Raw genomic sequence first — 144179 nt, 5'->3', positions numbered from 1 at the left:
TTATATACACAGCAAAAGATGAAGGCACAAGTAGTATATTTATATAATTTTGTTGTTCACTTAATTCTTGGTTTTCACCCTACAGCGAAAGATAGATTTTAGTTAGCCATAAAAAGATTAATTGATTCTATTCTCTTATCTATTAACCATTACCACAGTATTAGTAAGTTAGTTTAATAATCTCAGAATCATAAAGCTTTTGCAGAACCATAAAGCTTTTGCAGTGAATAGGACAAGATTCTTTGTCTATAATCGAACATACCAACTTTAAACTGACAGACAATAATACTACCCAACGTAATACTTATATCAGCATGCTGTTTAGTTGTCTTCAAATTTCTTTTAATTATTCTCACTTCAAGATATTTACATATATACATTTACACACTAAAATACTGAGAAAATTCCTTTAAAGTTATACTCTCTAAACACATAATAAAAAATAAATACCACTTCTTATAGACTATTATCCAATGAATGTATATTATAGTCATACAAATATAGTCTATATGTTTTTCTCCAACATTTTTAGACAAGGAGCGTTAAAGGAGCAAAAAAAATGGAAGAAAAAGAAAATATTTAATGAAATTTTATTATGAACATGTCCATTAAAGTTTATTACATGACAAAGAGGTGTTGGTCTATTAAAATTGTTCATTTTACCAAAAACAAAAATATACAAAATAAAATATAAACAAAACAGAAATAAACATACATAGATATTTACAAAAAAGGACTGTTATGAAAATCTGAATATGTACATATACACATTCATATAAGTACCTGTAGTTCGGAGTGGCTTACACAAACTAGGGACGTTAATTTAGAATATGTTGGATATAATACTACTTATAACTTGACTTTAACAAAGTGTCTGAATTATAAACAAATATATTAATATGTGTTTGACAGAGAAAAATCCCACTTACATTTAAAAGTAAGGGGTTAAAATGATAACATTTATTTATCCAATAACATTTTAAGTCTTTATTTTAAGGCATTAGAGGCAAGTACTTAAAAATAGGGAGTTGGATAAGTACTTACTACGATCGCCTGCAAATATGATTTTTTAGATTATATGTCCACTCCAAAACAATATATCAAGGCTGAGAAGTATGTACTTATTTGTAAGTTATTACAAAACTCATTATACGTAATGCAAACGGTATGTAGTAGTCATTGAAATGTTGAATAAATACAAAACATGTTTTTGCTGATATACTATAGACAACTTTTATGTATGTATTTGTTTTGGACTACTTGTAAAACTTGTAAAACTACTGGTGTAGTAAAGCAAATGTATACATAAGTGAATAACCATGTATATTAGGGTGTCCAGTAAAACACCTTGCAAACCAATGAACAATAAAACGAAAAACAAAAATATTATTGTGAAAAACGTCCCAGTCTCTAACCCCTAACAGCGATTAAAAATATTGATCTAAGCACATTTAATTTCAAAAATATTTTTTGCGGAAAAAATAATTTTAAGTTTTTCTTGGAATATATTTGTCCGAAAAACGACACGTAGTGCATTATAGAAGGCATATCGTTAACCAAAATATAAAAAGTCTAATTTAATCTTGGGACATTGTACGATTTTGATGACAACAAATTACTCAATGCATGATCCACGTCTACTAAAAATATTGAACAAAATAAACTTCTCTATACAAACGGCACAGCCCTTATTTAAATACGTATACATATGAATGTATTTATATTTGTTTGAATGTATGTATGTACATATATTTAAGTTCATTCAAGTATGCACAATTTTATTATTGTTAAGCATTTGTGGTTAACCAAATTTAACAAAACGAACCCAAAAAAAAGATGAGCTGTGTTTCTACATACTACTAACTTACTAACAATAAACTAACAAGTTTAAATAAATTTAACCATAAACGAATATTATCTCTATACATATTGTGGACGTATTTATGTACATACATATATTTGTTGGTTTGCCTATTTAAATTCATCAAATTTCAATGCAAAATTTATAATTATTTAATTGTTGGAGTATATTTCTATGACATTAATCAATCAACTCCTTAGATATTTTAGGCAATAGTAATTGGAAAAATTATATTAAACTGACACAAAATTGATAACAATTATTTCATATATATGTGAATGAAGTTGATTTAATTAGAAATTTTGCAAGAAAGTTGTTATAAATTAACCAAAAACATTATAAGAAGAAGTAACACTAATCAAGCCATCAACTTCAGAAGTTTAATGTAAATCTCAATCATAGAAAATGAAGTACTATGGTTCTTTTTTAACCCTCCATCAATAAAGCCGGGGGTGAGGCAAGGTACAGACTGTCGAGAGTTTTAACGTGAGCACCTGCCGTGTCGGCCTTATCTCACGGTGGTCTTTTCCATCCACAGGGTAGACTTGAGAACGGTCTACTATCGCCCCTTTGTCTTCAATGAAGACTCAGGTGGCAATTTTTGCACATTGGCTATGACCGGTACCATGCGCAAGTACTTTGCTGGAGTACTCGAGCTATCTAATCTCTTGCCAAAGTAGTCACGTTGTAAGACAACCACACTACTATGGCTCTGTTAATTCGGCAACAGCACCTAGAGACGTAACCGGTGGACCGAAGCACAATCCATCAATAAGCCGTAGACATCGTTCTTACTCACAGTGACACGCTGTGGTAAGTCTGATATGAACAGAGTATACTCTGAACACATCTGGACAAGGAAAGAAAATTAGTTGGTATCACTCGTATATGATACCTTTCATCCATCATCATTCAACCCAGCACACATCTCATTCATTCGACACATTCATAGAGAAAAACATACGACACACTCATTTAGGTATACGGGTATTATATTATCTGTATTATATACAATTGACACCAACCCATTTCCAACGCTTAGTCCCACAGTCACTCCTCTGTGGGGTATCTGTTGATTTTCGGCAACAGCACCGAACTTATCCCGAAATATTGACTATTATCATGCATCAGTCTTTCAATCGCCACTTATACTCTTCAGGCGAATTTGGGTTCAACCAACAGCCACTACGTGGATCCCGAAGGAACCTCAACCAACTGAACAGCCAGGACATAGTCCTGCGGGCAACTGGCCAAACGTAGTACCAGATTATGCGGTGCTCTGGTCTGACCTCTGGCAATCTATGCAAGGACTAAGCCAAACAGTAGACTGTAATCAATTTTTCAATCCCGGTCAGATTGGAGGTATTGGCCACCTCTTTATACCCCGGGCTTGCAATAACACCAAGGCGGAGGTCTCGCCAAGGTAACATGCCCCCGGGGGGTGAGGCAAGGTACAAATCAACTTAAATGCATTATTATGAAAACTAAATTACATTTTTTTCATATACAGGGGTAGGTATGATATAGTCGGCCAAGCCCGCTATACTTTCTTACTTGTTTTTCGTATGTATTTACAAAAATTTGTATGAAAATATTTTCAACACAAGGTAAAGTGTTTTACAAAATAAGGGGTTAGCCTTTGTTGTCTTATGGAGAAAAATCCCTAACATGTATTCCAACTTCTGTTGTCAACAAAAATAACTTTGGTGGCATTGATTATAATTGATTTACCACATACCAGATAAGCGATAATTCGGTCCAGTCCTGTTTTGATTAAATTTTATAAAATTTGTGTTTATGATAACTTATAACAAAATTTCTCATTTAAATTATATATATTATTAATTTTTTCTTATTAAATTTTCATTTAAAGTTTTAAATATAACACTGCATATTCATTAACACTTTAATAAGGATTCATATTATTTCAAATATTATTAGATTTTAGTTGCTGCTTTTAATAAAAATATTACTACATATTTAATTGATAACTTAATTTTGAACATATCGCTTAACATATTCAAAGTATAAAAACCAATTTACATACTTCACCTTCTTATGCTTGTATTCCACTTACTTGTATAATATTTGTATTATTATTTAAAAGGCAACTAGAAGCACATACACACACACACCATTATTAAACATCAATTAAAACTTACAACCTTAAAAAGCACTTAGGATCCTTAGAAAATTGAGATGCAAAAAAAAAAGATGAAAAAAAAAGAAAACGAGAAACTTGAATAAGAAGTCAAGTGCCAATAAACAAAACTTGGTAATTAACACGGACTAAATCAAAAGGGCACATGCGTTTACCACATACAAACTTGGCAAACAAAACAACACACATACTTACGTGTGTGTGTATCTGCATATAAGCCATGAAGATGCATAAGTATGTAAGTGGATAAAACCAAAAACTTGTTAGAAAATTGATAACAAAAAAAGAGAATATAAAAATGAATAAAGAAGAGAAGAAAGCAAAAAAAAAAAATAATTTCATATTGAACACTTAATGGTTAAAGATACTCAATAAAGATTTAAATATAGATAAATACATACACATGAACATGAGCAGTAATTGTTTGCATCAACATTTTAAAGATACTGCAACTTGTAGACAAACATTGGCATATGTTGATTTTATATTGCAGATACTGATGTGTATGTGTTATGCATGCACTTTAGGACACATACTAGTTTTATATAGGTATGTGTGTATATAGTACGAGTAAGTATTTTTGTTCCTTTTCTTCAAAAGGGTATTAAATATTTTACTATTATTTTTTTATAAAACAACAAAACAACTGGGTGGTATTTTTGTGGTTTGGTAAGTATTTTTAAAAGTTTATGTTTTATAGAAAGAAAAAAACTATTTACTATTTAGTTTTTCTCTCTTTTTATTACAAAACACTTAAATAACTATTGTAACTACACATCCCACTGTAAAACAATCTACCCCTGCCAACCTTTATGTGAGACACTTGAAATGCTGTCAAATGTTTTTGTTTTTTTTTTTTTGAAACTTAAAAAAGTGGTAAAAATGCTAAGTGTAAGATTTTAAACATTTCAACAGTAAAACATGGTAGAAAATATAAAGCTTTTTTAAGTATATTTATAATTTGTTTGTAGATATGCATATATATGATCAGGTGGTATGTGTCTTTACAGCTGAGAACTGTGCATGAAAATGATTTCCAAGGAAAGCAACTTAAAAAAAGTAGGACAGAAAAAGGTGATATTCTATACTACAACCTAAGTTATATTAAGGGTTAAATAAAAAGTTAAAAATAATCGTTTATGGTTTTACTTTTGCTAATAAATAAACCCCTGTATACATAAGCGTTATAATTGTGTTTCTCATATCTACTGCTGCTTAAAAAAGTAACAATTTTTAAAGCATTTCTAATAAAAATATTTAAGTGTTGGATCTCACAGATATTTAGCACCTTCACATTTTCTTACATACTAACGGATGTATATAAGGGTGTCCACCACTTTTTTGTGGAAAAAAATACTTTTCAAACGATGCACACTTATGTTGTAAATAAGATTAACATAAAGAAGTAGGAATGTGTAGTCGGGCATAATTCACATATATTTTAAAAATTTGTTGACAAACAAATATATTTTCTAATTTCCTCTTGTTGATGTAAACTTCAAGTATTTTTTTTAATTCCGATAATTAATTCCGATAATAACGGAAATTGGCTTTAATATCTAGACTTTTATAAAACCAAGTTTGAAGAACATTTAATATATTTATGAACACAAAAGTCATATTCGAGGAGTACAGTTGTATTGGTGCTATACGAAAAAATTAACCGAAAAGAACAGCAAGTGTCTTATGTCCTGCGCACATGGTTTTCATGAACATAAGACAAATGGACGGACATAGCTATCTAGACTTAGAAAGTAATTCTGAACCGATTGGTATATTGGGTATAAGACCAATATTTAACCCTTTGACGACCATAGGCAAATATACTTGCCATAAAATTGTTAGTATATACATATGTATATAAATCGGTTTAAGTTACAATTAGGTAAAAATCTGTCAACCGATCTTAACAACTTTATTTGCGAAACGATACATAAGACTTAGAAGTTACCTAGGAGAAGAATTTCTTTATCCTAGCTATTATGAGGCCATAGATATCGACAATCAAACAAAAAATTAAATTGACTAATCCAAAAAGGTTTGGTCGTCAAAGGGTTAAGGGTATTATAAACATTAGCACAAACGCATAACACCCTTCCCACTATAGTAGTGTAAGGTATAAAAACATTTTTTTTTTGGAAAAAGGCCTCAGTTTTCTATCAGTGATTGAAGATATCCGTTATCAATAGCTTACAACATTTGTTAAAATTTAGACAACGAGTATGTTCTTTGACAAAAAATGTTATTGCAAAATTATAAACACTTTGGTGTCAATTTGTTACCAGACGTGTGTATTTCATTTTCTCTCTGTGTACTCATACGAACAAATTTCCTATTTTGCCTACTCGCAAGTTCTACATAGTTATATTGCTCCAAATATAATCCATTTCATATAAATTGTTTGAACAGCAAATTATTTTAAATGCTAAAGCGCTATCAGCTAGAACGTTACTGCAATTCTTGATATAGCTTTTAAATGGAATACAATAAATGTAGAATAAGTTTTTTATTTAAAATTAGTTTTGCGTCCAAAAGTGTTTGAACATTAAATGACTTCTAGTAAAATGCGCTTAAATAAAAAAATTTTTTAAAATAAATAAATAAAAAACAGCTACTTTGGCCGTAATTAGGCAGAACTGCTGTTTTAAAATTTTCTTTGATAGTAAAAAATTAAATTTAATTAAATCAATTTTGAAATTTCATACATTTTTAAACGTTCAATTTACACACTAAGAATATTTTGTTTTATACTTATATATTTTTACAAAATTCTCATATCAATTTTAAATTAGCAACATAATTGTGTAACTCTTTTTTGTCATTCGCTCAACTTTAGAAACCACCCACGTTTGTATCATTTGAAGTATTTCTGGAAGCATTCAGTTTCACTTAACCACTTCAAAAACTGTTATTGTTTTCATCAGTAGTAGTAGTAACATGACAAAGATGCAGCACACCCATTAACTCATACTCATTTACAAGGATAACCCAGTTAACAAAAAATATTAAAGTTTGGAAAAATTTTATTAGAAATTATTTACTTTATTGAAAATATCAAGGATTAAGGTTCGATTGTTATAAGTTTCAGTTTGATCGATGCAGTAAAAGATCAGATTTTTTATAAAGAGTTTTTTTTAGTGCAGTTAGAAATTTGTGTTTTCTAAAATATTAATTGATTAAAATCAAATAATTATCTGTGATGTTACAAATATTCAAATGCATGTGTTTGAGTGAGTATGTGGTTAGCATTGTTTGTTTGTTGAGTTGAGTATACGTTTTTGGGGTTTTTACTGTTTTTTGTAAGTTTTTATTGGAAAACAAGTGTTACATGGCAACCAGTTTCAGCATATCAAAATTTTCAACGAAATGTACTTTGTGGGTCTTGTGATTCTCATATGAGAGTGTATGTGGCCTCTACATGTAGAAGTACATTAGACGGATGTCGAAAAAATTAACATGTTTTATCTTTGTATAGCGAAAGTTTTCATTTGTAAAATTGTATTTAAAAGTTAAACCTTGATTCTTTTAGAAATGACAAAAATAAGGATAATTCTATAGAAGGGAACATCCTAGCCTTGATAGGATAGAATATGTACGTTTCGTCACCACTTAATTTTTAAGCAGTCTAATAAAAGTGTATGAATATTTGTTTAAAAACAGTTTGACACATGAACTGTTGCCATATCAAAGTAAGTGAATAAATATGTATGTATGTATGACTGATGAAATAAACAGAGCAAATGCATGTGTAACAGCATACATACGAATCCTTGACAAACTGTATCTAGCAATGAAATGATAGCCAGTGAGTGTGGTAAGTGTTGTTCTGCAAGTGGATGCTTTTATCGCTTTTGGTAAATTAAACCTGTAATATGCAACAACCAATATACAAAAACAAAACAAAAAACTTTACTTTTTCTTGTTAATGTTGTTGAATACTTTTTATATTATTTTGAAAGTTTTAAATTAACTTTAAATGTTGTATGTAGTAGTGGATGCGGAAGTAGTGATGTTCCTTTGTTTGGCAACAAAAATTAAAATAAACATAAAAGTAAAAAAATAAAATTCCTTTCTCTGTTTGCCAATTCATAAATTTTACTTTAATTATGCTTCTTAAATTACAGCTTTTTAAATGTTATTTCTTTTTTGTGGTTGTTTAAAATTATTTTTTGTTTTGTTATTTTATCGAAAATTGTGAATTCAATTATTTTCTTCAAAAATGATTTTCTCTGGTTAACGTTCTTCATAAGGAATAGTGAGGTATAAAACTGGAAAAAATGTTGCAGTAGTAAAATAAAGTTTTGATTAAGTATTGTTTTATAATTCCTTTCCTTACCATTTTTGCACTCTACTGTATCCAATCATCTTATACAATACACATACATCAGGAAAAATCATCCTTTGTTTGTGGTTTATTTTAGAAAATAAACCCTCAACAAATTCTCAGAATAGAAAAAAACAAAAGAATTAAATTTGTTAATGTGTAATTTCACGCTTAAATTAACATTTAATATCTTGCAATGTAAGATGGAATCATCAAAATACGCACAAAGCACCAACAGCAACAATATAATTTTATATTTAAACTCTACATCACTACAAATGGGATAGCAGTAATAAGTTTGTTGTGATGTTTGTAATCATACACCCAACAGTCGACTTAAACGATGTTAATGCCTTAAAGATATTTAATAGACCCTTCTCGAAAATTTCGTAAAATTTTATAAATCTTTTAGAAAAGACAAATTTGTTATAAATAAATAAAACCTGATAAAAATTTACTTGTAAATGGGAATTCCTATCGATAAAGGATACATTATTGTCACCAATTACTGACTATAGTTCCTTAATATTTTTGTTGTTAATATTGCTGTTTATGGTCTTGTCTACTGTTTTCATTGTAATAGTAGCAACAGGAATTTCAACAATATTTATTTTTGGTTTATTTTTTTCTCATTCAAGCTTTTCATTTTTGTACAGAGAAAGTTTATGTTTTGAAAGGATATCAATGTAATATCCTTACGAACATGTTATCCTTATCACAGTTTGAGTAAAATCATAAAACAAAAGTTTATAACTTTTGACAAGATGTTTTATTTATTTATTTTTTGTTTTATTATTTGGGGTTTTCTGGACTCTTTAAACATTCACAGGCAAAAGTTAACTTATCAAACCACATAATAACTAACTGCCTTTTGTAATCTCTATTCATACATCACAAATCACCATAGAATGTGGTTGTTGATCTGAGACTTCTGAGTTGTACAATGTTGTAGATTTTTGTTGTGACAAGAGATTTTTAGAAGTTAAACATTTTTGCGAATTTTAAAGACTGGTGAATATCGAAAAATTATTTTAGAAAGTTATACGTTTGATCTTGTAAAAAAATATTTTTTATGAAAAGAAAAAACATTCCAGCAAAACCTTCTAATGAAAAGTAAAACTTATTCAGTGGCATTTAAACTCATTATTTGAAAAGGGCAATAACATTACAGGCAAATACTTATCACACTCGCTTACAAATAAGTACTTAAACAATTCATTATTAATATGGGCAGAAAACAAAAATACCGAAACACAATACGAAACTCGTTTTCGGGTTTGTTCATTCTTTCCCTTGCAATTACTTCAATATATTACGTATATATTACATACCCCGACAAAAAGTTGAAACCCTGAGATCAAGTAAAACGGTTCTAAAGTATTGAAAAGCGCTGATGTAAGATATCTTCTTTTTTCTTCGAGATATCTTTTTGATATAATAATAGTTTCTATGCTTTGTAAATACTGTTTATAAGGAACAAATATATAGAATCCTTACTTACCTAACTAGACTCAAAATAACTTTCTAATTTAAACATATCTCGAAAAAAGGAAGTCTTAAAAAAGTTGAAAATTTCCTTCAAACTTCGGAACGATATTTTAAATCTCAGATGTGATGGAGTCATGCTTCGATCAGGAGTTATATTAACAAAATAGGGTAAATTTCTTGTGAATAGGTCTTATAACATATTAAGCAAAAATAAAAACTACAAATATCAGAAAAAATACATATATCCAATTCACAATCGGTGTTATATGGTTGTATCACAGTATGTCGTAAGTTTTTTACTATTGATTTGTTTTTATTTCAAGAAGTTTTATTTGGAAATTTTTTATGACTTACAAACACTACAACGATACGACATCGATTGTGAATTGAACAATAGCATCACCCTTATTAAAGCGATGGAAAATAAAAAAGTTCATATATTTTCAAAAACTACTTTATAATTCTATTTATTTACCAAATATTATTTCTACCCAGCACTGGCTTCCCTAACATAAGGTATACAATGCTTGACTTTTCAACTATCAAAAGTGGTGATTTAATAATGTCTTGCCAACACCCCTTCCAGCTCTTACGAATATTCTTCTTCTCTGAACATTATTTGAGTAAAGAGCTTTTAACATTTTATTGCAATAGACCATCTAACAAAATACGTTAAAAGTTATTAAAGTTGAGTTTCATTTCGTTTGTTTTTTAATACGCTTGACTTGATACGAATACCGGAAATTGTTGTCAAGATAATTACTGTTATTTGTTTTTTCAGTTATATTTACTTGTTATACGAATAACTTTACAAGTAGAAACCTTCTGGAGAAAATAACTACAAGTACAATAAAAAAACAAAGAAATCTATAACTTAAATTATGTATATGTATGTATTTCATAACAGAGTTTTCTCAAACTGATTAAGCATCTCGAAGGAAACTCATCATATAAAATTTGAAAATATTTAACTTTTTGTTAGGTTTTAAGTAAGGAACACTGTGAGAAATCAAATAAAAAATTATATAAAAATGCCTAATTGACATTTTAAAGCTTTTGTAGAAACATTAAATTATTATAATTCTTAATAATTTAAAATACCTAAGATCATATAAATATAAATATATTCTTACAATTGAATCAATTATTATATAGACGACATTCATGAAAAATTCTTTAATTTTCAAAATAATTTCTTTTTTTTTATCTCACTAAGGGCCTGTTCCTCTAAAGGCAAACGAACAAGTATTTTCTAGCTTTATATTGAAAACAACAAATAAATTCGAAAAATTGTTATTGTTTTCAATATAAATTGAGAAAGAAATGTTTGTTCGCATTTAGAGGAACAGGCAGTAAATGTTGCCTAAAGTCATAAGTTTTGTATGAATTAATTTTGTTTACTCTATACAGTTTTCTATATACTTAAGAGCATTTGAATTTATTAGTTTGACTATAATGTTGTTTTACTCCTCCTTTTTCAATTTCGGTAACAATTCATATAGGAATTTTCATGTTCAATTTTAATAAATCTTCTAAATTTTGAGTTTTTTGTTCAATCGTTTAGTTTCAAGTTGGTTTTATTTTGCTTCAATATATTTAAGAGATGATTGCACAGTTTTAAGTACGAGAAAGGAGTGAACGAACATTTGAAGGATGTAGAATCAAAGATAGCAATCTTCACTTTTCTAGTCTGAAATTACTTATAATTATATCTAACTACACTATAGTGGGAAGGGTATAACACTTGTGTAGTGATGTTTGTAATGCACAAAGACATTGGTTCTACGCCCTCCTTAAAATATACCAGTCGGCTTGGAATAATATTTTAGTTTATTAAGCCATGTTTTCTGTCCGTCCGTCAGTCTGCCTTGTAATTAAAGTAAATATTGCAATTTTAAACTTAACACAGTACTATTCAGGAGGCCAGGAGGTAATCTTCAAAATATATAGAACAAGTATGAATGTATAGTCGGGCGTAGCCGACTATATAATACCCTACACCTGTCAGTATGTATGTTAAAAATGGGGATTATTTAAAAAAATAAAGCATTTGGTTTGTTTTTTTTTAACTTTATTTCGGAGTATTTTTACTTTTATTTTGGCAAAAAAAGATTTTTTTACAAGAGGGTTCAAAGGGGAGTAGGGCAAAATATGGCCCTATTCTTAAAAATGTTGGTAGGGGGAGTTAAGTATTCTTCAATAATATTTATGTAGAATTTAAAAGTGTTAATAGTGTTTGTAAGTGAATTTTGTTCTTTAAGTCATTTTCTGAAGGGGAGTTTGTATGGGGGATAGGATCAAATGAAGCCCGATCATTACAAAAATCGGTAGTGTCATTTAAAGTTCTATAAAACTAAGTTTTGTCGACTTTTGTTAACATAATAGGTCATTTAAATTAATTATAAGCCAAAAGGCCCTATTTGGGGGGTACGGTTGTATGGGGGCTAGTCGAAATAATGGATCGATTTTAACCATTTCCCTGGGCCAAAATAAGCGTGTGTGCCAAATTTCATCTGATTATCTTCAAAATTGCGGCCTGTACCTTGCGCACAAGGTTTACATTGACAGCCAGCCAGCCGGCCAGACGGACGGACATAGCTTAATCGACTCAGAAAATGATTCTAAGCCGATTGGTATACTTTAAGGTGGGTATTAGACGAATATTTTTCTAAGTTACAAACATCAGCACAAAACCCCCACTAAAGTGGTGTAGGGTATAAAAAGTGGAGATTGCTGCCTTTGTTTCTACACATTTCAATTGTTATACACATTATTAAGTGTATATTGTCTGTAAGTAATTTCAAAGACCTGAAGCATTTTTGATATGATTTTTAAGATCATATTACAGTTGTTTAGCAAAGCATAAAATTACGTATGTAGTTAGTACTAAGTTATAGAAACAAATATGGGTGTGTGATAACATTTATACAATATTTGAATATGTATTTTTAAGGATTTTTTTTCAATCATGAAAAATTTTATGGACTGCATGGCTTAACGCAATTATTGACGGGATAAGAGGTTATGTATGGAAAACATGGCTTCAGATACAGAAAATACGAGTAGACCTAAGGATCTATATACACATCTGCTCGAAATAATAGATACACCTAACTGGAAACCATTTAAATGACGGTAACATTTAAAATTTCCACTCAAGCGTTATGAATACATCATATTGTTAAAAGTTCTATCTGGCAATGTTTTTTAAGCCAAAAATCTGCCAACTTTTTGTTTTCATGTTGATTTAAAAAACGAAGTTATTTGAATTACAAAAAATTGTTTGCTCATAAAAATAGATACACATCAGTAATTTGAAATTTTGTTTATAATAAATGTTATTTTTGTGCAATTTTTTGTTTCTTTTTACGTGAAACGGTAAGTATAATTTAAATATTAGCAACAATTTTATAAAAAATAGGACTTTTTTGGACGAAAATGGGACGAAATCATCATTGTACCGAAGATGAGAAAAAAATTGTTCAAACAATGAGAAATAAAGGAAAATCATTGCGAGAAATAGCAAAGAGCGTAGGAAGATCATTACATTTTGTCCAAAATGTTTTATCAAAAAAACAAAAAAGGGAAACTCGCGGTAGACCAAAGAAAACAAGTCCAGAAACAGATAGGCGGCTCGTCCTAATGGTTAAAAAAGACCCTTTCATATCATCGAAAGCTATTTCTGCGGAGCTATCTAATGAAATCAGTCCACAAACAGTTCGTCGTCGTCTTTTACAAGCTAAATTGCCGGAAGAATTGCCAGAAAAGTGCCACTAATGCGCCAAAAAAATATCAAGACGAGATTAGAATTTGCTAAAGAGCACGTACAATGGTCAGGGTGTGAAGGCGAAAAAAAGTGGAGAAATATTTTATGGAGCGACGAAACAAAAATAAATTTGTTTGGAAACGACTGCCAAAGAAATGTACGCCGTCCAAAAGGAAAAGAATTCCACGTTAAATTTACAAAAAAGACGGTAAAACATGGCGGAGGAAACATAATGGTTTGGGGTTGCTTTTCATCGAACGGTGTTCGTCCGATATTCCGAATAGAAGATACAATGAACGCAAATGGGTATAGAGACATATTGGAAAACGTAATGCTTCCATATGCATCGGAAAATATGCCATTAATATGGACATTCCAGCAAGACAATGACCCGAAACATAGTTCAAGATTGGTTAAAAACTGGTTCCTGGAGAATAACGTGCGTGTATTAAGCTGGCCCAGCCAATCCCCTGATTTGAACCCAATTGAAAATTTGTGGAGTGAATTAAAGATAAGGCTTTCGAAGGAAGTTTTCAAAAGTAAAGATGATTTGTGGGAGAAAACGCAAAAAATATGGTACGAGATTCCATTGGAGAAGTGTCAGAAGTTGATATCCAGTATGCCCAGAAGAGTGGAGAAAGTTTTACAAAATAAAGGTGGATACACTGGATACTAGCTTTACTTTAATAATTAAATATTGTTTTTAAGAAAAAATTTATTAGCTTTTGTTTAATAAGAATTTTTAAAAATGTATCTATTATAATGAGCACCAAATTTTTCGAAATTTAATTTAGTTTATAATATTTATTATTAATATTGAAATATTTTGTGTTTGTTTTTTACTTTTCTTTCAACTTTGAATAAAATCGCATGAATTTTTTTGATTTTACAATATACTGTTATTTTTCTACGATTTAAAAAAATATAGTTAGGTGTATCTATTATTTTGAGCAGATGTGTAGATTTGGAAGGGAAATCTGTGGTAGTAATCGATCCATTCCGTCATCTATAGACCGCCAAGTGAAAATATGTACCAACTTCTTTGTCAACAAATTATCAATTTCGAAACTCACCAAGATTCTGCAATGTTAATTTGTAACTCAACATAATACAGTCATCATAAATAGTTAATTCCCTACAAGTATTAACAAGTAGTTAGTTAGTTTGAAAGGAGGATGTATACACATCAAATCTGAAGAAATACACCTAGGCCTCTATCGGGCCTGTTGTACGCTCCTTAACCAGTGCCACTGGTGGGAATCGAACCCACCACCTCCGGTCTACCAGACTAGAACACTAACCACTAACCTACCGGAGGCCACTATTAACAAGTAAATAACCAAAAATATAGGAATAATAAACAAGGTACCAAAAAAGAGGTGACCTTAGTGAATGTCGAAATTGGAGGGGTATTACATTCATAAAAGGATAATAGATTATCCTTTCCTAGTTACACATGCGTGGTCCACTGTCATGGTATTCGATTCTACCTATCAAAGAAGCCATTTGGCAATAGCTGCAGTACAAAGCTATTCCACGTAATTGTATTATCCTAATCCGTGCTTTATATTGGGATATTTGTGGTGCAACATGATTTCAATCTAGGAAGACCCCTAAGAGTTAACTCTGGTTTGCGACAAGTGTATGCGAACAAGCAATGGAATACTATTTTTAAAATATGGCTTTTGAATAATACAAGCAAAAAATTTATTTGTCTTCTATCTACTTTATAGAAATTTGTATGTATATAAAATATATTTTAAAATATTTAAATCTCTTTACAACTATGTAAGTTTGTAGTAATGATTTATTTCTCATGGATTTATATTCAAGTTAATTACTAGCTAACAAAGAAATTTTCATAAATTCACTTACTTATCTGATTTTAGTTGAAAGGTTAAAGTTCATGCCATTACAGCTGTATAATAGTGTTTGATTTATAGAAATTACAAATGTAATCAAATGTATATATAAAGGTTTTAAACATATGCAAATATACTTATGTATATGTAAGTATACAAATAATACAAATAAATATTTAAGTACATACTAAATTACACTTACACAGGTTACATTATGACACCTGTAATAGAATTAACACAAAATTATATGAATAAAATGAAAAGATATTTTAATAGTAACATCTTAAAGTACGAATGTTTATTTCTGCAGTAAATAATAATTTTTTAATATAATCACTAAATTTCACTAATTGTACAAAAATGAGTTTAATTAAAATACAAGACAAGAAAGAAAAGGAGTTAGTTGTGTTTATTAAAAATTATAATTAAAATAAAATAAGTTTTATAGTGCAATGCTAACACATTTATACACATACACTCAAAGTTACAAAACAAGGACTTTTGGCATTTGTAAAGCACAAGCATTGCATACTGCAATCATTTCCTTATCCTGCATGTATATATGTAGAAGTATAAAATCTTGATAACGCAAGAACAATAATAAAAACCCCCAAAAATGGAAAAAGTAAAACAAAAACTTTAGTAATTAGCCACATTTTAACTGATTTTACAGCAATGTAAATGTGAAATTACAAAATAAAAGAAGAAAAAGTTCCCCCCAGAAAGTAAGACAAATAAGCGACTATAGTAGTAAACTCAACACGAGAAACCGTTTAAAGCTAAATGAATACAAAAGGTTGCCAAAAAAGAAAAACTTACAGCAGTTTTAGAGGGAAAAGGCAACCAGAAACAAAACAAAAAACTCTCAATTAAACACGCCTGCAACATAAGCTGTCAGTGGAAGAATGTACCACTAATAGTAAAAAAAAACAACAAAGCTAAAACAGGTGGCAAGGTTATAAAATATCTGTATATTTCTTTGGCAATAAAATAAAAGAACTATTTAGTGCCGAAAAAAAAATACTCACACAGAAAAATGACAACGAGCGGATAACTAATAAAATAACAAATGTAATCAACAACGGAAACGGAAGTGGAGACATACAACAAGCGGACACTATAACATTACATACGGAAGACACCAATACTACCAGCCATGTTTGTTTTTCAGTTAAGTCAATTTAGCATGGGACAGTGAGAGAGAGCATAAGGTAAAGCAACCAGGAAGCATTTAGCGCAATGCAGTCTTTGTTGTATTTGTTGTTTCTAGCAAAAATTTCAAATTGAAAATAAACAAAAAAGAAAATTGTTTGTTCTTGTAGGTAGATGAAAATATAACAAAATTAAATTAATTACAATCATTATCGTTTCGTTTTCGCATGCACCTGTCTTTTTTAACGTCCGATAATGTTGGATATTCCTAAACGTGCCTGTCTTGACTGTTTATTATTAAGTTAAGTTAAGAAGAAGGCTAACTGTAAATATACGTTTAAATAGTAATGTAAAAAAATATAAACTTAAGTTACAATGTGTTGGAAGGTCTCTAAGTCTGGCAAAATATTAAAAGAACGAATAAATAACTTAAACAAAGGATCAGCTTTAATCTAATCTTCTTTTAATATATCCTATAGTTGACGAGATACTGAATTATTTAAGAAAAGTATAAATTTATTGCAGCACCCATTACTGAAACTATTTTTTAGTTTTTTTTTTTCAATTAGAAAGTTAAGTTTTCTTAACGTATCTGAGAAAGAAAATAACTGCTTAAACAACAAATTAATATAGTTTCTTGTCAATTACACTTCATTACACATTTTCCGTTTTTTTTTTTAATTTAATTTTTAGTTTTTGCTTTTACTAACATAGATATCAAGTTCCTTGCATTCTGTTTGTATTCGAGCTGTCTGTTCATAAATTAAAGTTATTTGTTAAGTGCCAAGGAGTTTGTAAAAAATTTCATAAAAATAGTATTTTATTAAACAATTACTATATACATGTATGTATGTATGTATGTATGTATGTATGTATGTATGTATGTATGTATGTATGTATGTATGTATGTATGTATGTATGTATGTATGTATGTATAGTGCATATGTCTGTTAAATGTCTCAGCCAAGGTTTTCATTTGTTTTTTGCTTCATTCTTACTGTGATAATAATAAAAAAAGTTTGCAATTTGTTTGTTGGTTTTTAATGTTTTTTTTTCAGCATAATTGCAAGCAACATCTGTTAAATCTCTGATTATAAAACGCAGTCATAGAAATACAAGCATACAAAAGGATATCAACATCACTAACTCTATTAACGGCTTAGAGTTTTTAGAGAATTTAAACATCATAAAAAACCGTCCAAACCGTCTCTTTTATATGCATAATTTTTTTATATTGTATATTTATAATATTTTTTTCTTTCTTGACTGAATTATAAAGTTTATTGTTTTTCATATATACTTTCTCCCCCTTATTTCTGTTGATTAATCTAAAACTAATTAAATTTACACCAAAGGTATTATTCTGAAAGAAGAAAAAAGTTTTTTTTATTTTTATAGAATTTTCATAATGCATTAAAATTAGACTTTAGACTACAACAAAAAAATGCATAAATAATTAAAGAATTCACACAGGACTTTTACCTAAAAGAAAAGTAAGAAAAATACATTTTGCAAGTGACAGTTGGATGGAAAAAAACATGCATAAATATTCTATACCCTACAGCAATTTTAAAATTATTTGAAATAGAATGAGTTGCGAAATTAAAATTTTAAATTTCTCACTTTAATGGCAAAATTAAATTTGCATTTTAATTTTCTAATTATATTGAATTTATTATGCATAATATGATTAAATTGATCACATTAGTATTTACTGCAATAAGTAGCTAATTTATTATTCGTTCATTCATTAAATATTGGCTTAAATAGTTGGGGTAAATAAACACTTAAAGTGTAAATGAAAACAAATGAAAACATGGAAGAATATATGTATAGTTGGGCCTGGCCGATCATATGGCCAGAATAATTGTGCCGATTTTGGATTGTGCCCCATTGGTTGCCTAAGGCCAAGAGAAATAATTAACCGATTTTTACCATTTTCAGTAGACAGAAAAGAAACATTTGTGTAAACTATCATGAAACTAACTAACTAACTAACCCCCTTATTCATAAACAGAATTTTATTTTATGAAAGGTTTATAAAACAAAATTTCCGTACGAAATTTAATTTATAAATCGTTTATAAAATACAAATTTGTTTATAAATATGGGGGTAACTAACTAATTAACTAACTAAACCCATAAGTATAACAACATTCGGTAAATAGAACAATCCACAATACGAAGAGTTCTATCCAGTAAAATAATGTTTCTTTCTGAAATTCCAATCAGATATGTGTTTTAGTTTCATAGTATTCGTGTTCGACATTTAAATAACTAATATTTTGACATTGGACATTTTGTATCCTAATTTTAAATAAAACCAGGGTTCGTACTAGGGTTCTATAGTTGAAACGAAAAGTCAACTATTTGCATTTTATGAAAAGTCGATTTTTTCGACTTTTTCCATTTAATTCAAAGTCGACTTTTAGACTTTTCGACTATAAAATCAAAAAGTCGGCTATAAATAGCCGACTTTTTGATTTTTTCGACTTTTTCCGATTATTCTATTTCTTCGACTATTTTCGGAATTTTTTCGACTATTTTTTGACTTTTTTCGAATTTTTCTGACTATTTTAGAGTTTTTGACTTTTTTTCCACGTTTTTAAAATGTTCGACTAGTTTTTACTTGTTTCTACAATTTTCGAGTTTTCGACTTTTTCCGACTTTTTACGACTTTTCGACTTTTTACGACTTATCGACCTTTTTGACTTTTTTCGACTTTTATTAACAAAGTCGACTTTTCGACTTTGTTAATAAAACTCGACTATCGACTTTTTATAACAAGATAGTCGCTTCGACTTTTCGACTTTTTTCGACAAAAAGTCGATTGTTCGATTATTTGAAAGTCGATTTATAGAACCCTAGTTCGTACTATTAGATAGTCATAGAGACACAAATTTTCCGCCTCCACCGATCAAGAACTACAGATGCATGTTTTATTTAAATCGATTTTTTCAGTTGGGTAACACGACCATTGCCCATTTGAATCCATAATATATTCTGAGACCATGTGGTAACGATTGATTCTTCAAAAAATGTAAGAGTTCAAAGCAGTGTGCTAGGAGATATACTTTACTAAAAAAATAGGGCTTGTTAGGAAATGCATCACTGGAACTGACTATTAGTCAATGAAGCCGATATAGACAAACTATTTTCATTAAAAAAAGTGTAAATGAAAATAAATAACAATAAATAAACTAAATTTTTTTGGATTTTTTCCTCTTTCAGCTGAATATAGCACTCTTATCTGTTTAACGCTATATTTATTTATAAAATTTTTTATTTAAAAAGGTTTGTAAAAATGTACATTAAAAATTTAGTTTATAATCTTTTTATTTAATAAATGTTTATGAATAAGGCCTTGAGAATATTTTACAATTGACGCTTCTGGAAGTTACAAAAATCAATAGAAATGCATTATAATACCAAGCACCCTGCAGCGATATACTAGAATATAATCATCAAAGCTGATTGTAATATACATATATTTTTTTTTATATTTGCAATCAAATTTAGCCTGTTGTTAATTATTTTTTTCTCAAAAACAAAAACAATTTAATAACTTTTAACCAAAAAAAAAAAAAAAACAGCAATGTAAATATTTTACATATAAGTAAATAATAGTAAATTACTTAAAATAAATTTTATACAAAGCCACTATAAAAACATAATTTTAAATGTTTTATTTTGTGTTTTTTTTTTTATTTCAGTTCTTTTTTTCAAAATGGTAAAGTGATGAAATGTTATATTATCACAGCGGTTATATTATCAACATAATAATTGCACTTTAAACTATTCGCAAAAATATTTATGTAATATTATGTTGTATTGTTAATATTTATTTGCGGTTCAATAAATTGTGGATGCAGGAATGTGTAGTTGCAATATTTTTCAAATCCATAATAATAATAGTTGTTTTTAAGTAAATGAATGCCTATGAATTCTATTTTATTTATTATATTCTATATTTTTTTATATATTTATTTGAAATCATTTGATTGTGTTGCGCCTTTGTTGCATGTCAACACAAAATAATAATAATGACAACACAATTGTTGAAATGCCAGCAAAGGATGAAAAAAACTGGAAACAAAATTATTGAAATTATGGCGTTTTTAGCCAATTTTTTTATATGCATTTTATTATAGAATTCTATTGTTTGGTTGGAAAATTATTTTCAACATATAAATATTTATGTATGAATGTATATATTTTTTAGTTCATATAAATTTTCAATATATTCAATATTAACAATGATTAAGATTAGTTTTTGTGCTGCAGTTATTACACATCGAATTATGGTTAGATAAACTATAAAGCATTTATTGCATTATGAGAAAAATATTAAATACAATTATGCTTTTAAATCTTGTCTAAAATTTGCGGTTATCTTAGTTATATTTTAATTGCATCATATTTGAACTAATATCGTTAGGAACTTCATTATAAACAATTGCATTTTTTCCAAATTAATATAGAAAAATATATATAATTTTTAAGACCATCAATTTTATGCCAAAATAACACTTGATTGTTATTTTCAAGATAAAACATTGTCACGTAAAATTCCTACTTCAAAAATTCACTGTAACATTAGTATTCCCATATGAATGTAGACCAATTTATAGAAATATTCGTAAACAGCAAAAGGACCATAAAAACATATTCATAGCTTAAATTTCTATTTGAAAATAGACCTATTGTTGCCAAAAGAAAATCGATTTTATTTATGTTTAGATGATGTTTCAGCTGTTATGCATTTTAAACTAGACAATATCATCATTCCGAAAGCGCCATCAAATCGTGATTTTATCTAATGTTTGATTTTTTTATATAAAAGAAAATTTCGCTACTTTTCAACCCCTTTTCTGATGTAATAACACATTTTTATGAATTTCTTTACACATGTGTATGTTTTAATAATGTTGAACGCAATTTTGTTTACATTTTTAACAACATAATTCAGTTTTATTATAGATAATAACACGTCCTGGCTAAAAATTCACGATAAGATGTTAATTTTCTTTTAATGTGTTCTATTTATTTAAATAGGAAAATAAAAACGTTTGAATTTTAACATACTCATAACATACTCATGTTAAAATTAATCCTTATGGAAATGTCAAAAAATTGAAATTAAATCGAAATTTAAAAATGCTTGAAGTTGGAGTGCAAAAAGGAAACAAGTTTTGTTTTCAAAGCACTCAGTATGGATAGCAGTAGCTGTGGTGATAATTACAATTGTTTAGATAATGAAGACAAGTCACAAATAAAACTGTTGTTATTAAAAATCAAAGCATATTTTGGGGCGGAAAAATAAAAACTGTATAAATATAAATAGCGGCTAAAGAAGCAAACTTCCCCGCTATAGTGGGGAGGTTACTATGCGTTTAAGCTGATGTTTGTAACACACAAAAATATTGATCATACACTCGCCTTAGAGTATATCAGTCGGCTCAGTATCACTTTCTGAATCGTTTTAGCTTTGTCCGTCCGTCTGTGTGTTCGCGAATACTTTATATAAACACTAGAGATCGCAATTATCATGATATTTGAAGTATACCAATCGGCTCAGAATCACTTTCTCATTCGATTTAGCAGTATCCGTCGGTCTGTTTATCCATGTAAACCTGGTGTGTACGCTACAGTTCACAATTAGCAAGATAATTTTATTCCTTCAAAAGAAGGAATAAGCTTATTGAAGATGGTTAAAATCGGTCCAATATTTCGCCTAGCACCCATGCGACCCTATTCCCCAACTATAAAATATTCTAGTATCTCTATAAAAATCGTCAAAACTTATTTCGATTTATGTAAGTCTAACCAATACTGCCATTTTACGTAATGATCGTGATTCACTTGTATATAGCTCTAATATAAAGTCTCCTTCTAAAAATGATTTTAATGCAGTAGGCCCATGTCTACTATATCCCGATATAACCACTTTTTTAGAAAATCTCTTGTCAACACATGTTTAAAATATTTCGAAATTAAGGTAAAAAAAAAAACAAATTAATTTGTTCTTTAAAAGTAGTCAACATTTTTAACATACTCCCTGACGTTAGGTATTATATGCTTGGCCATGCCCGACTATAAATTCTTACTTGTTTATCTGGAAATTTGTTGATAAATTTTTTTTAGAAAATTTTCCACAAATTTCCATTTTATATAAATTTGTCGATAAATTATATTTTCATAAAAAGGTCTCTATAATTTAAATTTTAATAGAAATGTTTCTTTTCACAGAAAATTTTCAATAAATTTTCTATTATAGAAAATTTTTAATAATTTTTTTATAAAAAATTTTTAATAATTTTTTATTATTTTTGATCGAAAATTTTTTATAAATTTTCTTTTTTTGAAAATTTTCAATAAAAATTATATATTAACTTTCCTTTTTGTAGAAAATTTTCAATAATGTTTCATTCACTAGACAGAAATTTTTTTTATACAAAATTTTAAAAAATTTTTATAAAAAATATTCGATATATTTAATTATTTTAGAAAATTTTGGATAAATTTACTTTTTATGGAAAACGTTTAATAAATTTTCTATTAATAAAAATTTTCAAGAAATATTCTTCTTATTAAAAACATTCATATTTTTTCAATTTTCAATGAACTTTTTTCTTGCAAATTTTTCATAAATTTTGTTCTAATAGAAATTTACAATAAATTTTCTTTTTATAGAAATTTGTCTATATATGTATTTATTTTTTATAAAAAATTTGGCAATAAATTTACTTTCTCTAGAAATTTGTAGATAAATTTTATTTTTATAAAAATATAAAGCTAAAGAGAGTTCTTGAAAAATTTTCTTTTTTATAGAGAGAAAATTTTCAAAAAATTTTAAAATGTTTGATAAATTTTATTTTTATAAAAAATTTTCGATAAATTTATTCGTTTCTTTTGAAAGTATATAAGTTTCAAGTATAAGCACACAAAAAGTCCTAAATATTATTGCAACCTCATTAAATGGTAATTTTATTTCAATTTTATTTTCAAACCATTCACCTACATATTTTTCGAGTGAGTTGATTATATAGCTCACTCTTTATATATGCAAAAAAGCTTATGCTTAATTGTAATATTTTTTAGAGATCTTTAATCATTTCTTATATAAAATAAAAAATAATTATTTAACAAAACTAATGTTTTTAATTCGAAATATGCAGTCAGAAACGAAAAAATTTTCTTTCCAACACAATAAATATATCAGTTATCGGTAATATGATGATGATCTTAAGTTGTCTCTCTCAATTACGAAAAGTAAACTCTCTTACTCTTCTTCGTTTCACAAATGAACAAAATGTACTCATTATATTTTTATGAACATTGTTGGCACATACATGCATACATACATATGTACATACTGACAGATACATATGAGTAATTGGGTATGAAAAAACTGAAAACACCTTTTAAGTAAAAATTGAAAACAAATCCATAAAAACTCGTATGAAAAAAATTTAAGTTCAAAATTACAAGTTGAATAATGGTGATGTCAACAATTGCATCAAGGTAACGAAAAGCCAGTCTCGTCTCTAATTGTACAAATAAAGATTGTTATTTAGTAGATAATTTTTGGTGGTGATCTAATGTAAATAATTATTTAATATAGTTAATATAATTTAATAGTATTTTTCTGGGATTTCTCATATTTACTTAAAAAAAAAACTACAATACGTGGATCATAATTCACCCAATAAATAAATAACAATATAAAATAAAGAAAAACCGGCAAAGTCATAATGATAAGAAAACGTTGTATGTACCTACATTGTACATACTATTTATGTGAGAGTACATAGTAACAATAATGGAGTGGTTGGTTGGGTGCTTTATCACCCAATTTAAATACATATTTATATAGAGCGGTAAACAGTGTGGACAGCTTGCTGATTTTGTTTTTAAGCTTTTTACCTTTTTTTAATTTTCAAAATTATTTAAGAGTTTTTTAATAAAAATCACAAGCTCTCACATATACTGATCCATTTAACTTATAATAAATTCATATACAATTTTACGTTTAAGCCTAAATAGAAAGCAGTTGTCAAAAAAAATTTTTTTGGAAATTGCCAGAAATTTAGTCTTAATAAAAATTTTATTCCAAAAATTTCTCTGAATTTCTATCGCGATAAATTAAAATAAACTCTAAATGCGCATTACTCTTCTAAAGATCACTCTCAATTTGTGAGAACTTATCATACTGTTATAATTGTGCTCATTTTACAAAATCTCTCGTTCATTCATTCATTATATTGCATTAGTTCTCGTTCTCCTTATAAATCCAATGGTTTCTGTGAGATACATACATATCTTTGTTTTTGTATTTTACGATGACTCGTTCTTTTTTCTTTTCATTATATTGACAAATTTCTCAGATGTTTTTTGTGTTTATTTATTTATTCAAATATAGTTAGGTAGGTACATACTATTGTGTGATTTTGCTTTGGTTTTTGTTCGGTTTCTTCGTTTCATATATTCTTGTTTTTAGCTAATTGTTGTTTTTAGTTTTGTACCTAAGTACATGTGTATGTATGTATGTATGTATGTATGTATGTATGTATGTATGTATGTATGTATACTGTGAAGAGAATGTTGTTAAACTCTTCTTTTTTATGTTTTCATTTGCTAGTTTCACATTCCAGCAGTTCGACAATGATCCTAAAACTACTGTAATTTCCTTTAACATCTAGCCACCTGCTTGGTTCTAATTTCTCATTCGTAACGATGTGAAAACAGTCGTCACTTCAGTAAGCCCTTTGTAAGCGATAGAGGATACAGTCACTTTAAAGTAATTTAGATAGTGGATACTTTGTAATCTATTGTCACTACATGATAGACTTTCTGGTACATCTAGCACATATTCATCTATCCAGGACTAGTGATAACCCTAAGTGGTAGATTTAATAGGTAGTTCGGGACTGTTCCTCCGAACTGCTGGAATATTATTATTTTCTACTCTATCCATTCTACCACACTTGTTGGTACTGCACAGTGGGGTTTAAGGTGTACCTACTTATTTAAATGATTTAATTGACTAAGAAGAATTTTAAATGGATAATTGAAAAACTAACTTGTATACACTTATGATCATAAATTGTTATGCATTTTTGCAATATAGGTATATTTATATAAAACGGGAGATTAAGACAATCAATTGAAGGTCGAAGTATATTTAAAAATAAACTTAATTGAAACAATTAAGTATGCCGGCACATATTAAGTAGATTGTTCAAAGAATCACAGAAATAGTGAAAAATTATTTTTTTTAATAAAAAGAGCAACTTTGTTTTTTTATTTTGAACTTGTTCGAAGTCTGACATCTACAAAGCCAAACATTAAGAGTCGAATCTTTAATACCCTTAATAGTAAGACATTTACTTAACTGTACTGTAAAGTACTCTATTAAAAATTTAAATCAAAATGGTTCGGTTTTCATTGTAGTGATCGTTCTAACAACTAAAACCTAGTCCACGGGTTATTTTGGTGCTAAAACCTTCAGAAACAAATTTACAATAATTTTTAATAGCATAATTAATCCCTTGTCAATAGTGAGCTTACCACGTTCGTTAATATTTAGACAACGGATGTGTATAAAATTTAGATTTCGACAGTAAGTGTTGTCGTTTATATGTATGTATTGTCATTAAAAAATTATAAACACTTTGGTGCCAATTTGATATCAGGCGTGTATATTTTTTTACACTCTATGTATGTGTTCTAAATTTCTAATTTTGTATTATTGAAATTATGTTTAGAGTAAATATTAAATACTCTAAAGCATTTCTCACTGTATCTTTGACGTACTTTCTAATACTCTATGTTAAATGGATTGTTCACATAGAGCTTGGTTCAGAATCGCCAAAATATTCGATCCAAAGAGTTGATCCGTATTTCTTACTAAATCAAAAAATTTCCTCTTCTTTGGTGATCGGTTCTCTTCTCCGTAATGCTTTCAATAGATATATAGCTATGTCAATATTGTTCTCTGGATCTAGGATATATTTCCTTTATATCCTAAACGTTCTTATTTTAAATGTAGATTATGATATCAAGTTGGTCTTGTTTAAAATTAACTTAAAATTAGATATTTTTAAGATTGTATGTCATACTGTTAAAAGATTAGAGTTAATTTCGAAAAAGCATTAAAATGGCTTTAACATCTTTCTTCTTTGAGATATTTTATCTTTGGTTTAAAAATGCTTTCGCATTTTTGAGAAAAAAACTGTGATTAATCCTGTAATAGGAATCTTATGAAGAATAATACCACGGTGCAATCAAGAACGTCATCATTCATAAGTATGATAAAACCAATTACATACGTATGAATGTATGTATGTACTCAACACTCACATACAAGCAATTTTATTAATTTTTTCATTAAAAATAGGTACACATTGCCTCTTTTCTCGTAGTGTAGTGTAATATTGTTTTGTATTTTCCCAACAAAAAAAAAATTATCAGCTCTTCTCTATTTGAGTACAAACATACAAACCTAAATAAGTAGGTACCACAACCGCACTGTATATATATACTTTTAGCATTTTTTTATTATACTCGTACTTTCTATTAGCGCTGAGTTTTATACATAGTAAGAGTATCTCAGTATCTGTTGATTGTTAAACAGATCGGTTGACGTGCTTGCGGTAGTATCTTTTAGTGCGTTTGTGCGTAAGGTTTAGTAAAATACAAAAAAATTATCAAAATAATAAATTATAACAATAACCTGTTTCTTAATACTAGTTACAGAGTGTAAAGAAATTAAGGAATAAAAAAAATATATACAAAATTCCATTGAAAATTGTTTAAAAATACAACCTAGTTGTAGCGATTCGTTAATAGCTTAAAGAATTTTTTGTAGTGAATTAAATTTTGTTATTTTAAACATTTTCTTTATTGTTACTTAAACATTATTTTTTTAATTTTATTAAGTTCAAGTTTATGAAATAAACAAGTGGTTTTATTGTTCTTATTATTAATAAATTCTTGCAGTTGCTGTTAAATTTTTTTATTCGTGTTCATCTACATTTATTTTAAAACAAATTCAATATGAGGGAAATCGTTCATTTACAAGCTGGTCAATGCGGTAACCAAATTGGCTCAAAGGTTAGTATTATAACAATATTTTGAAAATTTAAATCTTTTTTCATCACAATGGGTTTGTTTTATCAAAACAGTTATTTTGAGGCGTGTTACTTTGTAAAACAATTTTTTTACAATTACTGCTTCTCGTGATTTAAATGACTCTTAAATTAAAATTTATTCAGTTTTTTCCATTTTTTCCTAACCTCAATATTTAATTATAACACATGAGTACATTTTACCATGTTGTTGTTTTCTTTTCGTTATTTCTTATTCATGTTTCTTCTAGTTCTTTCATTTTATTTTTTTTTTATCAATAGAAAACGTGCAATTTTGTTCATTTCTTCTTGTTTATTTTTTTGCTATCTCTACACTCTCATTGCTGGTATCGTGAGTTACTACCTCCCTCTTTTGTATACCCTACTTTTTGTTAAGTTATGGGTGGGTATATATATATATATATATATATATATATATATATATATATATATATATATATATATTATATATATATATAATATTATATATATATATATATAATATATATAATATATATATATATATTTATATATATATATATATATATATATATATATATATATATATATATATATATATATATACATATATCAGTTTGGGATGATATGTTTTACAAAAGTAATATCTTCTGAAATAGTTTATTGGAATGAGTATGTTTTGATATCATTACTACATGATAATAAAATAATTAACGAGTTATGTGATACAATAATGAGCAACTAAATGATACCCCAGACCAGTTATGGATATATACATATATGTATGTATGTTCGGATCTTTCGTGGACCTCTCTTTTGTAAGAATATCTCTCAAATGTAATAAACACCAGTAAATCTCTATCAACTATTGTCCGGCTATAAAATCTAGAACTAAGGAAATACTTTTGACTTACATTTCGTAAGTTAGGGCACAATAATACCGGCAAAGCCTATGTACTTTTATTTTCAGTTTCATACTAAGTTTCTGCTTTTATAGTTATTGTTTTATTTTTAATATTATTTTGCCATATTTAGCATTTAATTCTTGTACAATGTCTGGCTGGGTGTTAAGTTAGGTATAGAAATGGTATCCCAGCAGAGCGTCTCTAATTAATATAGAACCTCTAAAAAGATGTAAAACGTCGGCAAACAATATTTTCAATAGTATTAAGAACATATGATAAAGACATAACACTTTGAAAAAAAAGTACCTAATTGTTGCATTTTTTTGCTTTCCGCTATACAACTTGCATTCTGTATTTCTTCTATAAAAATATGTTTTGTATTGGTCACAGTGGCGTCGTTAACTTTAAACAATGATGACGTTACTTAAAATAGTCATCGTTTTCATATTAAATATTATAAAGAAATTACAATATACTTTTCCCTACAACAGTATTGTGGTGACCAGTATACATTTTCAAAAAAAATGTTTATAGATTATCACTTTCACAACTGGTTTAAAAAAAAGAACTTTTAAGAACAATGGTGACTAAGTAGCAGAGTTCATAATAGATGAATTGCAAGCTATCCATTTTTGACAAAAGCCTGATATGGTGCCTGATTTCGAAACACTGCTTTTGCTCATTTCTTAAAACTTTGTAAAGTTCGGAACTTACCCCATATTACTTTACTGATAATTCAGACACACCACTTAGTTCAGACACATTATTAGTTCATTGTCAATAGGGCCTCAGATCTCTATTAGCAATTGAAAATTTTGATCTCAGTACAATGTGTTATAAAGCTTTTCTGCAATCTTTTAAAAATGTGTCTTAAAAGTTTTGTTAGAACCATTCCCAAAAAAATATATATATTTTTTAATTATTCTTGTGTTCAGTACATTAATACGCATCGAATGAAAGATATTTCTACATTAGATTCTTAAAGAAGCTCTATCTCAGGACACTATAATGTACATATGGGCAATTCCGTACTATCGCTCGTCTTCAAAATGGTATTGATTAAGCAAAAATAGGAGTACTATTCCATTCCATAATATATATGAAAAAAACATTATTTTCAGAACTTTGAAATACGGAGTAAAAATTAATATATTAGTATATCGCCAAATAATTGCTAGCATGGTTAAGGCTCATATACATGTTAGATCTACATATTGTTGAAATTATATAGCGACTATGTGTTATAATGAACCGTCTTTTATGCAACAAGAGATTATATATCAAATTGTCTTGAATTATCTTTAAAAATCCTAAAGTGTAGGGATTTAATTTTTTTAGTCGTGATTTACCTGTTCATGGAATTGCCCATATAAACACTTGCCCTAATATTGAAGGCTAACCTAACATTTTTTCTATAATACTTGTTTTATTTTAAGCATTTGACTAAAGTCAAGAACACAAAACATCAAAAAAATTTTGCTATTTTATTTTTCCGTATTTTTAACACTTATTTTATATAGGTTTCTAAATCGCCAGCAGTCGAAATTGCATTTAAAAATTTGTTTACCTGTTTCCGCTACCTTAATCCCCTACACCTAATCTGCCAGCTGTTTAAATACCATTAGCAATATTTATTGCAAATGTATATTTATTGTCAAATAAATTCCTAATACATACAATAAACAAAACACTGGGAGGTCATTCTAAAAATAAATTTCAAATAACAATAGCAATGTATTCTACTATACCAAAGACAATATTTTAATTTGTTTAATTAACTAGAGCGCAATTAAGAATCTATATGATATGGACTCAAGCCCCAAGACTAATTGGCAATAATGTTAGAAAATGTTAAAAAAATAAAAAAAAACAAGAAATGTTAACGAAATCTATAAATTATTTATTCATAAAATTCTTAAAATATTTAAATTAATTATCAACGGTAGATTTATGATAACAATTTTAATAAAAATATGTTTAAAAAAGATTTTAACAAAAAAAAAGCAGTTTGATGTTAATTTTTTAATTAGTTAGTGGGGGGAGGTTCTTGTTTTTTCATAAATATTATATTTTTTTAAAAACAATTTTTGTTTTGCTTTTAAAAAAAAACTATCTGTCTAATCTAAAGTTCAATTGAATATATTAAATTGCAAAAAAGTAGCTAACTGACACCATTTAAATGTTTTTTATATTGACAAATGGAATGATTTAATATTTTTTTCTAAAAAAATTATTACAAAAACTTTAAGTATATAGAACTTTACACGCAAACAAGTATAGTTTAATAGTTTATTTTTAAACGTAAATTATCTTATCTTTGCTCTATGTGCGATTTATGTACATAAAAAGTCATAACAGGCGCTTTATGATGATGTACTCGATTACACTGATACCTGTTTGAACAAACTGATTAATGTTTTACATCTTCTATAAGATCGTCAAGATCATATAGAGTAGATATTATACAAATCTTAGGCGATTTATACTTATCCGCCTGAAGATCCTAAACGAAACTACCTAGTATGCTACAATTAATCACGTTTGTTTTCTTATGAAGCATAAATAATTGTTCGACCAAATAAAAAAAGATTATGAAAATCCTAGATGATTTAGCTATATCCATCTGTAGGAACTGTAGGAACTGTAGAAACTGCCTAATATGCTAACATTAATCCCAATTGTTTTCGGTTGAGCCAAAAACCGAGACAACCTCTTAAAATTTCATCAAGAAATTAGCATTTTTGTTCTCTAACTGGTACTTTTTGAGTTCTCTATAAAACTGAACCTAGAAACATGAAATTAATCAAGTGGATCCCGGAGTGAATGAAAACATATAAAAGGAGACTTTCTTGATCTTTTTCGTTCTTCAAAAGGTACTTTTTACACATTCTATAATACATAAATGAGAAGCTATAAAAGATTCCTTTTTTTGTACTTTTTCGTTTTCTGTAATATTGAACCTAGAAACATGACATTAAGAAAATAAAATCCGAAGTAAATGAGAACCTGTAAAAACTTCTTCGTTATTTAACTGGTTCTTTTGGTGTTTTCTATAACAAAAAACGGACGTAGGGGTACTTTTTCAGGTACTGCTTGATTTTTCTATAATATGGAACATAGATACAAAGCCGAGAAATCATAAAAGGGACTTTTCTATCCATTTTCGTTATTAATTGGTACATTTTAATTTTTTTTATAATATCGAACCTTGTTACATTTTTAACGAAAGGGACTTTTGGTACTTTTTTCGTTCTCTAACTGGATCTTTTAAATATTCACAGTCCCAAATGAATGAAAATCTTAAGGAATATAGTTTTGGTACTATTTATTTTTCAACTGGTACTTTTATAATAATGAACCTAAAAAACGTAAAATTTATAAAAGGGTTCGTATATTTTTGTCATTAAAATTACATATAGGACCATGATAATCATACATATAAGACCAAAATATATAAAAATACTTTTTGGTACGTTTTCATTTTGGTACTTTTTTAACCTAGATACATAGAATTAGTTGTTTTTATGAAAATCTATAAAAGTTTCTGATAGTTTTTTCATCTTCCATATGGCATTTTCTTTATCACACTTCTCATTGTGGTGAAGGGTATATCAAATTAGGCACAACCGACTATGGAAATCTTATTTTAAACTCAACGTGATTTAAAGCCTATAAAATTTATGACTAACAGCAAATATTTGTTATCATTTCTAATGCATCTATATATAAAAATTTTTGATTGAGTTATCGCAAAAAATTCAAACACTTTACTTTCAAACAACATTAAGAAAGGAAATGTCGCAAAGTTCCACATACGCGAAGTATTATAAATAAAAAATTACTTAACACTGAGTCACTTTCAATTAAAATTTTTAAAAATATATGTATATTAGATTTGATTCGTACAGTTAGTATTTGGTGTACCCTGTCAGTAAATGGCGATAACAATTGTGTTTTTGCTCACAAACTTATGTATGTATGTATGTATTCAATGAATTTGATCGAACATTTAACGTTGTAAATGTTTAACATTATATGAACCTGACAAACATGTTGAGATCATGATTTAGTTTTCAAAGTTTTTTTTTTTTTCATTCTATTTTATCTATCTATAAACCACTTACATAAATTATAATTCAAAGATTAAAGCTAGATTTGTTGTAGAGTTTTGTTGGCCAGTGTAAATCGCGTGTTGTAAATTGTTTGGCATTAATGTGCCAAAAATTTTGAAATAAAACTGAACAACAAAAACAATTTAAGTATTTATGTAAATTTGTTTTCTGTTGGCTTTGCGGTAAACAATTTAAATAATTCTTTGTAGTTTTTTTTATGGGTTTTTTAATTTAATTTTAGTATATTTAAGTTTTTCGTAAAATATAAAAAGGAAGGGTTTTAAGTTTTGCTAAATGCTAGTACGTTTTTGTTAAATATGTTACTTTGTTGTTTTTTATCTTGAGAAAAAATTTAAAATGACGTGTTAGTTACTAATTAGATGAGTTTTTATTTTAAATTGTTTGCTTTAAATATTTATTTTTGCGGTTAGCCGAACGTAAACCAGATGTTTCAATGAATGATTTGTTTGTTTAGTTTTAATGAATGATTAAATATATAGTTAAATATTTATTCAAGTAGTGAGTTTTTAATGGTTGAGGTAAATATTTTATTAAGTTATTAAGATTTATTTTAAAAGAAAATTTTAATAGACGATTTCTCTGTCTGCTAATATATGACCAAAGTTTAGAAATTTGAGGATATCAAGACATATCAATTTCTAGGTTAACAATTGGCCTATGTGTAATTTAAAAGTCTTCAATATTCATATTCTATCTCTTAATTGCAAAGATAGAAACAGTAGTTAAACTATTTTGTTTATCTTTTGCTTCGTTTATTTGATTAAACATAATTAATTAATTTGTTATCACAAAAATGATATTTAATTTATATTTCTGTTATACTTTTTTGCCATATATTTGATATTAATTTTAAATGTTAATTAAGTTTTGATGATATTTATGCTTTTTTTAATTTTCTCACTTTTCCATTATGATTTTTTTTGCCATTAACAAATAGTGACAATTTAATTTTTTTAATAATAATCATAAAAAAGTGATATTTTTTATTTTGAAAAAATAATTTAAATTAAGCTGGTTGCTTGTGTGGTTTGTCGTGAAATGAGGCATAATTCGTAGTGTTATTACTACTACCACTACACTACTACTACTACTATTTTTGTTGAAATTAATAATATAATGCGTATGCAGTTTCCATGATTTTAATTAAAAGTTCTTTTGATTTATTATTATACAGTGTGTGAATTATTATAATATTTTTCTCATGCTTCTACTTACATACAAACATTTAATGGTTGAGGGAATTTCAGACACTATGGCCTCGTAGTGTGGGAAATTAAGATATAAAACAGTTTCAAGGTTTTAGTTAAAAAGTGACAAGACAATAGCAAATTTTTGTATAACAAATGGTTTTTGAAAGTTATCTACCGCCTTAAGAGTGTGATGAAAGCAGTTATTTTCTATTTCTAAAAAAAAATTATTATAATTTTTAGAAATTTATAACAGCCGTTAAAAGAGTGTTTTTCTGTTAGAATAATAATTTCTCTATTATTCCTTTTGTATGTTTGTTATTAAAACAATAATAATTGTTTAACAAAAAAGGACAACAAATTGTCAAACAGTTTATTTATATTGAAATAAAAATGTCATATCAACAAATATACATCAGATGCAGTAATATTTAATCATATTATAAGTTAAGAGTTTACAATATTCTATAATTTATGTGTGTTATATACAGTTGTTTGAAAATTCCAACAGAAACAAATAAAACACAAATATGTTTAAAATACAATTTATATAGAAAAAATAATTAAGAAATTATAGTGGACCCTATAATATTTATGAATGTGATTTATTTTTCATAGCAATGTATTTATATTGAAGTTTTCCTTGGAATACGAATTTTCCGAAAATGCATATATGGACCGATCCCGATAGAATTTCGTGAAATGATTTATATTTATATAACATCTATATTTATATAATATCTATTAGTGATATAAGTATTTTAAGGTAAATTGTAAACATTTAAGTCATTTCCCAAAAGGGGCTTTGTATGGAAGCTGGGGTCAAATGAAGACCGATGCTTACGAAATTCAGCAAGCTCCAAATATATTTAACACAATTAAGACCTCAAATGCCCATTTCGAGGGGATCAGTCGTAGGGCAAATAATAGTTAGTTAGTTTCTTAGATACTTAGTTCATTAGTTAGTTAGTTTATTAGTTAGTTAGTCCATTAGTTAGTAACTAACAACCCAATCAACTTTTTAATGACAACTGCATATTGTCCAGATTACATAGAATGAATCTCGGAATAACTTACAAATAATGTATTAGGTAAGTATTTACTTTTCAGTACATTGTTTTTGACATAAACAAAAAAATTATTTGTGACAAATAATAGACGTAGACAATTTGTTCTCAGAAACCTATTTGCAAGCAATCATAGTAAGTACTTACCTAACTCCCTATTTGTAAGCGAGCGTGGTAAGTAACATCATTGAATTAATGATTATTTTTGGTGGGTACTCTTCCGATCTAAACTTTTTTTTATTTTCCAGATTCAATTGAATAAAAAAATCTTTTTTTAATTAAAATTTCAGAAAAATAGCACCTTGATATTTATACTCTAAGCTTTTATTTACAATTGTTTTTAATTAATAATTAATTAAGCATTTAAATTTCTCTATGATTTCAATTATTGATAAATCTCTTTTTTTTATTGGCTTGAAAAAAAGAAGGAAAACAAACAACGACAACAATCTCGTTATTTATATACAAATAAATAACACATAAATTGTATTATTATCCAGTATTTTTTTTTCTACCCACTTTCTCAATTTTCAATGGAACTTTAACATATTAGGATTTTTTCTATTATAAACTAACACAAAAAAATCCAACCATAATTTTTTTGTTATTGCTCTTTATTATTTACTTAAAAACCAATTTTCTGTAAATCACTTCCGACTACAATAATGATGATAATACCATGATAATGTGTAGAATATAGAAAGTATGTAGCAGCAACATATTAATCATTATTCTAGCTGCATTCTATTAAAAGAATTTAGAAAAAGAAAAAGCGCCCAAAAAATAAAGCCGTTTATTGCATATAATGTATGATGATAGGAAATATGAATTGGCTGTAGGTACTGACATTAGGGCGCATCACAGTTTGCTATATATTACCTTAAAATAGTATAATTTGAATCTACTTCTTAGCGAACTTTTTATTTTCATTAAAACTGTTTTGATCGAATTTTTTATAGTTTAAATAACGTTTTGAATTTAACCTAGTTATATTAAACTATGATATCCCTTAATAAAATTTACAATGGGTTTTTTGAGTCTAATAACATAAAACATGTTATTTATATTGTTGTAAGTTTCTTAAACATTAATACTGAATTACATTTTTCACTAAAACCAAATATTTTTAAAACTTTAAACATTTTTATGAATATTTTATTATTGTTTTAGAATTGCTTATTGATGCATATAAATACATATTTATTTTGTTTATATTTTTAATTAAAATTGTTACCTAAACACCTTTATAAATAAATTTATATAATTAAAAAAATTATATTTATTTTATGTTATATTTGTAATGCAAATAAATGTTTGTCGAAAATTTGACTGGATTGTTGTTTATCTATTTGGTTGGATGATTTTTTTTTTTTCAAAAGACTCAGAACTGAAAAAAAAACTGTAAAGATTAGCCAAATACCAAGAATTGTGTCTAAAGAAATCTTAAATTTTAATAGTGAATAATTTTTTGAAATTTAGAATTTTTTTAAAGAAAAATATCTTAAAAACGAAGAAAATGTAATTTTAACCGCCTAAAAGTATGTTTTTGAATTTAACAAAAAAGTCATTATGGTTTCCAAAACAAAACAAAAAATTCTTTAAATATTCTCAAAAAAAAATTGGGATTTACTTTTTTTAATACTTAATGAAAGGGTAGCAAGTTATGTATGTATACATAAACCAATATAAATATATGTGTAAATATTATTTTTAAAAATATTATATTTATTTTTTTCTAAAAAAAAAAATCTGCATAATTTTCTCATTTAACAATGATTTTCATATAATTTCATTTTATTTTAATTGTTGCCAATAGTAATAGTATTTGTATTACATTAATTTTTATCAATTTTTTTCTATTATACATTTTCATCTGAATTTCAAATTAATTTTAAATATTTTTTTACATTCGTTGGGAATTCACTGGAATACGCTAGAAACCCAGAAGGCAAACATCTGTTTTATGTATAAATAAAACCAGAAACATTGAAAAAAAATAGAAAGAGATCATGAATAAACAATAGTTAAATGGAATGAAAATTAATACGGTTTTTACGTTATTTAACCAAAAAAATGCATTTACAGTGAAAAAATATCTGAGGATATAAAAAGGATAATAAAAATAGAGATTAATAAAGAAGTTTGTAGTAATAGTTGAAGTTAATATTTTAGGAGAGGTTAGAAACGAAATGTACACGCCTGGTACCAAATTGACACTAATGTGTTTATGTTTTTTCAATAAGATCAGTTGTCAAAGTAATGCATATATGTACCACAACACTTGTTGTTGGAATCTAAATTTTATACTCATCTGTTGTCTAAATGTTAAAAACGTTTGACAATGGATTGTTTGTCATATATATATATACTTTAACACTGGATGTTATTGAAAAATTATAAATGTACACGTCTGGTACCAAATTGACACCAATGTGTTTATATTTTTTCAATAAGATCAGTTGTCAAAGTAATGCATATACGTACCACAACAAACGTTGTTGGAATCTAAATTTCATACTCATCTGTTGTCTAAATGTTAAAAGTGTTGTAAGCTCACTATTGACAATGGATTGTTTGTCATATATATATACTTTGACAACGGATGTTATTGAAAAATTACAAACACTTTGGTGTCAATTTAAACACGATCACTTTTTGTACAAATTTTTTCCTTTGCTAAAATGCGAACAACTTTTTTATTTTGACTTTTGTCATTGTAGATGAAAATTAAAATAATTACAATTTTTAATTTTTGTCCTTTTAAATTTATAATTTTTAATATTTATTTGTTAAACAAATACAAATAATGAACCAAATTAGTAATATTTTTTTTTTGTTCAATTTAGCTTCTCATTAAACCACAGTGATATTTAAAGCGGTTAAATAGTGACAGCATCATTCATAATAATTTATCAAAGGTTTAGTGAACAAATTTTGTACGAAAATTTGTCTTATAAACGTAAATAGATTTTTATGAATAAGGCCTTGAGTATTTATCAATTTGGCATTAAAAGTTTATGAAATATTTTTATCACTTTAAATATTTGTGGTCACAAACAAAACGTAGTTGGTCTAGTAAACTTTTTAACATTAATCAATTTGTAAGATTTTAAAAGATTTTTCTTTAGAAATGACACTTTAATTAATAAAGTCAATGTTAAATAAATTATAGATTTAAATGCTCATTAGTTGATTAAATAATGAGAACAAATAAAGAAAGAAAACAGATCTATACTGCAAATAGACCTTCTTTAATGATACATATCTCAAAGACAACAAACATATAATTTTTTATTTAAATTCTTGGAATTCTTATTACTTCTATTAATTGCTATTAAACTGTTAAAACCATCTTCGTTATTTTTTGTATAATTTTAAATTTATGTTTTTTCTTCTACTTACTTGCACTACTATTATTATTAATTTTTTTGTACAATAATAAATAAATTTTATTTAATTGCGGTTGGTTGCATGTCATTATTATTGCCTGCCAGCCTGCCATGAAAAATAATAGAAATTAAGAATACCATAACAATAATTTATGTAGTAAATTAAAAAATACAAAAAAAATGAAAGAAAAATACACAAAAATATATATTTTACATTAAAAATTATTAATTAAAATGCAAATTAACATAATATCTAATTAAAAGAAAATATTGTTTACATTTCAATAGTAATTGGTATTACAATAAAAAAAAACATCAACAGAAACATTATTTTTAAATGTAGAACACAGTTACTGTTAAGTAAACTCGGGCATGGTTGACTATATGATATCTCCTACACCAGTTATGAATATATTTAAAAATTTATCTAGTTTTTAAAATAGAAACCATTTGTTATGAATATGAACTTAATTCCGGTATGTTAAATCAATTTGTTGATGAAAAACAATTTATGGGAGTTAGGACCATATATGAGCCGATCCTTATAAAATTTGAAGGTTTTTATATAATAGTTTTGCTATAATCAATTGCGATAATTATAATTAGTCAATTATGGGTAATTAAGGTATTTTCTAAAGATCGGGTTTCATTACCGATCAGATGGGGACTAGGTGTCATAGTGAACCGATTTAGACCTTGACCCGAAAAGCACCTGTGTAACATATTACATCGCAATATTTTACTTAAACAACCAGCCGGACAGACGTATAGACGTGGGAGATAACACCTCGTCTTAGATTCTAAGATATTATAGTCATATCCATTAGAGTGTTCCTCTGTTTATTTGCCTGTTGAACTCAGAATACAATAAGGACAATTTAAAAGCTTAAAATTTTGTAAATTTTCCATCCTCACTTCTGAACTGCACTACCAACAAACTGTATTATAAACTAAATAACAAGATAAGAATAATAACCTAGATTTTTTACGTTTGCGGGGACTAATTTATTTGTCAGAAAATATATAGACACAAAAACAACTCAGGTTTCTTAAAGGTTTTGTTTTCTATATAAATCGACAAACGGCATTTTTCTATCAAAAAAAGTTTTTAAACTAGAACTTAGACTTCCAAATCACTCAATGACATGGGCATGCACTCTCAGATGACAAATCATTTAACCCACTGAATATTTTATGTTAACTACAAGGGGAAATTACAATTCTTATATGATTTATTGACAACATGTGTTGCTTTTCAAAACAGCTGATATAAAAATTTTCAGAAATACTTGAAGAAAAGTAAACTTTTCCTTTGAAAACACACATAGAAATAATAATGAAAACAAATGTGTCAGCATTAAAATTCCCAAGGTTGGGGTACGGTTTGTTTGTTTTTTGTGAACGTCCTTTGGGGGTTTCGCGCGTTTTAAAAAAAATGTCTTCGTAATAAAAATCATCATAAGGTTTACCAATGTTGTACGTGTGTATTTAACGTGCAACAACTTGCCACAATTTTAACACCCTAAATAACAGTATCATCATAAATAGCAAAAACAACAATATGTATATTATTAAATAATATTACAACAAGTACTACATATAACGGAAAATCGCAATATCAATTTTTTATAACTTACCGTACTACATGTGTTGTTTTTTTATGAACCACCAAAATAAGAAGAAGAAAAAAGGAAACATATGCAGCACGTACTAAATTGCAGGTTATAGTTGTTTCTAACTGATTAGTGGCATATGTGGCAAGTGGTTAAAAACGAAGTCATGTTGTTGATCATAATATTGTTATAAACATTAACAAAATTTATTTTTTTTTTAAACTTACACTTACATATTGTAATGATTAATATTTATGACAAGGATTTAATTTGTGTCTTTTTAATAAATTAACATTTTTTTTTGCATTTTTACTACATTCAATGCTATCTTTAGTTATTGTAAAATAAGCCATAAATACCGAGATAATATTTTAGATACCAGCTTTGATAGTATTTGTTTTATTTTATTAATAAAAAAAAATCAATTCCTATTGTAGTCATATGATTTTACTGTATGCAAGCAATATTTTGCATTCAGTTTATGCAAAGTTGACACTAAATTTGATGTAATCGTTGAAAAATAGCACATTGAGCATATTTTTTTATTGTAAAAATAAATAAATTTTAATGAAAAGCCAAAAGCTTATTAAAGGATTACATATTTAAGTTTGAGGGTGGAATTAATGCGATTTTGTTAATTTTTTATGGTTCTTTTAATTTATATAATTATGATATTTCTATTAAATAAAAATATATCTAAAAAAAATATTTTTTCTCTTTACAGGTATGTAATAATTTGAAATTGTAAACCACAGAAGAGTTTTAACTGTAAGTTAATTTAAATAAAAAAATATCATTAAGCGATAACGAGTAATTAAGATGGTGTCAAATAAATCCAGCAAAATTTTTGCAAATGTCTTGTACTTACATAACCACTTACTTTTTAATGACTACTTTACACTTTTAGCATTACTTTTAAGTACTCTTATAACGACTGAATTTTACCATCCTTTTTGCACATTTCATTGAAATTCGTGCTAGCAACCGTTTTTCACACACACACACATAACATATGCATTCGTAGGATATGCACATGTTAAAATAGCTAGTAAACTGGCTTGCTTTAACCCTAAATGAAGTAGGTAGTTTGGGACTGTCTGGCTGATCTCCTGGAAAAAATACGATTTCTGTGAAAACCATTTTTAGACGCACAATAAAAGCTGCGGACTGACGTACATAAAGCCCACGTTCTGTGTGTTCACTTTTCAGTATTTTAAACAAAACTTCTTTGTAACACTTTATTTGTATGTACTTATATAAGTAGTGATTTGTAAGTTAATGTCATAAGCTTGTTAAAATAATGCTTACGAATACTTTGTAATACTTTATTTGTATGTACTTCTATAAGTAGTGATTTGTAAGTTAATGTCATAAGATTGTTAAAATAATGCTTACGAATATGTATACAAAAATTGTTCGAATTTATTTGGATTCTTTTTTACCCATAATGAAATGTATATATTTAAATTGAATCTCGGATATTAAGCTCATATATTATCAAATATTGACATTTATCAGATTTATGAATTATGTAAAATACAGGAGCATTAAAACGTCTTTTAGGCAATTTCTTTTGCAAGTTCTCGAATTTCTCGAATCTTTACAGAATTCTTATGATTTATGCATTTCTTTAAAAATAAATTTTCTATGGAATTGTGTAGTTCTATCATTGTGTTTCCAACAAATCTTAATCTGGTTGTATTTCTTGACAAACGTCCAAGTACTTAACCTGACCATCCTGTTGTTAGAATTATCGGTAATCCGAAGTATTCCGAAATGTTCAGATTTATTGATGAAAAGTTAAATATATCAGATATAAAGCAAAAACGGTTAAAAAAATTTGACTTTTTCTTAGAGAATTTAGATTTTAGTGATGTCAATATTGATCTTGTCATTAGGTTCAAAATATTTAAATATTTGAAAAAAGCAGCACTGTTGAAATCAAAAATTACATTCAAACCACATGTAGAATATTTTGATTTTCTACGAGAATGATAATTGTGACAAGTTCTTGGAAAATTCACGAAAAAAATAAAAACAATTTTTTAAACTATTGAACCATATCGTTAGATGTTTTATTATTAAAATATTTTACCGCGATATGTATATTTATACGAATGTATTTTTCATAACAAATTTGTCCATAATATTTTATTATTACTATTTTTTATTTTTTTTTTCGCTTTCAAATTTAAATATTTGAATAAAAAATAATATAGTAAATATATTCAAATATATAAATAGTGGCAACTATGATTAAAATTTGCAATATTTTTTTATTTTTTAAATATAAATTATATTTTTTAAACACTCTACATTTAGATATAATTTAAATCAAACAAGTAAAATAAATTTCCTGTTAAAAATGTACTTCGGTTTAGTTGGATAAACATAAGTTCAGGACGTTTTTGTTTACTGGTTCTACATGTATCTAACACTTGTAATTTGATTAAAATATTAAAAAAAAATTATATGTATTAGCTGACATATGTATATGAAAATTCATAATCTAGAGTTTAACTATTAGCAAACGTAAAACTAATATTTCTAGTTAATTGCTAGTAGTGACAAAAAATTTGCCATCAATATTTTATTCTTTTATATTGTACATAAATAAAATCAGATTTTTTTTATTAGTACTGTATGTTTATGTGTTTGAGTTTTATAAATTTTAAAAATGTTAAAATTTTTATAAATTATTTAATTTCCATTTTTTTTTTATTATATTTCTTGTACTCTGGTCTGTTTTTAATAAATTGCATGATTGTGTGTTTTAATCTATGGTTGTTATTAGTTTTAAAATATGTTCTTTATTTAGTTTCATTTTTGTATTTATTTTAAACCATTTTTGTTGCAATGAACATGAAAAAAATATATATCGTTTAAAACAAAATATTTTTGTATGCATCAAATGTTTTTAATAAAACTTTTTAATTTAACACGCTTCATATTCTACGTATGGTACCAAAAAAAATAATAAAAAGAAAGAAAAAATCAGCACATGCATATTTCATTTTATTTAAACAATTTTAAAAAGAAAGTATGTATGCAGATGTATTGGGTTTGCAATATATTAAAACTATTTATATTTTTTAATAAGTAATGAAATGTGATTTAAAGAGTTCTTAAAAGTTATTAGTCCTGTTTATTAAATGCATTATACCATTGCTCAGCAGTCATAGACTTAATAAATAAATTGTTTCTAGTTACACAACACGAGTACGTACCAATTGTGAAGTTACTTTTAATACTTTAGCTTAAAACAAAAGCTTTATTTAATTAATTCCCAAAGCTTAATTTAATAATTTCACTGATTTCTTTAACTTCCCCGCTGCATAGGGCATTTTAAAGTCGTTTCTAATCAAATTTAGTAAATATCACATAAATAATTTTAGTTTGTAAACTTTTAGAGATTTATCATATTTTTATTGGATGTGGTATTTTATTAAATAAATAAAAATTATTGCCATGAATTTTTAATGCTAAAGCAACGACGACCCAATGGGAAATTTTAAAATAATAATTTAAAACCTTCTTCATCTTTGTGGGAAGGGTTAATTTTTTTACAAAATATATTTTTTTAATCCTAACATACACTGAAAATAATCTATATTTAACTTTTCAAAAAAAATCATAACTACTGTTTCCATTATATTTACGAAATTTTCATGCATTTTACGAAATGTATATTATTTAGTCAAACATGTAGCATTAAACAAAAGTAAACAATTTTTTCGTAAGAATCCTATCAATACACGGTATTGGGTTGTACTTCCGTAAACACTTACATTTTAATAACCACTACTTACTGTCTGCATTACTTTTTTAAAGACTTTCTTGCAATCAGATACAGAAGTACTTTATTTTCATTTCTGTCATGTTGTTTGGACATTTTATTTGATTGAGAGTAAGGAATTGTGTTTTACAGAAAAGAAAACAAAATTGAAATCATTATTTGACGGGCAATGAAATAGGTAAGCAGTGTATAAAATAGAATTTGACTAAGAAACCGAAATCCCTGGTTCATACTTTCATTGGTTCTTCTTTATTATTAAAAACTTACTCAAAAACCTGTTTGCAAGCGAAATTGTAAGTACTTCTTTAACTCCCTAATTGTATGCGAGCATATGTATTCTTGCCTTCAATGGCATCACCGCAGTGATGCCACACGGTGCCCGCGTTAAAATAAGGAGTTAAAATGCTAATGAAGAATCAGTGAAAATAGGTTTTATTAGAAATTGAACTCATTAGTTTCAATCATTAAAAACAAAAAACTTACACAACAACTTCTTTGTAAGCGAAATTGTAAGTACTACTTTTACTCCCTATTTATAAGCGAGCCAGAACCAGCTGCTTTTCTGCCCCAACAGATGTAGAAAGAACTATTTTAGCTGCAACTTTATCTTTTTTGCAACAATTTCTCTACAGAAAAGGTAACACTTTTACGACCGTATTTTAGAAAGAAATGGTGTCCCATTTTAATTAAAATATTTAAATGTTTAAAACAATATTAAAAAAACATTAAAAACTTCTATCTTTAAAACCTAATTGTTTTATTTTATATATTTGAATTCATACAATTTCAATTACAAAATATTATTTTCTTCTTTATTATTAAAATTTAAAATAAAAAATTTGAGTTTAATTTTAAAACTTTTATTATTCATTTACCCTGAAATACAATCGACTATTGTTTATACATACATATGTATTTGTAAAATTTACATTAATATTGCAACAATTTTCTAATTGTAATTTCAATTATTGAGTATAACAATTATGTAAATATTTATTTGACGTTTCTATTGGTTTAACTAATGTGCAATGACATCTAGTTTGGTTCGATAAAATAATAGCAATAATTATGAAAATGTTTATGATAATGATCATAAAGATTATGATTATGTTACAAAACAATATATGAATATAAATTTAACATATAAGTAAAGAAACACTGGAAAAATTTTCAAGAAACATTTCAAATTTTTAAACAATTACCCCCATGTTCATAAACAAATTTTTATTTTAAAAACAATTTATAAATCAAATTTCGTATGGAAATTTTGTTTTATAATCATTTTATAACATAAAACGATGTTTATTAATAAGGGGCTTATTTTTTAAATAACATGTAAGAAAAATTTTATTGTTTATATTTTCTATAAAATTCTATTAAAAATTTAATTTAAATTAAATATATTAAATTAATATTATATATTTTTTCCGGTGTACTTTTAGCTGTTTCAAAATTTATTTGTATCTAAATAATATTTGTATAGCGGTGCAATGTATATGTTTTCATATGTACATAAATTGTAGCACAATTTCTTATCAATTGAAATCTATTTTCAATAGAATTTTCAAATTCTGACATAAGTATACAAAAGGTAAATTTATCTATCTCTTGGTCAATAACTATAGATATTAAAAGATCTACATATCTATGTTTTATACATGCTTAAACACAATACATCTGTATCTACTTAGTATATACAGAAGAGTGTCCCGAGCAACAGCCTTTTTATTTTCTCTTTTTATCAAAATCTTAAAATTTTCTTAATTTTTAGATTAACAGAAAAATGTTAAAAAAAAATAAATTAGCATTTGGTTTATATATAATTTATATATCCTTCATAATAATACACTTAAATTCGTTTTGCGGACCAGGAATAGTCTAAGAAAAATTTTGTTATTTTTGAGACCGATTTCGAAAAGATTGCAGAAATTTTATTGAGCCTATTGTTCTGAGATCAATATGTTTAATCGCTGGTAGAAAAAAATGTGTTTTTGTTTTTCTCGTTTCTATTTTGAAGTAGAAGTATTCTTTTAAAAAAGTGCTCCATGGGACATCCTAATAAACATACATACATACGACGTCAACAAACTTAATTCATGCGTTCAATTTATGTCATAAATTTAAAGGCATTTTCATTCAAATAACTTAAATGTTTCTTTATAATTTGATAATGACCTTTTATAAGAAATTACTAGAATAAATAGTTTTAATTAAAAATTTTACTCTTTTGTAACAAAATTTAATGAAAATCTTAATTTCTTATAGAAATTTTATTGATACGAAAAGAAGCAAATTTTCTATAGAAATGTTGAGTTCTCCGAAATATAGCTTGTCTATATAAATGTTCTCTCTTTAAGAAGTAACTTTTCTATGAAAGCACTTTTTTATAGAAATGTTGTTCCTTTAAGAAGCAATATTTTTATAGAATTTCTATGGGAATTTTGTCTCTTTGAAATGCAACTATTATATAAACATTTTGCCTCTTTGGGAAAAGAATTTTCTATAGAAATTTTGCCTCTTTGAAAATCAACTTTTCTATATAAATATTGCTTCTTTCAGAAAGATCAAAAAGAAATATTGTCTCCTTAAGAAAAGGGGTTTTCCAACTTTTTGGAAAGAATTTTCTTTAAAAATATTGTCTCTTAAAAAATCATATTTTTACAGTAATATTGTCTGCTTTTCAGAAACAACATTTCCAATGAAAGTTTGCCCATTTTTAAAGCTACTTTTTATAAAAATTTTGTCTCCTTAAGAAACAACTTTTCTTTAAAAAGATTGCCTTTATAAGAAATAAATTTCTATAGAAAATTTTGTCTCATTAAAAAACAACTTTTATATAGAAATATTATATAAGCTACTTTAGTATAGAAATTTCTTTACAGAAATAATATTGAAGCAAATTTTAAATATTTTAATTTCTAATTCACACTTACTACAAATTGACCTAGATATTACTGCCAATTAAACATCTTTTATAAACCAATAATAAGTAATATTTGCCATATAAATTTAATTAACAAAATAAATTCATTAAAATTATTTAATTATAATATTGTGATTGTACAAAAATTACTTATAAAATAAACACTCTATAATTTTAGTTAAATAATCAATTTCTTTTGTATTTGATGATTTATAAACAGACACATGCAAATTTTGATAGTTTAACATAAATTTGTAAGAACAATGAAGAAAATATATATGTTTGTATATGTATTCATAGTAAATATAATAAATATTGTAATAAAATTTTGTTCATTATTAATGTTCATTAAATAAAATTAATAATATGCCAAAATAAACTATAACATAAATAGAAATTAGTATGTAATTATTGAATGGTGACAGAGTGACAAAATTATTAGGGAACAACTACGAAATCAACTAATTTAAGTCTGTAATTAAAACTAATTTGTTAGCTTATTCTGCGACTGAGAGACACCTACAACTATCTTTAATTACTAATATGTTAAAATTTAAATCAATTAAAATTTTACTTCATGCATATCTGTCTGATTGTATCAATTACTTTTAGCCACATTTCTGCATGTAAACTATACACATACAACATGCACTTGATAATTAATTTTGCCATAATGAAGCCTATAATTTTCCTCTATATTATTATCGTCGTCATCATCGACATTATCATCAACCAATACCACTAATATCAACTAAATTACCAGGACATGAAATACTTATATACATAAGAACATACATATGTACATGGAGAATATGTAAATTTATATAATCATATAGTTTCCCAGCAAAAACTTGGTAATGACATGGCAATTGTAATCACTTACTTTTCTATGACTACTACACATTGTTATGATTACATAGAAGTACTTAAATAACGTCTTCTTAATAATGTGTTATATAAAAAAATACTTTAATTCAATAGTCAGATTCTCTGATAAAAAGCTTCATATGTTTTTGCATAGGATTAACATTGACTGATTTATCTTATTACTTGTAAGCGATTGTGGTAAGTATTTACTTTAATTCAATCACTTCAATAAGTTAAAATATCTGTTAAAAAAGTATTTGCTGAGTTTGTTATTTAAATGAAAAATTTTATAATACAGTTTAAAAAATAATACAAATTTCATAGAAATTTTTGATATTTTGAGAACAACTTTCTTTATACAAATTAAAAAGATGGTTTAAAAAAATTATTTTCTTTTTAACAGAAACTTTTCTGTAACAATATTGCCTCCTTTATACAAAAATATTGTTCTCTATAGAAAAGTTATTTTTGTTTAAATGCAAAATTTACCAAAAAAAATCTCACTTTTCAAATTTTTTTGCTATTTTAAAAGGGAACATTCTGTAGAAATATTGTCCTAATCCTAAAAAGGATTAGGTTTTCTATAGACATATTGCAATTTTTTTTTAAATTTACTTTTTACAAAAATAATGCCCTGAAAAGTACGATTTTAATTTTCGGAGTAACTTTTTTTGACAAGACTTTGGCTTCCACTCTAAGGGAACCATTCTAATTTTTTTTTCGCATAATTAGCTTTATCCATATATATACATAGAAATTAAATCACACATGTGTATGTGATATAAACTAAAAATTAATTATATGCAAAAATTTTTCAACCACATTTTAGAAATTTTAAAATAAAGATTAGAAAAAAATTGTCTAATTTTAAAGTATAAAATAACAAAAATATTTATATAAATTTTTTTGTAGTTTAATATGTTATTGTTGATGCATTATTTTGATTTCTATTTACAAACTAATTGTTGTCATTATTTATAAATAGAGTTTAGTGGTCTGTAATGTTGAAAAATTTATAATATTTGGTAATGTTTTCATATATGTTTATACATATATAGTTTTGTTTATTTTCTTTTTTAATTATTTTGTTGATTGGACATCATTAAAACGTTATTTAGCTGCACAAAAAGATAATATTTTATATTACTATTATTATTTTTATGTTGAAATGCATGAGAAAATGACATATGTAAAGGTAATTTGTATTCAGTTGGGCTTATGAAATAGTGTTATTATTAAATTCTATTGTTTATATTAATATGTTTGATTAAATCTATGTTTAAAATGGAAAACATGAAAGAGATTTTGAAACAATACTTTGAAAATCAAATTAAACTATAAAGTTTAGTTATACAAATAAATAGTAGTTATGTATGTATATAAAGAATTTTTCAAAAATTTCTTCAATTATTTTCCAACAAAACTTTTGAAGATTTAAAGTAAGTGTCTGTAACAATAGCAATACAAAATTGTCCATAGGCCCCTATTTATATGCAACACATTACTTAGTAGCTGTCACATTTAAATGTATGATCTGAACAATATATTTTGTGTTTGTCAAGCAAAATGTAAATTTATTTTATCAACACATAAACACACACACATACATTTGCCTACAAAAGGGCTAGTGGAAAAAAATATTTGTAAAAAAAAGGATGACGTAAAGAATCCCTGAACACAAAACAAATAAATGCATTTTTTCTGGCAAACCATACAATGAAAACCAAAATTTCACACATGCATTCAATGAAGATACGCGAATACTAAAGGAGTAAATTTAACATGCATATAAATGTAAATGTGTATATTTACATAAGCACATACACACACATACTTATGTATGTTACACTTAAAAAAACACACATACAAATGACCCAACAGTTTTGCAAGGAGCCAATGTTGTCTTTTTAATTAATACTTTCCCCCCAAATGTAAAACTTATTGTTCATTTATCTCAACAATAAAAGTATGATTTCAGTAGGTTTGGGATCAATTTACTTTCACTAGTTTGGTGCAGACCATCACCACGTACTGCCGTGAATGTACACAAATTTTTAATGTAATGAAAATGAATAAAAGGACCTACGAACGTACATAACGAATGAGTGAAAGAATGACAAACTCAAATATCATCATATTGGTTTTAAACACGCACGCATATTAAAGCAAATAAGATTCCACTAGTACGCATTAATGAATGTAAACATCAAGTCCTGGCTCATTTCAGTCCACTGCATTCACTCCACTTCAGTTCAGCTATGTTTTCAGTACAATTGAGTTTAAAGCTTATTCACAACTGAACACATATAAATAATTGGTGGATTTCTTTTTTATTCTATATAATTTTGTTCGTATTTTTGTAACTAGTTACATAAAAGTAAAATATAGGTTTATTAGGGTGGCTGTCGGAAAATCAAGTAGAAGCATTTTGTCATACATTAAGCAGTTTTTTTCTTACAGAAATAATGTAGAAATTTCAGCAGTTAAAGTCTTTAAATTTTATTTAACAAATTTCGACATAAATAAATACTTGGGAACAAAATGGTCGGACTGGTTATATTGGGCGTGTCACATTTCATATAAAGAAAATATTCACTATATATGAAAAAATATAACAGCTAAAGTCCCAAATTTTTTCTAAGGAAAAATTCCCTTCTGTAGAAAATGATTTTTATATGTTACTAACAACAATATAAACTAAAACTCAAAGTAGTTCCCAGATTTATGAAATTTTATATTTAATTTATATGGTAAGTGCCAAGACCCTCACAATCATAGAAAATCCATCCATTAGCTTCTGAGAAATAAGAATTTTTGTATTTAATGCATATGAGAAGTTTCAAGCCCCTTATTAAATTTCGACCATTTTTACCAAAATATTCAGATTAATATTAAAGTTCTTTGTACAAGGAAGGATATAGATCTATTAGTTTCCCAGATAAACGAATTTGAGTATTTAGTTCCTATGAGAGGTGCCACGCCCCACCTATTGCCTATTTATCCAAAATGTTAATATGGATATTAAAGTTCTTCGTTTGAGGATTCTATCTCTAATAGTTTCTCAGATAAACGAGTTTTTTACTTAATTCATATGAGAGTTGCCACGCCCTCTACTGCTAGTCAACCCATTTTTATATACATAAATAAATAGATATTGCCTCCTTAAAAAAGCTATATTTTTACATAAATTACATAGATGAAGCTTTCCTATAAAAAACATTTTAAATATAAGAATAAACTTGTTGTTGTTTATAAAGATAAAAGATCTTTTAAACCATCGATAACAAAAAAATTAACTTTTGACACCCTCCTAATTTAAATATTATAAATTTTTCAAACTCTACAATAGACTTTTAACAAACTGCACAGCCACAATAACAACAACAACAAGAATAACCTGCAATCAAGTGTCGAAAGGAATTTAAATTGCTTCATTTAAAATGCAAGTGAAAATGAAACAAACGAATGTGAACTCAACAAAAAAAAAAAAACACATAATTATGCTTAAAAATGTTAGGGCTTTAGTATAATGTGGCCATTTTGTATTTTTTAAGCCTAAAGCTATAATAAATGTTATAAATTTATTGATAATGCTGGTATAAAGAGTGCAAAATTAAAAAAAATATATAATAATAAAACAACACAACAATATAATGAAACATCACTAGAGAATAGATACACTTTTGTGTAAAAATTGAAAAAAAAATACTCAGGCTTTCGATAATCATTTTAAATTATTCAGTATTCAATTTTAAAACACATATACATACATCAACATACAAACACAATTATACAAATACTGATTTAATGTTACACACTTGTATCTACGTATGTTCGTTTTTTTCTACAGGATCTATGCAATTTTATGCATCATATGACAATAAGTGTTATAATAAATTTTTATTCTCATATATTTTTTTTCGCCTTTATTCTGTATTTTCATAAATTGTAGGATTTTACATTTATTTTCATTTGAAAAAAATATATATAAATATTTTTTCCGTTTGTTTCATCTCAATTTGCAAAATTTGTTTGCACGACTACGGCAAATAAATTCTAAAACTAATACATTGTTTCTTTTGTAAGTGTATTCATGTCGTTTGCTTTTATATCATGTATATTTTTTCAGGATTTGAATTATATTTTTAATTTTTTTTATTCCTCAACCAGCAGCAAAATAAACAAGCCACTTATTTGTGACATTGTTATACGACCCCTTTTAGTCATATTAAATATTTGTATATTTATCATAAACAAAATGTATAAAACAGAAATCCATCCATACAGGGAAACATTCAGAAATATGTATTTATAAAATAAAAAAAAAACAACTGAAAAATCAAACAAATATGAATATACTAGTCTATTTTCATTCAAACATGTACATATGTATGTATATGTTTTATATTTGTATATATATATAAACTGGAAAATGTTGTAAAGTGAAAGAAATAAAAATATATATTTTTTAAATTGCATATTGAAATTGGCCATGAAAACATGTGCATCTGGGTCCACGGTGAAAATTAAATGACCATAGAATAAAGAGTAAAAAGAAAGAATGAAATCTTTTCAAATTCTGATATACAACTTTCTTATGAAATGAAAACTTAATATATATTTTCTAGAAAAAAAAAACTTTCAAGCTTTTCGATGACAAAAAAATTTGCGAAATCGGTTTATAAAATAAAAAATAGAGAATATTGTAACAAAAATATATCTTTAAGCAACTAACTTTCTGTAATTTAGTAAAGAAAAATCTTTTTTAACTCTTTAGTAGAAAATAAAGCTTTTAGCAAAGAAACTTAATGACCAACCAAAGTATTACAAATTTTAGTTTTATCCAGAAGCTTTTAGAAAAGCAAATTCTCCAAAAATAAAAGCTAAGGAGTGAGATCGAAAAATTCTTAACATACATATATGTTTATAAAAAAGAAACCACTAAACTTACAGCTTTATTTTTTTTTATTTGTTTCAAATTATTATTACAATTTACAAAAAAAAAATATTTTTATAGTTTTAATCACTAGTGATGAAATTTTGAACCCTTTTCGGAAACCCTTCCATTAACGTTTTTATAGTGCTTTCTGTCACTTTGCTCGAACATGTAGTCCATCTCCGTTTAAAATCTACCACACTTTTGGACACCTTTTTTGTACTCTTCAATTCTCTTTTAACAAGAGCCCAATATCTCTCCACTGGCCTTAGCTCCGGGCAGTTTGGAGGATTTGCCTCTCTTGGTACAAATACCACATTATTGTTCTTGTACCACTCAAGGGCTTGTTTACCATAGTGACAGGATGCCAAGTCAGGCCAAAAATAAGTGGACACATTATGAAGTCTTATGAATGAAAGCAGCCTTTTTTGTAAACATTCCTTGATGTAAATTTCGGTATTTATAGAGCCCGTTGTAACAAATGATTGGCTTCTTTTGCCGCAACTGCATATTGCTTGCCATACCAAGAACTTTCTGGGAAATTTTGTCTGCTTTTGGGTCCTAAACTTTTCTTCAACATTCCCTCGAGCATCAGCAACATATAACTTTTGACCTGGAAGTTGCGAAAAATCTGCCAGAACATACGTTTCGTCATCCATTAAGCAGCAAGAATATTTTTTATAAAACTTGACTTCAATTTCCGTGCTCTGTTTTTGGCCTCTAAATTTTTAGCAGCGTTCCTGTTAGGAACTTTTTGAGCCTTGTATGTTTTTAAACCTGCATTAGCTTTAACTTTTCGTACCAAATAGTCCGAGCACTGAGCTAACCGAGCTGCTTTCCTACCGGATGTGTTGGGAGCTCTTTTGAAAATGCGTTCTATTTTTTGGCTTTAGAAACATCATGTGGATCATTCCTTCTACTCGAACCAGGTTTTCTATCAACTGACAAGTTCTCCCGGTACTGTTTAATAACAGTAGAAACAGTTTGACGGCAGACCTTTGTATGCTTGGTCAACTCTTTGTAAGACCAAGTTGGGTTTAGTTGAAAATATTTAATAATTTCAGTACGCACTTTTTTCTGGTCACTCATTTTAATCAGATTAACAAAAAAATTAATATAATTGACATTACACATAATAACTGACATGTTTTTCAAAGGTAACTTGATCAAAAAAAAAAAAAATCAAATAATACTTTGGTTGAAAAATGTAATGAAAAACGTGTGTTAAGAATTTTTCGATCTCACTCCTTAAATTTTAAACACGCTACTTTTCATGGTAAAAGTAGCTTTTAACCAAGCAACCATTCTATAGGAAATAGAAAAGCTTGTTTATTACAAACAAACTTTATTAATGCTTTTAACTAAGAATCTTTTCTATAAGCTATAGAATAGAAAAGCTTTTTTATAGGTAACTTTTTATTAAAAAAAAATACTTTTAATGTGTAACTTTGGCAAAAGTGGCTTTTGTTCAACAATATTTTCTACAGAAAGAGAAACTTTGGACTAGTAACTTTCTGTACGAAAAGTAGCTTTTAACAAGGCAACTTATCTATAAGAAAAAGTAGCTTTTATTCAAACAACATTTTCTACTAAAGTTTTAAAGCTTGTTTAATCAAGTAAATGTAGCCAAATAGCTTTTCTGTAGCCAAAATATCTTACAATGTTGCATCTTTTGCATTCGGAAAGTAGCTTTCAACTTTTGTATAGAAAGAAATGCTTTCAACTTAGCAAATTTTCTATTATAAGAACTATCAATAAAAGAACAACCCTTAGCTTAATCCAATTTTCAATAGAAAAACTTACTTTTAATCGATAAAATTTTATATAGAATAATTAGCTTTTAACCAAGCATTTATGTCTCAATCAAAAGTGGCTTTTAACCAACCAAATATCCTAGCGAAGGACATTTTCTGCAGGAATATTTATTTTAAAAAAGCAATTTTGCTTTCAATTAAGCAATTTTTCTTTAGGAAAAGTAACTTTATTGTAATTAAACGACTTTTCTCTAACAAAAGAAGCTTTTAAGAATGTATATTGTCTCTAATATTTTCTAGTGGTTTTAATTTACAAATAGAAAAATAAAAAAATAACCAAAAGTGTTTACAAACTTAAAATTAATCATTGATCATAAACATACAGTTTTCAATTTTATTTCCCTATAAAATGTAAAAGATATAAGTCATTTCTTTTAAATCGATATGAAACTTTGTAATATTATAAATCATATAGCGATATTCTAATAAATAATTCGTAAACAATATATTCCTTTAAAAGCTGTTCTTGTGTAACAATAACACTCATCAAAGTATTTAATCCTTGCTTAATATAAAAAACACTAAAATATCAATATAACAACATGGCAATATATAAAACTTACAAAAATACTAACACCAACACACATACAAATATATATATAAATCATTGTTCGGTTAAAAAGAGAACTTTACATAACACACAAAACTTTTATACAGATAAGCCCCTCATAGAGCTTTTTTAGTTTTATTAGAAATTTTTAACAGTTATATAAAATTTTAATAATTCTCTCAGCTTGCCGACCACTGGATTTGTATGTGGGCAGACTACAAAAAAATGAATGTTGTAAAAAACCGTTGTCCTCTTTCATCATAATGGATTTTCCATTTTCAATTGAGTGTTTCGTTTTTTTTTTACTTTTAAAAATAAAAGAAACACCCATACTTGCTGCCACATACACATATGACTGAATAGTAATGAATATGAATGTGTCTATCTGGCTGTCCGTCTGTTCGCCTCTCTGTCTGACAGTGTCTCTATATGAGTAACTACTTTTTAAAAGTAACGTGAATACATTTTAGGTTTTTATTCCGCACACACGCGTACATTTGCAGGATCATAAATAGTAGATGGTATATTTTATATGTCCGTATGATGCATTTGTATTTACGTATCTGTGAAAATATTTACATTTTACCACCGACACACAGAGACACAAACATAGTGTCAATAAAATATTGTTTATTGCCTACTTGTTTTAGTGCATGAGTGCCAGTAAGTGTAAACTTTAGATTGTATACACTCACAAAATATGGAGACTATACTATTGGCTTCTGATACCAAATACTTGGAGGGAAATATTAAGACATTTTGGTTATTAACCTTAGAGGAATCCTTTATGAAAAAAATACAAAATTTTTATTGTACGGTTTAATCAATCTTCACAGTGCATGTATTTTTGACCAGAAATATGTGTGCCACATATTTTATAAATGTTTGTCAATTGATGTGTGATGGTGTGTATTTTCCCTCGAAATTTATATAAAGCTATATTTTTTACTTCCACTATTACCCAAAAAACTTGTATATTTTATTACCATGTTTTTTCTACAAATTTTATGTTGTTACTCTATTAGTATTAGAAAACTCGAGTATTTGTCCATTTTTTAAGTGCAAGTTTTTTTAAAGTTATTGAGATGCCTAACGTTTTTCCTCTTCCTTTCTTCGTAATACTGTCGGTCTGTGTCTGTTAGTTCATCTTAGCTTTCTTGGCACAACAACCGTTGTTGCAATTACTTTGCGTAGCATCTTTTTATCATTCAACAACTTTTATTAACTATCGTAAATTGTAAAAGGATTTACCGTCCGACATTGGCAACCAATGTTAAATATGTAGCTCATTTTCTTAATGGATTCAATAAAAATAATAATATACTTAAATTTTCTTTTGAATGTCTTCTTTAAGAGTGAGTTTTTATTTACAATAAAAATTTTATAAATTTAAAGTAGAGGTGTATAATTTATTGGTATAGCAAATAAAAATAGTTGACAGCTGAATATAATTGACATGACAAATGGTAAAAAGCTCCTTTTTAATATTTTTGTACAAAATTTTTTTCATAAACTGAAATTTCATTGAACATTTGTTTATTAAACAAATTTGTTAAAAATATTTTATACAAAAAGAAAATTTTGCATTTTTTTCTTTAAAAACAAATTTATACAAAACTTTCAACACAAGCTTAGTTAGCTTGTTTAGAAAAATTTATAGAAAAATTTACTTTGTCTTTAAAAAAATCTCCTTGCCCAGCAAATGACTTAAAAAGCTAATAGCTTTTTAAGTCATTTCTTTTCAATACCTATTTATTGACATTTAAAAGCTACTTTTGCTATAAAAAGCTTATTTCTTAAAAGCTATTATTGTAAATTATACTTTATTTTCGTGTAATGTGATTTTTAGCCATGTTTTGTGATAAAAGTCTATTTTTCTATAAAATGTTTTTTTTTTTTTTTCTTAAAAACTTTTACTTTAAAAACTATTTTGTTTGTTTTTTGATTGAAAGCTACTTTTTCTATAAAAAGTTTTTTGTTACAAGAAGCTATATTATTTCTGTGTAGTTAAGAGTAATGCAAACGGTATACAGTAGTCATTGAAAAGTTTGCAAGTCGTTGTAATGTTTTTACTTTATGGAAAAAGCTACTTTTCTTTTTAAAAGCTTTTTTGTTAGAAGTTTTAAATTAAAAAGTTCTAGCTCCACATGATTTTCTATAAATCATCAGTTATTAAAAAGCAGTTTATGCTATAGAAAAGTATATTGGTTAAGAGCAATTTTTAACTGAAAAGTAAGTTAAAAGCACCTAAATAAAAGTTTCTTGGTTAAAAGCTTAAAGCTACTTTCTCATAAGAATAGCTACTAGGTTAAAAGTTACTTTTCTTTAAGAAAATTTAATTGATTATTTGCATTAATTTAATTTACTTTAAAATAATTATAATTCAATTTCAACATTTTTATACCTATTTAACATGAATAAATTTTTATTTTATAAAATTTAATTAATTTTAAACATTTATTTATTTTTATTACAGGTAAATTAAAAATAATAATATTAATTGTGTACCAACAGAAAACAAAACAAAACATTAAAAATTTTTTGGCATTAAAATAATAAACATTATAATGGCATCATATCATTACTGACTGGAACATTTTAATGTAAGTTTTATAATGAAATTGTATAAAATGTGTTATTCCTGTTTATATTTTTTTCAATTATTGTTGCTGCTGTTGTGATTATTATGCAAACAATCATAATTAGACAAACAATATTGAGCCTTTTTATCTCAATTATAATAATAATAACACATGAACATGAACACTATGAAAAAAATCCAACAAAAAAATAATTAAAAATAATATTTAATTTTTTAATTAAAAATTTATTTTAATTGTAACTATAAATAATAATATATTAATTTTTTTTATAACAGCAGAGACGTTTTTGAAAGAAATCTATTATTACAAAGATTTGAAAACTAAATTAACAACATTACAGAAAATATTAAGATAATTGTTATCTATCTAAAGATATTTGTATTATAAATTTTCGCGACTTACTTGTTTTAAACGTTTCGTATGTAGAAGCAGTTAAAACTTCCCTTTCAAAAGCTGTCACTGTTAACATGCGTAAAACAATAGATTTAATGAATTCATGTTCGTATAGAAATGCATACGCTTTATTGAAAATTTAATTCAATTGTTAAAAAGTAAATATTTTTCTAATTAATAAAATATTATACTAAATCTAAGAGATGAACAATAGCAATAATAGAGTGGCCACATAAAAGCGATAAGGTTGAAAGTAAAATTAATAATTTTACTATAATCTTATTCATAAGCACTTATTAAAGCTTTATAGAACAAATTTCTGGAGAAATTTTATATTAATCTTCGATAAATATTTATGAAGAATACTTCTTAAATTAACTTTCCTAAAAACTTTATTGTTAAAAGCTATATTTATAGAAAAAGCATTGCATTTTAAAAAGCTACTTTTCTCACAGAAAATTAACTTTGTAGAAAGCTTTCTTTCTTTTCTCACAGAAAATTAACTTTGTAGAAAGCTTTCTTTCTCTCTCACTATCATTATTAAAATCTTTTATTTTTAAACACATTTTCTTTAAAAACTTTAATGCTTAAAAGCTTATTTTCTTAACAAGGCTAAATTGGTAAGAAGTTCCTTTTCTTTTAGAAAACGAAAAAAGACTTTTCTTCAAAAATGTAAAAAGCTCCTTTTCTTATGAAAAACTTTAGAAATACTTTCTACTTTTTATAAAAGTTTTTCTTATCAAAGAAGTTGAAAAATCAAAAAGCTTTTATTCATATTACAAAACTCATGTGGCAACACTATTGTAATATAAATTTAATTAACATAATTGAACTACATTGGATATTAATTAAAAAAATATTAAACAAACAAGCAAATTAATAAAAATATTTATAGGTTTATATGACAAAGCAGACCTCTACTCAAAATATCAATTAAATAATAATTATTTTATTCACTCTTCATTCTACCGTAGAAATCAAAGAATGGAAATCATCTAGAAATTTTGATATGATTAAAAACCACAAAATTATCAAAAAACATATTTACTTAAAGTATTCATTTATTTAACGAAAGTGCTCCAAAATACGTACTTAACTATATATATTTAAATATAATACTACATTAATAATTAACAGCATAATGAAACAATAACAACAAAAAACTTTTAACAAAAACTTTTTAAATTGTTAAACAAATATTAAAAAGAAATATGAAAAAAATTATGAGCACGCACAAAGAAAAAAAAGAACAATTATGCTAAATTGCCACAACGTTAAAAAAACTTTTTAATAAAATTTTTATATTATTTTTAAATTATAAATTCCTAAAGCGTAAACACAATTATTGACAATAAAAATACTTAATTGTTAAATTAAATATTTTTCTAATAACTATAAAAATAAAACAAGGGGCGTGTTGATAATGGCATTTCGCCAATTATGAAAGTGAGTTAGGTCAGTAATTTAAAACAAGACATAGGCACTTTTTTTGTTTTTAAGTACAAATAATATTTATATCTAAAAATTAAAAAGTATTACTTATATTCTAATAAGTGTGTCAAATTAAATATTTAGAACAGAATTTACATAAAAGGTCTCACTTTATCCTTTTTATGTTACTTCAAAAAAGCATTAAATTGTCATAAGTCTTGTGGTAATTAAAGTTTAAAATAATTTAGTTCTAGTTCAGTTCTAGTTCAGTTCTAGTTCAGTTCTAGTTCAGTTCTAGTTCAGTTCTAGTTCAGTTCTAGTTCAGTTCTAGTTCAGTTCTAGTTCAGTTCTAGTTCAGTTCTAGTTCAGTTCTAGTTCAGTTCTAGTTCAGTTCTAGTTCAGTTCTAGTTCAGTTCTAGTTCAGTTCTAGTTCAGTTCTAGTTCAGTTCTAGTTCAGTTCTAGTTCAGTTCTAGTTCAGTTCTACTTCAGTTCTACTTCAGTTCTAGTTCAGTTCTAGTTCAGTTCTAGTTCAGTTCTAGTTCAGTTCTAGTTCAGTTCTAGTTCAGTTCTAGTTCAGTTCTAGTTTAGTTCTAGTTCAGTTCTAGTTCAGTTCTAGTTCAGTTCTAGTTCAGTTCTAGTTCAGTTCTAGTTCAGTTCTAGTTCAGTTCTAGTTCAGTTCTAGTTCAGTTCTAGTTCAGTTCTAGTTCAGTTCTAGTTCAGTTCTAGTTCAGTTCTGGTTCAGTTCTAGTTTAGTTCTAGTTTATACTGAAAACTTTTTTTAGTTAAAATATCCTCTTACTTGTTTAGTCACACCTAACGTATTTCCCATCTTTTGTATAATTATTTATTTTTTCTTCATTTATATTTCGTATTTCTATTAATGTGGCCAACTAAAGAAAACAAAAGCAGAGCAAGATCAAAGTAGCAAGTAAAAAACGAAGAAAAGAAAATATAAAACCCAAGTACATAATTGTACTTTAATATGCTTTAGTTTGCATTACTTTAATAACAATTTGGTTTTCCCCACTGTTACAGGCCATAAACCTCTACAGACCATTAGTGTACGAGTATGATGGGTTGGCTGTTTGTTTGGTTATTACCCAAACACAACCTGCCATAGCAACATTGCCACCACAACCACTAGTACCAGCTACAGTAATATATATTTTTTTCATACTAGTGGAACAACAGAAAACAATTATGTCTTTTTTAACAGTTTTTTCGCATTTTATATGCATACTTACAATCCCTTTGGTATCAAAAATAGAAGACGAAAAAAAGTTAAAACATACAAACACTCATAAGAAACGCAAGACAAACAAAACAAAGCTTTAATAAAATAAAAGCAAAAAAATGGAGTGAAGAAAAAAGTTTTGCGGTCAAATTGCTTAATTACAAAATTGCGTCGAATGTTGCAACAATAGCAGCAACACACATAATACATACACCTTAACCAACAGCAACATCATCAAAATCATCAGCATCATTATTATCATCATCAGAAGTAGCAATTGCTACGGTGGTAATTGTGGATGTTAAAATATCAGTATGAGTTTTAAGTATGTACTTGCAACAGAATTTAACATGCCACAAAGCCACCATCGTGATTGTGGTTCTACTATTGCTGCACGCTGTTTAAGATGACAATGACGACATTGGTGTCGCCGTTGTTACTGATTCTGCTGTTGGTATTCTGGTCATAATGGAAACAGAAAAAAAATCAGAAAATAAAACCGTTAAGCAAATTAAATATAAACAAAGTACTCTCTCATAAGTAGATATAAGATCTCTTTGGTGGACGACATTTTTTCATTGCTTCTTTCTCATTGTTTTATCATATTTGGCGCTACAATGTTTATGTATTCTTGTAAACAATTTACAATGGGATTTTTTATTTTATAAAAACTTAGAAATAACTATAATGTACTAGATTCTCGTAATTATATAGAGCAAATGTGAATTATTTTTTTTCGTAATTTTTATGTAATATATAAAGCTTGGTTAAAAGTTTATTTTTCTTATAGAAAATTTCTTTGATTAAAAGCTTTTTTATAGAAATGAAAGAAAAGAAGCTATTGACAAAAACCCCATTTTCATATAGAATTTTTTAACCTCTTATAAGTCAGAAAAAAAATTATTATTTATTTTCAACACTTGTGACTTGAATTAATTCCGCTGCGGCGCCTTTTGGTCTCCACAAGATTGCATCATCGACCGATTGTGATTATTACAAGGAAGTCGCCAAATTTGTCCTAATCTTCCTTCTATATGAAACACTTATACCGTTCGTCCTTGATTCATTTATTTGTTGGGGTTCTTGATTTTTATTTTACTTTATATTTTGTTTCATATTTCCCCAAATACTTTTTTTCTTGCTTTTGGACCTCTAGCTGATAAATATTTTTTACACAAATTTGAAATTAAAATTCCTCTAGCGTAACAAAAGTTAAACTCATTTTCTAGCCCCAAGCATTTCGAAACTTGCATAAATTAATTGTGACTAGAATACAAGTAAAGAATGAAAAAAATAAAGAAAATAATGTTTTTTGTTTTTCTTTTTCTGGCTGCTTTACTCTTTGATTTTCTCCTTCCAAGGAAAGTTTGCAACCCCATTATTATAGTTTTCCATTATAAGGGGATATCCCTACGCTTTTCCTATTTTATAAAAGTCTTTTGGTTTTTATATATAAATTTTTGGTGGGTTGGTTAACATGTTTTAGTAATAGTGCATTGTGCGTTGACAATAAACTATTAAAAAAAATGCGAAAAAATTTAAATAATTAAAAAAGTGTGCTAAATAAAAAACGCAAAATACTTCTTAATGCAAAAGTAGCAGATAAATAAAAAAGGAAATGAAAAAAAAGTATATTATTTTATAGATACGTTTAGCAATTAACAGAATACATACATGTAAGCAAGAAATTTTTGCTTTTGGCTTGTATATTTTTTTAACAATAGTTTCTCATAAAACTTCTTATTTAAGCTCATTTACGCATGAAAAGAGTTAAAACAATTTCAATAGTTTTACTTATTACAAAATTCTTATTTATGATGCAATTTTCTAGGACTAACAGCAACTTTTCCAAGTTTTCATTGAAAAATTATGGTTTACCATAGAAAATGTAAATTTAAATCCTGATTTAATAAAATCAAATTAAAATTTATAACATCTTTATAAATACTCAATTATTATTATTAATCTTGTATTAAATAACAAATAAAATCTAAAAACATAAATAATACATAAAGCTAAAGCAAAAATATTAAGATCAATTTTCAAAATAAAAATACTTTTAACTGATATTAAAAGGACATAAACATATAATATTTCAGTATAAAATTTAACAATACAAAAGCCCAAGGTATTGTATACATGAATTTATTATCTAAAGAAAAAATTAAAGCAATCTTTATATTAAAAAACGTATATAGTTAATATATACAATAAATTAATATTAAAATTCATACTTGTGTAACAACAATTTAAGTATGATGATAGTACAGTGTGGATAAAAAGTAAAGAGCAAAAAGAAAAATGTTAAAATTTTTAGCTTATGCATTAAATAAACAAAAAACCAAAATATTGTGTGAAAAAAATTGTGTAATAAACCTCTTCTAATTAAAAGCTTTAAACTTATAAATTGAATGTTTTTGTAAGTTAAATTTTTCTGCCCACTTTCTTTTTTGTGTCTTACATTTTTACACACGAATAACACTGAGAGCATAAATAATTTATCTATATGCTATGAGTATTTGCTAAGGATTTTATGTTAATCTGTCAGTTATCTTACAATTCACACGCAATCAAGCGTAATCTATGATTTTTTACTCGATTCACATAAAAATTTGTAATTTTAATGACTATGTTTCATAGTTAGGGGAAGATAGAAAAGTACATTTGCAATGATTATAAAATAAAAAAGGATCGACAAGGAAAATTATTCCACATATATTGAATTAAATAAGCAACAGATGTAATTTAGAAAAACTTTTCCTAAAAATGTTCATATTTTTTTAACTCAATTATTGTTGTCGGAATAATAGCATATATTGGTTTTAACCCGGCAAAACAAAACTTTAATACAAGAAACTTTTTCGAATAAAATATATAAAGTTAAATTTAAATATATATATTTTTTTTAGAAAAAAATTGCCTCAATCCAAGAATATTTAAAAATCATTCACACTTAATTAAGAAATATATCTACAAATTGCAATACTTACTTTTAAATGAAAATTTTACATAAAAAACATATATGTGTGTTGAAATGAATAAAAAGAAACGATCAAAAAGGTTTATTTGTTGTTTTATTAATATTGCAATTTATTTTGCAAAAGTAAGTGTAAATACCGTAAAAAAATGTTTAAATTATTCATGAAACATTGAGAATTATGAACTTTTACACACGTACGCACTCACACAGCCAATAACAGTAACAACAAATAGAACATTAAAACGAGTGTGGAATTAAAATTATTCAAATAAAGCAAAAGAAACAGAACTAAAACAGAACCAGAACAAAATTAAAACAGAACTAGAACAGAACTAAAACAGAACTAGAAAAGAACTAAATCAGAAATAGAAGAGAACTAGAACAGAACTAGAACAGAACTAGAACAGAACTAGAACAGAACTAGAACAGAACTAGAACAGAACTAGAACAGAACTAGAACAGAACTAGAACAGAACTAGAACAGAACTAGAACAGAACTAGAACAGAACTAGAACAGAACTAGAACAGAACTAGAACAGAATAAGAACAGAACTAGAACAGAACTAGAACAGAACTAGAACAGAACTAGAACAGAACTAGAACAGAACTAGATCAGAACTAGAACAGAACTACAACAGTTCCCGATTATTTTACTTATTACCCTCGTAGGTGTATAAATTTGTTGAAATAAAATAAATGCTTATTTACCCATACACATACTTATCATACTAATGGGCTTTTAAACTCAACACTTGCACTTTATAGGAAAATACCAAATCGCACACACCCTGACATTCACATGTATACTAACACTTACACTCACCATTACTCTCATTCACATGAATACCTTCACTTACGCTTAGTTCTTCTTTATAAAATATAGGAATGAGTGATATAAAGTATAGTAAACTGCAAATAATAATCTATAAATTTTATCCGATGCCTCATCCCACTAACATACATACAAACACTTCAACTTACACAGTTACGTAAACAAATCTACATGTTTAAAAAAAAAACCAACTCAATTCAACAACAAACAAACTTCAAAGTGTTTGCAGGCGAGTTTTAAATAAAAAAGGAAACACTCTCGTATAAACTTTTTTATCGCACAAAGTTTTGTAGGGAAAAGTGAGTTGTTTTTTGCGCTTTTTATTTAGTAAAAATGTTTATGAATAAAAAAATATAAAAAAGGAGGAACGTGTTCAATTTGATAACGGTTGATTGCACACATGTGTATTTTTACATACATTCATGCAAATGTTAAAATATAAAAAAATGGCGAAACATTTTACACACTCTTTTAGCTGTATAAGTTAAGTATGTATGTGTCTGTTTGTATACTAATAAGTAGTTTCTTATACTTTATAACTTCTTGTTTGTATAGGAAACGGAAGTGCAGTTTATTTTTCTTTTGTGTTTGTTACTGTTATGTCGTTTTACTTCAAAGGCTATAAACTTATCTATGCAAAATAGGTAAAGGCCATCCCATTTTATATTTAAAATAAAAGAGTTGAAAGTGAATTTTAAATATACACATGTATTATTTTAAAATGTATCTATAATAGATATATCAATTTAGAGGAACTGTTTGTTACTTTTAGCTGAACTCAGTCTGCGTAACAGGCTCTAAATTCAATTTATGTGTAAAATTTAAAACTCCAATTTATAGGAAGAACAAATTTGAAACTGAAAGAACTTTACTCAAGATCCAATAATGGTTATTTCAATTGTTCTAATTCTGCAGAATTAGAACTTATCAAGTTACCTTCTAGATCTGCTCTTAATATAGAGTACTCCTAAAACCTTTACTCACCAACTGCATTTAGACTTAATCTTTCCTACTGTTTAAACAAATACTCGAACTATAACAACGGAAATAATAAATTCATTAAATATATATAACAACAAGAAAATAATATGCCTTTCTTTAAAAAACAAACAAGGAAATCCGTTTTGTAAGGCGATCATAAAAAAAGAATTTGCTCACCCTAATTTTTATGCACAACAAAAATACAAAAACTTCGCTTGAAGAAGTATGACCTTTTTGTCATTATAATTGGCATTTGATTTTATTTATGTCTTTCTTTAGTGATTTATTTTACGATAAGAAATTACTCTTTATTTTTTATTTAAATCATATTCAAAGAGTTTTTATGTAAAAAAATAAATCCCATCCTAGTTTATTTTGATTTTAAAAAATTTTTCCTTTACTTTGTTTGTTTTATCATTCCCACTTTTTTATTTTTGATGTTGATTGTTGTTTATTTCTCTATTGGCTTTTAGTTACGCTACAATGATTATAAAAAAAAACTTTTTAGTTTTAATATTTTTCTTTCCTTTTGTCCGTCTGCATGCTCGTGTCATATTCCAACACCCACATATTATTCAAGTTATAAGTAGTTAGTATCATATATTTGCTTTTTTATGTATGAATATCTGTACATTTGTATATTTCTACATACATATACATACATACAAATGGTGTGTACATGTTTTACGGATAAACACTTATGTAGTTTGAGAGAAGAGAAAAAAAGCAGTTTATCATAATAGTTTAAATAAGCATCCAATGGTCTATTTCAGGGAAAGCCAAACTTAAGTCGAAAGATTTCAAAATGTTGATATTCAATGAACTCAAACTAAGCTAAAACTGAACTAGAACAAAACTAGAGATGAATTAGAACTAAACTATATATCTAAGCTAGAACTTAACTAGAACTGAACTAGTGCATTGTTAAATTATAAATTTACATAATATTTTCGCTTAATTTGCAGCAGACTCCATTGTACACCCCCGCCTTATGTGGGTTCTTTTAGTTGTTGTTATTGTTGTGGTTTTTTGCTATTTAAAAAGCAAAAAAAAACTAAACCTTTTTTTCGACAATAGTTTATGATAACAGACACAAAAATGAAAAGTTTTGTATTATAGCCAAAAGTATTATGAATACATACTCGTACTTTCAAACACTCAACTCTCAAAAGCATTTTGTACATAAGTCTATAGTTTAAGTATGACTCGAAAACATTTTTCAAGTGGCATATTGCTGTTGTTGTTTTTAGTGTTGTGTGTATGAATGATGTCGCATGACTGTCACATTGACAATAAAAGTTCAGAAAACTTTTAAACTTATAAAAAAAGGAATAAAATTGAGAAGCAAAAAGAGATTTACAAAGAAGATAGTTTTTACTTAAATAGCCCTAAGTCAAACATTCCTAAAAAAAAAAATTTTAGAATTTATAAATAAAAATTAAAAAAAAAATGGTTAATAAATAAGATTATATGAATATTTAATCTAAAATAAATAGCAATTTTTAAAGATTATTATGATTTTCGATTAATCCCAAAAAGATTTATATTTAAGTTTTTCTTTAAAAAATTTATTGATATTGATAAACCTTAAAATATATAAAACGAAATAATTTCAACGGATACATGTTTGATCACCTGTCATGTTTTTTTTTTCTTGGAAACACATGTCTCTGTTTTTAAATTTTACCATCAAAGTCTACTTTAATCAATGCACTTGTTTGTTTATATCTATTGTTTATTTTTGTATCTTTTCACCCACTACATTGATTATTCAATTTTATCTGAAAAAATCTACGTTGCAGAAATTTTATGTTGTGGTTTTCTCAGTTATACTTAATGCTGTTCCCATTTTTGTTTCAATGTTTTGGGTGCTTTTGTCAAAAACATCTGTTAACCTTAGGAGATATACTATTCCATAACTAACATAATGTAAAATTCTCACAATTTACATTTTGTTAACAATATCACTTTATAATGTTTTAGGCATGAAGTAATCCCGAAAGCTTTGGGAGCTAAAAAATAAAATCTTACACAAATCGAACTTTAACAAGACTAAAACAGAACTAAATAAGAACTAGAACAGAAGTAGAACAGACATGAATATAACTAGAACAGAACTAGAATAGAACTAGAACTAGAACAGAACTAGAACAGAACTAGAACAGAACTAGAACAGAACTAGAACAGAACTAGAACAGAACTAGAACAGAACTAGAACAGAACTAGAACAGAACTAGAACAGAACTAGAACAGAACTAGAACTAGAAAACAACTAGAACAAAACTAAAACAGAACTAGAACATAACTACAAAATGACTAAAGCACCAACAATTTATTCAATCAATAGCAAATTATAAACAAAACGTTTACAATTATGTATTAACAATTTTATAATTTACGTAATTATATTATATTATGTTTTTGTACATGTATTATTACAACAATGGTAAATTGAATTCCACATATACGGTTTATTTCTGTTTCATATTTTCTGTCATCTACTATTCTTAAAAATTCCCTAAAAACGCGAATCCTCCTTTGCAAATTTAATATCACAATATTCAATATGATTTGCAAGTAAAATATTTTATAAATTGAACGGTGCAGCAAAAAAAACATACAGATAATAAAATTATATTCATGGTTAAAATTGTTATTCATGGAAGATTTATATGTTGACACATGTACACTACATTCTCAAATCCTTAATTTGTATTTCGTTATTCTTTTATTTTTCCGGTAGTTTATGTGTGTGATAACAAAAAACAATATATCTATTATGGAATCTGTTTTATTAAAAATGCTAACACGAATTGCAAACATTTTTTTCTGTACGGTTATAAATATGTGCATATATACTGTTTTTGTACGTTTAAAACGGAAGTATGTATGTATGTGTATACATGTATATTGATAAATCTACAAAAGGAATTTTTTAAAACTATTTCGAATAAAATTGTCTGTGATGTATAATAAAATGCATTATTTGTTAATGTTTTTATATGAAAAGTATAATAATTTTAAAATATATGTGGTAGAAGAAAAAATTTTAATGCATACTTATATCAATCAAACAAAGAATTTTTACGCTTAAAATAGTAAATGATCTTTTTATTCAATAATTCTAAAAGACAAATGTATCTGCAAATATGTATAAATTTTTTCATTCAAACAGAAATGTTGTTCAAATTATCCACTAATAATAATTTTTTATTATTTTTCAGTTCTGGGAAATCATTTCCGATGAACATGGCATTGATCCCAATGGCATGTATCATGGTGAAAATGATTTGCAATTGGAACGTATCGATGTCTACTATAATGAAGCTAATAATGGCAAATATGTACCACGTGCAGTATTGATTGATTTGGAACCAGGCACCATGGATTCAGTGCGTCAATCACCTTATGGTCAATTATTTAGACCAGATAATTTTGTATTTGGTCAATCGGGTGCTGGTGAGTAATAGAAAAGAAATTCCTTGAAAGGAAGTTTGTATGCTAAGTATTTTCAATTATAGGTAACAACTGGGCTAAGGGTCATTATACCGAAGGTGCCGAATTAGTTGATTCCATTCTTGATGTTATGCGCAAAGAGTCTGAAGGCTGTGATTGCTTACAAGGTTTCCAATTAGCTCATTCTTTGGGTGGCGGTACTGGTTCCGGTTTGGGTACTCTATTGATTTCGAAAATTCGTGAAGAATATCCCGATAGAATTATGAATACATTCTCTGTTGTACCTTCTCCTAAGGTAAGTTTTTGTTTGATTTTTCTTTTATTTAAAAATAGGTTGGCAAAATAATATTCATATTCAATATAAGCTTTATAGAATATAGCTGCTTCATATAGATTTTAATTTTTTTTCTTATACATTTTATGAAATAAGTTATGTATAAATTTAATTTGTTTAAACGGCGATTAATCTTAAATGAATATTATCATAGAATTTTTTACTTTTTAGTCATACTATACGTATAATAAATATTTAATTATGTATTACTATAACACTTATACGCCTTAGGTTTTATATATTGTATTTTTATTATTTTTTTGTATTTTATGCTTGAATACGTATCATTCCCCATAACCATATCTGTTTATATATGCTACCAATTATAAACATATTTAAATTGCCGTTTGATTAGCTCCTTATGATTTTAAAGGATTAATTCCTTTACTGTCCGGCTGTACCGTCCGATTTTTCTTTTAAGTACCAAAACTGCTACTTCTGAACTGGTCATTGAAACGGATTGACCACATTCAGCAGCATGCATTTTATCACTAAAGACAAAAACTTACTTTTTTGATCAATAGATATGAACACATATAGCGCGACCATTATAGTTTTTCATAAGAGCTCAATTAATTTATGCTCTTAATCAGTATTTAAATTTTCAAACAAATAAAATTGCTAGGAATATAGCTAAATTGGCAACATTGCAATTAACCAACCATGTAAAGTTAATTATAATTACAAGTGATTGCCTTTATTATAATTTTTTTTTAATATATTATAATACAATATTGTAATATTTATGTATATTGACAATTAATTTAAATATAATTTAATATAGTAATTTTAAAATAACCATAATTAAATTCATACTGATATGTAATAATAATTTGTAATGACATTTTTTATTATTATTAAATTCTTTTATAAACTTACAACATAAAGTATATAATTATAAAAAAAAATTACATATACACTGACTCTTTATTTGAACAAAGTCCATTGTCCATTGAGTTTTAAGTCAAGTTTTACGAAACCTTTGTTTAAAATTTACCACAGCTCTTTTATAAAAACTTCGATAGTTTATTAATCAGGAAATAAAGATAAATATTACTCAAAATTTATCCTTATGTATAATTTAAATTTATAAGTTTATAATACGAATTTTTCAATACAAATGAAATAAAGCATTACACATGACGTGTACTTCTTATTTAATTCAAACAATCAATGAAATATCGCTCATACGTAGTGACTATTGCTTTCTACATAAAATAAAAATTTTTAAATTCTAGAATTTACATTCCTATATCAAATTTTTATTACGACGAAATTTTAAATCTATTTATTGAGAGGCGAATAATTTAAATATTACTCATACGCACTATTGAATTTTACGTAAAATTTTAAGATATAAAAATTCTAAATTTCAAATTGAAAATTTTTATTCTTTGAATTATATTTCATTAAATAAGGAAATCTTAATGATTCAATCCTTTAATACAATCTTAAGAAAATCATGTTTCAATCATAAATAAAATAATTTAGTTTAAAAAACAAAAAACTGTACAGTTCTTTCGAGTTTAGCTCATCACTGGCTCCAAACAATTCTTTCCAAAAGTCATTCTAATAAATATGTAGATCATATTATTTTCAACTTTATTAATAGTTGTAGTATAAAAGACATCCTACATAATGACTGACAAAATAGAATAACCTAAAATAAAACTAAAGTTTTTAATTAAAATGACAAACAAATATTATTAATGTAAAATAATAAAAAAAAATATTTTTAATGTAAACAAACCAGCAAAAATATGAAAATTTTTAATAACTGCGAATGAAGTATACGCATATAGAAAATAACAAAAGTATATATCATTTATTTTAGATGACCCTAAATTAAAAAAATGCAGATTTGTACCTCTTAATGGGAGTAATTTGTACTGTATTAGTTATGTAAGCTTAAAATTTTGAATAAGGACATCGTCATATATAAATGAATTGTATAAAATATTTAAAAATGTAATTAATATTTTCATTTAAAAACTTTTGCCTGTATAATTGTAGAAAGACATTTCAATCAATTAACAATGTAATTTCAAAACATATGTACATGCATACACTTGCATATTGCATATATAAATGCTTTTTTGTAAATTAAATTTTACCCTTTTTTGTTTATTATTTCGTCTTTTTTTCACACAAAAGCTAATTTATATTAAATTAAATATTAATATCAATAGTTTTTTTTGCCCTAAAGATTACATGTATAAAATGATATTCAATTTAACTAAAGCATCCTACCTCTGTACATTTAAACGTGTCTATATAGTAGTTTGACAAGAGACATCAAAAACATTACACACGTTGCTACTAATTATGCATCAACGTAAAATTATAATGAAAATAATTAATTTCAATTATTCTGTTTGTTATTTTGCATAAATTGTTGTTTTTTTGTTTTCTTTTTTTGCTTTGCATATTATGTTAATGTCGAAGGTGATGTCAATGTATAAAATATTCTTAATAGAAATTATGGTAAAATTTATAGAATTAAAAAAAAGTTGTAATTTTTTCCAAATTAATTTAAATAAAAAAATTGATTGATTATGAGGTTAGAAAAGGCATGTAATTAAGTTTTAATATTATTTAAATTCTTTAAATATAAATTAAATTAATATTCATTATAATCATTCAAATGACAAATTCAGATTAAAAAAAAAGAGATATAATTTTTAAGCGACAACTTTAATTTAAAAAGTATAAGTTTAACAATAATTATGGATTAAGAAACTACATTTTAAATCCCTTTTTCATTTAAAAATGCTTTTTAATACCAACCATTTAAATAATTTAAGAAAAATATTATTCATTTCAATATTCATGACTAATAAAAAACTAAAATTAAGATTAAAAATACAGCATATACAAACTAAATAAATAATGGAAAAAATTATGATTAAAGGTCATAAATAAAATATATTTTTTCCCCGAAAAAACAAAACTAACATAAATAAAATACTCTTAAACATATACATACATATGTGTAGAATGTTAATAAAAACTGTATGCAAATTTAAAAAATACATTATTTTTGCAAAATCAAATAAATAAAATATGAACTAAATAGCAACATTTGAGGATGCTAAATTTTACATTCAGAAAAAAGATTTTTAATTGTTTAAATGGTAGAATACCGATTATCAATGCAAAAAGATTTTTATGAAAATTTACGAAAAGTTTTGCTCAAAAAATTAACCTAACATTACAAAAAAATGGTAAACATTGACTTAGTTCTTAATAAAGCAATTATATTCGTGCAGAGTATACTTTTTCAAAAAATTTAATTAAAAGAAATTTGAGATAAAAAGTTTCAAGTATGACAACTAAACAAAATTAGTTTGTTTTGAGGATAAATACCGACAGGTGATTCACTCAACTAGATCTACAAATACACAGAGGGAAGAAGAAATATATACTCCTGGCATCAAATTAACACCAAAGTGTTTGTAGTTTGACACCACCCGTTGCAATTAATAGACCATTTTAATTTAAATCATATATTTTCTCTATGTGTCTCTTGTGTATGTTTCTCATACAACATAGTTTGTTTGTATGTATAAATTAAGCCAATATAAATAAACTTTACTAAACTAAATACAAATACAAACTTATTTAGTTATATACGAATATTTCCTACTTTTTTAAATATGTTATTTAGTGGTTACCCAAACACATGCACCAACAACAACACTTTCCCATACACATAAACTCATAAATATATATTTAACCCATACAACCACATGAACAAAAGGCTTAACATATACATATGTACTACGTAGCAACCAAAGCCACAAACACTTCTATAACAGCTTATGTAACTGTAGTTTACTCATAACTAAATGTTAATGCTCTTTATAAAAATTCTTGCAGATACTTATGTTATATTAATTCATTAATCTAGTGAGAACTTTTTATTGAACTAAAAACTCCTATATTTAGAATATTCATTTCCTCCTTCTCGTTAAGATTAGATCTCTGTCTAGTCTAGAGAGAAATTCCGTTAAAAATCTTTCTATTGAAGGCTTTATATGGGTTAGAAGGAAAAACACAGCGAGATAAAAATGCCCAAAATTTTATTTAAAGTTTTGTGAAGGGATAAAATGGACCAAGCTTTTAAAACTAAGTGTCCACCCGTCCACTGTCTTAAAGCAAGTTAGTATAAACTAGTATACACTAGTAATGATTTTCAAAATATCCTCCAAAGATCTGAGTCTAATTATAATCTGTATAGAATTTGACATCGGCTTTCATTTTTAAAAATTTTTTTTTAAATAAAAATATAAAAATCGTTCAATATTTCTCCTTAATTTACTGTAAATCATTAATAAACTATAGCATACATATTAGCGTTTGCTTTTAATTCATTTTATGTAGTAGTATTGTATCAGAAACACAAGTGTCTGCATGTTGGTTTAAATTGGTTTCTAAATTGAGTGTCTAAAAGGGTCAGTTAAGAGCAAAATTTTGAGATTATTTGAATTTAAGTTTAGAAAAAAAACATAACCAAAATGGTTGTTGGTTTAATGGGAGCTAGAGAAGTTTTACTAAGATGATAACTTAACACATATAAACATGTTGTTGCTGTTGTGTGAGTGTGTTTTTATTTCTTCCTCCATATGTTTTAAGCTAAAAAGGCATATTGTTACTATTTCCTTAACATTATTTTTTCGTTTTTGATGTTGCATGGCATATTATGCGTTATAATAAATTATATCTACTCAAGCATGAAATTAGATGAATGCCAATTGACTTGACATCTTGCATAAGCAGTTAAGCTTTATACGCAATTGGTTAATGCATCAGGAAGAGGGAACATTTTAGGTAAAATTGAAGGCATAATTTACAAATTATAATCTGCGTTAATCTATACTTAAAAGAGTTTATTTCTTAACAAGATTTAGGCAATTTTAGTATCATTGAACACAAAAAAGTTTTTCAAACTCTATTTCTTCAAATTCTTATTTTCTTCGGGTGCCTAAGGTTGTAAATTGCATTCGTTACCACAAAAATCTTTTTTGCATAAATGCATGTAAGTGTGAGAGTGTAAAATAAATTTTAGTTTTAGTTTGTAAAACTTTTTTAGTTTGATAGTATGTGTATATTGTAGGAACATACATATGTATATGTAAGTTCTGTTTAAATTGACAAAAATTTATTGCGGATCGAAATGCGGATTTGGTTGATTGGTTTAAGCTTTTCTATACACATACAAAACAAAAACACACACATACAGACACATAAATAGACAAAAATAAACACTAACACACAAGTAAATATGCATATGAAAATAAGTATCCGCTAGGATCTTAATAGAGCGTAGGGCTTGAAAAATTTAATGAAATATTACAGCTTTATGCCGATGATTGATATCCCTTCCCTTTTTTTTAATTATAAAAATAAAAACAAAAAAGTGTTAGGGAATATTCTAAGAACTTCCTAAATTTAAGACATATTTTACTTGCATATTTTTAGGCGTACAAAGAAAATAAGGGCAAGCTACATGATATAAAACTTGCATTGCTATTGCACATCTTACTAAACTTAGTGAACACCCTGTATAATAGCTTTAAAAACCATTGAATATTGCGGTGAAGGCGTTATTGCATGCAACCAGATTTTAGTGGTTAACTTATGGTACAATGCGTATGTTATTTATGAGAAACACAAAAACGCATTTGTGTGTCAAGTCAGAAATTGGTTAAATTGTGGATAATACACCGCACAACAACAGCAACACAAAAGTGCCAAACTTAAATCCACATTCATTACAATACGGGCATAATAAATGGCACTATTTTAAAAGCTAAAATGTTTTTATGAAACATCTGCAAGAATGTTTTTCCTTTTGACTGAGAGAACTCAATTTTCCATTAGAAAAGCTATAGTTTTCAAAATTTCACTAAATAGTTTAACCCTTCTGTAGCAATCATTCAAATGTGACAAAGATTCATTTGAAAAATGTTTTTAATTTATAATGACATAAATTTCAATTTTCTCTTTTTTCTGGAAATTCTTGCTCAAATTTATAGTTTTTGCATGCATGCATAAGTATTTAAGTAATAAGATTTTTTTTTGTAAATAACATTACGATTTTATTTAATAAATACCATAATACTATAAAGTATTTTCATACTCACTATGGATAATATACTAAATTTGTCATTGGGTTTGCAAACATATAGAAATATGTACAAACTTGTATATGTATTTTCTGGATCGTTATTAGATTTTAAAGCGACTTAACCATGTCCGTCTGTCCGTTTGTTAAAATGTTTAAAAATTTTCACAAATATTCTCTACTAATGAGTTTTGTTTTAATTAAATATGTACACGATGTTCCTACACGTATTTTTTCAATTCATGCTACAATCGAAATACTTGTTTTAATTGTGAGAAAATAAGATTCATCAAAGCCGAATAGTATTTGTGTAGTTAGTAAATGTGTAAGTATTTACGCGTGAGTGTGTGCAAGCAAATAATAGGATTCTTTATAAATCCTTGTTAATCCATGTAATTACAGTTATAGCAACAACATAACTACTTATTCAACCGTTTTATTTACACAAACATTTATTCTCACGCATACATAAACACTGCTGAACACTTATACATACATAAATAAAATATTTTATTATAACATACACGAATACATTAATAATGTTAAACATAAACATTAAATACACATAGTGTATCATTTATGTATATGTATATGGTCTGTATGTGTAAGCGTATAAGATTTGTATGTATTTAACCGTATTTGTATTTGGTATTCGTTAAAGTATTATTATCATATTTATATGTATGTATGTAGAGTGTATTCAATGTTAAATGTTTATTCATACATACATTTTATATTATTCTTTCATACTTGTAAATTATGCACGATAAGCTGAGCAATTTAACAACACCAAATAATCATAATAGCAATGGACACTTTTTATACTACTTTTTTACTTTTTTGATCACATTAAAATTGTTTGGTAGTGGTAGGGGAAAGTGGTGACTTTGGAGACTTGTTGCCGGAATACAATGGGTTAGAAAAATATTTGATAGTATAGGAATAGCATTTATATTGGAATAATTTTAATATTGTTTTAGCTGGAAAAACAAATCATAAATTTATTGCAAAAGGCTTTTTGTTGTATTAAGAAAAGTTAAGAAAAATTTTTGAAATTTTTCTTTAAATAACGAATTTAGAAAAAAGGGTTTTTAAATAGTTTTTATATTAAAAATATAAAATTTATGTATTTTCGCGAATATTCCCAGAACAATAAATTTTTTAAAAAGTGTTTTTCTTTATAAATAAGTGGAAAATTTGTTCTTCTGCCTCTTTTTGGATTATTCTTTAATCGATAAAATATGTGAAGTGTTTCTTCATAATAAAAAAAATTTTTTATACATTTTCACAAATATTTCAAGAATTTTTTGGCAATAGAAATATAGAAGAAATTTTTTTCTGGAAATTTTGAAAAAAAATTTCATTAAATAGAGAATTTAAAGAAAACACAATAGTGAACTTTTCGCAAAATTTTCTAAATTTTTTAGCAATTAAAAAAAAGATGTAAAACATTTTTTAACTGGATTGTTTTCTTTAAAAGGAGATTTTCTTTAAATTACTTCATGAAACAAGTCTCATATTTATTTCTACGTAATATTTGTAATAAGGAAATTTTCTTAAAGAGACATTTCTGAACAAAAAACATAATTATAGACAAATATTTCTTTTTCAAAATAGTTTTCAGAATTTTTTAAAAATACTAAAATAAATAAAATTGAGAATTTTCTAAATAAAAATAAAACGGTGGAATAGATCAAAGGCTTTTTCAGGCATGTAGGTCATTATTCCTTAAGTTTGTTATACCTTATGAAGATCAGTGACGAGTCAATTATTTCAGTAAATAAAAAATAAAACTATTTATTCATAAAGGAAGAGATTTTTGACATTTTAAAAAATTTATTAAAAATTTTCCAAATATTAATTACAAGTTGTAACTTATGTATGTTGTAACTTACAACATACATACATATGTCCAATGAATATTGTTGATATATCAAGAAGCATATTTTATCATGAAATTTAATCAAATCAGAGCTCTCCCATTCTTTCTCCAGCCAGCATTTTTCTTATTTATGTAGCCATATACATAATTTTAATTTTATTTACATTTTTTCACTATTTGCCATTCATTATTAATGTAAAATATGTATGTATGTATTCATATGTATTAATGAACATTTTTGTGTTTTTACACTTCTGCTGAGAATATGAATGTTAAAAGATACCAAAAATGCCAAATGATGTTCGTACACAAAGTAATTGCAATGAAAAAAACAATGTTTTATGATTATTTGGAAAAAATTAAAAAGTTAAGGACTATAATAGGTTTTTTTTAATTAATGTGTTTATAGATTAATTAAAAATATTTTAATTAAAAGCAGTTTTTAAATAATAGTAAATTAAAAACAAAAAAAATAATATATGTTTATAATTTATTTGTTTTTAATAATTTGAATGATATTTAATTAAATACATAACTATAGAAAATTTTTATTTAAAACTAGAAATCAACTATTTAAAAAAAAATAATTTTAAATGTTTTTGTACTAAGAAAACAAAAAATACACCCACAATACTTTTAAATATTAATATTTAATAAAAGTTTACTTTATAAAAAACTATAATGAAATATTATTGTTTTGTAAACCTGTAATTAACAATAATATTTTTGTAATTGATAAACACATGAATATTATTTTTCATATATGCAAATATTCTTGCATTTTCATACATTTCTAATTACAATTGTAGTAAGTCGTTTGTTGTTTTTGCCCTTTCAGTTTTGTTTAATAAAATTTACAATTAAATTAATAAATTTTAATAAATAAATTGAAAATTTATGGAAATTATATGTTGCAAGTAAAGATATACATATAAAGAAATACAACAGCTATGTATGTACAAAATAAAATTAATATATACATAAGAATGTGCATAAAATATAGCAGTATTGGTTTAAGATTTAGCAATATTTAATTTTCATACGATTTATTTGAGTAGTCATGTTTTAATCAGGTAACAGAATTAAAAAAAGCTTTGGATTATTTTGAATATGAACTTAATAAGAGATCGATTTCAATTAAAAACCAAAAGAGATACCTGTACCAAATTCCATTACTATCAAATGAATTTTCAAATTAGCACTCTGTACTTTGTTTGTCAAGTTTATACGGATGGACGGATATAATTAAAGTGATTTAGGATGTGATTCTAACATCAATACATTTACTGCTATTTCCGTCTACTAAATTGTTTAAACGAATAAACTATAAGTTTTCGTATTAAATTAAAATTTATTTATACTTATGTAAAATAACACCTGCAAATAAATATTATTGTTTTTGTTTGGTTAAATAAGAATAAAAATATATATAAAATAAACTGATTTATATACATATACTAGCTATAACTAGTATGCTTCGCTACACTCTCATAACTGCTGTTCAAACATAAAAACCTATTTATTTAAAAAATTTTACAAATTTTCTAAATGTCCAAATAGACCTCAATGTTGTCCGTTCAATTTTGAGGAATCTAGCTCGAATGATTTCCTAGATATTTAAATTTTTTTACTTAATTTATATGGGATGTACCACGCCCCATATTGCTAATACGTTTATTTTTCATTCAACTGTTTACATAAACAAAAAAGTTGTTTGGGCAAACTATCTAGCTCCATTAGTTTTCAAGATATATGCATTTTTATATTTAGTTTATATGGGAGATGGCACGCCCTCATTCTTGCTATTTTTTCCCCAAATTGTTTATATATTTTTCAATGTTGACCGTGCAAATTTTCCGCCTATTTTACTTTAAATACTCGTAACGATATTTCAGTGGTTCGGACAATATTTTAAGACTGTAAGTGTTATATTTTCGCTGACGTACTGATTTAATATTTTCTTTATAAGACGTCATGCCTACTATAGCCAGTTCACCCATTTTTTTCTACAAACGTTTTTGTGGATTCGAAAATTGTTGCAGTTTCTAAAATATGCAACTTTTAATGCTTATTTTAAATTTTGGGTGTGATACCCTTTCTACTTGAAATTTCGAAATAAAATAATAATTCCTTTCAGAAATACAGGAAGACATTGTGAAAATCGCAATAGAATCTGTTGAGCCATTTAGGCGTTTGTAGACTTTAAACAAACTCACAAACATGTAACACAAATTAATATTTATCTATAGATAATGTATATATAATATTTATATTATAATACAATATAAACTCATATTTACATCTATTGTATAAACCATATTTGTTCTAAAGGGTCACAACTAAAAATTTGAGTTTTATAAAAATACAATCTTGAAAAAATATATTTTAAAAATTGTAATTTTTCCTAAAACTTTTAGCTATTTTTAGTATAAGAATAATATATTTAATTGTTATATTAAACAAGTTTTATATTAATGTATTTTCTGAGTTATTACACTTTTTTATAACTGTGTGACTATTAGGTGATATGTATTTATGTATGTGTGTATTTGTATGCCTTCACTTTTTTATATGTTTATGACAAACATTAATTTTCATAAATATTATAAACAAAAGTATTTAGTTTAATTAAAACGCCTTATGGAGTTTTGTACCTAACTAACTCTAACAAATAATTATTATTTATATAATATTTTCTTAATGAATAGTTAAGAAAAATCTAACGAAGAACAATTGCTAGTAATTTAAATAATAATACATACAAATAAAAAGTATCAAATACATATGTATGTGTAAATGCTATAAATAACAGTTTTTTGATATATAATAAATTTTGCAAATCTGACCACAAACAAAGATTTTTAAAATACTTTTAATATTTCACATAACCGAAGTTATTTTATTTAATGATAATTTTAGAATTGCCTACGAAGTACTAATTTTGTAAAATTGAATTTATGAATTTGTTTATGCATAAGTATTAATACATGAACAGTTGTTATAATATGTTTAAGTTTATGTGTTTAGTATTTACTTAGTATTATAATTTTAGATATTGTAATATATTATTACAAATTGACTATAATTTTAGTATATGTTTACTTATATATGCATATGTATATGTATTGTTTAATAAACAATTAAGTTCAAAAGTATTCCATCATAACTTTCAAGTTATACAAATATCAACTGACCTTACTTAAGGATTGTGTAATGAGATTTTGAGTTCGATTTCCAAAGAAACGCATAACTGGCTCCATAGTGACCTAGCTGTAATTTTTTGGACCTGATATAATATTTAACATACAACTAATACATTTTAACAAATCACAATGAAAACAGAATAATCAATTACAAAAGTGCAACTCTTTTGTTTTGAATTTAATTGTATTATTAACATATTTTTCAAAACATATTTTAACAATACAATGCTTAAAACTTTATCCAAAAACAAACAAAAAATCAAATTCAGTTTCAGTTCAGAAACTTCACATTAATTTATTTATATTTATTTAAATATTGAAATTTATGTATGTAGCAATAAAATCCTAGAAATATACATAAAAGAATTATTATAAATTTATGTTTGATATTTTATAAACATAATAATAATAAACCTTTGGCTAAATCTAAGCAAAACATGAGAAATGCATTCATTAAACTAACAAAAATTATAATGTACACAAATGGATTCAAATCAATAGCCAACAACCAAAAACTATAAAAACGAGGGTAGTGCATAAGGTTTTGCAATAAGGTAAATTATGCAAAGCAATTAACATACAGATTTGATAAAAAAAAAACAAACAAAAAATTATTACAGATAATTTATACAACATTTTTCTGTCAATTATCTATTCTCTCACTTATTACATTTTGGTTCATTACTTCAAACTTTACACTCAACCCTCATAAACAAATTTATTGTTTTATTTAAACTCTCTTGTATATATGTATGTATGAATTGTATTCATATGTTAACATTATCCACTTATTAGGCTTAAAGGTAAAATTTTGTTTTTCCTCGTACATACATATTTTGTTTTTTAATTTACTAGATTCTCATACCCAATACGTCTATGCCTTCAGGAGGTAATAACATCAACTACATGCATACGAGTAATACATACATGCACGTACAAATTAATATATCCTTGTATCACCGTCGTCAGTACACGAACATTAACATGGACGTGTATTGCAAATGGCGAGATTGTGTGTGTTTGTATTATACGCATTTGTGTATATGTCCGACAACATACCATTAAGATCGGACATTTTATGTGCCTTTAGCTAAATTATGTACCCAGTAGAAAATTTTAGAGATTTTCTATACACGAAGAATCCTATGGAAAATTATTAAAAATTTTCTTTGAAAATAAAAATGTTTTAAAAAGAAATATTTATCAAAAATTTTCTCTAAAAGTAAATTTATGGAATTTTTTATCTAAAAGAAAATTTATGAAAACTTCTATAATATAGAAGAAGGTCTATGAAAAAATTTTAAAAATTTTTTCTAAATATTTGTTTATTAAAATTTCTTAAAATTTTTCATCTAAAATAATAAATTTAACAAAAATACAGAATAAATACAAAAAATTATCTTAGAACAGAAATATATCGCATATTTTCTTTAAATATTTAATTATTTTCTATAAATAATAAAGTTATCGAAAATTTTGCCAAAATAAATTTATCGAAAATTTTCTGTAAATAGAAAAATTATAAAGAAAATTAAGATTATTTAACATTTATAGCAAATTTCTCTAAATATTTAATTACTTTCTATAAATAATTATCTTATCGAAAAGTTACTCCAAATAAATTTATCGAAAATAAAATAAAACATAAAAAATTTTCTAAAAATTCAGAATACATTTAAAATTTCAAAAAAATTTTATGAAGATTAAAATTTCTATAAGAAAATTTAAAACTAATAAAACAGATTTTCCGAAAAAGAAATCTTCCGTAAATAGAAGTGACAGACCAAAAAAAAATTTCAAATGGGTTGTTTTTGTATAAATATGGCAACGTGTGCATAGATATTTGTCTATTGCTTGTATACGTTGCTTGTTTATTTGGTTTTTGTTTTCATTTGTGACACATTCTCACACAAACACACACTCATATATACGAATTAACTGTTAACCCCTTTTAACCGGTACAAATATATATATTTTCTATGAATTTATATTAAAGAAAATCTTTGTATTTATTTGTTGATATTATAAATTTTACCTTTTTTGTATGTTTAAGTGTAAATAATGTATGACATTTTCTATATGTATCTACATACATATTAATGTATGTTTTGGACAACGAACTAATACTATCATAAATATAACAATGCTAAAATACACATTTAGAAACAAAGAGGAGGCTACAGTTTTTAATACAACAAGTTTGTGACTCTTTATAATTGCAAATTAATACTAAGCAGAAATTCTAGCATTACAAAATCATATTGTAATCAAAACGTTTTAGTACTTAGAGAAGAAAATATATATTTTGGAACCCTACTATTAATCGTTGTCCTTCTTAAGGCATTAGTTGTAAATAAATTAATGTTGCTAATTTATTTTATGCATAAATTTAAACACAAATAATTAAAATTTACCTTTCTACAGAAACAAGCATGCTTACATACTAGATGCATTAACGGTTAAATCTATTTTTCAATCTGTTTTTGTATTTTCATCTTAGATATTAATCATTAGGAAATTTATGTGTATACATAAGTGTGCAAATAACTTATGTGTATTTAATATTTTTGGCAAAATTTAAATTAGAAAATAAGCAAAAAGGATTTATTTGCAAGTATTTACATAAATAAATAAGAGTTAACAACAAATTACAATATTTTTTGTAATATGTATGTGTGTATTTTCAATTAGGCAGCAAATATTAACTAAGGCGTATAAGTATTATTATTTAAAATTTTAAATTAAGTATACGTATGGGTGGATGGTAGATTATTTTTTTTATTTAAGTTTTAAGTTGTTATGCTTTATTTAACAATTAATGTTTAAAATTTGTTATTATTATAATTTTTGCAGGCATTAAATATGTATTTGTTGATGCTGAAAGAAATTAACCAAAATTTTACTATAGTTATTAGGTCCTATATAAGCCTATTATAATTTTTACAAAATTCTTATTTAAACTAACTAATTAAAGAAATTTTTTTCTTTCTCTCTTTTTTTTTCTTTATATGTAACCTTTAACTATAATCTGCTCACTGCTGCTTGCATCTTAAACAAAACAAAAAAAACTGCTGTGCTCTTGGTAAATTGATACAAAAACAAAATCTGAAACGTATCATTATAATTTACCACACTACTACCTTTGCAACAACTGATGCTGTTATGTGCTGTGCATTGTGTACTGTATTGTGTATAATTATCTCAATATAATGCATATATAATAATAACAGGTTTCCGATACAGTTGTTGAACCATACAATGCCACATTGTCGATTCATCAACTTGTCGAAAATACCGACGAAACATTTTGTATTGACAACGAAGCATTGTATGACATCTGTTTCCGTACATTGAAGCTGTCATCGCCAACCTATGGAGATTTGAATCATCTTGTTTCTGTAAGTCGCAATCTCAAACTAATAGATTTTTTCCCCTTTCTCTTTTTCTCTTTCATTACATTGCACTTGCATTGTGGAATATGATTTATGGAATGCACGCGCCATGCCATCATCATCATCATCGTATGACAACCGCTAACACAAATGTTAATGCGGCTTGGTTAAAACAAAAATATGTATTCTTTGCAATCGTACAATACGTTAATGGTAACAATAACAACTACCACGAATTGATGATTAAACTGCTGTTACTGGAATTTGGAAAAATACAAATGGATTATGTTTTTTGTTTTCAACCAATATTTTTCTACACTCGTTCCTTGCAATGGTTGGTTGAAACATGTGTATTTGTATGTGTGTGGCCTTGAATGTACGAATGATATCTTGTTCTTGGAACATGCTTAACCATCATTAACATCATTACCAACAACATTGACAATACCAACAACAACAATGGTGATGATAATGAATACAACAACATACATACATGTACATTAATACATACAAACACTTACATGTGCGTGCATTTTTGTACTGGTGTTGTGTAAACATCATTACGACCATGAATGTATTTAACTGTATGTGTAAACTTTTGGATGTTGCTATTGCATTTTGGTAAATGTGTGAATCAACACAAACAAATGTATAAATGAATGAATGAATGAATGAATAAATCGTGGGATATAAATACATACTTACACTCATACGAAAACATACACAATCTCAAATGAATTTGATTTCCTGTAACGGTACTTGCAATGAAATAAATGAATGTTAAATGTTTGTACACACACACAAACCCACAAATGTACATTTGTTAATATTTGCTTATTTCATTCAAACGCAACAAAACAAAAAAACACTATACATACTCTACCTATCCGCTAACAACTCCTTTCCCGAATACACTTAATGCGCTCAGGTGTCAGAAGTTGTTGTTGAACCCTACAATGCCACATTGTCGGCCCATCAATTGTGTGAAAATACAGATCTGACATTCTGCATTGATAATGAGGCGTTGTATGATATTTGCTATCAAAGCTTACGTTTCCCCTCACCCACATATGAGGATTTGAATCATTTGGTGTCCGTAAGTAGTTAAATGCGTACAATACATTTGCTTTGCTTCCAGTTCTCTTCTTTTGGATGGATTGATGATTGGATAGATTTGTTTAATAGCGAGACATGGTTGTTTTCGAAACCAGAAACGACCATTATTTATCTAATTATGCACAAATGTATTTTGTATGCTCTTAACAATCGTGCAAATTTCAGTGGAATGGAAATCTTTTGAAAAACATGCAATGCAATACTTTTGCTATCGTTCAAATAGGCTTAATTCGTAGATATTTGAATTTTTCAGAAAAGATTAATTAACAATAATTAATCTAAGATTTAAATTTAAAATACTATGAGAAAGAATGTTTTTATTAAAAAAAATATTTTTATTTATTTTTCTTTAACTTGTAAAGTAAAAGTTTCATTATTGTTGGAAATTCTTTCCTCCGGTTAATACAACTGTTGAATGGTTGACATCTTTGGCCGATTGATTCGTTTCATAGCTAAACTGTATCCTGATTTTGCAAAAAAATTAATTTTTATACGTTAATCCTTAATATCATTTATGTATATTTGTAATATCTAAATAGGATTTTTCCAAATATACTCTAAACTGTAGAGTATATTATGCTTGGACTTGTCCCACTTTACCCCTCTGTACTTGTTTTAATTTTTATATTTATTTACATACTTTTTCAATCATTATCAAATAACATGCCTCAAGCACTGAACTTTTCATTTCAATTTTATTTCAATTCAAACAGTTCGACATTAAAATTTAAATTGACAAGGCAAAAACAAAAAGAATGTTGCCAATAACAAACATTAACAGTGATGAGCAAACCAAAATACAGCATATATACTAGCCAATCGATATGACCACAGATTAGTAATTGGATTAGTATATATTATTGTTTCTGGAACTGTCTATAGGTTGGTTAATAGACTTATCCATTAAACATTGAATCAAAGGACTATTTCTTAAAATATTAAACATACTTGATCAACAGTGAAGTAATTCCACTAAATTTTATACATTATGATTAAAGCACTGCAGTCTTCATTTATTTCGGTTTTATGCAGCACTGTATGCATTTTTCCACATATATATGTACGTATGTTCGTATCAACGATACATAAATTTATGTACATTAGAGTGATTCCATAAAATTTAAATAATTTCTATTTTATCAAAACGCTGAGAAGAAATTGGTAACAGCAAGGTATATAAACAATGTCCGGTTCTAAGTTATAGAAAAACTATTTTAACTGTCAGAATATCTACGATAGTCGAAGGTTAAGCTAACGGGCCTTTGACTGTTTGAAAATCTTCTATTGCAAAAGATATAAGTTGCACTTTAGTAAAGAGAATAAAATGTCTTTGTACACAGAAAGAAAAACCCGGCACAGAAATTGATAAAAATCCGTTGTGAGCTTACCGCATTTGTTAACATTTAGACAACGAATGTGTATACAATTTAAAAAACACCCAGTTATCAATTTGACAGCCAATGTTGTAATTTTGACAACGCATCTTTGTCAATGCAATAACACATTGTTATCATTTTGACAGCCAATGCTGTAATTTTGACAACGCATCTTTGTCAATGCAATAACACATTGTTGTCATTTCGATTACGCTTCATATCATTTCGGCAATAAATCGTTGTGATTTTGACATTGAATCGTTGACATTACAAGACCGTAATGTTCTGTTTGAGAAAATAGCGTTGTCACTTTGATAACACATTATTAATTTTTGTTAATTTTATAACTTCATGTATTTTTATTTATATTTTTGTTGTTTATTAGACAACTTCGAAAATAAATATTATTGACAAACTATAAATAATTTTAAAACGTCCTTTTCCCTGTATGTACTGATTGATATTTGAAAATGTTATTCTCTCTTTATGTCACCCTAATGTAAATATATTTCAATATGCAACCAGTATTTTGTTTATATGCACCTTGTCGTTTTTGTGGCCAAAACTTTTTCGACAAATTGATCAATTTAATTTTAATTTTTTTTGTGTTTTTGGTTTTTCAATTTGACTGTCATGTTCAGTTTGATTACTTCCTTATTAAGATTGTTTATTAGAAAATGTCAATTGCAAATGACAATTTAATCGACTTTTAATAATTGAAACTCATTGTTATTCATTTGAGGCATGCGATTTGGGGTGGCAGTTGGAAAATAAGTAATTACATATACCTATTAAAACAAACAATAAAAATACATAAGAAGAAAATAACTTTAATACTTAAAAGCAAAAACAAAAGCTTTTATAAAATATATGAAAAAATAAATTTTTAAATATTCTCCAAAAACAGCCATCCCTCCTATTAATAACACAAAATAACACTACAAAAACTATACGAAATAAGGAACAATAATTACAAATTCCAAATAAATACACAAAATATTTTGCCAAATTAAACATAATTGATAATAAAATTTATTTAATCACTCAAACTCAAACCTATACAAGATAATCCCAAGGAAGAAAAGGATTTTAAAACAGGATATTACATGGCGCGTGCATTTTATACTCTATAATTAATAATCTAAACATTGTTTTCCCTTTTAAGGACATCATTTGTAGTTTGTATTAAAATTCCATAGCTCATAACATCATATTTATCTTTCTTTTTCCGCTTCCCCTCAATCCCATCATCACTACCACCACCCATTGCCACATCTTACAGGTTACAATGTCTGGCGTTACCACCTGTTTACGTTTCCCCGGTCAATTGAATGCCGATTTGCGTAAATTAGCTGTAAACATGGTACCATTCCCACGTTTGCACTTCTTTATGCCTGGTTTCGCACCATTGACCGCCAAGGGTTGCCAACAATATCGTGCCTTAACTGTTGCCGAATTGACCGCTCAAATGTTTGATGCCAAGAACATGATGACTGCCTGTGATCCCCGACATGGTCGTTATCTAACCGTGGCCACTATTTTCCGCGGTAAGTTTTGACAGTGAAATAAATTTTTAATTAAAATTTAATTTTATTTTGAATATCTTTTTATTTGCATTTATTAAGTATTTCATTTGAGTTTTATACAAATCATTAATCCTTTTTGATTAATGACTGTGTACATTTGCGCCATTGAGGCAATGTTTTTACGATCCTGCAATTTCTTTTCATGTCAAAATAAATTGCGTTAAAATGTTGGAGATTAAAGTGAAAGTATTAAACTGATTAGTAAAATTATACGCTTACTTGTAAATATTTTTAATTTAACATATACACATACATACATACTTAATAAGGCTTAATTTAACATGGATTTTCTGGTACAACATTTTGATTTCATTTTTCGATGATTTATTTTAAAATCAGAAAGGCATTATTAATTAATTGCTTTTGTTCAAATTTTGTTGCTAGTAATCTGAGTACTTAGTTCCTGCAAATCAATTTGAAAATTTGTTGATTTTTTGTAGTGAAATACATTTGTATTAGTAAATTCGGAAATTCGAATATCTCAGTAAAACAATAAAGAACAATCTAAATGAATTATTATTTTTGTTCACAATTACAAAACCTTTTTAATTCTAATGATTTTATAGATAGAAATATTAAAAAAATTATATTTTTTCTGCCTTTTGAACAACACTTGCAAGACTTGTAAATACATAACTCGGGAAAATTTAAAAATTTGTTTGCAAAATTTTACTATTTAACACTGGAAACTATAGTATTTACAAGATTTGCAAGATAAGTATACATTGTGTAGAACAAGCATAACAAATTTTATTTTTCAAACATCATTTAAGCAACACTTGCAAGGCTTGCAAATACTAAAGTTTAAACCATTATTGTTTATTTATTCGTGCTATGATTTATTTGCAACATTATTGCAAATTAAATTATTTAAGATCAGCATTTACAAGGTAGTTTAATATTAAGGTATTGGAAACTATATAATTTACATTATTTGCAAAGTAGTTTAAACTTTGGAATACATCTTGAATTGTTTTATTTGCAAAGCCTTATTGCAATGAGTTTATGTATTGCAAAGTTATCAATTTAAGATAATATTTTAACTCTTTAAGCGAAACCTTTAAAGAATACTTGCAACTCTAGTAAATATGCAATTTAAAACCTAGAGTTTTTTAGAATTTTTAGATCTATTTGCAATAGTTGCAAATACTATTGCAGTTTAATTAAATATTTAATCGATTACAACAAACTTGTGATCATCTTCACTCAACTCGATTAACTAAGTTAGAATTGTAATAACAATGTAATACCAGGTTTACAACACTTACAAAATTAACTATTCATAATTAGACAATAATTTGTTTTTATCTAAAAACTTTGGTTAATAGATCTTTGAAAAAGACCATTCACAATAACTTCGGCTATTGCAGATTTACATAATTGTTAAAAATAAACTTAATTATCTGGATCTTGTAAACTGTAGTAAAATTTGCAAAGTTGTTTGTTTTGATAAGCAAATTGATTTCCAAGGATTCTATCAGGATTCTGGAATTGTATTAGCGTGATGAGCTCTTTTTTTAAGAAGAGGTGAGAATAACTTCTTTCGAATAAAAATGCAGTTGTTTAGAGTGAGATTTATATAATAAATTTAGAGATTTTATTTAAGTATGAAAGCAAGACAGCTTTTTGCCGATATTCGCTTCAGGAACTTTGCATTGAAGTGATTAAGAATTAGTCTTTTATTTGACTCATAAAACAATACTTTAACTTAAATATTATCAACTTAAAAAAGATTTAAGAGATTTTGAAAAGAAATCTTTTAAAAAGTTTCATAAAACTTAACCCAGCTCAGTAATTTTTATCACTTTTTTTTGCCTTATAAGAAACTCATTAAAAGAACATTTAATATTTCAATAATATTAACATAAGGACAAACAAACTTAACCAATGAAATGTAGCCACTGTTTAACAACGAAAAAATTTATTATGTGACCATTTTCGGCAGTAATCATAAATAAGTTAAACTTACAACTTTCCAACAACAAACTTTATGACTTTTTGACTTTATTTGTCGTCAAAAACCAAAAATGAATAATGAGTTAAATGGTAGAAAAGTAGAAAACTGAAATATTAATGTAAGAACTACCTTTAACGAAAGAGAGAAAAAAGGCGGCTAAAAACTCACCCCAATACGGAAAACTTTTACAAAAACAAAATCATGAAAAATAGTTTTTTTTAACAACAAACCTGAACAACGTTGAATTTGTATGCTTTTTTATAGATAAACATTAAGATATTTCAAGACAGTTGGCTTTAAAAATCTACAAAATATGATTATATTATAAGTACAAACATATAAAAGTAAAAATATGTTATATTCGTACAAATTCGAAAAATGTAAAAAGTTTTCCACATCCCCCACTGGTTGGTGTGAAAATACTTAATAAGCCCACTTAATAACCGCTCAGACATTTGTCAGGTAAGACAGGCGTGAGACATTGCATTGTATTTTACACATTTATTTACATATATTTTACAAAATTTATTTTTTTTTCTCCTGGCTGACACTTTGAAACTGGCAAATGTTAACAGGCCTATACCACCTATTCCTTGTTTTCATTACACTTTTCTTAGCTTGATGATTAATGATCTTGTTTTGTTAATGGATGAATGTTTGAAAGGTTAGGTAGGTACGTTTAAATATGCAGGATTATAACTGCATGCAGACATCCAGACATTGTGCTTAGTTCTTAACCCATCCCTTGTGTGAAATAAATTTAATAAATTGCTGAATATTAAGTTTGTTTGTTAGAATAATAAAATTAAGAATTTAACTGGATATTATAATGATTAATTTGTTTACGAAGTGAGACAAATTTTAAACTTATTTTCGTCAATTTAGTTTAAATATCAAATGATATTCGATATTTTAATCAAATGAAACTCAAGATATATTAGGATAAATAATGCACAGTGGGGTGATAGTAAAAAATATTATAATAATTCCTTAATTAAGAATTAAGCCACTCAGGATGGGTCCACATACATATATCCAAATATATGAAAAATTAAAAACAATAGCAAAATTAGTAAATTATGTCGCCATTTAAAGTCCGGTCGTAACAAATTGCACATCAGTTTTTATGTTTTCACAGTAGCTATACTTCATTTTTTAAATATTTCTCTTTTAATTGATTAAAATACTATCAATTAATCGACAGACTTAATCATTTGATCTCAGCAGGTGCTCCTTAAGTTTCTAAAAATTTAAATTCTTGTTTTCTTCACTTCTATATTTACAAAGTTCATTATTGTTTTACACACAATTGACCCCTCATATAAACTTTCAAATTCTTCATACATTGACCCTTTGATACTAAAGACAAATGGCTTTTGTCCTCTATCAGACCAATTTATATATTTTAAGAAAATTCACTTTATTTATTAAGAGAAGAATATTATTACAACGTACATCATCAGAAATAATTAACATTAGAATATTTAATACCTTTGATAATCACACCTTAACAGGTCACATTTAATTTACTGCATAATATTTTCCTGTTGTAATTAAATAATTATCAAAGGACTCAAATCGAAAAAAAAACTAAAGAAAAATAAAGCTGTAAAGGTAAAAACAAGAAACATGCATAACCCGGCATTTCTTGAAGCATTCAATGTATTCTTTTCAAATGTATGACTACTATATAGAAAGAGGAATATAACAAAAACCTTCCACTTTGATCCAACTTTTAAGAATTTGAAAGAAATAGTAAAAAATTTAGAAAACTATTCTTAGTCTGAATTAAGCTTTGATTTTATGTCCGAATTCCGAAAGACTAAAGGAAAACATTTTTAAAATTTTTATATTAAAACTACTCAGTTTTTGTTAGTTATTTTCATAAAAAATTTTAAATATTGTTTACATTCTTTTTTTTTTTCTTTGACCCTTCTACTACTTGTCATATGGTTATTAAACCATAGATAACCCAAAACATTAAATCTTGGGGCAGTTACTTTGCACTGCAGAGTTGTATGTATATTCCTACACATACATACCCTTCATATAAATGTGTATTGAAATATACCTTTACAAACATACATGTGTATACATGTAACAAACATTATATGATTTTAATATTCAGCAGAGCAAAAACAGAAAATATGTCTTAGTCCATAATCCCTAAATATTTATTCACATACACAGGGAATAAAAAGGCATTTATTTTTTGTTGCTGTTTCTTTCCTTCTCTATATTAAATAAATAATAACCTAAAAACAAACAACAAATTGTTTATCGCATAAACAGAATACTTAGAGTAGAAAAAAAAATTAAATAACGAAAAAAAGTAAAATAAATGAAAAAAGAGAATAAAGTAACAAGAATCTTAATTAAAAGACACGTTATTCTATTTATTACCTTTGCGACGCAACAGGCTCATATATTTAAATGTAGTAGACATATTTAGTTATTTTATTTCCTACTTTGCACGTATTAGAATGAAAAAAAGCAAAAAAAAATTGTTTACATTCCCATAGGAATGCAAGAAAGATTTAAATTTTTTTCCTGCTCTTTGCATTGTCAAAAAGCAATAAAGACTTACCTACAACTTTATGTATACCTGTTTGTTGTAACAGCTCGCAGAGATCGTTGTTGTTGTCTCCCTTAACAGCTCATCATTAATAATTGAAAATGTTTTCTTTAGAGCTAATAGGTAGAATGGGAAAAGATATTTTAAGGGATGCCAACTAATTGTTAAGTGATAACTTGAAAGCTTATATAAATTTTCATTAAATTAAGTTTAAATATTTTTAGATTTTCTTTAAACAAATGTTGCATACTTTCAGGGGTGTTTAAAAATTTATAAATGCTAAAAAAATGAAATTCTAAGAATATTCTTGTTCTTGTTTAAGTTATTGTTTTTTAATACCGTTATTACAAATACTCTTTATCTTCTGGAGTAAAACCAATACAAGAACATTTTTACTCTTATTGTTGTTTATGGACAGATAGTTGTTTGGTACTTTTGAGAAATTCGTTTCTTTTTTAGAATAAACCTTATGTATCATTTAAAGCTGTAAAACCTTATATTATATCCGTATCTTATTGAAAAGTTGTTTATCTTTTTATGGAATATTGTTTCCTATTTCTTGGTTTATACATATGAATTATTTATTAATAGGCTTACTCTATGAGTTTACAGCTTTTGGAAAATATTTTTGCATTATGAGGGTGAGAAAAAATACCAAAAAGAGCGTAAAAAATGGGAATTTTTAATTTATTTATTCTCATTTTAATAAATTTCTATAAATTGTAAGATTTAGTTACTAAGCCAAGCTAGAAGAAATTCGGATGTAAAATTTAGTACTTTTCTTTAAAAGTACTTTTTGTACAAATGAATCGTATTTTTGCAAAAGTAAAAATTTACAACATTTTTAACATATTTGGTGCCGTTTTAATCATAATATATATGACAGGACTTTTTTGCTCATTAACTGATACTTTTAAAACTACTAATGAGCCAATAAAAAAACTCATGGTACCTTTTCGTCTATCAAAAGGATCTTCTATTATTTAACTAAAACTACAAATATAAACAAATTCCTAAAAATTATAGTTACCTTATCGAAACACACAGGAAAATTTATTTTCCTATAAAATAAAAATAATAATGGATAATGGAGTCCGGTATATTAGTGGTTAGAGTTAGACAGAAGGGTTCAATTTACACAACAGGAGCGCACAACAGGCCTGATAGAGGTCTTGTTGTATTTCTTTGGATTTGATGTATATGCAAGGTTGGAACTCAAGAACTTGTCTTGGGAATAGCAAAGGTCTCAATATATTAATACCGTTGTATGGGGGCTAGGTGAAATAATGAACCGACCTTAATCAAGAGGCTTCGTCCTTGAACCAAAAGAAACGTTTGTATCAAATTTAATGAAAATATATTAAAAATTTCAACCTGATTACAAGAGACGGACATAGCTAAATCGATTCAGAAAATGATTCTTATCCGATTGGTATACTTCAAGGTGGGTATAGAACTAATATTTCCCCACTCAAGTGGTATACGGTATAAAAAATCACATTCCCTTTTTTATAAAAAAATAACATGGTAATCTTGTTCTCATTCTTCTTGCTTAAATATTAAAAACAATATTAAAACATTAAAATTTCACCTCATTTAGTTTACAGTTCATAAGCTACCAAAGATTTGAATTTAATAAAAGAACAACTAAAAACAACACAAAAAATTTATAAGATTAAGTTTATGCACAGTTAAGTTAAAAACAGTATATAAATAAAAACACATAAATTGTAAATGTTGGCCAACGATAATAAAATTTACTTAAACGTCTTTTAAATCTCAAAGCCCCTCAAAAACAACAGAAAACGTGCATCTGACACCTTTTTTGAACAGGAGTCCACTATACACACACACATAGAACCATAGCTTATGTCAAATTAAAATGTAAATATAAGTATACGACTAGTATTTAAGTAGAAATTTTACTACTAAACAAAAAGCCCAGTTAAAAGTTCAAATCTATAATAAAAGCTTTTACAATTCTCGACAGTGAGTGCATATACCCAGAAGACCACTATTTTTAAGCATAAATTTTTTGATTAATTATTTTGCCACGGGTATAATGTTCCCGTAAAAACAACAATTTGACTTACAGCAAGGAAAGAACTTATTTATACCTATACTCTTCTTCCTTACATTCTATTTAATAGCAATACATAGTCTCACGTAAACAACCGTCATAAGTACATTTCTGTGTGTCAGTTATTTTTAAGGATCATTTGTTTTAATATTTAAGAGGCACGCATACAGGGCAAGTATTTATACATTCTTTGTTTGGTCTCTATGGTCTTAAAGTTGATATAATTCTAATTATTTGTATTTTAATTTAAATATGTATTTTTATGTTTTATTTTTGTTAGTCATCAGTCAAATAAAATTAAAATATGTTATTATTCTTTCCACTCTGCACATTGGGGTAAAAACTGACTATAAAGAAAACATAATATGATGACATAAGTGTCTTTGGTATCCATGAAAAGGGGACCTATAATTCTACAATAAGAATTCTACATAGGAGTTAAAAAGAGTAGCAAATAAAGGAAATTCGATTAAGTCCTCATCTATGTATCTCCCCAATTTAAAACAGAGACAACAAAAATTTTATACTTATAGTTTTTGGATGATATATGTATATCATTTAATCATGTGAAACAAATACGAATATAAATTTAGTACTTTTTGGAATTTAATCGTAAGTGAGAAAATATGTACCAAAAAAGGGGTAAAAATGAGAATATTTGATTTATTCAGTGTTATTAAGCAAATTTTGATAAAATTTTACAAAATAGTGCGCTTATTGGAACTCGCATTCCAAGACCTACACATGTTTGGTACTTTTTCAAAATTAGAAATTACAGGAATTTTTTTTTTAAGGAACTTTTTGTTACTTTTTTGTACTTTTGAATTTGTATGCAAAATTAAACTGATATGTTTACGCTAAATGTTGTGCTTATTGCAACTCGGATATCAAGCCCTACATATGACCTAATTCGGATGAATAGTTTGGTACTTTTTTCAAAATGTACTTTTTACAAAAGCAGAAATTCCGAGAGTTTTAAGATTCTTTTTTCGGTATCGATATTTGAATTTATCTAACAAATGGTATTTTAATTGAACTACAACTATTATTTATTAGTTCTTTTTTATTTTCAAAATCCACTTTTTGAGACCACTTCCGAATCTAAAAATAAAAAAACTACATAATCCTACTAAGAGCATAATTTTTTGATAGTTTTTGATAGAGAGATTAAATCAAATATGCATTAGTAAAGGGGAATCTAGAGAAGGGATTTTTGCGTTCTGTATTGGTATACGAAAACAGAATAGTGACAAAAATTAACTTTATTATAATATATTTTTGGTATTTGTCCTAACGTGCAATGTTATTATTCTTCTTGTTTTTCAAGTCTTTTATTAAATATAAAAGGAATTGTTAATGCTAATTATTAAGTATAAAATTGTGTTCATTAGTTAAAAAAACCCATGTTGACTTTTGTCCTAAATATGAAGTACTTACAATGGTAGGAATAAATGTGAAAACAGAATATGAAATACACAATATTAACAAATTCATTATAATGCTAAACACGAATTTAATTAAAATTTTTAATAAATTAGAAAATGTACTTATGTATTACTTTTGAGATTTCTTAAAGTTAGAAATTCATTATATTTTACTTGTTAAATCTTATATTCAATATCTTATTAATTGTATGTTTTCCAGGTCCCATGTCAATGAAAGAAGTCGACACACAAATGTTCAATGTACAGAGTAAAAATAGCAGTTATTTCGTCGAATGGATTCCAAATAATGTTAAGGTTGCAGTTTGTGATATTCCACCACGTGGCATGAAAATGTCTGGTACATTTATTGGTAATACTACCGCTATTCAGGAAATATTCAAGAGAATATCGGAACAATTTACTGCTATGTTCCGTCGTAAGGCTTTCTTGCATTGGTTCACTGGTGAGGGTATGGATGAGATGGAATTCACTGAAGCTGAATCGAATATGAATGATTTGATATCGGAATATCAACAATACCAGGTATGGCAAATTTACATGTAATTTATAAAAATGTATGTTTACAGGAAATAGTACCCACGTGTAAATATTCACAATAACAAATTAGAAAAAGGATAACAAACACAGTTTTTGTAGTTGCCGTTTTCTCCGAATAAAAAAATATAAGAAAAGAGAAATATTTTGTTTTAGGAGAATGTTTAGTGTGTAAACTTGAAAGGCATTTACACATACACGTGTGCAGTTACAATAAACAAATTCTGTAGCATATCATAAGGCTGTTGAATACAGTAAAGAGCAAAAGTGTTAAAGTAATAGTTTAAATCATTTTTGATTTAACTTTACGAACAAAATATTCAAAGGGGAGTAGCTGGTTTTAGCAATGTTTTAAAAATGGCTAAGTCGACTTCGCAACAGCTCTATGTTACAGGTCGGACAATAATATTGTAGAAAATCCAAATGATAAACATATATATATGGATAGAAACTTCCCACGAAGTTGAAGGATATTAAATATTCGTTCCGTGACACTTTTCTCTCGCATACGATAGTCATATGTATATTGAACAGGAAACGGAAACCATTTGCTACTTTTAATTAAAAACAATTTTTCAATTTTGTTTCTGATGATGTTATTGTTGAACCTTCATAACGTCGTTACATTACACTGATGACGACGATGATGATTCTTTTTTTTCTTAAATTTTTGTTTTCGTTTGTTTGTTTGATTGTTTGTTCATTTGTTTGTTTTCTTGCTTCTTTTATTTCTCAAACAACAGGAGGCAACCACTGACGATGATGTTGAATTCGATGAAGAACAAGAAGAACATGAAGCATATGAAGCTGATTTACAAAATGGTGGCATGTAAATACAAACAAAATGTTTGTATATGTGTAAATGTAAGTGTGTGTGTGTGTATATATATACATGGGTGTATGAGTGTGTTTACACATATACCCTACAGCCAAATTATGTTGTTCGTCAATATCGAAATACACCTACAGATACATACTTACAAAAACACACACATCATTGCAATACCAATACAACACCATAAACAATAACAACTATATATGCAAGTACAACATACATTACCATTTTTGTAAGGAGAAGGCTTTCGACAAAACACAAACCACACACTGTTCTTCCCTACCACTAGGATACCAACCTTCCTTAAAAAAAATATTAAAAAATACAATGCAACAAAATATTAAATCTTATTTTCCTGAACATTCAATTAGTAATGTTTTTTGTTTTTCTTCCTTTTTAAAAAATAATATATAAAAATGTTAATATGTATTGATAAATAAAAAAAGTTTATGTTTGTAAATCCGCAATTTGCGTGTAATTAAATCATACGTTTATTTGTATGTGTGTGTATACACATATATATATACAGTATACACACGCACGCTTTTAAACGTATATCATAATTAAATATGAGTATTTTTAAATAAAAATATAAACATACAAAATCAAAAAAAAAAATAAATCATGCTGCTGTTTTTTATTTGGATATTTTTAATTTTTAATAGCACATTGTAAGTATGAGTAAAATAAATTCCTATATATTAAGTTGGATCAGTTTCTTGCAACATTTGATCTAATTGTATTACTTTGAAAATTTTAGTTTAATCGACGAATAGACTTTAAAGATTTAAAATATCGTTGACGCACTATATTTGTGAGAACATATGTATTTCATAAGGAAAGTATATAGTTTGAAACAAAAATGTCCAATACCTTTAGCATTTTAGTAATATCCACCCTAATGTATATTTATATATACATACTGTAATTGTATTAGTTCATATTCTCAAAACTAATGTAAATGTGTATGTATTTGTTAAAGGTGTAGTTTACAGTGATTGTTAATTTCATTTAAAACCACAAACAAACACTCTTTCATTTGGTTTTAATTCATGTGCTTAATTTTACCTATAAAAACACCAGATGCCCTCAAAATTATATTCAATTAAAAATTGTGTATATAATTTTGTTAATGACTAGTAAATCGAAATTAAAATACCCTTTTTATTATGGAGAAATCTTATATAAAAAATGTCTTTTTAAACCGATTTTTAACAGAATCTTTCCGTATGTCTGAAAAGAACAGACTTGTCTGCATTATTTTATGTAATCATTACCAAGTCTACCCTGGTAATGATTACATAAAATAATGCATTATTTGATTAATAGGCATTAATCAGATAATGAATTGTGTAATTGTGCAATAACCAATTACAATTCAACTTTTTCCGATTGCATTTACTTGTAATGTTTAATTAAACAATTACTAATTAATAATTGTCATTGTTATTGGTAAATCTTCAATTACAACTACTTTAAACGTAATTGTGTCTGAAAATGTAATCCTTACCATAAATCCCAATCCATAGATGTCTACGGCTGGACCGATTGTCTGGAAGAAACTATAGCGTTACCTTGGTAATGATTTCATAAAGCAATTCATTACATGGTCAGTTAAATCTTTCACGTGTTCAGAGTTATTTTGAGTTCACAGATACAGTAAATTGTTATTTCCAAAGAAAATTACATTTTTTTAGAATTTGCTATGATTTTTGTGTGTGAGAGAATGAGAAAGAAATATCAATCATCTCTTTTTCTCACACACAAAATTAAAAGTTTCTCGACAAAAGTTTCCCAGTGTGAACCAGGTCTAACATGTTAATCCTTCGAAAACACTTTTTTCCACTTTTCATCATCAAAAATTATCATTATACGCCCATTTTTGTGCGTGAAAATGGGCGTTGTAGGTGGGCGTAGGAACTCACACATAAGTGATATAGATGACGAATTGCTAGAGTTTTCATATTTTATCAGAGTCTCTTTAGTGTCAACGTAAATATTTAAGCATTAGAGTACTTGCAAAATAATGCGTGACACTTTCCATGTAAATTAAATACAAATCTATTTACATACTTACATCTAAGAAACTATTAGATCCATATGTAAACTATTAGTAGTAGTATATCTGAGAAACTATTAGGTCTGGAATATTCAAATTTTGCACGAACAATTCGGGAATATCATCGATACAGATCTGATTGGATTATTGGTCCTTTGGACTTTATAAATAATGCAGAATTATTCATCATTTACTCTTTCGTTCTTCATTCAACCCTTAATTACGAACTGAATTGCATGATTCGCCATACAAAATTTCAGCTGCGAATTACACAAGCAGTACGTATTCAGTTTGAATTATCTACGAATTACGAATAAATGAGTGTCATAACTAATTTCAATCGGATATAATCATATTCAGCGTTTTTTAGAGACAAATAAAACATTAAATTTATACTTTATACGTTTTGCATTTTGCCAAAAGTCGACTTTTTGGCTTTTGCATTTTATGAAAAGTCGATTTTTCGACTTTTTTCATTTAATCAAAAGTCGACTTTTTTCAACTTTTCGACTTATTCTTTTCGACTATTTTGACTTTTTCGGACGTTTTTTCGAATTTTTCGAATTTTCCGACATTTTGACTTTTTTCGTCTCTTTCCGACTTTTTTCATAAACTATAGTCGAGTTATCGACTTTTTTGGAACAAAATAGACGACATCGACTTTTTGACTTTTTTCGACAAAAAGTCGATTGTTCGATTATTCGAAAGTCGATTTACAAAACCCTAATTATAATTCAGATGCCAAATTAAGTAATTCAGCTCTTCTTGTGAACTTCGTATAAAATCTTTTGAATGCAAACGTCACGTACGCTATAATAAATTAAAATGATCTGCCAACTTTAAACAAATGAAAGTGTAAAAAAGTAAGAATATTCACAACAAATAATAATAAAATGTCAAATAATTTGTTTTTAAATACCGTTACAAAATAAATGTCATTATTATTATCATCCGTTTCCGCTTGAACACAATTTACAAATATATTATGTCCTACATATAAATTTTAAATTGATTGCTTTTCAAGTGTGGTTGGGTCATCATCACTACAATCATTATTATTATCATTACCACTGCCATCATCTGAATAATATTCGCTGCTTCAAGGTAAATTAACTGACCTGACTGATCGTTCGATGGTTCGTTCGTCGTTATTCAGTGCGTAATTGTAATTAAACAACAATGCAAAAATTTTAAATAAAATAATATGGTTATTGAAGTATATACAACATTTTTTTTATTAAGTATTCGACAATTCCATTACCTTTTATCATTCTGGTTTTAATTTATCAAATATGTATATATTTATTATTTTTTTGCAATAATCTCACATCTGTTTACATTAATTATAAAAAATATATTATTCATTTGTATCTCCAACATCCTGTACTAATAAGTATTAAAAATAATTTAACAAGAAAAAAGCGAAAAAATGGTTTTGGAGAAAGTCCATTAAAATAAATGGTTTGTATTGGTTTTGTAGATTTAGCAGAATTTTAAATAACAATGGTCACAATTGTTTACATTATTAAAATTATTATATACAACCAAAAAGAGAACAATAATCGCATATGACGATTATTATCAAGTTTGGCAACTGTAATCGCAAATATATAATTACCGCTAAAGTATCTTTTCTGCAGTACCGATTAAATACCAATACTATAACAAGTATGAATGATAACCTACACCAGTTAGTATGTTAAAAATAGGGATTATTTAAAACAAGTAAGAGTGCTATATTCGGCTGTGCCTAATGTTATATACCCTTCACCATAGTGTATTTTAAACATCTTAGTTTTATAAATTTTAAATTTTTTCCTGACTACATTATTATTGCTCCAAAAACAACAAAATGAACAACAACAACGCTAAACGAAATAAAAAACAAAATACACAAGGGATCTAAACCAACAGACACCTAAACATACATAACGAAAAACACAGAAAAACAAAATAAACAACGCAATAAAACGAACCTACATCCAAATTTACGAATAGAATTCACAATAACAAAATACATAGCTCAATGACGCCAACAGCATTGAAACATACAAAGCAAAATACACAGCTGTATAATACCAAATACATCTACACACACGTGTACATCTTTTTCCAATATACAGTGTTGTTGTTGCTTATTTAACAAAGCATGAAAAAATATGACATTTTTTGATGAAATTTTCAGAGGTTGTCTCGGATTTTTGCTCATATCTCCGTTATTTACCGACCGATTTTGCTAATTTTAAATAGCGATCTTCTCGAAAGCATGTCTAATAGAATTATTGAAGATTCGGATCTCGCCGATATCTGGAGTCCTCTAAAAACTGATTTCAACAGGCAGACAGACGGACATGGCTTAATCGACTCCGCTATCTATAGGGCCGGAAAATTATATTATAGAAATTACAAACGGAATGACGAACTTATATATACCCTTCTTACGAATGTGAAGGGTATAAAAATAAAGCATTTGATTTGTTTTTTAAATTTATTCCGGAATATTTTTACTTTTTTGACAAAAGAAGACATTTTTTACAAGAGGGCTCAAAGGGGGTAGGGGAAATTAAGTCTACTTCAAAGTTATTTATGTAGAATTTAAAAGTGTTATTAGTGTTTATAAGTGAATTATGGCCTTCAAGTCATTTTCTGAAGGGGAGTTTGTATGGGGGCTAGGGTGAAGTGAAGCCTGATCATTAAAAAAGTCGGTAGTGTCGGTTTTATGGGGCCAGTCGAAGTAATGAACCGATTTTAACCATTTTCAATAGGCTTCGTTCTTCGGCAAAAGTACCGTGTGTGCCAAATGTCATCCAATTATCTTGAAAATGCGCACAAGGTTTACATGGACTGCCAACCTGACGGACGCAGCTTAATCGACTAAAACCTTAGTAAAAATAGATCAAAATGAAGATGTTAGGCAATAGAACTTAAATGTCTTAATTTCTCTTCAAAATCTCCATCCTTAATTTCCCTTCAAAATCGCTTAAAAAAATGTGTTTTGCATTTTGGGCAAAAGAAGCGTGTGTGCTAAATGTCATCCAATTATCTTGAAAATGCGCACAAGGTTTACATGGACAGTCAACCAGACGGACGCAGCTTAATCGACTAAAACCTTAGTAAAAATAGATCAAAGAGAAGATGTTAGGAAATAGAACTTAAATGTCTTAATTTCTCTTTAAAATCTCCTTCCTTAATTTCCTTTCGAAATCACTTAAAAAAGATGTTTTGAATTTTGAAACGCAGAAAAGAAATTTTAAGTTTTAGGGAGCGGGTGGCTTAAAATGTTGGAAGAAATCAAGTTGCTACAAGTTGTTAAAGTTTCGAACATATACACATTTATGGAGTTAATTTAGTTTATTCACGATTGTGACCACTTGTATTTTTCAAAACTTAAGTTAAATAAAAACAAAATTTAATCACTTACCAAAAAATGCCGATATGTACATAAAAAGACATCACCATTCCATTTTATTATTTCTTAATAATAAAATAATTTACATCATATTCTCTTTTTAATTTTAATTTTATTTATTTTTTTTTTATTTTATTACTACTTTTTTAACTGCATTTTCTTTTTGTATTCTTAATTTAACTTTTAACTTCACATACCTATCAGCTACACACATAACAACATACCATTACGAACGACACAAAAAACAAAATACGCGAGACAGAGACTGCGCTGTAGACTTCACGTCTTGTAAATTGACCACAAAATTGCAATATTTCTCTACAAATCGTAAAGTTTTTGAGAAACTTTAATTGGACACTTTTTAGGCAATTATTTCTGAACATTTATTTCTTAAAATTAAAGAATTATAACACTTTTTTCTATTTTTATTAAAATTATATTGAAGCAATTTCACTAAAACGTACGCGTGCCGAAAATTTTGCATAACAACTGTTTGAACACGGATAGTAGAAACAATGGTTTGTATTGAACGGAAGAGCGAATGAGAGGATCTAGAAAAATGCGTTTGACAGAAATGTACGTTATTTGATTATTTATTTAAATCAGAGTTGGGTAGGTAAGGGAGTTCTATTCGGAAAAGTAGACTTTTATATATTTAATTTTTTTAGCAATTGTTTTGGTATGAGAAGAACATTCATCAGGCATGAAAAATTCAGTACTTAACAAATTGTTCATTATTTTTAGAATTGAAAATTACCGCGGTACCCTCACGAATTTTCGGTTCATTTTCTAAATTGTAAATAGTCCAAAAAATAGGCAATAGACCATTCTAGTTTCATTCTAGTTTACAATATTCTAGTCTATAGTCTAGTTTACAATATTCTAGTCTATAGTCTAGTCTATAGTCTAGTCTATAGTCTAGTCTATAGTCTAGTCTATAGTCTAGTCTATAGTCTAGTCTATAGTCTAGTCTATAGTCTAGTCTATAGTCTTGTCTATAGTCTAGTCTATAGTCTAGTCTATAGTCTAGTCTATAGTCTTTTCTATAGTCTGGTCTCAATTAATTCTAGCCCTAACATGAAGTTCTTTTAATAAAATTATTTGAGCGCTTAAAATTGTTTTAAAATAAAAATAAAATTTCAACAGTTTATAAAAAAATAAACTTCTCCATCCCTGTGTGCTAAAAGCTTTCATTTCCTTTCATTTGCTCTTCCGTTTAAAATAAATCGGTTTATTTTCCAACTCCTTTTCGCATACAATTTCGTTTTTCAGTATTTAAGTAGTAATAGTTTCGGATGCGCGTACGTTTTAAAGACATCTTCAATATAATTTAATGAAAAAATACTATAAACGGCTTAAATTTAATAACTTTATGAAAAAAATATTTAATAGTTGTTTAATTAGTGAGAAATATTTTTTTTTATAAAGTTTAATTGTGAAAGTAAATTGTTTTGTGTTCAGTGAAGTCGCCAATTGTATTTGCCGTGTTGTTTGTTTTTGTGTTAAAAAAAAGTATAGCAAGAAATCGTAAGGTTTTAAAAAGAAATGAGAATAATAAAATAATTATAAAAATGAGTTTTTTATGCAAGTATGACATAAAAGTTATTATTTTTTTTAATTTTTAAAAATAAATTGATTTTCATAAAGAAACATGTATGTATGTGCGTATATTAGGGTGCAATAACAATAACAATGCAGAACGTTCCCACGACAATCGGTTCTTCGCACCGGAACGACTCGGAGTTCAACGAACAACGACCAAGGATTGTCAACCCAGCCACACGGACTTTACACGTGTCGCTGCTACAACAACAATGCAGAAAATAGACATCACTACTGATTCTACCTGGTAATGGTGGTATCCTGATAAAATTCCATTTTTAAAAATTGTTATCCAGAAATCAATATATATGATGAGCTTGATCAAAGAAAAAAAGGCCATTTTTTAAGGGTAAGTACCGCTAATTTCTTAATTTAAAAAAGCATTTAAAGTAGTAGTAGAGTAAATAAAATGACAAAATCGAGCACTTTAGAGATTAGTCTATTTAAATATTATATGTTTCTATTAATTTAACCCTTTTAAAATTTCAATGGTAAAAAATGGTTTTCAATCAATGCAATAGAAAGCACCAGCATTCTATAATTACATTTGATATTTGTTAAATCAAATGATTTCGTGTAAATTTGAAATATAATATAATTTTGAGTATTTTAGGGACATTTTTTGAATTTGTTTAAATTTAAATATCGATGTTTTAAACGCATGTGTTAAAGACTTAAAATGAACTTAAATTAATAAACGTTAATGTTCAATGACTCATTTTAAGGACATCTGTTGGCAACCAACGAAACTTTTACTTCAAAGGTTTATTAACGAACTTTTGAAAGCTTAACACTCAAAGAATTATCCTTGCTTTACACCTTCAAAAAAATAGCTTTAACAAACTTCTCAATACTGTTTTACTAACTTTATTTAAAAACAGAATCTTAAATATACGTAAATATATTTGTTATATAAAAATGCATAGCACATATTCTTATAGAGGATAATTTAGTAAAACATCTTGACGAGCCAATTCCAACAACATAGGATCATCGAAGAATTTATTAATAGAAACATCCTCAGATAAACCTTTACGTCTTCGTGTTTTAATCATAAATTCTCTAGCCAAATGTGAGGCCTGTTGAGGTTCAAGTGGACGTATGACAATAGATTTATCCAAAGGATCACCGGGTACAATTTGCCAATGATGAAAGACGGACAAACAGAAGGCTTGACCTTGAGTATGGGTACGTAAATCGGTTTCAAAACCAAAGGAATCAATGGCGGGTATAAAAGCTTTTATGGTATAGATAGGTGAACCCGAAACTGGAGCATCTTGGGTAACATGACCTCTGCAAGAGAAAAAATATGCAAATTATGTTTTTTGCTATATGCACCTAATAAAGAATAAATAACCAACCTTCTTCTAGCCAATACCGTATAAACAGCTGACACACAATCTGCGGGAGCTTGCACTTCCACAAATAAATATGGTTCCATTAGACGAGGAGTTGCCATAAGGAATGCAGAGTATGCTACACGTCTAGCGGTAGGTATGACCTGACCACCACCTCTGTGTAAAGCCTCATTGGCTATAACAGCATCAAGTATTTTAAACTTAACATTACGAATAGGCTCTTCACATAAGGGACCTTCTCTGGTACCCCATTGAAAACCTTGCACTATGGAATCTTTAACAGAAGTCAATAAGTTTTTATCTACCTCCGAAGGTAAAGTATCATCTACCAAAATATTAGGTCCAGTGTTGTCGGGACCAAATGCCCATATAGATCTGGCGGCCAATAAATCCCAATCATAATTCACTTGGAAAAATTCTCCCAATTTTTTCTTATTCCAATTTATTGAAACCACTTCATTTTCGATATCTTCTGCCAAACCCTTTTCCAAGGGCTCTGCTATCATGGTGATTTTATTTTTCTTATTTGGCGTCTCAGCAAAACATTTCAAGGAACTAGTTTCTACTACAGTTTCGCAAAAAGCCACAACAGGATCAGCAACTTTTATATCGATTTCAGAATACATTTTACGCAAATCATGCATAACGCAATCCAAATATAGTTCACCAGTGCCCAAAATAACATGTTCTCCAGACTCCTCTACTCGAGTGGATAATAAGGGATAAGATTTGTTGACTTTACGTAAACCATCTAACATTTTGGGTAATTCAGAGGGATTGACAGGCTCAACAGCAATCTTAATAATACTTTGTGTATTAAATTTCAAAGGTCTAAAGATGTACAAATCTTCCGTGGCCTTAACATCCACTATAGTTGAAGTTTTAACTATACACTGATCTATGCCCTCTATGAGAACCCAATTACCGGCTGGCACCCGATTTAATTCAACTTTATAGCGAGCCTCATACACCCATAAGCGACCAACTTGCAGAATTCGTGAATCTTCTTCATCTTGTAAAGTATAGTTTTCACCCAAAACACGTACTTCTTGTCCAGCATGCAATGTACCAGAAACAACACGAGCCAAAACCTGGAAAAATGTGCAATCATCGGTGGGATACATTTTTGAACTGTGTACCATTAGTGAACCATTCTGATTGCACTCAATCATATCACGGTACATATCACCCTCTTTGGGACCGGTAAAAATATGATCTACTTTGGTTTTAGCATTATCCAAAGGAGATTTTATGTGTTCCACACACATATTGACAAAACCACTGAAATCACCCAAAAAGCGATTACAAACCAAACGCAGTAGAGGACGTATATTTGATTTCATTTCTTCCTTGGTAATGCGTATATTTAACTCGGCCAAAGTATCGGCTAAAGTGGTATCTACATCACCCACCACCTGGGCTATTATTTTGTACATAGGCTCCAAAATGAATTCAACAAAACTGCGTTGAGCCGAATTGTGGGGAGGTTTTTTAGTGAATTTACGTCTAAGAAAATAAAATTTATTAATTAATTTCCAATTAAAGAACATTCATTTAAAACTTACGATTTGCTATGGAAATACATATCGCCCCAGAGTCTTTTCGAAAATTCTACATAATTAACTCCCTCATAGGTGTCAGCATATAATTTGGCAAAAGATTTCAATGTAAAACAAAAGCCATATAGAGAACTTGCAAAACAAACATTACCCAAGATGGGCGATACCAAAGTAGTTTCTTCGGCATTGCCGTAAGTGCTCAGCAAACTGTTGACTTCTTCTACAATGTGTTTGAGTTTGAAATAGGCATCTTGGGGAGGCAGTTTTAGTTCTAAGATTAAGCGATCGATCTATAATAAGAGATTTAAATTTTGTTTTTTAGATTGAATATTTTAGTTTTCTATTCAGATAGTTTATACGAAATTTTCAATAAAGCAACAATTTATCAAAGAACTTTTTTACCTTATTAATACACAATGTTATGGCCATTTTCTCCTGAACGGCATGTTTCAACAATCTCTCCGTATTCAACATTACACCTTCGGCGGCATCAACAAATACCACCACACCATCACACATACGCATGGCAGCTGTTATCTCGTCGGAAAAGTTAACGTGACCGGGAGTATCAAATATATTCATTAAATAACTTTTCTGCTTAACATCCTGCAAAACCAAAGTAACGGGGGTTGCTTTAATACTAACTCCACGTTCCTGTTCGGTAAACAAAGTGTCCGTGTAACGCAAAGAACGTTCTTCATTCATTTCAAATTGTGGATGTGTTTGACGTATAAGACAATCGACAAATGTTGTTTTGCCATGATGTAAATGACCGATTAGAGCCACATTACGTATAAGGGGAGGTGTGTCCATAAGATCGGCCATAAATTCCATGTTGTACGTAGTATCGGGTAATTCTTGTTCTTTAATTTGAAATTTCAATTTCTTGACGGGTTCTATTAAGGGTTTATCTAAAGGCTGGGCATCCTCTTCTTGCACTATAGTCTCCACATCGGGTCCATAGACTTCCACAGCTGTGGGATAATAACGTTTGTCCTCATGTAATACCACAGCAGTTACCTCTTTATCTTCGTCTTCATTGTGCTCCTCTTCCTCATCCATGGCTTCTTCCTGCAAAAAAAATTACATACAAAATTAGAATAACATTTTTTAAACTTCCATTGCATACTAACATCATGATCATCTTGTTGATCCTGTTGACCATAAATACTTTGATCGTCATCTTCATCACTGTCTAAATCGGGACCTATATAGTTGCCAAATTCATCATATAAATCGGAATCCATGTTTTTTAACACTTAATTCTGTAAAAAAGGCACATTTTAGTAGTTTTCTATAAACGTTTAATACTTTTGTTGGCACATGTTTATACGTGTACATATATGTTTCATTTATATATGGGCTTCACAGAAATTGTTAATTTTATCTAATTGTTTAGCTGTTTTTATTTTTAACTAATATTTTCAGTAATATTTACCAATTTTTATTTAATATTTTATTAAAAAACGCGTTTTGCGGTAACATCAACAAACAAAAAAATTTCTCTGCAATTGTCTTCTTCTTGTTTTGCAGCTGTCTGTCACCTACGCCGACAAATATTAATGGCGGCGGCGGCTGACAGTAAAAATATCGTCGGCGGCCAGCTATATATTCTATATTCTCAAATACGTTTAATTTTAAAATATTCGACGATTTTAAATAAAAACGGAAGATAAAAAAGTAGGTTTTTGGAATCAAATATATTGTTTATGACAAAAGAGAGCAAGCACAAAAGTTGTGTGAAAATTTTAAAAAATTAAAATTTGATTAATTCTTAAAGACTAAAAACAAATCCTTTCTCCAAGTTTTGTGAGGATCGGCCTATATTTTTGCCGCATAGTGTAATCTATATAATAAAATTTTTTAATAATCTAAATAACATTTTAATTAGTTTTTTTTACTTTATGAAAAAGTTGTAATACGCCATTTAACACGCCCCATGGAATTCCGTTATTATGTAATCATCATACATAATTCATATATATAAGTTAATGAACCAAAAACAATGTTTTCTAAAAAAAAGTACCAAAAATAGGTACAAACGTCCGAATATCCAAAAAGTACTCAAATTATTTATTTTAGGTATTAGGACCTGGTTCACACTGAAAAACTTTTGTTGAGAAACTTTTGATTTTGTGTGTGATAGAAAGAGATGTTTGATATTTCTTTCCCTTTCTCTCACACACAAAAATCAAAAGTTTCCCAAAAAAGTTTCCTAGTGTGAACCATATGTTCTAAGTTTGTTACAAACTTAGAACATATGTAAAATGCCAGACGATCAAATAAAGAAGAATTTGCAAAAATATTGGCGCGAAAACATGCAGCTCACGTAAAAATTAGCTGAATTTTTCCTTCAAACAGATTTTGTTTGATGTCCCATTTAAAATACATATGTTTGACGACCTAGGAAATTATGGTTTGTCAAACAGCAATGTATTTTTCGTATCTCGTGTTTGTAGCAAACACTTTTTTGTTTGCTTCAAACAGTAAAAGCAGCGACTCGAATTGGCGCGAAAACAAAAATTTCTCTGTACCCATTGGGTATGTTCAGTACGTATAGTGTTGTAAATTGTGTAAACATCAAAACTAGTGTTGCATAACGTTTAAATAGATCGTAGTAGATATCAAAAAGTCGAAATAGATTTGATTTTAAATGTTTTTTTTATTTTAAGAATTTTATGTGACCTCCAGTAGGTTAGTGTTCTAGTCTGATAGACCGGAGGTGGTGGGTTCGATTCCCACCTGAGGCATTGGTTAAGGAGCGCACAACAGGCCGATAGAGGCCTCCTTTCAAACTAACGAAGAATTTTATGGAGTATAAATCATCAAAATATTTTTTAGATTATAATAAATTCCAATCGATCTAAATTCACTAAGTTTCTTTGGTGATATTTTTAGATGATTTAGCAAAACACTTGATGTAATTTTAAGTAGTTTAAGAGTTTGTATCTCTTACCGTTTAAAATATAAAATTTGAATTAAAAATATTAAAGTCTGACAACAATTGTATTATGTCTCGTAGAGATTATAAAAATTCACTTTTTGAAACAAAATAATGCATTGACTACTGATTTTTAAAAAATTTGCCTTAAAAAAAGGAAACAAAAACAAAAAGATTTTCTAAAAAATTTAATAATTACAAAAATTCATTCAAAATGTTACATGTCTGTATGTATCTTGAAGTTATTTTAAAGATTGTGATGTTTTTCCATTTTATTTTTAATAAGATAATGTATTTTCATACTAAAACAAATTGGGAAAAATTTATTACACTAATTATTATTATTATCTTTATATGGTTAAACTATTCACACACTCCTTTGCCAATAGGCTTTTCCCAAATGTATTTCATTATATACTAAGTATCCATTTTAAATTCTTATGGTTATAAAAATAATTCCGAAAATCCAATACAAATGGAATTATTTCTCATTAGTAGTTTCCAAAATAAGCCACCCACTTAGAAGGCAATAGAAAACAATAAAATATACCTGTAAACATTTTAAATTTTTTTTATAAAACTAAATTAAAAATACATCATTTCCATCTTACATCTATTGCATAGTTTTGCAATGTCAAATACAGGCCCAGGTAAAAAAGCAACTTGATCCTTTAATTTGAAAGTGTTTGAACAAAAAGGAAAAACCCCTTTTTACAATGAAAAAGGCATTAAGTAAATAACAATAGGGATTTGGTTTTCAAGTTATACAGGTAAAAGTGTTTTAAACAAAAAAATAATCAACAGTATTTAAAGAAGTAAACAAGCAACAAACCTCAACAGTTAACATTTCACACTATCGTCAACATGACATCGAAAATTTTTATCATATTTCTGATAATTACAACGGCCAATTGTTTAAATTATGGTCGAGTAACAAGATCAATAACTAAGAATTTAGAAGGAAGAGCAAATTTAGTCGAATCAAGACAGCATCCCTACAATTTATTTAAAAATCGGGATGATTTTGTTAAAACTGCTGAGCTGTATATAAAAAATATTAAACCCTTTAACTATATACAATATAAGCCCTACAGGCCTATAAAGACAACATTTATGTATAACAAAGATTATGTTAATAATATACTGAATTCTCTTAATTTGCTGCAACAAGTACCAAATAAAACTCACGGTATAAGTAGTACCACTGAGGCTATTATATTATCCAGTACGGAAAATACAAATATAGAAAATGTCACTGCACAGTCATCAACAACCGATGGTATTAATACCACAAATACTCCTATTCAAGACACGGAATCTTCAACTGTTAATAATAATGAAGTAATCGATTCTGCACAAAATGCTTTTGTTTCGCCTATCGTCGAAGAGTTTACAACTGAAAATACCAATTCTCAGTCAGCAAGTACTGAGACTGTAATAACAATCGAAGTGCCTAAAACTCCTCAGGAAAGTTCAACACAAGAAGAAAGTACCACTTTACCGGTAATGGAAGTAACCACAGTAGAAGCAATAATTAATTTAAATAATGAAATTACAACTGAACCCATAAAGAATATGGAAGCATCAACAGCAACAATGGATTCTGTTGAGTTGTTTACAACAACCGAAGAAACTTCTATGGAGGAATCAACTCAATTTAGTTATACTACTGAAGTATATGAAGAAACGACAACTGTAAATCCCGTAGAATTTACAACGGGACGCCAAACCGAGCAATTCTCAACAGAACAAACAACAACTATGAATCCCCTAGAATATACAACGGAACATTATACGATCGAAATTTCAACAGAACCATTGGAATCAACTACAGCTTTTAATATATCTAATGAAAGAGCTACAACTCTAAGCCCAGAAGATATAAAGAGTGCAATGGGACAACAAACCGATAATGCGATAATGGAATCAACTACTATTGTTAATATATTTGCTATAGATTCGACAACAGAAACAAGCGATGGAAATTCCGAACCCTTTACAATTGAATTTAGTGATTCAACAACTGATGTATATGAAAGGACTACAACTATAAGTCCTTTGGAATATACCACTGAAAGACAAACGGAAGAATTGTCAACTACAGAAATTTCAACCACAACATTTTCAACTTTCATTGAATCGTCAACTAATGTTATTCCGGATTCCACAACAACTTCATCAATATATGAAACAACAACTGAATTAACCGATGAAATTACTACTAATGGATTAATTTTAGAATCGTTACAATTCACAACAGAAAATTCGAGTGTTTTTTCAACTACACAAAGTGAAATCACTCCTGAAGTAACAACAGAAGCACAAACACAACCATCTACAACTGAAGCGGAATTTTTTGATTCAACTACAAATTTTGCTGAATCAAGTCAAGAAACTACAACCGAAAATAATCATGAATCATTTAAAGACAGTACAACGGAACAAATAGATGAAGCAACAACTGCAATGATAGATTCTTCAGAACTTCCACTTATCAATGAAGGTTCTACAGAGTTTCCAAGAGAAACACTGGGAGAAACCATAACAAAAACCAACGTTGATATGGAAGAATCGACGGCGGAAATCACCGGTGCTTCTGAAACTACTTTCACACTAGAAATGACAACAGAATCTTTTTTAGATACTACATCTCCAATATTGAAAAACGTTACAGCCCAGTCAGAATCTGAAATAACGGAATCTTCTACTAAAATTATGGAAAACACTGATGAAACTACTGAATCATTCTTAAATGAAACAACCACTAAGTTCAATGTTACAACAACCGCTATTCCAGAAACAACAACTGAAATCTTTAATGAAATCTCAGAAACAACCGCCGAACCCGAAAAAGTAGAAACTATCACTTCAATGCCCATAAACATAAATGAAACTACAATGGAAGCTCTTAAAATATATAATTCCACTGATGTAAAAATTTCAGAGTCCGAAACATATAATGATGAAAAAATTAAATCTTTAAATATGTCAAAAGAATTGTTAACTAAACTTTCTAAATCAAATACCGAAAATCAAGAAAATGAGGGGTCAAATCGTAAAGCAAAGACATTTACATATGCCACCGATGTAATGCCATCATTGGGTGATTATGATTACATATAAATTTCAAATAATTTAGTTTTAAGCACTTAGTTTTAATGGTAGATATAATTTATTGAAATTTTAAAATTTCCCTAAGCTTTAAGTATAACTTGATAATGAAAAAATAAATAAATATATAATATGTATATTATCCGTGTTTCTTTATATGTTGAGGTAGTTATGTAAAGTGTTAAATTTGGGGGTTTTTAATATAACGATCGAAATTAGAATCTAATAAGTTTTTTGTTTTGATTTTTAATGTGTATTTACACAAAAGTCATTTTAAAATCCTATGTGTATTTCAATTCGTGCAAAGATCTGTGGCAGCACCGAGCCTGCCTGTTTTACAAGTCGAAAAGTCGCCTTTTTAAATAAAAGTCGAAAAAAGTCGGAAAGTCGGAAAAGTAGAAAAAAATCGAAAAGTGTACTATTTATAAAATATTAAAAGTCGAAAAATCGACGAATTAAATGAAAAAAGTTGAAAAATCGACTTTTCATAAAATGCAAAAAGTCGAAATGTCGACTTTTCATAAAATGCAAAAAGTTGAAAAGTCGACTTTTCATGAAATGCAAAAAGTTGACTTTTCGTTTCAACTATAGAACCCTACTTTGCTACTACATGTACATGTAGCTTTCTAGTCTTTTGTTAAAGTAAATGTAAATTCCTTTTTATTAATTAAATAAATAATAAATAGTTGTTAAGTGTTATATATTCGTGTTTTATTCACCCGTAACTATAGATATAAATACCTATCTCTAAAATTAAAAAGCTTTCGTTTTTTATATGAAAATCCACTTTGAGTAGATAAAATTAAAAAAATATCAAAAATATATCACAGATTTTTGGTATTATCGCTATTGGTATCGTTTTGCCTCAATAGAGTAATAAGCAAAAACATAAAAAACAAAACACTGGAACGATAACAAATTAATTTTTACGGTTAAAATAATTATTTTAAAACTCAAATAATCTTTATCACTGGCAACGCCGAAACCCTATAAGAACAGTGACAGTCATTTGACCGGTCAATTGACTGTCACTACTGAGAATGTACCCATCATTGCGTAGAACAAAGCTCCCATCACTTTCTTAAGGGCAATATGTAAAAAGTGATGGAAACATTTGTGTACATGTGATGTTGCATCACCCTCGCACTTATGAATTCTATCGACTTTAAAACATATATTTGAGCTGCTCACTCTTTTGTTGTTTACTAATCATGGATGATATAAATATTAGTCATGACTGACTAATCATGCTTGATGGATATATCCATCACAGTTAACAAATAAAAAAATGATGCATTAATCGGTCATTGTTGACTAATCACACTTGATGAATATATCCGTCAAATCTCACGGCTATACCAATTTATAATAAAACACATTTTATTGATATTTTAATATATAGGTATATATTGTTAATTTTATTAATATAGTAATCATATACATAAATTACCAGTCTTTTCACCATTTTACATATCTCGCAGAATCTTAAGTCCTCTGATGCTCCTATTAATTTGTGGAAATAAGTTGTCTGTAAAAAATACATAAGTATTCATAAATATCGAAATATAAAAATCATAAGTACATATTTATGTTACCATTGATTGATTTAACTCCGAATTGTTTATCTTCTGATCCACTTCCTGAACTTTTTTAAAATTTAGTTTACAATAATACTCTTTATTTTTAATAATTTAAAGACTTTGTAATTTTTTATTTTTTCGCTTCTTGATCTTTGGCTTTCGCAGAAACAATTAATTTGTAACGACGAAAAATACAACTTTGTAACACAGTGACAGTCATTTGATCGGTCATTTGGCTGTCATTGTTGATCAAAATATAAATTTTAATACATTTTAATCAAAATGTAGTTGTTTCATTCTTTCATATGCAAATTCAACCCTATACCACACATTGAGTTCAGTAACGGTCATTTTACCGGTCATTTCATCATTTCACTGTCATTGTTGATGAAATCATCCATTAAATTTTTTTCGACAATTCTATAAAAAAAAATGTTGCATGTGTGTTAGTAAAATCATTTTGTATGTGTTAGTTTCGGTCATTCATTTCTTATAGGGTAAAGCATATTTTTTCTCATACACTGAACATACTCCACGTATAATCAAAACAAATACATGTGCGTATTAATGATTTCTATTTTAAATAAACATTTATTTTAAATAAAAATGAGTTTAGCTAAAATAAAAGCAAAAGAAACAAAAGGTAAACAGAAACTTTTGCCAAAATTAAAAGCCATATTAGCAAATCCCAACAAAACGAAATGGTAAGCAGGAAAACCAGTACTGATTATATTCCTAATAATTTAAACTTTTTGTTAGTCCTATTTTAGATGAACCTGAACTGCATCAACTGAAATCTTTAATACAAAATGCCATCAAAGAAAGTAAACTGCAACCTAGATCTTTTGCTACCCAGAAAGGTATATGTTTGGGTTTAGAAAGTTCCCTACGAAAAATCAACAATCAAACCAGCAGTTGTGTCTTTATATCTTTGAGTATCAAACCAAATCATATTATAAGCTTAATAGCCAGAAATGCTGAAACTAAAGATGAAACTCAACCTGTGTATGCTCAACCCAAATTGGAAAACTTTATAGAGGAACTATTTGGTATTCAAGCTTTGTGTATGGCAACGCCGAAACCCTATAAGAACAGTGACAGTCATTTGACCGGTCAATTGACTGTCACTACTGAGAATGTACCCATCATTGCGTAGAACAAAGCTCCCATCACTTTCTTAAGGGCAATATGTAAAAAGTGATGGAAACATTTGTGTACATGTGATGTTGCATCACCCTCGCACTTATGAATTCTATCGACTTTAAAACATATATTTGAGCTGCTCACTCTTTTGTTGTTTACTAATCATGGATGATATAAATATTAGTCATGACTGACTAATCATGCTTGATGGATATATCCATCACAGTTAACAAATAAAAAAATGATGCATTAATCGGTCATTGTTGACTAATCACACTTGATGAATATATCCGTCAAATCTCACGGCTATACCAATTTATAATAAAACACATTTTATTGATATTTTAATATATAGGTATATATTGTTAATTTTATTAATATAGTAATCATATACATAAATTACCAGTCTTTTCACCATTTTACATATCTCGCAGAATCTTAAGTCCTCTGATGCTCCTATTAATTTGTGGAAATAAGTTGTCTGTAAAAAAATACATAAGTATTCATAAATATCGAAATATAAAAATCATAAGTACATATTTATGTTACCATTGATTGATTTAACTCCGAATTGTTTATCTTCTGATCCACTTCCTGAACTTTTTTAAAATTTAGTTTACAATAATACTCTTTATTTTTAATAATTTAAAGACTTTGTAATTTTTTATTTTTTCGCTTCTTGATCTTTGGCTTTCGCAGAAACAATTAATTTGTAACGACGAAAAATACAACTTTGTAACACAGTGACAGTCATTTGATCGGTCATTTGGCTGTCATTGTTGATCAAAATATAAATTTTAATACATTTTAATCAAAATGTAGTTGTTTCATTCTTTCATATGCAAATTCAACCCTATACCACACATTGAGTTCAGTAACGGTCATTTTACCGGTCATTTCACTGTCATTGTTGATGAAATCATCCATTAAATTTTTTTTCGACAATTCTATAAAAAAAAATGTTGCATGTGTGTTAGTAAAATCATTTTGTATGTGTTAGTTTCGGTCATTCATTTCTTATAGGGTAAAGCATATGTTTTCTCATACACTGAACATACTCCACGTATAATCAAAACAAATACATGTGCGTATTAATGATTTCTATTTTAAATAAACATTTATTTTAAATAAAAATGAGTTTAGCTAAAATAAAAGCAAAAGAAACAAAAGGTAAACAGAAACTTTTGCCAAAATTAAAAGCCATATTAGCAAATCCCAACAAAACGAAATGGTAAGCAGGAAAACCAGTACTGATTATATTCCTAATAATTTAAACTTTTTGTTAGTCCTATTTTAGATGAACCTGAACTGCATCAACTGAAATCTTTAATACAAAATGCCATCAAAGAAAGTAAACTGCAACCTAGATCTTTTGCTACCCAGAAAGGTATATGTTTGGGTTTAGAAAGTTCCCTACGAAAAATCAACAATCAAACCAGCAGTTGTGTCTTTATATCTTTGAGTATCAAACCAAATCATATTATAAGCTTAATAGCCAGAAATGCTGAAACTAAAGATGAAACTCAACCTGTGTATGCTCAACCCAAATTGGAAAACTTTATAGAGGAACTATTTGGTATTCAAGCTTTGTGTATGGTGTTTCCCAAGAATTTGATGGCAATTAGTGAGGAGCTAAATAAATGGGTAGAGAAGCGCAAGAAACCAGCCAAAATTAAAAAAGTAGATGCACTAATAAAGAAAACTTTAAAAAAGAAACTTAAAAAAATGAAACCGTTGGAAAATAAAAAGGAAACTAAAAAAGAATTAGTAGACGAAACTACAACAGAGAGTGTGGTAAAATCATGGTCGGGAGATTATATATCATTTGGTAAAGACAACCCAGTTACAGGGGATTACAAGTTAGACGGTGATCAGGCTGTAGAGGCTTTGTCGGAAATAATCAATAAAATTCCCACTTCAAAAGTTATTAAAGAAATTGAACCCATGGAAGTGGATGCTGATAGGAATGTAAAAATTACTGCAGAAATTAATTCATTTGACGATGACAATGCATCGGAGAATTCGGATGATTTCCTTGGCGAATATAAAAATTTAACAGTACACAAAATAAAAGGTAATCCTAATAAAAATCCCAAAAAGAAACGCAAAAAGAATAAAAAGAAACCAACAAATTAAACTTAAAATGTATTTTTGTTTTCTATAAAAAATGTTCCATTTTCTCATTTAAATTTCTAAATTAAGCCGGGAGAGGATTTAATATACAACCGTTTTATTTATGCTGTTCAAACACTTTTTAAATTAAGCTGTACACAGTTTATTTTAACTATATTATTTATTCAATTTAAGCTTGTTTTTAACGAAACAACATAATTTAATTTCTAATGATCTGCTACAGTCGATTTAAAGGCATTAACACCCGAATAATTTTCCACTAGCAAACTTTTATAACGTCTCAAATTTACACTATAACCCTCTTCACGTTCAGAGGCCGACAGTATTATTACACGAGAAACTACTAGATGAGAAGGATTTTGTTGGCTAAAGCCACGAATAACATCAATTTCATCGCCTTCATAGAGCTGTGAGAAAATGTTTTGTATACATATAATTAATCTGAAATAATAAAATTCACAAAACCCACCTGTACACTCTTCTTGGCTAACTTTTTTCCATTTACCCGTATTCTGCTTTCATAAAATATATTTTCAATTTTGCTAGAATATATAAAAACATAAATTATTCAAGATATACGTATGTACGTAGGAGTTCTTTAAACAAATATGTGAAATATTCTAGAATGCGACAGATTTGCATATTTTACAGAAATATATACTCATTTTGTTATTTATAAGTTTGTTACTGAATCTGTGCAATGAGTTAGTGTGTATCAAAAACTTACTTTCTTGCTATACCCAAACCGGCTTTTAACAATAAATCGGCTCTTAATGAATTAACTTTGGTTTTTACCACCTTTGAATCTCTTTCGTCTTTAAATTCTGGATCTGCTTCATCTTCACTGTCTGTCTCTTCATCTTTAGCTCCAGATTTGCGATTGTATTTTTCTAATCGAGTTGATATGAATATGTTTCTCGTTGATGCTTTAAATGGAAGTTGTGCGGGGATTTGTGTCACTTTATTTGTATCACGCCATTGCATAGAAGCTGCAGTTGTAAGTTTAGCGCTAGACACTAGAGTAATTCTTGGCAATTGTTTAAAAATATAAAGTCTTAACATTTTTCTAAAAAACTATTGTCTGTAAACACAAAAAATAAAAAAAATATTGTTGTGTAAACTTAACCTAAAAATTATTGACAGCGGCATAGAAAAACAGCTGTTCAATTAAAGTTGCACCATGGGATGGTAGCTACAAAAAATTCAATGTGAATATTCTGTTCAAAAATTTTTAAATTCTTATTTTATGGAAATTTTCAATAAACTATGTATAGAAAATAATCTACAGAATTATAGAAAATGACTAATAAAATGGTTAAATCAAATATTTAGTAAAATATATTGATGAATTTTTTATTATAAAACATTTTTGATACCTAATTCTTATTCTATGGAAAATTGCCATATCTTTTCTATACAAAATTTTGGTAAATTTTTCATTTTAATTAAAATTTTCCATAAAGTTTTTTTCTATAGGAAATCTTCAATAACATTTTTTCCATATAACAGTGCGATGGAAGGCGATAACTAGGGTTCTATAAATCGACTTTCGAATAATCGAACAATCGACTTTTTGTCGAAAAAAGTCGAAAATTCGAAGTCGACTATTTTGTTCCAAAAAAGTCGATAACTCGACTATTGTCTATGAAAAAAGTCGACTTTGTAAATAAAAGTCGAAAAGTCGGAAAAAGTAGAAAATAGTCGAAAAAAATCGAAAAAAGTCGAAAATAGTCGGAAAAAGTCGAAAATAGTCGAAAAAAAGTCGGAAAAAGTCGAAAAATCGACTTTTAATTAAATGAAAATAGTCGAAAAGTCGAAAAATCGACTTTTAACTAAATGCAAAAAGTCGACTTTTCATAAAATGCAAAAAGTCGAAAAGTAGACTTTTCATAAAATGCAAAAAGTCGAAAAGTCGGCTTTTCAAAAATGCAAAAAGTTTCAACTATAGGACCCTAGCGATAACAAAATCGACGCTTTAACTGGTATATTTCTTAGAAACTTTAAGTTACTGGTCCAAAATAAACTATGTATTGGAAATCGATTATGTAATTCAGATAATTAAGTGAAACCACCTCTCTCATTATACCCTTCACCTTCGTGAGAAGAGTATATATAAATTTGTCATTCCGTTTGTAATTTCTACAATATAATTTTCCGACCCTATAAAGTATATATATATTCCGAGTCCTTATAGATAGCGGAGTCGATTAAGCTATGTCCGTCTGTCTGTTTGTTGAAATCAGTTTTTAGAGGACCCCAGATATCGGCGAGATCCGAATCTTCAATAATTCTATTAGACATGCTTTCGAGAAGATCGCTATTTAAAATCAGCAAAATCGGTCGGTAAATAACGGAGATATGAACAAAAATCCGAGACAACCTCTGAAAATTTCATCAAAAAATGTCATATATTTTTCATGCGTTGTTAAAAAAGCAACAACAACACTGTATATTAGAAAAAGATGAACACGTCTGTGTGTAGATGTATTTGTTTTTTCAGCTGTGTATTTTTTTTGTATGTTTGGATGCTGTTGGCGTCATTGCGTTGTTAATTTTGTTTTTGTTTTTCTGTGTTTTTCGTTATGTATGTTTAGATGTCTGTTGGTTAAGATGCCTTGTTTTTTTTTGTTTTTTATTTCGTTTAGCGTTGTTGTTGTTCTTTTTGTTTAGCTTTTGATGTAATAATAATGTAGTCGGGAAAAAATTTAAAATTTATAAAAGATGTTTAAAATACACTATGGTGAAGGGTATATAAGATTCGGCACAGCCGAATATAGCACTCTTACTTGTTTTGACGTAGTTTTGACCCTATACAATGTTCTTAGGTCAAGCTTATTGTTAAGCACTCGTAGATAAGAAATCTTCGTATCACACATAACGGGACACTGTACAATTAGCAATCACGCTTGATGAAAGGGTCTTGAATAAAAATACTATGTAGGAGTTGTCATAATGTAGAGTAAGATGAAACAATACCTCACCTCCATTGCAATTACCCATCATTCCGCTTTACTGTTCCTCCTTGTTTGGAATTATCTAAGATATGCCTGAAAAGTATTCTAAAATTTGTGAATCAAACTGGCTGGTTCAAATCTGGATATATTAGTAGTATTAAGAACAAATATCACAACTAGGACATCACACATTTTCTTTCTATAGAAAATTTGTAATACATTTTTTTTCTAGTTTTCCTTTTTGGTTTTATTTTTTTATACATTTTTTGGAAATTTGTAACAAAATAATTTTAAATATCTAATTAAAAATTTTTATAAATTTTGTACAATTTTTTTTTTTTTGCAGAAAATTTTTGATAAACCGTTTTTATATAAAGATTTTTCACAAAATTTTATTTTCTTTTAAATAATTTTTAAAGAATTGTTCTTTTATAGAATTGGAGTTAATAGAGATTTTGGTAAATTATAATTTTTTTTTTTGTGAACAGTATTCGAAAATTTTCCTTCAAAGAAAATTTTCCATAAATTGACCTTTATTTCTTAATTCGGAAATAAAAAACGTTTCAAACATTTAAATAATTAAAAAAATATATATAAATTTTTATTTACAAAAAGACATTGTTTAAACAATAACAATTATGCTAATTTATCTAAAACTTATACAACTACCATACTTGACATTTGTCAGATGAAGGATTCATTTTACTGCCCACTGGACAATTGTAGGCTTTTGCAAAATCAGCATTATTCGATACAGCACCTAATACACGATACTTATCAATTGTATGTTCATTTGTCAATTCTTCCCAATAGTCCGCCTCTTTGTATGACGCACACCACAGTTGAGCGAAACCCAAAAAGAATAATTGTTCTGGCGACAAATCTAAGCCGGGCATTTGTTCTTCTTTATATACAGCGGAAATCGTTTCAAGATCTTTAGTAACATTTTTAACATAGCGTCGATAGGCCATTAAAGCTTCACGCAAACCTCCACCATCGGCAATATTTTCATCATTTGTTAGATTACCATTAACATTGCGATTGATCTCTGGTATTAGATAGCTCTGATAATGATCTACATAACACTTCGAACGTTCCTTAAACACCTTGCCCGATTTGGAAGACCACCAGTAATTGGCTTGACCAGCTTCATCATAATTCGCTCCCACCGTATCAAAACCATGTGTAAATTCGTGACCAATCAAATAACCCAATGTTCCAAATTTCAGCGAATTTGGCCAGGCCTTATTATAGACCGGTGGCAATAAAGTACCTGCCATTACGTAAATAGAATTGTCTAAATTATAATAAAATGAGTTAACCTGCATGCCAACTAATAAGTCCAAAGGTTTAGTAGTATTATCCAATTTTTCAAAATTCAGACCATTAAAACGTGTCATATACTGTTTGAATTTACGCAGATTTAAATTATTCGCCTCGTAACTACCATTTACAAATTTTAAATTTTTTAGTTCTTCTATTAAAAGTTTGGTAACATTCTTGTCTTCATAGCGCCCTATATATTCGGCAATGGTAGATTCTTTAAGCAGTGCTGCTTTACGTGTGGTCTCATCCAACCAGTTGGCCTCTTGTAAAACTAAACGTAAACTTTGTCGTATTTCTTTGATGAGAGCGCTTACTTCTTCTTGTAACTCATCGTTGAAGTACAGCTGGAAAGATGGAAGAATTATTTATATATTTTGTTGGAATTGTTATTCTTTTTAATATAGTTGTTCTAAAATTCTATAAAACAAAATCTATTAGAAAATAAATAGTTTTTACCCTTGTTTTCGGTGAAGAATTGGACTGAAGATTTTAATGAATTAAATGTTGTAGAGTTTATTTTACGTTAACTATTTCTAGAATAGATACCAACAGAATCACTTCTAAATTATATGTTACAACAAATTCTCAAAAATTGAATATATACTCCACATGATTTAGTACAGTTTGTACGTCTAGTAAAGTAGTTCAAAACCTTTCAATTGGTCAATAGTTGAGTAATAATTTTCTGGACACCGTATTCTTTATTATTTCAAAACAACTTTAACCTCTATGTCCATATGTACAACTGATAACAAATTAGAAGCAAATAAATATATTAAAGTGTTTCTTACAAATAAAAATCGTTATACCTAACAATTGGTCTATAATTTGACAAACATATGTACATATGTAGTAGGTTCAATACACTTTTAAAAATTACACATCATAAATCGTTTTAAAATTCAATGCCAATCAATGTAATATATAAACAAGTAGGAAAGTATAGTCGGGCATGGCCGACCATATAATACCATGAGTATATTTTTAAAATTTTTTCTTTTTATAAAGAAACTTTTATGTTGAATATTATTCCAAAATATTTAAGCAAAACCCAAAATTTCTAAATTAGGCTTTATATAGGTCAAATATGGGCCAATCCTCGGTAAATTTGGGAAAAGGATATATTTTTAAATAACAGTTAGTTTTGTTGAGTTTCATTGCGATACAAATGGTTACAAGTCAATTTTAGACGTTTGAGACATTTTTTGAAGGAGGGTTTGTAAGGGGGCTAGGGTCAAATAAGGGCCAATCCTTACGAAAAATCTGCAGTGTCATTTATACTTATATAAAACTTATTTGTATCAATTTTTAGAGAGATAATAGAATATTTGACGTAATTATGGCATAAAATCGGGAGGCTAGGTGAAATAATGGACCGATTTCAACCATTTTCAATAGGCTTCGTCCCTGTGCCAAAAAACATACTTGGTGAAATTTTCATGAAATTATCTTGAAAATTGCGGCCTGTACCTTGCGCACAAGGTTTACATGGACAGCCAGCCAGCCGGACAGACGGACGGACATGTCTTAATCGACTTTAAGGTGGATATTCGACCAATATTTTTGTATGTTACAAACATCAGCACAAACGTATAATACCCTCCCCACTATAGTGATGTAGGGTATAAAAGAATCCAATTACAGATTTTTTATAATCAGTCCATCATTAGTCATAATTGTAATAACTTTAGATCGGTGTTGGGTATAATATAGTCGGACTTAAACTATTAAACTTCTTTTAAATTGTAACTAATCAATACAAACTAATGTTTAACAAATTATAATATGGAAAATAAAATTATATAAGAATCAATCAATCAATCAACTTAATTACTTTACACTTAAATATTTTTAACAAAAACTCTTTACAAATTTCTCTAAACACATTGAAAACTATTTATCACATTTTTCGAAAAGTTATTTATGATCTATTAGATTTCTCATGTTAATTACTGCTATATTTCTAAGATGATTAACTAATTAATAGGCTTACAATAGAATATTATAAAACTAAGTAAGTTGTTTTTTTTTTCTTAAAAACTAAAATGAGTCATAAGCAACATACCTTCATATACAGATGATCAAAGAAATATTTCATCGATGATTTCAGACTTAAAACACAAAATTCTTTTTGAAATTTCGTATCGTTAATGCGAGCATCCATGTGATAGAGAAATTTAAGTGATAAATAATTGGCAGCAGCTTCTTTGTGTTCTTCACAAATAGTGAATATCTTGTCATACAAATAAGAACAAGGTGTACAGCATTCCTCAAGTTCTTCGGTGAAATTTTCCCAATGTTTACCCATCCAAGCTATTTCATTGTAAGTGCGCCATTTTTCTCTTAAGGCTGTGATTTCTGATTCTTCCATGAGATTGGATAGAAAAGCACATTCAAAGTCATCATTATTGAAAAGTTCTTTAGTTTTTAAAAGTTCTTTTAGAAAATCAAATGTCTGATTAACTATGCTATCAATACGAGACTCCTCAACACCATAGACGCTCAAAATTTCTCGCATACGTTTATCATTTTCTATATAAGCATTAGATGAAGTATTTTCTATAGTATCATAGTGTAGTTCTATGTCAAAACCAAATTCGGGTAATTTGAAATAGGGAGGAAAGGGATATTCGGGTAGTACGGCTTCATTAACGAAATTTTTAATACCATAATTGCTTAAGTGAGCACTCATATTAAGCCAGTGAAAGTTGTCGGGATTCCAGTCTGGTTCCATTGCGGGAAAACCACCTATTTCCTTTAAAATCGCCAAGTATTCCGTAGAGGCTTGCATGGGATGTAATTGAGCAGCCATACAGTTGCTAAAGAATTTTTTAGCTAATTCAAATTCTTCGGCATATTCTGGTGCCACATCATTGATGTGTGGCCGCTGTAAAAGATCCTCTACAATATCGGCTAGTTTATAGGTAATATCTAAAATATTATTACGTTTGTTTGTGGCCTGACGTTCTTCGATAACATTTTTCCAATTACCACAGGCATATTCATAGAAATCATCGCACGGATATACCGAACGATTCATGTATGTCATCATTTGGGCTGCATAAATACTGCGATAATCACTATCTTTACTAGAGATTGTGTTTTCGGCATTATTATCGTCCAATATGTGAACAAGCTCATTAACGATTGTCTCTGAGATCCCATTCATTTCAGTGTCATTGTTATCGATTAGACCGGCAGATGTCGTAGGTTTCGAAAGACATAAATTTAATGTAGTCACCAGCACGATAGAGACGTAAAGAAATAAATTATTTCGCTTGATCATTTTCATTTTAATTTTTTTTTTATTTTATTGGGGTACTTTTTTTATTTAATAATTTAATGTATTTAATTTGACTTGTTTATCACATAAATCATCACATTCTTTTAAATTAATTTGTTTTAAATTAAATTGTTGCTATATATTTTTTTTCTAGTAGTATTCTAATTTTTTGTATCTCTACCGCATAACAAATTAATTAAGACTAATATTTAAATTCAAAAGTGTAACTGTTATAAACGACGTTTGTTTACAAACAATATTTCCGTATTACAATTACAGTTACAAACAACTGTTGTGTTAAAGCACGTGTAATGGATGATCGATTTCTGTTCTATTCGTACGTTTTTGTTTTTCAGATCCCACTTTTCGTTTTGTATTCCATTAAGGTCTGTTCCGCTAAACAGTTGAGTGTGTACTGGTTGATTTGTTGGAAGAGCACTTTTTTTCTTTGAAACTGTTGATGTTAGCAGCAAATTTTTAATTCTATTATTAATTTTTGTTTTAATTTTTTTTTAATCTCATTTTTATAAATTAAATCTGAGTTGAGTGGAAATGATGCCAGATTGCTACTAAGTTAGTTAGATAAATAATTTGCCTAAGATTCTTTGTGTATTTCAAAAATAGTGCAAATTTTGTCATACAAATTATAGTAGTTAGTACTAAATAAAAGGATACAGCATTAGCCCACCTGTTCATTATTTACAATATTTTATAAATATACTTTTTACATACACGTTTGTCAAACTCAATACATAAAAAACATTTTATACATATAAAGTAAGAATACCACTCACCAAGTTGTTCAGTGAAATTGTTCCAATCAAAACCCTTCCAATCAATTTTATTATATTGTTTTCTAATGGGTGTGATTTCCTCATCATACTTCAGGTTTTACGTTCTGTCTCATCATCATCGACAAGTTGTGGAAGACGATCAATTTCTTTTAGCCCGCTAAGTACTTGGGGGGGGGGGGTATCGCATGGGATTTAATTGAATAGCCATACAGTATATTTCTATATCATTTATGTTTTGTTCATATTTCCACTATTTTTTGACTTATATAACAAACCTTTTAAAAGTATGTCTGATAGAAGTATAAACGATTTCGATCCCGAAGATATCTGGGGACAAAATTATTTTAAAAATATATGGCTACATCGAATTCTCTCGGGATGCAAAATATATCATTCTTATTTGAATTTTGATTACTAGTAACTAGTTTTTTGTTAAAAACATTTTCAACATTTTCCTAGAGTAAATAATCATTAAACAATCTGGCAGCTTTGTTTTTATTATTTACTCGCTTTTTAAAATCTAAAACTCATCTTTAAGGAGCATTTTTAATTGTTTACATTGAGAAATATTCAAATTAAATTACTCGTGCAATTCTATTTCATTTTAATTTAACGCATAAGTAGTTATCAAATGTACTATTTTGTTTGAAACCAGATTAAATATCAACTTGAACTGTATTATTAATTAGTTTGTATACAAAAATACGTATTTAGTAGAACTTATATATATATAGTCTACCGTTTAGTTTTTTATTACAGAGACGATAAGAATATTTTCGTTATTATTTTATGAATAAATTTTTATTAATATTTCTATTTTTTAATTTCTTATTTACAAATAGTGTTTAAAGTGAATAAAAAATTGTCTTTCAATTTTATCACTTTCTATTGATGCCGTAGAACTAAAAGTCAATAGTATGAATCAGGGATGGAAAAAGAGATTTTGTTTCAGTATCAAAAAATATTTCAGAGATTACTTTTTTATAACTCAAAGTACTTAGGTTAGGTTGATAGGAAGATGTGTACTACATCACTGAATGAATTATTCCAACCAGTGTTAGTCAGGAATGTTATTTCCAGAATAACATCACTTTCAAAATACTTGGATCTTCGACGAATGCCTGGCAGTAGCAAAGAAAGTGCTTCAGAGTTTCACTGTACCCTCCACATACTCTACATACGTCTGAATCCGCACGTCCAATTTTGCATAAATGTGCTCGTAATCCTGTGTGTCCACTCAGAACACGTACAACAGACTTGCTCATTTTGAAGAGATTTTTCGTCTTGCTCTCATTAGGGTCAGCCCATAGGATTTTCGTAGTTCTACCCCCCATTTCATTATTCCAAGAGGTCTTATAGGATTCTCTCACCCATATTTTTAGTTCAGCTTTTGTTGCGTCGAATGGTTTTGCGTTTGTCAGTTTAACTGCCTTTTGCAGCCTTCCCTTTGAAGCTATTACATTCGTTATTTCGTTACCGACTACTCACGAGTGGGCTGGTACCCATATGATGTGAACTTTGCCTCTGGGAGATTATTCAGCTAAAACTTTCTTACAATCCAAAGTACTAAAATATGCGTTATATGTTGATATGGTATTCTTTTCTGCATATTTTACTGCCAACGTTGTAAGATCTAACAACCGTGTATACATAGCATAAGTTAGATTATTAAAGTTCATGAGTTTTACAGTATCTGTCTTTCAAATATGTTTAGAAACAAACTTAGATTGGCTCCAGTTTAGTATGAAATTTTTAACCTTGAAAATGTTCTTTTTTTGTTTTAATAAAATAAAAAAAATATGTTTTTGTTTGTTTTTTCTTTTATGTTATCAAAATTTCTTAATTTCAAATTAAAAATGGACTGCTGAATTGGTAATTCTATCCTCTGTATATATCCATTATAATTATGTGAAACGTATATTTCTTTGAGTTGAAAATACTATGGTTTGCAAATTTATGCTAAAAAAAATATTGTAGAATTTGAAAAAAAAATTGATAAGGTTCGGTAGATCTAATAATAATTCATTGAATTGCACAGTCGTCATGTTTATGTTTACGAGGCGCGTTGCAAAAGGTTTTGATTAATTTTTATAGCACATATTTTTACTATCAAATATTAATTTTTTCAAAATTATTTATAATACAATTACAAACAGCGACCATATAATACCCTACACCACAGTGTATTTTGCGGAATAATTAGTTTCCTTCTAAGTTTTTAATTAAATATTTTAAAAGTTAAGATGTACTTAAGCCCTCACGACACGCCACGGCTTATTCCAAGGGAGAGTAAATATGTTATTTCACATATTCGATGTCTGTAAAAAAAATATATTTAAGGTTAAATATAAAATTTAAGCAATTATTAAAGTTTATCGTTTCTAAGTCATCAAGGCTAGTGGACCGACGGACAGACGGACGGACATCGCTAAATCGACTCAGGAAATGATTCTAAGCCGATTGGTATACTTTAAGGTGGGTATAGGACCAATATTATTGTGCGTTACAAACATCAGCACAAACCCAATATACCCTCCCCACTAAAGTGGTGTAGGGTATAATTATATTCTGTTGTAAGTAATTTACCGAGCAGGGTGACGATGGGCATACGTTCGTTGTAGTGTAGCGGACTAGAGTCTCCGGTGGGAATCTATGTACCTCAGTCTGACAGTCTGATTTTACTCAGATTAAAATAGAGTAATGCAGACAATATATATATACCGAGTTTTGCTGGGTATTTCGTTCCCTCTGAGCTCTTCAGCTGTGTAGTGTCAAAAGATGACTGTTCTCCGGTACCAGGATGCGTGGCCTTTTATAACTTCTAGTCCTTTTATATTTAAAGGATCATTATTTTGTATGTTAAAGCGGAGCCCAAAGAAAACGTGAGGTAAAAAGTTGCGTTCAAACATGACTTTGAATTTAAAATTTCGTTACCATAATATTGATTTATAGCTTGGTATATATAACTTATTCCCGATACGGGAACTGTTACAAACTAACTGGGCAAATTAAAGAAAACAACATACAAACCTTTTAAACGGAAAACTAACATTTACGTCAATAAATTTTTTTTATAAAAAAAAACATTTTATTTTTGCAAATAAATTATTACAAATTAACAGTTACATTTCATTATTAAACAAATTGTATAAAATTATAAAAAATTTAATACAACAGTTTTGTAAAATATAACAATAACAAACAAAAATGAAATAAACATAAAAGTCAACTTAATATAACTTAAATTTAACATTTTTATATTTGTAATGAAAACTTAGATAGAAAATATGTAAAAGGAAAAATTTGTGCTGATTAAAAGAGGTCGACGTTGCTGGAGAAATTGAAAATTAAATTGTTTGCTGGGTTAAAAGTGTTTATAATACAAAGTGCATGGAATGGGCAAAGTAGTTGCAACAGTAGTAAGGAGAGAGAGTGGTAAAAATAGTAATACATGAATAATAGTTTGTAGCAGACAAAGTTTAAAGTCCTTGCAGTTTGTTGTCCTTGGCATTGGCTTAGAAAATATTGCTATTGAAACGTGCTGACTGTGCGAGTGATTGCGTGCCTGGTGCTGAAGATAGTGATGGTGGTAGGAGTGGTTGTGGTGCAAAATTATTAATACCATGATTAAGAGCTAAAACTTTATTAATTATATTAAATTCATCTAAATTATTATTAAAACTATTAAAACGATTCCAATGAAATCGTTGTTGAAAATGCTTGTTACCTGTTTGGGAGTTTTGCTGTTGTTGTGGTGGTGGTGGCTGCTGCTGTTGTTGCTGATTTTGTAGTTGATAAAATTGTTGAGCATTCTGTTGTAATTGATTGCTAAATGCAGGAATTAAATGTTGTCTATAGAAATTTTGATTATCAAAATTATTTGTTGCTTGTTGAAGTTGTAATTGTGGCTGCTGCTGTTGCTGTTGATTGTAGGATGTAAAGATATTATTGCTTGGCTGAATTTGTACTTGATTTACACCAAAATTTGCTGTATCACCCTCTTGGCGGAATAAACGTCCCCTATTTTGTTGAAGTTGTTGTTGTTGCTGCTGCTGTTGTTGTTGTCGCTCTACTAAAGCATTGGTCACATATTGTGGTACAAGAGGACTTTGTTGAAATTGTTGATAATTACGTTGTGGCAATGCTTGCACTAGCGACAATTCGGCTGGCACCGGTGGCAACAATGACGCAAATGTTGGTGCAATATTCAATTGATTCGATGGCTGAATTTGTATGCTCGAAATGCTAGTTGCTGCCTGATTATTCGAATTTTGTAAATTTTGCAATTTCTTAAAAACTTGTTGTATGGGATTATTTTCAATTGGCAAGTTTTGTTGTGGTTGCTGTTGATTTTGTGGTTGCGCAATATTATTAGAAAAACCTTGCTGTTGCAAACCATTTATATATTTGCCATTTGATTCTTTTAAGGGCAATTGTTGTTCTAATGAGTACGACGGAAAGTTAGGGGTAAGTTTTGTTTGTGAATTTGGTATAAATTCAATTGAAGGTCTTATTGTAAACCCTGGCTCCTGTTGCTGCTGTGGTGGAACTAAAGGCAAATTTTGAGGTTGTTGTTGCTGCTGTTGCGTTAAGTGTGTGGAACTTGTTGGGTTGTTGCTTTTTTGTTTAGACTGTTCTTCCAATAGTTTTAGTTGTCTTATTATAAGTTCTTGTTGCTGTTGGGCTTGTAATTTTAATTGATAGATCTGTTGTTCTAATTCACGTTGCTTTTCAATCAAATAATTGTTGACATTATTTCCTTGCTGTTGTTGTGGTTGCTGTTGATTGAAATTTGTTGTCTGTGGTTGTTTCTGAAAATAAGTTGAAAGATTATGGATTCATGAAATAATAAAATAAGAAAGACTTTTTGTTATTCTAGTATTTAAGAAATCCATTTGCAGACATGTCAAAGGTTGCTTTTGCATAGCCAAAACTAAAAACAGTCGAAAGTTAAAAAAAGATCTAGAAAGATGTTTTCATTCAATTATTGAAGCAATTAAAGATTTACATCTTTTTAGGTTTTAAAGAAAAAGATAATGAGAAAAATATAGAAAAGCTTTTTATCTTATAAAATCTCAAGGATTCCGCTATAGTTTCAAATAAATTATAGATTTGTTTTTGTTTACCGTTATATAATGACCAGCTGTGGGAACAATATTAGCAAACAAACTAGACACTGTGGAAGAACCAAATGTGGGTTGAGTTGGCGCCACTGCAGGTGGTAAATTATTAGCTAATGACAAAGCAGCAGATCTTTGAGCATCAGCTGGTAATACACTCAACTTGGTTATAGTTGGTCCAAACAAAGGTGGCTGAAATATCGATGATGTTCTCAGAGTACTCGAAATTGCAGTAGCAGCTGTCGGTGCAGGATTATCAATAATAGGTATAACTTTTTTCGCTGTACCCAATTCATCTAGATCCACTGTAAAGGCACTTACGAGGGGTGCAGCCTGTATACGTATATCATCTTTGGCTACAACTTCAATATTTTCACCATCTTCATTGTGGGTGGGTCTGGGAGTTGTGGTTGTGGTCGTAGTCGTTGTTGTGGTAGTACGTTTCTTAGTTGTTCTGGGACGTGGGGTAGTTGAGGTTGTTGTACTGCTTATAGAGGCTTCCGTAGTAGTTGAAGGTTTTTGATTCGATTTCGAATTACGTATTTCGAATTTAATCTCATCTAAAGTATTTAAGGAAATTTCATTAGTTTGTACATTTGTATTGCTAACACTACGTGCAGCTTGAGTATTGGCTTTGGTTTCTTCCTTGACATTTGTTGACACCACAACAGGTGAACCTAAATTTTTATTTTTCTTTTTTGATTTATCGATAAAAACCGCCAATGGTTGTTCTTGAGCACTGTGTTCATCATAGGTGGCAGTAAAAAATTGAACTGAAGGAAATATATCACTGGAACTAGTACTTTCTTCCAATATTTCATCATTGGTTTGGGAAGTTAAAGCCAAAGCTGTGGTGCTTTGTATAGTTATGCTGGAGGGTATAATTGTTGTAGATTCTACTTTTTGCACTTCGCCATCAGAAGCAGCAACATTTGTTTCATTCTCGTTATTATCATCATCATCTTCACTGGCTTCCTGTTCCAATTTATCTATGGCACGTAATAGAGCTTGTCTTACTGAAAAATCTAATTTTTGTATGGCCTCACGTGGTATAATCTCATTGGTTTCCGTTGAACTATCCTCATCTGCCAGAGCCCGTTGTGAAGCCAATAAAAATAGTAAAAGGCAGGTTATATATGTCTGTAAGTAGAAAAAAATAGGTGATTTTTTTTAAATACATAATGCAAATTACTTCTAACAATTTAATGAGCCATACATTTTGTATGTTTTGTTAATTCTACCATAAAATATACTTATTATTCAATGTACTTTATGTATGGTTTAAAATATGCTTAAATTCAGTTGTTATCGAGATAATCTTTTTGTTTGGATGTAAGTTAATTTTTTTTGCTTTATCTTATGATGTTTCTTTTTTTTGTTTGCTCATTAATTTTTAGCAATTATTACAAATTACTCAAAATGTGAGTGTTCATTGTTGGATGAAGATTTTCATTACATAAAGTAAAAAAATATAAGATTTGTATAGATCACTTGTGATTTATGTTTTAGTTTCTGACAATGTTTGCAGTAATTGAATTTCTATTCGTGATATATTTAATATGATATAATAAGGCTGGCTAATAGCGCTCAGTAAACTAAAATTTATTACATGAATCCGACAATTGATGAGCGTTGTATGCCTTACTAATATCAAATTGCTGACTTATTTGCCTTTATTTTCATAAAAGTATAAAGTTTATAAAAATACTTGTTAGTTAATCCTATTCCATGCATAAATTTCTTTGTTTGTTGCAGTTGTTTTTCTATTAATCTATCGAATGTCGTAGCTACCCAGTTAAAACTTTTATTACCATGTAAGGGGTTGAAATGCTAAAACAATAGCATTTTAAGTCATTATTTTAAAACGGTGATTTCATTGGAGCAAGTACTTACAACAACGATTACAAGTAATTAGAAAAAGATATTTTGTTGGTAAGTAATTTCAATTGAAAGCCATTAACCAGTTTTTGCTGGGTATTTCATAAAACAACAAGTAAGAATATTTTATTTGGACATGCCGAATCTTATATACCCACCATTAAATCATTGCCGAAAAGGAATGCTTCCTTAAAAAAAACTTTAATATTTACGAAGCAATGTTCTTACTTATTAGATCTACATCCCAGCAAAAAAAAAAAAAACATCCAAAGAAGCGAAAAGAAGCAAAATATACTTCATGGAAGTACTGAAAAAGACCTGAAGAAGTGATGATTTTAACACAGGCTTGTCATAGCAGGGTTGTTCTTTTTATTTGATTCTAAATTTACTACATCTGAAGTCATTCTCGGGAAGTAATTTTTTTTTGTTAAAGTTATTAGGAAGTGATATTGTAGTATTATTGAAGTGACATCAGGCCTTTAATGGGGGCTTTAGTGTGGACCATACTGTTTCATATAAATAATTTTTGTAAGTGGATTAATATTAGAGTAGAGTCAATTATGGACCTTTCCTCATCAGTATATACAACACAATTTTGTTAATTTTCATCCCTGTACTTGTATCTTTAAGTCAGTCATGAGCTGTTTTAAACCGTTGATTGGTTGGATCAGTTATCCATCGATCTTCATCAAATTCAGTTGAAAGACGTCTGTTCCTATAAAACTATAGTAAATTATATGTATTTTACGTATTAACGAGCTTTTAAATTATTTTCTGAAGTGGACCATATATTTATGTCAATTAAAGACTGATTCTCATAAAATTTTGTATATATATTTATTTTTTTTTCAATTTCATCGCTTAAGTCTTTTTATAAGTAACTAAAATTAAAGTAAAAGTTATTTTCAGTTATCAGTTATTGAATAATCAAATTTCCAGCCAGTAATGAGTGTTAGAGTCATCTTCTAAGGAAGACCTTGTATGGGTTCAATTAATTTTCTGGAAAGGACCTTATTGTAAGTTTAAATATGGACCGATCTTCATAAAATTTGTTAGGCAGAGACCGAGGGAGACCTTTTGTCGATCGAACTTTCGTTAGAAAGAATTTGTTTTGCACAAATTTTTGAGCTAGATTTAGTTCGCGCAAATTTTGTTTCAAACTTGCTGAACTCGTATTTTTAGAACAGTAATGAGAGGTAAAGAATTATCTGAAGGAGACCTTATATGAGGGGTGGGGTCAATTATGGACCGATCATTACAAAAGTTGTTGAAGAGGTTTTGGTTCGTCTTATTTAAAATGGATTTGCAATCAAATTTTTTTGAACAAGTGTGGCGGAGCCCTCTTAGCAAATCAAGTAAAACGTGCATTTTCTTTAAATTAGATTTTTTGTTTCTTATTTTTACTACTAAATAATTCACTAATTTTCCTTAAAATGCTACATATTTTTGTGTACCAAGATTTGCTTTGCTTTAATTTTATTACTATGTTTTCGGTTGAAAATTTTCTTTACATAAATACTGGGTATTCAACCACCTGTTGCACATCACGTACCTTTGTAGAGACTCAATTTAATTCAGTGAATAACATCAGAGTTGGGTATATATTAGGTTTGCAAATTTTATGGCAAAATTAAGCCCTAAGGATGAATATGTATATGAATATTTTTACAAGTTCATATTTTAGTTTTATAAATGTAAATACATATATATTTATTTTTTTTTGTAAAGAGTCTTTACTATAGACTATCTGAAAAAATGTGTGTAATAGATGTGTACGATGATTAGTTAAAAGATGCGTGTTAATCAAACTAAAATCTAAAATATTTTGCATGTTTTATGATAATTGCAAAATGTTTTGGATTTCCCAAAAGAATTGAGGGTTTTTTTATTATCTGTAATAATGTATGTGTATCTCATACTACTCTAGGAGGAAGAGTATTTTATGATTATGCTGGTGTTTGTAAAACTCCCCTTTAAAATTTGCCAAGCAACTTAAAGTTACTCAACCGATTGTAGTAACATTTCACAAAATTGATGCATCGAAATGTCCTTTAATAAAAAAAAAACATTTCTTTTCTAGGTGTAACAAATTTATAAAAATTGTTTTGATATTACAAATTATATTGATCAATTCCTTAAAACATATACAAAATTGATAGATTGATAATTTTTTTATTAAATGCTTAAACAAAACTCTTCCTTTCTAAGTGTGTACAACCATAAATAATCCTTGAATCAATAAATCTTTTGAAAATTAAAAAAGACTATAATATGAATGAAATTTCTCAAGTATTGGGAGAGTTACTCGAACTGTCGACTCCAGCAGCTATATTTTGTAGAATCCCTGCTTTTGCTGTTCACACATCTTCTCCTAAATATTCTTACGTCAAAGTTCATCATGCGAAGTTTGAGGAGATGTTTGAGTATATAGTCATTACTTCATAATAGGAATTGCCACGACCATTATTCCTAGATGTAATTTTTGTTACCGAGGTTTACTAGCACTTTTTTTTACCAAATAAGTAATATAACTTTGAAATTGGCGACCATAATAAATGGTCATCTCTAAAAATGGTTCATAGTGGGTGTAGAATCTAATGACATAATTCGTTTTAAAATATCCGGACAAAATAGAAAATGTATTTGCAGATTCTATAACTGAAAATAAAAATACATGTCTCGGCGGGTTTCTGTGTCAATTGCAATGTGTTTTAAACCACGCCCACCACCGCCTACTTTAATAATTATGTCATTTAATAAACTTTTTTAATCTAAACAACAAATAACAACTTAATTTACATGCCAAATAAAATTTTTCAAAATTTTATTGCTACAATTTTCACAACAAAAACTCTATAGTTCATTTAACTTAATTTTTCTATGGCACATTTTAAAAGTCCAGCTCTAATAAAATAAATTTATATTTCGTTTAACATAAACAAGTAAAATAATTACAATGCAAAATTGCACAGCATGTGCTCAGTCACGTTAATGGCATTTTGAACCTAAAATACCAAAAAAAAATTCACTTGATTTTTTTTGTTTCGCTTGTAACAAAATAAAATTTTATAGCAAAAGTTTTAGAGTATTTAGGGTTAAATATACATATGAATGTATTGCAAAATTTTCAAATGAAATTGAATAATTTTATTATGAAAGAAAACCTAAAAAGAAACCTGTTGCTGGCCGTTAACTGTAATAATAAAATAAATCCCTTTTTAATTAATTATAAACAAAACAATTGACATACTTTTCTTTAACGAAAAGTTTATTTTTAAACATTTAAAACATGATTTTGCTCTATGATTTCTATAATTTTTTTTTTTTTGAAAAAAGAAAAAAATTACAAGAAGTCTAAACTTTGTGCTTAAATTATATGAATAATCATAAACATTTAGCAGTTTACTGTGAAAAATATAAATTACTTTAATCAATAACATTAATGGCTTCATTTAAATATGTAAATGAATACCTAAAGCATTGAGACTAATGGGATAAAGATTATAATTAATTTGCAAATAATCAATAATACGTTGCGGTAAACAACCAACTAACCAAACGTCAGACCAGTAGTTTGTATAAAAAAGTTTGATTGTATCAATTACGTCAAATTCAATTAATATTATTTTTTATTGTTTTTTTTTTCTTTTTGCTTTTCTTAAATTTTGGGGTTAATGTATTTATATTTTTTTGTTTGTTACAAACAAGCTACATACAATACATAAATCAAAAGCTGTTTTAATAAATCTATCTTTTTAAATACTGGTTACTTACGAATAAACCCTACAGAGTTTTGATAATTATTGTTTAAAAGTGTGAAAAATTATTAATAGTAGTAGAGTTATAAAATTTTAATTGGACTTTATAATCAGAATTTTAAATGCGAAATGTATATGATTAGTATGTTTGGAATTTGATATAAGATTTTATGCGATTGAAATTTGAACAAAATACTCGGTAGCAATACTGTTAACCAGCTAAACAATGATTTGGCGCAATATTAAATTTGAATGAAAAGTACCAGCTCGAGTGTTTCAAAATTTCAGTGTATATAATTTCAGGTTTCTAACTACGATCATTTGTATATTCAACAAGTAAGACTTTTTAATCGGGCGAGGCCGACCATATAATACCCTTTACCTGTATACAAATAAAATGTAATTTAGTTTTCATAATAAAGCATTTAAGTTGAATTGCACCTTGCCTCAGATATACATAAGCCATTTTTAAGAAAACTGTGTATATTTATGCAAAATTTTAATGGGGGCTTTTTATAGGGGCTAGGGTAAAATGAGGCCCTATAATTATAAAGTTCATCAAGGCTAGTATAGAACTTGGTTTTAGAGCTTTTTGTCGAGATACGAGTATATTAAACGTAATTATGAACTTAAAAGCCCTATTTGGCGGGTTCAGTTGTATGGGGCCTAGATGAAATAATGGACCGATGTTAACTATTTTCAATAGGCTTCGTCTACAGTACCATAAAAGATCATGTGTCAAATTTCATTGAATTATCTTCAAAATTGCGACCTGCAGATTGATTACAAGGTTTACATAGGCAGACGGACATAGCTAAATCGACTCTGAAAATGATTCTGAGCCGATTGGTATACTTTAAGGTGGGTATAGGACCAATATTATTGTGCGTTACAAACACCAGCACAAACCCAAAATACCCTCCCTACTAAAGTGGTGTAGGATATAAAAAGGCTGATACGTATCTCACTTGATAAAAGTTATGTTTTATTAGGAGAAATAGTAATTTAATTTATTTCTTTTAAATTTATTTAAAGAATGGTATTTAACTTCCTTGTAATAAAACATTTAATTTCTTATTTCAAAATACTTGATGTAATTGCGTATAGGTTAAGTACGAAAAGATTTTTAGAAGCAAATTGAACTTAGAATGTTTTTATTTTGAGAATTTAAATTTTGATTTAAGTTCAAATGTAAATTTGATTTTTTTATGTATTGGAACAGCACTCAGGGGAAAATCACTACTTATGCGAAGCATTGTGTTGGAACTAGGAAAATTGGTTGTGGGAAGGATGACAGTGTTTGTAGATATTTGATTTAAATCTTCTTAGTGGCAAGGAATACCTCTGCAGAAAGTTTATTTCACATACGAAGAGTGCGGCTGATGTATGAATTTTCCCTGTAGTGTGTTGTGTGGTCAATCTACCACAAGTAGGTGTGTTTTTGAAGAAAGACGAGAGCAAGAATATACGGGTATCAGTAACAAGTTCCCTAATTTTAGAGGAACACATTCCATTCGATATAAAAGTGAAATACACCCCACGTTGGGACGGAATTCCATTAAATCAATAGAGTTGGATACCCTACTGCCACTGATAAGCATATTCGTCGTCTACTGTACGTGGTCGAGTAGCTCCAAAATAGACTTTGCAGATCCGGCCCTTTCCGATTCCTTAATATTTACATCACCCACATGTGTATATAGATGAAACAACATTGAGTCTTGCGGGCGTTAATATCGACTCTGTTAACACGACCCCATTCAGAGATTTTTATCAAGTCGTGATTAAACGATTCATTCATATTGTTCCTCATTGCCCCGATCTCTAGAGGGCTTGACCAATAATTGAATGAATAAAAATGACAGATATTGATGTCATCCGCAAAAGAGTAGATAGAGTTGGAAGTTTGACATAGAAGAAAGTGTTGAAAGGTTTGATGAGATCCTATTTATAATAACTAGTAAGGGGCAAATTGCGATTTATCAATATTTGTCCCTAGCCCATATATCAAGCCTGCCTATAGAATGTTTGCACTACTTTTAAGTATCCTTATAATTACTTACATAAACCAGAAATGTATGTAAGTATGTACATTATTTCGTATATCTTTGAAATTGCAAGATTGTTTGCTGAATATTGTGATATATGAAAATTTTAATTTTCATAAGATAGCGACTATGTATTGAATATACTACCCCTCTGTATGGCATTTTATTTCATCTCTAAACAAGTTAAGAGGTTTGTTTAAAATTGTAATTATACCTTTTGACCTACATGCATATTTTAAAAATAGTCCAAAAAGTAGGGTGTGCCACTTACTTACTAGCATCATCTAGTTATCTGCCGTTTAAAAAAATACGTATCTTACTACATAAAACATATTTAATACCAAGTTGCTTTGATGTGCGTTGTTGCATGAACATCATATCTTAATTAAATTTTCATATAAATATTTTCTTTGTGGCAACAACGAAATAATAAAAATAACAAACAAACAAATATTGCGAGAAATATTACGGAAATAGTACGTACATGTTTTATTTATAATCTCTTGATAAACTTGATTTCAAATTATTATTTTTTTGTATTTAAATTAAGCACATTTAATCAACATACTATATTGTAGCTAAATATATGAATTTAACTAAAAGTAGTTAAGCATACCATAATATTAAAGTATGGGAATCTTAAAAACAAAAAAGGGGAAACATTGATTATGACAATTAATTATTAATCAAGTTTTTTGAAGTTAATCGTTTAAAATTTGTTTGAAGTAACCGTAATATTTTTAATATAGTTGAGTGTTGAAATTTGGCCAAAAGTTGTTTTATTAAAATATAACAGGGAAAAAAATGACATTAGTTTCACAACTAGTTCCAGAATGCATGCTAATAGCCCGAACTTGTTTTCCTCATTGGCGTGGAAATGTTTTTGTTTGAAAGTGCCCCTTTTGCGATGAGAATAAATGTATTTTATTCTGCTATTCAAGAATCTGAAGTGATTCTTTTTGATCCCTCCTTGTTATATGTTGATTATAAACAAACATTAATTCAATTAATAAAATAATAATTTTTTATCTTAAAATATTTACTGTTTTAAACCAGCTTTTTTACATTCTGTATTAAAGTATTTTCATTTAAAATAATTAATTTAAGTTATTTCCTCATATCAGTTTATTGCATTTGACAGTTAATGTCAGTTTAATAAAATTTCCAATGTTATTTGGCAATTTATTATATACTCCATTATAATGAATGTTATTGTGTATGGTTTTTCATTGTATCAGAAATCAAAATCTTTTATACATGGACAATTTCGTGTCAAGTGATCCAACTCAAAAAAAATAGATTTTGCTGAAATTTGCACCAAGGTTAGTATTATTGGATGGTAGGTCAGACATGAAAAATTTATTATTATTTTTTTAACATTTAATCATTTTAATACAACTCTGTGTGAACTTGTGTGTAACTTTGACCCCCTTTAACTCCGGCAGTTCTTCATTGATAGGGCAGAAAATTTGTGTCTGGCCTACAATCTAGATTTTTTGAGTTGGGGCAATTAACACGAAATGGCCCACAAAGATTTTATTTACCAACAAATATAGAAAAAATTATTCTTTTATCCATAATCTAAAGAACATTTCAAACATGCACAGGATCTGGGGGAAGGAAATTTTTTTCACTTTATTTATTTTTTCTTTTTCCTCATTTTATTTCAAATAAGGTTCGATCATTACAAATTTGTACTTATATACAAGTTATTTATGCCAAATTTTTGGGAAATATTTGACGTAATTATGGCATAAAAAGCCTACATCAGGATGTCCGTTTATATGGGTGATGGTGTTATAATGGAACAATTTCAAGCATAATTTCATGTTTGGTTCAAATTGGTCATGGTGATTTTGAGTCGATCTTTATTTTTAAAGTGGGTGTAGGACCAATATTACAAACAGCAGCACAAAAGCATAATACCTATAATGGTATAGGGTATGTGAAGAATTATGCTCTTATCTTCCATATCTAGGGAATCATTTTGCCGAAAACAGACATGGAGAGTAATGATTAAACAAAGTAATTCATAACAAGGTCAATTACAATTACTTGTAATTTATAATTGACAATTATCCAATTACAATTAGTTGTAATTTTAATAAATGTTTTGCCAATTACAATTGCTTGTAATTGTACGTTCCCACGACAATTGGTTCTTCGCACCGGAACGACTCGAAGTTCATCGAACAACGACCAAGGATTGTCAACCCAGACACTCCGACTGGTGTCGCTGCTACAACAACAACAACAACAACTTGTAATTGTAAATTGTGTATCTCTTATTACAAATTACAAGTAATTGTGAGTAACAAAATTTTACAAGTAATTGTCATTGTAAATTTTTCAATTACAATTGGCAAAGCTTTAATTACAATTAAATACAATTGAAAGTGCAATCATTGCCTTCCAAGCTTGACAGAAAATAATTCAGAGAATTATTAAAAAGTTGGATCTACAAGATAAATGCGGTCTTTAAAAAATGTAGTTTAACAGATAGGCAGTTAGAACTTATAATTACTTATGTAAACTATTTTCTTTACAAAAACGGACATAACTGAGTCTAATATCTTCTTGAATCGATATGTTTGGATTTTAGGTCTAAGCCTTTTGTGGACAATATCTTTTTTATCAATTAAATATTTCAAATGAAATCTTAACTGATATAGGGTATCAGCATAGTCGGACATGGCTTACTTAATAATAAATTTGATAATCATTTGTCAGTTTCTAATCTTAATAGCACATTTTTCAAATTTTGAAGGCATGGTAAGAGTAATATTACTACCAATATAATGCCAGCATTAGAAATGGCAAGCCAATAACAGTGTTAATAAAAGTACATAACAGTACTGTTGTGTAGTCAACAAGAAGAAGCATAATGATTTATGCCCAATTGACTAAAACCATCAGCACAAGCCATTTTACATAAATGTACATACATATTTCTGTCGAACTGTCTGTCAAACTAATCTTATATTATAATGTCTAATGTTGTAACCTCAGCATTTACATTTATGAAAAAAAACTTTAGGATTTATATATTTTTTGTTCATTTTCTTCCTCTTCTAAACATAAAATTGTCTATCATTACATTCCCTCTTGCCTAATTTCAACACTTCACAGAATAATCATGCCAATAAAATATGAAGATGTAACTAGTTAAGGAGAAAAAAACATAAATGAGGAGTCATGAATATTTGAAAATTTTACATAAATTATAAATAATTTTGTGTTAGAGTGTTAATGCAATTTGCTGTTGTAGTTGCTGTTGGTTTTTATTTTATTTCACATTACTTCCAGTGAATAAAGTAATTATTTTTGCTATTGAAGATTTCTTTATGAAAATTACGGTGGAAGTTTAAACGTGTTTTAATCCCCAGAAATAAGTTATTATTATTGTTGGGAAGTATGCAACAAATGTAAGCTACAGTGAGTTTAGTATTTGTATAAAGTCAAGGTTGCACTAAAGCGTGTGAAAATTAAAATAAAATAGAAACAATTACACATATCTGCTACCTGTATGATGTTTTTAATAAAGAAATATAATTTTATTTCCTTTGTGCATTGTTGGCTACTTTATGAATTACTTAGCGACAGTTAAGTAATATGTAGTATATAGCTGCTTCTCCAACTCATTGTTTATGTGTGAATAAGGTTCTTTAAAATCGAAACAATATACTTTTTGTTTTGTTTTTTTTCTAGAATTTCTATTCATATTGTTCCTCCTACATTCATAAATATGATTGTCATTTTATTGCTGCACATGTTGAAAAGAACAAATAACAAATATTCAATAAATTCTTTATTCTTTAAAAATCCATAACTTTTAATAAAGACATAAATGTTTTAAATCAGAAAAAAGAAATATTTAAATAATCATAACATCAAATCCTTCATCAAATGCATAAAAATAATAAAATATGTTTTAATTAAATTTGTATAATAATATTTTACGCATTTGATCAACAGATTTACTCGAAAAAAAAATGAAGAAGAAAATAGCAAATCTTTTTTATTCATAATTTATTTAATAATTTCAATGTCATGCTGTGTGTTTTTGTTTAGATTTTAACAAAAAGCCACAACCACGAAAAATATAATAATAAATAATATAAAAACCCATTCAAATACAAAATATCTCATTAATTTCATATCAAAATCCCACAATAAACAAATTAAGACTGGCCTAATAAAATTACTAAATACAAAAGATTATACATATTAAAATTTAAATAGATGAGGAAAAAAAATTTAAAGAAAAGAAGGCAACCACTATAACAAAAAAAAACTAAACCTAAATCAACAACCTGGATCTAACCAAATCAACCTATGAAATATTTAATTGGTACGATTGTTAATTTGTCTACCAATTGTCTATCAATATAAATAAATATTATTTACATTAGCTGTCTCCACTATATTTTGAATGAGAATAGTTTTTATGGAACATCCAAATTAACCAGTTTATAGCAATTTATCTCTTTAGCTTTCGTGCCTTGAACTGACTTATAAAGACACTTGTTATCAACGATTATAAATGGATCATTTGTAATATGATCTGTTAGTTTTGTATTTTATTGAGTCATATTTTTTATAATCTTGTCCATTGCTTAATTTAATGCGGTAAAGGGTACGAACGAAACAAAATTTTAAAATGATTCCATTTTAAAAGTTGGGTGGTCACTTGACACAAAATTGTCCATAGAGTATGTATATAGACATGTGTGTTTATTCGTTTGTTTTTGGGTTTACTTGTGGGTTTGTTTAAAGTCTATAGACCGATTCTATTAAAATTCTTTAAAAATTTCAAGAAGGCGACATGACACGCCCACCTATAAAATAAGTAATAAAAGTAGCCTGTC

At 27.6% G+C, this 144179-nt stretch overlaps 7 protein-coding genes across 14 annotated transcripts in view; 3 read left to right on the top strand and 4 right to left on the bottom strand.

Annotated features, from left to right (window-relative positions):
* The first annotated feature begins 27196 nt into the window (after positions 1-27196).
* LOC111680974 (tubulin beta chain) lies at positions 27197-97733 on the top strand. 5 transcript variants are annotated; one of them, XM_023442690.2, is made up of 8 exons: positions 27197-27294; positions 27616-27729; positions 68582-68816; positions 68879-69108; positions 83590-83757; positions 87526-87790; positions 96086-96408; positions 97164-97733. In XM_023442690.2, the coding sequence occupies exons 2-8, from the start codon at positions 27673-27675 to the stop codon at positions 97251-97253; spliced, it is 1368 nt and encodes a 455-aa protein (XP_023298458.1). In that variant the 5' UTR covers positions 27197-27294; positions 27616-27672; the 3' UTR covers positions 97254-97733. The 5 variants fall into 5 exon arrangements, with proteins under 5 accessions (XP_023298458.1, XP_023298459.1, XP_023298461.1 ...); XM_023442691.2 differs by having other exon boundaries at positions 27204-27290; XM_023442693.2 differs by having other exon boundaries at positions 27264-27282.
* A 7443-nt stretch (positions 97734-105176) lies between these two features.
* On the bottom strand, positions 105177-108804 carry LOC111680955 (116 kDa U5 small nuclear ribonucleoprotein component). The gene is made up of 6 exons (XM_023442669.2): positions 108681-108804; positions 108376-108507; positions 107645-108313; positions 107249-107532; positions 105687-107189; positions 105177-105618 (listed from the first exon to the last, which is right to left on the bottom strand). Exons 2-6 carry the CDS (start codon positions 108487-108489, stop codon positions 105261-105263), a joined length of 2928 nt encoding a protein of 975 aa, XP_023298437.2. The 5' UTR covers positions 108490-108507; positions 108681-108804; the 3' UTR covers positions 105177-105260.
* A 2243-nt stretch (positions 108805-111047) lies between these two features.
* LOC111680999 (mucin-12-like) lies at positions 111048-113306 on the top strand. The gene has a single exon (XM_023442716.2). The coding sequence runs from the start codon at positions 111048-111050 to the stop codon at positions 113304-113306; it is 2259 nt and encodes a 752-aa protein (XP_023298484.2).
* Positions 113307-115411: 2105 nt separating this feature from the next.
* LOC111680979 lies at positions 115412-118276 on the top strand. Of its 2 annotated transcripts, XM_046950147.1 has the most exons (3): positions 115412-115578; positions 115634-115923; positions 117594-118276. In XM_046950147.1, exons 1-3 carry the CDS (start codon positions 115481-115483, stop codon positions 118151-118153), a joined length of 948 nt encoding a protein of 315 aa, XP_046806103.1. In that variant the 5' UTR covers positions 115412-115480; the 3' UTR covers positions 118154-118276. The 2 variants fall into 2 exon arrangements, with proteins under 2 accessions (XP_046806103.1, XP_023298467.2); XM_023442699.2 differs by lacking the exons at positions 115412-115578; positions 115634-115923 and adding an exon at positions 116906-117248 and having other exon boundaries at positions 117304-118276.
* A 15-nt stretch (positions 118277-118291) lies between these two features.
* Positions 118292-119263, bottom strand: LOC111680981 (mitochondrial transcription rescue factor 1). Its single transcript, XM_023442701.2, has 3 exons — positions 118878-119263; positions 118620-118692; positions 118292-118557 (listed from the first exon to the last, which is right to left on the bottom strand). Exons 1-3 carry the CDS (start codon positions 119210-119212, stop codon positions 118357-118359), a joined length of 609 nt encoding a protein of 202 aa, XP_023298469.2. The 5' UTR covers positions 119213-119263; the 3' UTR covers positions 118292-118356.
* A 2411-nt stretch (positions 119264-121674) lies between these two features.
* Positions 121675-126119, bottom strand: LOC111680962 (membrane metallo-endopeptidase-like 1). The gene is made up of 2 exons (XM_023442678.2): positions 124496-126119; positions 121675-122774 (listed from the first exon to the last, which is right to left on the bottom strand). Exons 1-2 carry the CDS (start codon positions 125720-125722, stop codon positions 121770-121772), a joined length of 2232 nt encoding a protein of 743 aa, XP_023298446.2. The 5' UTR covers positions 125723-126119; the 3' UTR covers positions 121675-121769.
* Positions 126120-129684: 3565 nt separating this feature from the next.
* The window catches only part of LOC111680998 (putative mediator of RNA polymerase II transcription subunit 12), a 23567-nt gene continuing 9072 nt past the window's right edge, over positions 129685-144179 (bottom strand). For 2 of the 3 annotated variants that reach the window (XM_046949443.1, XM_046949444.1), the window contains exons 3-5: positions 131634-132767; positions 130235-131318; positions 129685-130147 (exon numbers count right to left, since the gene is read on the bottom strand). In XM_046949443.1, coding sequence (XP_046805399.1) covers positions 130023-130147; positions 130235-131318; positions 131634-132767 — 2343 coding nt within the window. In that variant the 3' untranslated portion in view covers positions 129685-130022. The remainder of the gene's footprint in view (positions 130148-130234; positions 131319-131633; positions 132768-144179) is intronic. The other variant, XM_046949445.1, reaches the window with a different exon arrangement.

The sequence above is a fragment of the Lucilia cuprina genome, chromosome 4, assembly GCF_022045245.1.
Source record: "Lucilia cuprina isolate Lc7/37 chromosome 4, ASM2204524v1, whole genome shotgun sequence".
Lineage (NCBI taxonomy): Eukaryota > Metazoa > Arthropoda > Insecta > Diptera > Calliphoridae > Lucilia > Lucilia cuprina.
Note: the sequence above shows the minus strand (reverse complement) of the source record. Positions and strands in the feature narration are given on the sequence as shown.

What these genes read in the sequence shown, in the direction of transcription:
- LOC111680962 (XM_023442678.2), bottom strand. Translation starts at nt 125,722, where the DNA reads ATGAAAATGATCAAGCGAAATAATTTATTTCTTTACGTCTCTATCGTG. An exon ending in TTGATCATCTGTATATGAAG is followed by an intron (nt 122,775 to 124,495) that starts GTATGTTGCTTA and finishes CCATCTTTCCAG; the next exon opens with CTGTACTTCAACGATGAGTT.
- LOC111680979 (XM_046950147.1), top strand. Translation starts at nt 115,481, where the DNA reads ATGAGTTTAGCTAAAATAAAAGCAAAAGAAACAAAAGGTAAACAGAAA. An exon ending in AATCCCAACAAAACGAAATG is followed by an intron (nt 115,579 to 115,633) that starts GTAAGCAGGAAA and finishes ACTTTTTGTTAG; the next exon opens with TCCTATTTTAGATGAACCTG. An exon ending in CTTTATAGAGGAACTATTTG is followed by an intron (nt 115,924 to 117,593) that starts GTATTCAAGCTT and finishes AGGAACTATTTG; the next exon opens with GTATTCAAGCTTTGTGTATG.
- LOC111680999 (XM_023442716.2), top strand. Translation starts at nt 111,048, where the DNA reads ATGACATCGAAAATTTTTATCATATTTCTGATAATTACAACGGCCAAT.
- LOC111680955 (XM_023442669.2), bottom strand. Translation starts at nt 108,489, where the DNA reads ATGGATTCCGATTTATATGATGAATTTGGCAACTATATAGGTCCCGAT. An exon ending in TAACATTGTGTATTAATAAG is followed by an intron (nt 107,533 to 107,644) that starts GTAAAAAAGTTC and finishes CTCTTATTATAG; the next exon opens with ATCGATCGCTTAATCTTAGA. An exon ending in ATGTATTTCCATAGCAAATC is followed by an intron (nt 107,190 to 107,248) that starts GTAAGTTTTAAA and finishes TTATTTTCTTAG; the next exon opens with ACGTAAATTCACTAAAAAAC.
- LOC111680974 (XM_023442690.2), top strand. Translation starts at nt 27,673, where the DNA reads ATGAGGGAAATCGTTCATTTACAAGCTGGTCAATGCGGTAACCAAATT. An exon ending in GTAACCAAATTGGCTCAAAG is followed by an intron (nt 27,730 to 68,581) that starts GTTAGTATTATA and finishes ATTATTTTTCAG; the next exon opens with TTCTGGGAAATCATTTCCGA. An exon ending in CGGAATATCAACAATACCAG is followed by an intron (nt 96,409 to 97,163) that starts GTATGGCAAATT and finishes CTCAAACAACAG; the next exon opens with GAGGCAACCACTGACGATGA.
- LOC111680981 (XM_023442701.2), bottom strand. Translation starts at nt 119,212, where the DNA reads ATGTTAAGACTTTATATTTTTAAACAATTGCCAAGAATTACTCTAGTG. An exon ending in GGTTTGGGTATAGCAAGAAA is followed by an intron (nt 118,693 to 118,877) that starts GTAAGTTTTTGA and finishes TATATATTCTAG; the next exon opens with CAAAATTGAAAATATATTTT. An exon ending in TAGCCAAGAAGAGTGTACAG is followed by an intron (nt 118,558 to 118,619) that starts GTGGGTTTTGTG and finishes ATTTTCTCACAG; the next exon opens with CTCTATGAAGGCGATGAAAT.